This window comes from Ziziphus jujuba, chromosome 3 (genome assembly GCF_031755915.1).
Source record: "Ziziphus jujuba cultivar Dongzao chromosome 3, ASM3175591v1".
In the NCBI taxonomy this organism is placed as follows: domain Eukaryota; kingdom Viridiplantae; phylum Streptophyta; class Magnoliopsida; order Rosales; family Rhamnaceae; genus Ziziphus; species Ziziphus jujuba.
In genome coordinates this window covers 17,728,801-17,872,979 of record NC_083381.1, presented here as the reverse complement: position 1 = coordinate 17,872,979, position 144,179 = coordinate 17,728,801, and the positions used below count along the sequence as shown (strand labels likewise).

Below are 144,179 nucleotides of genomic sequence, written 5' to 3'. Positions count from 1 at the left end.
AGCGCAAGTGCGTGATCAGAACCCTTATCTGTTCTAGTGACGCGCGGAAATTTCGAGGACGAAATTTTTGTAAGGGGGGAAGGCTGTAACACCCCGTCCCAAATCGCACCGGAATCCGTGCACGTTGACCGAGGTTGACTGTTGACCGTTGACCGAAGGGGTCAAAAGTTGACTTTTTGACTCGATGGGAATTTCGAGTTGACTAGGGTACCGTGGCGAAGTGCACGATGCCACGAGTTCGTAGACTGGTAGCACGTCGAAAACGGAGCTACGGTTTGAAAGTTATGGACGAAACAAGTTGCGGTCCAAACTGTCCAAGGGGTGCCGGAGTTGACTTTTTTTTTATGGGGAATTGAGCTTTGACTCATGCATGGTTGTGAAGTGCTTGTCGATACGAGTTCACAGACTAGCGGCACGCTCAAAACGGACATCCGGTTAAAAAGTTATGGACGTTTGAAGTTTACCGGATACCGTATTATTTTAATGTTTTTTTTTTTGGTCGGTGAACAGTGAAATGCCACGTGTCAGCTTCTGAGTGGTCCACGTGGCATGAACAGTGTCATGCAGGGTTTTAATTTTGAAAAACTCTCGGGGAAGAGAGAGAAAGAGAGAGAAGAGAGAGAAAGAGAGAGAGGAGAGAGAAAGAGAGAGAGAGAACCACCGCCGGCCACCGGATTTTGCCACTGTTCCGGCCGAGTTACTGTACACGCGCCGGACAGAAAGCTTGCCCACCTCATTTCCGGCAAAACCTCCAAATTTCACGGCGAACGGCCACCGGACGCGCCCGGATCGGACGTCCGAAGTTTGGCGGCGATTTTTCCCCTCCACCGCCGGCCACCGCGAATCGGCACTGTTCCGGCCATTTTCCGGCCACACGCGCCTGACAGCCTTGATCCTCTCCTCAAGTCCGGCCTACCCACCAAAAATCACGGCCATCGGACCACCGACGCGCCGGGATCGGAGCGTTTTCCGGCGAGGGGTCGAAAATCTTCAAACAGTGATTTCTCCGCCGTCCGACCTCCGTTTTGCTCACCGTCGGTCCCGTTGGATTGCTCTCCTCACGATCTACAAATCTGCAAAATTTCACAGCAAACGGCCACCGTCGGAAAACACTGTTCCGGTGACGGTTGCCGGTGACGTGGCGGCCCGCCGGAAGTTACTGTTCCGGCGAGTACCCGAAAATTCCGGCCAGCTCCAGTCCGCAGTGTTCGACCTCCTGAACCCAAATCCGACTTCCGTTTCCACCAATTCGCGACGGTTTGGGAGAATTGCGGAGCCGAAACTCGAAAAGCTTTCCGGCGAGATTCCGACCCCGTCGGGTACGATCATCGGAAAGTAAGACCGAATCCGTGATCCTCATCACGAGAGCTTCGATTCGGTATATAACTCGTAACCCTTAGATGTCGCTTGGTGTTCGCTCCCCGGGTATCCATTTGGGAATTACCCGAATAAAATATTAATATTTTTGGTTTGTGCACTGTGGTTGTTTAGGTGCACGCGCGAGTAGTGGAGTGGATCCCGAGGAGGATCTTAGTTGATTTGCGCTCTCCAGGTGAGTGACCCACCTTCAAAAATTATTTTGGGCAATTAATTAAATTTAATTGGTATTTAATTTAGTATTTAATTATGCTCATGTGGTGTGGTTTAATTATGATTTTAATGCGGTTTAATTTAAATTATTTGTTATGCATGAGCAAGGTATGTTTCGGTATTAATTTTACGTGGTTTCAAATGTGATTTCTCGGGCATAATTGGGTTAAATATTTTACGAAAATATTTGGTTATATTTTATAAAATATGCCCGTGGTATTTTTATGGTTGCATTTCGTATTTCGAGAAAATTGTGGTTTGTTGATTATCGCTGTTTCGTACCGGGTTATTGGATAAAATATGTGGGATGGTGTTTTGTGAAATTTTGGTATACTTCCCACGGTGGTTTTTGGAAAAACGGTACGGTTGGTTGTTTATGTTTATTTTTAGACGCACTCATACAGTATTGGTGTTCTGGTGTATGGTGTATGGACACGTGGTTTAGCACGCGGTTATTATATGGTTTAGCGTGCGGTTATTACTTCACCCGTGAGTTGCCATTGGACCGTGGGCAGGCAAGGTTATTGTTGCGCATAGCCGCCCCCCTCCTTGGCCGGGTGATGGTTTTTAGCAGTTGGTACTGTCGGGACGCCGAAGTGACCACTGCAGGTTTCTCTCTTTAACCTCCCGCCAGTCGGTGCTCGGGACGCTGGGTATCGGAGGGCATCACCGGTATATGGTGTGGTGCGTCAGGTGTAATTGTCGGTGTAATTGCAAATAATGGTTTAAACCCCAAAGGTGTTCAAAATTTATTTATTATAATTTATTATATTTTTATTATATATTTGGGGTATGTATTTATTTAATCGTTGTTGTTAAATTATTTAATCCCTTGGTTTTTGGGAGGTATGCACATTGGGTTTTGCGAAAAGGTTTTAAAAAGGGAACATTTCAAACGGAGCGATTGGTGAGAGTTTTGAGGGAAATCATTATTTTCCAAAGGTTATTATTAATTATTATTAATTGTTGGTATTTGTTCCACTCCTTAATTATTATTATTTTATTATTATTATCAAAAGGTGTTCAGTAGTTCGGGTTACTCACGGAGATGATTAGCATCTCACACTCTTAAATTCCGTTCCCTTAGGTGCAAGTGGTGGTAGACGTTCTTCCGGAGCGAACCAAGTTTTCCGCTGCTGTTGTGTTTCGAGGAGTTTCTTTGTACTCTTTCATTTCAGTGTATTATTTCTTTTCAGCCTTGTTGTATTTTTGTTGTTTAGCACTTCTTAAAGCTCTGTATACTATTGGAATACTTCTGTTTTATTTATGCACTGGACTGTTGTTGCTTTGAGAAGTGCTGGAATTTGTGGAATCAGTTTGTAGTTTGTGGGAGGAATAAGGGGATGTTTTTTTAGAAGTGTGTTTTCAGTGCAGGTAATTTGTGGTAAGTAAATCCCTTAGGGGAGGCTCTGTCGGATTTTCCTTTGGAGGGTCCGGTAGGGTTTCCCTGGGATCAGGGCTGTCTAGGGTTCCGGGGAAGGAATTCTGGACGGGTCCTGACAGTTGGTATCAGAGCATAGGTTCTTGTAATCCTAAGGGACTGTGCATTGCTGTACAGCCCATCCGTAAATTCCTTCCTTTCGTAATCGTGCTTAAGTGTCCCTGTTTCCCTGTTTCTAAACTCATGTTTGTTTCCTCAGAATCTACTACGATGAGTCGGCGGGACACACGTAGGACTCGGGAACGCTCTGCTGAGAGTTCCGGAAGTCGTTCTAGCCTTAGAAATCTGGTCTCTCAACTAACTAGAGCCTTAGGGGGTTCAAGCTCTAGTAATCGATCTGTGGATCAAGCTCGACGTTTAGGAGCCGTGGAGTTCGATGGGAGCCAAGGCCCAGCAGCAGCCTTGAAGTGGCTATCCAGCATGGAGAAAATCTTGGAAGAGGGGATGCAGTGCCCCGATGAAGATATGGTGAGGATTTCTGGGTTCATGTTAGAGGGAGACGCCCGGAAGTGGTGGCAGATGGAGAAGACCCGCAGAAGGCATACGTGGGATCAGTTCAAGATTGCCTTCTCTACTGAGTTTTGTCCTCCTGCCTATCGTGAGGCAAGAAGGAGAGAGTTCGAGGAACTGCGACAGGGGAACATGACAGTGACCGAGTACGAGAGGAGATTCCGGGAACTATCAGAATTCTGCATGCACCTGATTCCTGACGATCACACGAAGAAGATGAGGTTCATAGATGGATTGAAAGAGAGCATCGGCTACACCCTTTCTGGATCAGTACATCCCACCTATCAGTCCGCCAGGGATGCAGCGCTCGAACTAGAGAGACAGGAGGAGATACGCAGACCCTCAAGGCGCAGATCTTTCGAAGGTTCGTATAGCGGAGTACCTCAACAGGGGGCAACTAAAAGAAGCCATAGTTCAGGCTCAGACAATGATGGGTTAAGCCCACGAGGCAGATTCCAGAGGAGAGATAGTTATCGTATGCCCCAGCCAGCTCGCCATTCGATCAGTGTGGATACAAGCTCGTACCAGCAGTCACGCATTGGTTCTCCGCGGATTTGTCCACTTTGTAGGGGGAATCATTCTGGGCAGTGTCAGATGGATGGTTTATGCTTTCGGTGTGGGCAGCCAGGCCACATAAGGAGGGATTGCCCTTATGGTAGCGGCAGTGTGCTAGGAGCAGGTCGACGGACACAGCATACGGGAGTATTTCCAGGACAGAGTTCCTAGGGGAGTCAGCCAGTAGGAGTTTCTTCGGGATCAGTCCAGCCATCTGCAGGATCGAGTCGAGGTAGAGGAAGGAGACCCCAGCAGACAAGTCAAGGCCGGGTGTTTGCTATGACGCAGCAGGGAGCCAGGACTACGCCCGACGATTTCACAGGTACTTTGACTATTTTTGGTAATGACACATGTGTACTTATAGACCCGGGAGCAACACATTCGTTCATCTCAAGAGAGTCTGTCGTTCGGGTCGGTATGACCCCTACTCCTTTAGAATGTCTGCTAGAAATAGCCACTCCTGTAGGAGAATCCTTGTGGCCTAGCCAGTTAATCAAGGAATGTTTCTTCTGCATCGAAGATCAAGTGATGGAAGCGGATCTGATCCTGTTGGATCTATTCGGACTTGAAGTAAGTTTGGGCATGGATTGGTTGGTAAGGAACCACTTAGTCGAGGAAGCGACGTAGGAGCCCGAAGCGCAAGTGCGTGATCAGAACCCTTATCTGTTCTAGTGACGCGCGGAAATTTCGAGGACGAAATTTTTGTAAGGGGGGAAGGCTGTAACACCCCGTCCCAAATCGCACCGGAATCCGTGCACGTTGACCGAGGTTGACTGTTGACCGTTGACCGAAGGGGTCAAAAGTTGACTTTTTGACTCGATGGGAATTTCGAGTTGACTAGGGTACCGTGGCGAAGTGCACGATGCCACGAGTTCGTAGACTGGTAGCACGTCGAAAACGGAGCTACGGTTTGAAAGTTATGGACGAAACAAGTTGCGGTCCAAACTGTCCAAGGGGTGCCGGAGTTGACTTTTTTTTTATGGGGAATTGAGCTTTGACTCATGCATGGTTGTGAAGTGCTTGTCGATACGAGTTCACAGACTAGCGGCACGCTCAAAACGGACATCCGGTTAAAAAGTTATGGACGTTTGAAGTTTACCGGATACCGTATTATTTTAATGTTTTTTTTTTTGGTCGGTGAACAGTGAAATGCCACGTGTCAGCTTCTGAGTGGTCCACGTGGCATGAACAGTGTCATGCAGGGTTTTAATTTTGAAAAACTCTCGGGGAAGAGAGAGAAAGAGAGAGAAGAGAGAGAAAGAGAGAGAGGAGAGAGAAAGAGAGAGAGAGAACCACCGCCGGCCACCGGATTTTGCCACTGTTCCGGCCGAGTTACTGTACACGCGCCGGACAGAAAGCTTGCCCACCTCATTTCCGGCAAAACCTCCAAATTTCACGGCGAACGGCCACCGGACGCGCCCGGATCGGACGTCCGAAGTTTGGCGGCGATTTTTCCCCTCCACCGCCGGCCACCGCGAATCGGCACTGTTACGGCCATTTTCCGGCCACACGCGCCTGACAGCCTTGATCCTCTCCTCAAGTCCGGCCTACCCACCAAAAATCACGGCCATCGGACCACCGACGCGCCGGGATCGGAGCGTTTTCCGGCGAGGGGTCGAAAATCTTCAAACGGTGATTTCTCCGCCGTCCGACCTCCGTTTTGCTCACCGTCGGTCCCGTTGGATTGCTCTCCTCACGATCTACAAATCTGCAAAATTTCACAGCAAACGGCCACCGTCGGAAAACACTGTTCCGGTGACGGTTGCCGGTGACGTGGCGGCCCGCCGGAAGTTACTGTTCCGGCGAGTACCCGAAAATTCCGGCCAGCTCCAGTCCGCAGTGTTCGACCTCCTGAACCCAAATCCGACTTCCGTTTCCACCAATTCGCGACGGTTTGGGAGAATTGCGGAGCCGAAACTCAAAAAGCTTTCCGGCGAGATTCCGACCCCGTCGGGTACGATCATCGGAAAGTAAGACCGAATCCGTGATCCTCATCACGAGAGCTTCGATTCGGTATATAACTCGTAACCCTTAGATGTCGCTTGGTGTTCGCTCCCCGGGTATCCATTTGGGAATTACCCGAATAAAATATTAATATTTTTGGTTTGTGCACTGTGGTTGTTTAGGTGCACGCGCGAGTAGTGGAGTGGATCCCGAGGAGGATCTTAGTTGATTTGCGCTCTCCAGGTGAGTGACCCACCTTCAAAAATTATTTTGGGCAATTAATTAAATTTAATTGGTATTTAATTTAGTATTTAATTATGCTCATGTGGTGTGGTTTAATTATGATTTTAATGCGGTTTAATTTAAATTATTTGTTATGCATGAGCAAGGTATGTTTCGGTATTAATTTTACGTGGTTTCAAATGTGATTTCTCGGGCATAATTGGGTTAAATATTTTACGAAAATATTTGGTTATATTTTATAAAATATGCCCGTGGTATTTTTATGGTTGCATTTCGTATTTCGAGAAAATTGTGGTTTGTTGATTATCGCTGTTTCGTACCGGGTTATTGGATAAAATATGTGGGATGGTGTTTTGTGAAATTTTGGTATACTTCCCACGGTGGTTTTTGGAAAAACGGTACGGTTGGTTGTTTATGTTTATTTTTAGACGCACTCATACAGTATTGGTGTTCTGGTGTATGGTGTATGGACACGTGGTTTAGCACGCGGTTATTATATGGTTTAGCGTGCGGTTATTACTTCACCCGTGAGTTGCCATTGGACCGTGGGCAGGCAAGGTTATTGTTGCGCATAGCAGCCCCCCTCCTTGGCCGGGTGATGGTTTTTAGCAGTTGGTACTGTCGGGACGCCGAAGTGACCACTGCAGGTTTCTCTCTTTAACCTCCCGCCAGTCGGTGCTCGGGACGCTGGGTATCGGAGGGCATCACCGGTATATGGTGTGGTGCGTCAGGTGTAATTGTCGGTGTAATTGCAAATAATGGTTTAAACCCCAAAGGTGTTCAAAATTTATTTATTATAATTTATTATATTTTTATTATATATTTGGGGTATGTATTTATTTAATCGTTGTTGTTAAATTATTTAATCCCTTGGTTTTTGGGAGGTATGCACATTGGGTTTTGCGAAAAGGTTTTAAAAAGGGAACATTTCAAACGGAGCGATTGGTGAGAGTTTTGAGGGAAATCATTATTTTCCAAAGGTTATTATTAATTATTATTAATTGTTGGTATTTGTTCCACTCCTTAATTATTATTATTTTATTATTATTATCAAAAGGTGTTCAGTAGTTCGGGTTACTCACGGAGATGATTAGCATCTCACACTCTTAAATTCCGTTCCCTTAGGTGCAAGTGGTGGTAGACGTTCTTCCGGAGCGAACCAAGTTTTCCGCTGCTGTTGTGTTTCGAGGAGTTTCTTTGTACTCTTTCATTTCAGTGTATTATTTCTTTTCAGCCTTGTTGTATTTTTGTTGTTTAGCACTTCTTAAAGCTCTGTATACTATTGGAATACTTCTGTTTTATTTATGCACTGGACTGTTGTTGCTTTGAGAAGTGCTGGAATTTGTGGAATCAGTTTGTAGTTTGTGGGAGGAATAAGGGGATGTTTTTTTAGAAGTGTGTTTTCAGTGCAGGTAATTTGTGGTAAGTAAATCCCTTAGGGGAGGCTCTGTCGGATTTTCCTTTGGAGGGTCCGGTAGGGTTTCCCTGGGATCAGGGCTGTCTAGGGTTCCGGGGAAGGAATTCTGGACGGGTCCTGACACTAATCCTACAGTTTCAATAAAAATTGTCATTTTTTAAATAAATTTTTATCAATTTCTATAATTTTTTATGAGTTTTTATCGATATTCATTCATTTATGATATTTTCGTGGGTATTTATATATTTTGAACTATCGATATTGAAATTTTAATTTTTACTTATAAGTAACTAAATTTAATATTGTATAATGAATTAAACTAATTTGTATTTTTAAAACAATCCTAACTAAACTTCATAGAATGAAAATCTGCTCCATAATTACTTGTTAAATTCACATCCCAACCAACCAAACCAATCATAGGAGGAAAAAAGGAAAAAAAAAAATTAGGATTTAAATCAAGGAAACACCAAGATAAATCCAAATTCCTATTGGCAACCCACCAAATCCCTCAAAGCATGCATCAAATCTTTATCACTATTTTGGCATAAAGAACACAAAGCCGCATTGCAAATTTCTTTTTTTTTTTTAATTTTATTTTTTTATTTATTTTTTTAAGTCTTCTTGCATTAGCGAGAAGCTTGCCTTGCATTCATTCTCAAAAGCTTAAGCTGATGGAAATTAAGTTTTTATTTTAATTATATTTTTTTCTAACACTCTCCTTCACATGTTAGTCCATCTCTTTTGGACTTCTTTCTGGATTCTTACATGTGTTTACATTTATTCTCTAACACTCTCCCTCACATGTAGGTCCGCCTTTTTTGGGTTTTTTTCTGGATCCTAGCTTAAACTGATGGAAATTGAGGTTTTATTTTAATTATATTTTTTTCTAACACTCTCCCTCACATGTAAGTCCATCTCTTTTGGACTTCTTTCTGGATTCTTACATGTGTTTACATTTATTCTCTAACACTTCCCCTCACATGTAGCTCCGCTTCTTTTGGGCTTCTTTCTGGATCCTAGCTTAAGCTGATGGAAAGTGAATTTTCATTTCATTTATATTTTACTCAAACACACCCCCTCACATGTAGCCCTACCACTTTTGGGCTTCTTTCTGGATGCTTAGATGTGTTTGTATTTATTTCCTAACACTTCTCTTCACATGTAGGCCCGTCTTTTTTGGATTTTTGGCTTTGATATCAAGTTGAATTACTACTTATTCCAAAAGTTTCAGCTGATAAAAAGTGGACTTTCATTTCATTTATATTTTTGTCTAACACAAACCCACCACTAGAGAAGCCAGGCCAAAATTAAAGCATCTTCTGTACTATTAGGATCAACAGAGACAGGAATGCTAATAACCTGCTTCCTTAGAGAAAAAAAGAAAAAAAAAACTATATATATATATATATGGAAGCAAAAGGAAACAGAAGAAATAAAAGATGATAGAAAAAACAAAAGATTGAGTATGGAGAAAATTTGACAAATCTCAACTGTTGAGTTTGTCTGTAGCTGCTACACAGGATCTATTCTATTTGTATGTTTATTGACCTCAACTAGTTTAGATCAAGAAATTAAAATTCAGTAAAATAATAATAATAATAATAATGTAAAAGGAAACTTGTCAATATTTAAGCATCCTAATGAAAATTTTTAATAGCATACATTAACTATTTTATATATATATATATATATATATATATATATATATATATATATTCTTCATTAATACAACTTCGATGATGTTGTCCTTATAGAAAACTATTTTGCCCTACGTTGAATATAGTCCTACAACAATTTTAATGAGCAATTCGATTCTATAAATTTTGTACATTTTAGCTTATCATACTGCTTGTATACTAGAATGTGTTTTCAACTTCACTTGATCATAAAAAAGTGTTTAAAAACATAAAAAAGATTATGTAGAAAAATTGATAGATCTGGGCTAGCTATTGAGGTTTAGAAAAATTTTGCAAGTTTGTTTTCCCATTTTAGTGATAATGGACTTGTTGCATATTCACGAAATCCCAATGACCAAAAACTATCCTAATGATGATGTTTAATAGCATGCATTTTACCTTTCATTTAAATGGGAGTTTGAATACATAGAAGGAAATCCAGTCAACAATTAACGTATAAAGGTGGTCTTAGCTAGCTTTTGATGATTTGGGATTTGGGATCCTGACCATAACCTTAAAATAGAATTAATTGCTCTATGAGATTTACATGATGAATTAATGATGTATCTTTATGAGAATTTAATTTCCTAATTATCAAATAAATTCATATTGGCTTAAGTCCTACCATGAGATTTAATTACTCTGCTAAAATTTGTCTTGGCTCTGGCCATTGGCATTTCAAAAGAGATGGTGAAGGACACAAAGAAAGCTGTGGGTACACCAAAAAAAATGATTGAAATTGAAACAGAGGAAGAGAATCAGACAAAGTCCAGAAAAGCAGAAAAATTATAAACTGAGTATGATTGAAAATTTGTCTATTGTTTGTTTTCCCATGGTTGGGATCTTGGACTAAGTTAAAATTAGTATTTTGATGAACTTAGACTAGATTAGAAGTAGTTTTTCATTCTTATCAATGCTTTACCTGTTAAATAAATAAACAATTTATAGACTTAGCATAATTAATTATTTACTTACAGGGCCTATTTATGCTATTAATGGAACTGATTTATTTTAATATTTTATAGTAGGGTTCTTGGTCATACACTCTCTATAAGACTCCAGTTGGCCCATTGGACTGGAGGACCAACTCTCTTTATAAGCCAAATGACTTACCCATATTTTTTCTATTATTATTATATTATTAAATTATTATTATTTTATGTGTGTTAAAAAATTAATGAGTAAGTTTGACTTACAGAGACTATAAAAGGTTTAGACCAAGCAAAAAAATACATACCATACGATATTTTAATATTAGGATTTTAGAGATCAGAGAATAGTTTGAGAGTAGTGTATCCATAGGTACTATTTTACATTGTTTTTTATTTTACAGAATTAAAGATTTAATTTATCAATGGCTACGTTTGAAGGTTAGTAATTTGATGTTTAATAAAATTTATTATGTATGTTTTGATCCTTAAATTTTAACAATTGGTATCACAGGATATGTTGATATGCATAATAAATTATTTTCAAATTTGTCGTTATATTGATATGCGGCCATTGAACTTTGATCGTGTATATTGATGACATGATATTTATTTTATAATTATTCTCTCGTCCTTGTGAATCTGCTATTACATGCTTGTTTTCTGAAATCCAATATGTGATTTTCATCTGTGTTTGCAGCTACTGATTGTCTGGAGAATTTTAATTTTGAATTTTATTGATTAATTTCTTTTCTCTTGTGCAATATCGGGTTTATATTAAGTTTGTGCAAATTATGTGAATTTTTTGTTTTAGTTCGAATTAAGATCTGGGCACTGTGGAAAAATAGGTTGTCGTTATGAATTGTATTCTTTAACATCTTTAATTGGATTGAAACCCTTTTGTTTTTGAATAAAAAAAATTGAGAAACCCGGTTTTGGCCGAACGAATAAGTTTTCTTGGGCATTGATTTTGGTTGGTAAAACATTGAAATTGATTTGTGGAAAACAGTTCCCAAGAAAAGAGGAATCAAACGGCACCAAAATTGTAGAAAACAGTGGCCAGAAAAGAAATTTCCAGGGGGGTCGAATAAGCTAGTCGCGTGACCCATTTGGAGTGGAACCGGGTCGCCCGTGACCTGGTTAGATGAAGAAGATGAAACATATGACATGCAGTTTTGTCTAGTGTGACATCAGCACGACATGTCGTTTACTGACGTCAGCAGCGAAAATTTAAAATTAAAAAAAAATGTTTTCTTACTTATATTTATTCTCGTTTATTTAATTTATTGTTGATTAATTATTTATTGATCTATTGTTTTTATTTTATTATTATAAAAAATTGTTATTTATTTGTTTATTGGTAATTAGTTCATTTATTTATTTGTTTAATTATTTTATTCCAAATTTTTTGAATTAAATTAAATATTTATGTTTGGAGAATTGGATTGTATTAGCTTTTCCCAAAGAAGCTTTGTGCCTAGTTGGTATTGTAGTGTGGAATTTTAGGTACTCACCTGTCGTGAGACTTATTTTGTTTGCATTATGTGTACCAATGTAATATATGTTGGCATAGTGGAAGGGATGTTTTATATTTACCTATTTCATGAAATTGCTAACATCTTATTTTCTCCCACTTAATCAACCAAGGTCGATACGGATAACTAGGCTACTTTATCGGTGGTTTTAGTTGTTTTGTATGACGCTTGGAATGGCAGTGGAAGTTAATTAAATGGCATGAATTGTCAGGACCCGTCCAGAATTCCTCCTCCGGAACCCTAGACAGCCCTGATCCCAGGGAAATACCACCGAACCTTCCAACGGAAAATCCGGCAGCACCTCCCCTAAGGGATTTACTTACCACAAATTTACCTGCACTGAAAACACACTTCAAAAATATCCCCTTATTCCTCCCACAAACTACAAATTGGTTCCACAAATTGCAGTACTTAAAAAAATAAATACAGTAATCTAGTGCAAAATAAATACAACAAGAGTGAAAGAAATATTACAACTGCAATAAAAGAATAACAGGGTACTGCCGAACTAAAACAGCGAGGAAGATCAAGTCCGCTCCGAGTGAACACCGACAACCTGGTACCTAGAGGAACGGAATTTAAGAGTGTGAGATGCTAATCATCTCAGTGAGCGACCCTACTACTATACCATATATTATCACAGTAATAAGTATAAATAATAATTATTTGGAAATAATATTTTCTCTCAAAACCCTTACAATTCTCTCAGTTGGAAAGGTTCCCCTTTTAAAACAATTTCACAAAACCCTTTATCCATATTCCCCGAAACCAAGACATCAATTAAATACCAGAAGCGGTAACAATTATATCTTTAATTCCAATTCAGTTTCCAAACATTTTATTTTTAAAACACAGTTCTGAAAATCATTTGATGCACCCACTATATACCAGTGGCGCCAACAGTACCCAGCGTCCCAAGGTACCGCCAAACAGGAGGTTATAGAGAGAAACCGGCATACGGTCGCGTGGCGTCCCACAGCGCCGCTGCTAACCTGGTGTCCCGGCCAAAGGGGGGTGGCCGCCCTCTCCGATGGCATCCACAGGACACCCTCATAATATCAACCGCGCGCTACTCACACCCACCTGCGCGCTAATCACATCACCTGCGCGCTCATCACACCCACCTGCGCGCTAATCACAACCGTGTGCACACTAACCATATCACATATACCATATCACATAATCAGAACACCAGTACGTGCACGGTGCATCTAAAAATTATAAAATCCATAAATTTAAATCATAAAACAAATTTCACATTTTTCATAAGCATAGCGGGCATAATCCATCCGCTTGAACCGGGAAATTCTCCACAATTTCCTTATAATCCATACCAAAAATTCCATGATTTTCAAATCCACCAACTCCCAAATCCATCAATTCAAATATCCACATTTTTTTCCAAGCATAAATAATTTCTCGAAATATCATAATCAAATCCCATAATATTTTATGGGCATATTTCATAAAAATTGAAATCACCAACATAACCAAATATTTTCCTTGAAATATTTGAAAATCAAATCGTGCCCAATTTACCATTAAAACCACACCAATTTCAAAATCCTCAAAACCATAAAATAATTCCACACGGCATAAATTTGTAGAATTCGCATTTTCTTAAATCCAATAAATTCATAAATAATTCTACAATAAATCCAATAAATATTTGGCACATAGAAATTAAATTCCAAATATTTAATTCACACATAATATATTCATCAATTAAATTCCCCAAAATTAATTTGAAGGTGGGTCACTCACCTGGAGCACGCAATTAACCCATGATCCACTACGGGATCAATTCTACGACTCACCGGTGCTCCTAGAACAAAATTCACAGACAGTCAAATAAATTAATATTTTATTCGGGTAAATAATACCCGGTACCCGGGGGGTCAAAACACAAACGATAACTAAAATTTACGAATTATATACCGAATCGAAGCTCGAGTGATGCTAATCACAGATCCGGTCTTAATTTCCGATGATCGTACCCGACGGGGTCGGAATTTTATCGGGAAGCTTTTCGGGTTTCGGCTCTGCAATTCTCCCAAACCGTCGCGAATTGGTGGAAACGGAAGTCGGATTTGAGTTCAGGAGGTCGAACACTGCAGACTGGAGCTGGCCGGAATTTTCGGGTACTCGCCGGAACAGTAATTTCCGGCGGGCCGCCACGTCACCGGCAACCGTCGCCGGAACAGTAATTTCCGACGGTGGCCGTTTGCTGTGAAATTTTGCAGATTTGTAGATCGTGAGGAGAGCAATCCAACGGGACCGACGGTGAGCAAAACGGAGGTCGGACGGCGGAGAAATCACCGTTTGAAGATTTTCGACCCCTCGCCGGAAAACACTCCGATCCCGGCGCGTCGGTGGTCCGATGGCCGTGATTTTTGGTGGGTAGGCCGGACTTGAGGAGAGGATGATGGGTGTATGGCGCGTGTACTGTATATCGGCCGGAATAGTGCCGATTCGCGGTGGCCGGCGGTGGAGGGGAAAAATCGCCGCCAAACTTCGGACGTCCGATCCGGGCGCGTCCGGCGGCCGTTCGCCGTGAAATTTGGAGGTTTTGCCGGAAATGAGGTGGGCAATCTGGCTGGCCGGCGCGTGTACAGTAACTAGGCCGGAAAAACATGAAAATGACCGGCGGCCGGCGGGTCCTCTCTCTCTCTTTCTCTCTCCTCTCTCTCTTTCTCTCTCTTCTCTCTCTTTCTCTCTCTTCCCCGAGAGTTTTTCAAAATTAAAACCCTGCGTGACACTGTTCATGCCACGTGGACCACTCAGAAGCTGACACGTGGCATTTCACTGTTCACGACCCAAAAACATTAAAATAATACGGTATCCGGTAAACTTCAAACGTCCATAACTTTTTAACCACATGTCCGATTTAAGCGTGCCGCTAGTCTATGAACTCGTATCGACGAGTACTTTACAACCATATAAGAGTCAACTCACAATTACATCACAAGAAAAAGTCAACTCCCGGCACCTTTTAGACAGTTTACACTTCAACTTGTTTTGCCCATAACTTTCAAACCGTAGCTCCGTTTTCGACGTGCTACTAGTCTACGAACTCAGGGCGTCATGCACTTCGCCACGGTACCCTGGTCAACTCAAAATTCCCACCGAGTCAAAAAGTCAACTTTTGACCCCTTCGGTCAACGGTCAACGGTCAACCTCGGTCAACGTGCACGGATTCCGGTGCGATTCGGGACGGGGTGTTACAGCCTTCCCCCCTTACAAAAATTTCGTCCTCGAAATTTCCGCACGTCACTGGAACAGATACGGGTACTGCTCACGCATCTGTGCTTCGGGTTCCCACGTTGCTTCCTCGACCAAGTGGTTCCGCCATAAGACCTTAACTAGAGGAATAGTCTTGTTGCGTAGCGTGCGTTCCTCGCGATCCAAAATCTGTACTGGCTGCTCCACATACGAAAGATCTTCCCTTATCTCTATATCCGGACTCTCGAGTACGTGCGACGGGTCTGCAATATACTTCCGTAGCATCGACACATGAAACACGTTGTGTACTCGAGCTAGCTCTTCCGGTAACGCCAACCTATACGCCACCGGGCCAATCCTCTCCGTAACCTCGTAAGGCCCAATATAACGAGGACCCAACTTACCTCGTCGTCCAAAACGTACTACTCCTTTCCATGGAGATAGTTTTAGGAATACCCAATCTCCTACCTCGAATTCCAAATCCTTTCTACGCACATCGGCGTAACTCTTCTGTCTATCTTGGGCAACCTTCAATCGATCCCTAATGATCTTCACCTTGTCCAAGGTCATCCTTAAATACTCAGATCCGACCGCATTAGTTGTTGCAAGGAGCCTCTCTTCTCCTACCTCACTTCAACACAAAGGTGTCCGACACTGCCTCCCATATAAAGCTTCATACGGGGACATTCCAGTACTCGCTTGATAACTGTTGTTGTAGACAAACTCTATCAGTGGCAGTTGTTCATCCCAGCTACCGCTAAATTGCATAATGCAAGACCTTAGCAGGTCTTCTAATGTCTGAATTGTGCACTCTACTTGTCCATCAGATTGCGGGTGAAAAGCGGTGCTGTAGTTAAGTCTTGCTCCTAGTGCATCAGCCAACTTCCGCCATAGTCGTGAAGTAAAGCGCGGATCTCGATCGGAGACGATGGCTAACGGTACTCCATGAAGACTTACAATGCGTTGCACGAACAACTAAGCTAACTTCTCGGGTGAAAAATGTTCTCGTACCGGTAGGAAGTGTGCTGACTTGGTGAGACGATCAATGATTACCCAAATGCCGTCGTACCTTCTAGGTGTGGAAGGAAGCTTGAATACGAAGTCCATGTTGAGTTCTTCCCACTTCCACACGGGAATCGGTAAAGGTTGGAGTAGTCCCGAAGGCTTCTGTCTTTCTGCTTTCACTTGTTGACAAATCAAACACTTTGATACAAAGTCTGCCACTTCTCTCTTCATACCAATCCACCAATAATACTTAACAAGCGTCCGATACATCTTGGTACTCCCAGGATGCATCGCATACATCGAGCTATGCGCCTCCTCCAAAATCTCCTTCTTGAGTCCTGGGATATCCGGAACGCAAAGTCGTCCTTTATACACGAGGGCTCCATCCCTCCTTATGGAAAATTCCGGATCAAGACCTTCTTGTACCTTGCCCTTAATTGTCCTCAACTTAGGATCTTCCATTTGGGTCTCTACTATACGATCCACCAACACCGGTCGTACCTGGAAGCTAGCCATGAGAACTCCTGAAGGATGCATATGCATTAACACCCCCATCTTCTTCAACTCCACCATGAGAGGTAGTTGGATGACTTGGATGTGAGCAAGAGATCCAGTAGCCTTCTTACTCAAGGCATCTGCCACTACATTCGCCTAATAGTGACTTTAACTTCCCTCTTGTGCAACTTTCCTTCTCATGCCCACTAATTAAGGATATTCAAATTGGTCCACGAGAACACGATCTGCAAGTCTTGGTCATAGTCGAATGCTAACCATAAGGTGCTTCTAAAGCATGCATCCTTAAACCAACAACCAACTCTCGTGACTCGATCAGCACTTTAAAAGGTTAGATTAGAACTTAAGTCTAATTTCCTCAAATACTGGTATCACCAAGTTAAAGTTGAGATTAATTCACTTGTCTTCGATTACCCTCCTAGTACTTACAATTATAAAACCCTTGCTCCTCATTGATTAACCAATAGTCTTAACCTCGACAAACATCAATCTTTCTTTTAACTAAATTCATCAAGGTCATGAATAAAATTCTCAACATCCAAATATCATTCTTGAAAACCCTAAGTTTCCCTTATTTCAAATAAATTCCATGAATCCACACCTCAAGCAATAAGAAATTTAAATCCTAATTCTAGCATCACCACCAATACTATGAACAAATCACTAGATCCTTAACCCAATAAAGTATTCCACACTTCTTAAATTCTAACTCCGTCCCAAAAATCATACTCCTTATCATTGTAAATTATCACCAACAATATCAACCACCTTGAATCGATAAAGCACCACCAAGACGAACCTTAAATCTCCAAGGAAATAAGATATCAAGATCTTAGCTTCTCGAATGAAAAATAACCATGCTTAAACATCCAACCATGCCTAAGGAATCATCCTCATCTCATTAACCTCATCAACCACCAAGTAGAACTTTAGTCGCTATCCGGATCTTGCTTGATTCTCTAAACGCTGTCGTACCTTCTCTTTGTGAACGAAAGTTTAAGCACGAAATCCATATTTACATCTCCCTACTTTTACTTATCGGTGACCTAAGTACCTTTATTCGGATCTTGCAACTTCCTTTATCGTGCCAAACCACCATGTCATCCAGTGAGCATTCCATACGTCTTGGTACCCTTGGGGTGTATCGCATCCTTTGAATCACGTGCTTCCTTTAAGATCTCCTTTTTGAACTCAACGATACCCTGCTTTGGATTCTTAATTGGCGATACTTAACCTTAAGTCGCTTTTGGAAAAACCATAACAATAAACAAATAATAAAATATATTTTTCAAATATACCTAACTTGCATAGGCAATTGTTAAAACTCCACATTGAAATTCATATCTTAAAATCCATAGCATAAAATAAAATATGCACGCTTGTAATGGAGGTACGTACAACACCTTCTACATGTTACGTAATCCATGATTCCAACTGTCGCCGACACTCTGCTACCAATACAAACCAGGGTGGTTGCCTATATTGGCCGTCCAATTCCCCGGGCTCGTAGGCAACATGATCATGGGGCTAGCTCTACATGGACCACATTGGTTCGCCGCCTCCATATGGTGCAGTATAATATCAAACAATATAACATACAGATACATGTATGAACACAAACCAAAAATACTTGAATAAAACACCTTTAATTTCAAATACCACTTTGAAAAGTATTTAATTTTGATAATCGATCGGAAAAATATTTTTGACGCCTTGAAATCGATCGATCGACACACATCCTTAGACAATCATCTTTCTCCTCCATGAACGAAACGGATACCATTCACGATGATAAGCTTGACCTTCAAAAAGAAAAGGCATCCTCGACCATCGACTAGGCCATAGGAATTTCCTGTTAGGCTAGATGATCCTAATTGATACCCTCGAAGATTAGAGTTATTCAAACTCGGGCAACGAATTTACTTCGAGACAAACAGAAAGAAAGCTTTCACACGGGTAAAACGAGAGATTAGACACGGATGGGACACACAACAATGCACAGTCCCTTAGGAATACTAGAACCTAGAGCTCTGATACCAACTGTCAGGACCCGTCCAGAATTCCTCCTCCGGAACCCTAGACAGCCCTGATCCCAGGGAAATACCACCGAACCTTCCAACGGAAAATCCGGCAGCACCTCCCCTAAGGGATTTACTTACCACAAATTTACCTGCACTGAAAACACACTTCAAAAATATCCCCTTATTCCTCCCACAAACTACAAATTGGTTCCACAAATTGCAGTACTTAAAAAAATAAATACAGTAATCTAGTGCAAAATAAATACAACAAGAGTGAAAGAAATATTACAACTGCAATAAAAGAATAACAGGGTACTGCCGAACTAAAACAGCGAGGAAGATCAAGTCCGCTCCGAGTGAACACCGACAACCTGGTACCTAGAGGAACGGAATTTAAGAGTGTGAGATGCTAATCATCTCAGTGAGCGACCCTACTACTATACCATATATTATCACAGTAATAAGTATAAATAATAATTATTTGGAAATAATATTTTCTCTCAAAACCCTTACAATTCTCTCAGTTGGAAAGGTTCCCCTTTTAAAACAATTTCACAAAACCCTTTATCCATATTCCCCGAAACCAAGACATCAATTAAATACCAGAAGCGGTAACAATTATATCTTTAATTCCAATTCAGTTTCCAAACATTTTATTTTTAAAACACAGTTCTGAAAATCATTTGATGCACCCACTATATACCAGTGGCGCCAACAGTACCCAGCGTCCCAAGGTACCGCCAAACAGGAGGTTATAGAGAGAAACCGGCATACGGTCGCGTGGCGTCCCACAGCGCCGCTGCTAACCTGGTGTCCCGGCCAAAGGGGGGTGGCCGCCCTCTCCGATGGCATCCACAGGACACCCTCATAATATCAACCGCGCGCTACTCACACCCACCTGCGCGCTAATCACATCACCTGCGCGCTCATCACACCCACCTGCGCGCTAATCACAACCGTGTGCACACTAACCATATCACATATACCATATCACATAATCAGAACACCAGTACGTGCACGGTGCATCTAAAAATTATAAAATCCATAAATTTAAATCATAAAACAAATTTCACATTTTTCATAAGCATAGCGGGCATAATCCATCCGCTTGAACCGGGAAATTCTCCACAATTTCCTTATAATCCATACCAAAAATTCCATGATTTTCAAATCCACCAACTCCCAAATCCATCAATTCAAATATCCACATTTTTTTCCAAGCATAAATAATTTCTCGAAATATCATAATCAAATCCCATAATATTTTATGGGCATATTTCATAAAAATTGAAATCACCAACATAACCAAATATTTTCCTTGAAATATTTGAAAATCAAATCGTGCCCAATTTACCATTAAAACCACACCAATTTCAAAATCCTCAAAACCATAAAATAATTCCACACGGCATAAATTTGTAGAATTCGCATTTTCTTAAATCCAATAAATTCATAAATAATTCTACAATAAATCCAATAAATATTTGGCACATAGAAATTAAATTCCAAATATTTAATTCACACATAATATATTCATCAATTAAATTCCCCAAAATTAATTTGAAGGTGGGTCACTCACCTGGAGCACGCAATTAACCCATGATCCACTACGGGATCAATTCTACGACTCACCGGTGCTCCTAGAACAAAATTCACAGACAGTCAAATAAATTAATATTTTATTCGGGTAAATAATACCCGGTACCCGGGGGGTCAAAACACAAACGATAACTAAAATTTACGAATTATATACCGAATCGAAGCTCGAGTGATGCTAATCACAGATCCGGTCTTAATTTCCGATGATCGTACCCGACGGGGTCGGAATTTTATCGGGAAGCTTTTCGGGTTTCGGCTCTGCAATTCTCCCAAACCGTCGCGAATTGGTGGAAACGGAAGTCGGATTTGAGTTCAGGAGGTCGAACACTGCAGACTGGAGCTGGCCGGAATTTTCGGGTACTCGCCGGAACAGTAATTTCCGGCGGGCCGCCACGTCACCGGCAACCGTCGCCGGAACAGTAATTTCCGACGGTGGCCGTTTGCTGTGAAATTTTGCAGATTTGTAGATCGTGAGGAGAGCAATCCAACGGGACCGACGGTGAGCAAAACGGAGGTCGGACGGCGGAGAAATCACCGTTTGAAGATTTTCGACCCCTCGCCGGAAAACACTCCGATCCCGGCGCGTCGGTGGTCCGATGGCCGTGATTTTTGGTGGGTAGGCCGGACTTGAGGAGAGGATGATGGGTGTATGGCGCGTGTACTGTATATCGGCCGGAATAGTGCCGATTCGCGGTGGCCGGCGGTGGAGGGGAAAAATCGCCGCCAAACTTCGGACGTCCGATCCGGGCGCGTCCGGCGGCCGTTCGCCGTGAAATTTGGAGGTTTTGCCGGAAATGAGGTGGGCAATCTGGCTGGCCGGCGTGTGTACAGTAACTAGGCCGGAAAAACATGAAAATGACCGGCGGCCGGCGGGTCCTCTCTCTCTCTTTCTCTCTCCTCTCTCTCTTTCTCTCTCTTCTCTCTCTTTCTCTCTCTTCCCCGAGAGTTTTTCAAAATTAAAACCCTGCGTGACACTGTTCATGCCACGTGGACCACTCAGAAGCTGACACGTGGCATTTCACTGTTCACGACCCAAAAACATTAAAATAATACGGTATCCGGTAAACTTCAAACGTCCATAACTTTTTAACCACATGTCCGATTTAAGCGTGCCGCTAGTCTATGAACTCGTATCGACGAGTACTTTACAACCATATAAGAGTCAACTCACAATTACATCACAAGAAAAAGTCAACTCCCGGCACCTTTTAGACAGTTTACACTTCAACTTGTTTTGCCCATAACTTTCAAACCGTAGCTCCGTTTTCGACGTGCTACTAGTCTACGAACTCAGGGCGTCATGCACTTCGCCACGGTACCCTGGTCAACTCAAAATTCCCACCGAGTCAAAAAGTCAACTTTTGACCCCTTCGGTCAACGGTCAACGGTCAACCTCGGTCAACGTGCACGGATTCCGGTGCGATTCGGGACGGGGTGTTACATGAATCACAGGTTCTGAGTTGCCCTGTCGGTGATTCAGTTCAATGCATTTGATTGTTGTTATTTGGTTGACTATTCTTGGCCCGCGAAATGGTATCTTTAGTGCTACAAAGACCCTAGCGCTATTGATTTTATGTTATGTGATGAGAGGCTGGATAATAGTTATTATTTTATATATATATTAAATGCTTTATTGTGTTTACTATTTTCACAGTTAGTAGCACCCCAAACGTTCTACCTATGACTGTCATGATGAAATTGGATGGGACAAATTATCAGAAGTGGAAAAAGACCTTGGTAATCAATTTGACATTTATGAAATTGGATTTGACTTTGGAGATAGATTCACCTGAGATACCAACTGATGATAGTAGTGCAGCAATTAGGAAACTTTATGAGGATTGGAAGCATTCTAATAAGTGCTGCATGATGATGATGGAGAATTACATGGATGAAGCTATACATGCTAGTATTCCTAAGGTTGATATAGCAAAGAAACTTCTTAAGAAGATAGGAAAGAAATTTATCAAGTTTGATATGAATGAGAAGCACTATTATTTGGATCTTTTGAATAATACTAAGTATGATATGCTTATCAGATAGGAGAAAGGAAAGAGTACATCAATGGAAGGTGTGGCTACTGCAATAAAGTTGGACACAAGAAGATAGAATGTTGGAATTTAAAGGAAAAGCAAGAGAAGAAAGATAATATTTTTTAATGACTGAGACCAATATTATTGATGTGCCTATGAATTCTTGGTGATTAGATACTGGAGCAACAATTTATGTTACTAATTCATTACAGGGGATGATAAGGCAAAGGGGGCCGACCAATCTTAAGCAACATGTTTATATGAGAGATAGCTCAAGAGTGAAGGTGGATATCAAGGGAACAATCAAGTTGAAGCTTTCCATTGAATATGTTTTAGAATTACAAAAAATTTCCTATGTACCCTTAATTAGAAAGAACTTATTATCTATCTCACTTTTAGATAGTCAAGTGTTTAGTTTTTTATTTGGAAATAACAAAGTTGAAATGTATAAGGATGATAAAGTTGTTGGTTTTGAAACTTTATGTGGCAATTTATAGACTTGATTTATTTAATAATGGTCTCAATTATTTTGTTAATTATATTGATGCCCCTATTGTTGCTTCTAAACGTTCAAGAGTTAATGATAATTCCTTAATGTTATGGCATAAGGGTTTGGGACATATTTCTAGACACAAAATAGAAAGGTTAGTAAAGGATAGAATACTTCCTAATCTTGATTTTTCCGACCTGTCGAATTGTGTTGAATGTGTGAAAAGGAAATTAACTTCTAAGGTTAGAAAGGATAAGATAGCAAGGTGTGGAGATGTTTTGAAGTTAATCCATACTGATATATGTTGACCATTCACACCAACTGCTTTGGGTGGTTATAAGTATTTTATTACCTTCATTGATGATTTCTCTTGTTATAGACATGTTGAGCTTATCCGTGAGAAGTCAAATTCTTTAGTTGCTTTTAAGGAGTTTAAGGTAAAGATGGAGCTTCAAAAAAATAAGAAAATAAAAGCTGTGAGGTCTGATAGAGATGGTGAATTTTATGGCAGATATGATGAGACTGGACAGAATCCAGGGCCATTCACAATTTATTTACGTGAGTGTGGCATTGATGCGCAATATACAATGCCTGTACACCTCAGCAAATTGGGATAGCTGAGAGGAGAAATTGCACTTTGTTGGATATGGTGCGATCTATGTTAGAAAATTCTAGCTTGCTAGATTATTTATGGGGAGAGGCTTTACGGCGACTTATATTTTGAATCAAGTACCAAGTAAATCCATTCCTAAGACTCCTTTTGAGTTGTGGTTAGGAAGAAAGCTTAATTTGCACCATTTTTTAGTATGAGGTTGCAAAGCTGAAGTAAGGATTTATAATCCCCAAATTAAGAAATTGGATCCTAAAACTATAAGTGGATATTTTGTTGTCTATTGTATAGGATGTAGGGGTTCAAGATTCTGTTGTCCATCTCATACCACCAGAATTGTAGAATCAGACAGAACCGTTTATTTTGAAGATAATTTTATATTTGATGATAATGATGGTCCAAGGAAGCCTCAATTTAGAAAAGAAAATGTATTCATTCCAAGTGTTGTTATTCCTAATAGAGATTATTAATCCAGTAGTTGATCAGGATGAACCTGTTGTTGAAGGGCAGGATATTCTAGTTATTACAGATATTAATATGCCTTTTAGAAGGTTATAAAGAACTAAGAGGTCAACTATTCCTGATGACTATGAGGTTTACTTGCAGGAGCATAATTTTGACATAAATGATGATTCAGATCCAGTCACTTATGAGGAGGCCATAAGCCGTTCACACTCAAATTTTTGGTTGGATGCAATGGAAGATGAAATGAAATCTATGGCATCAAATGGAGTTTAGGATTTGGTTATGTTACCAGAAGGTAGTAAGCCTATAGGGTACAAATGGATCTAGAAGACTAAAAGAGACTCTAATGACAAGTGGAGAGGTATAAGACTAGACTTGTAGCCAAAGGGTTTAGCCAGAAGGAAAGAATTGATTACACAAAGACATTCTCTCCTGTATCCATAAATGATTCTTTTAGGATCATTATGGCAATTGTGGCACATTATGATCTAGAATTGCACCAGATGGATGTCAGAACTGTTTTTCTGGATGATGATTTATTTGAGGATGTATATATGGTTCAACCAGTTAGATTTCAACAAACAGGGAATGGTAATTTGGTTTGTAAGCTTAAGAAGTCAATTTATGATCTTAATCAGGTTTCAAGGCAATGGTATCTTAAGTTTGATGACGTTGTCACTAAAAATGGCTTTAAGGAGAATATTGTTGATAGATGCATATATATGAAGGTCAGTGGGAGCAGTTTTATATTTCTGATGGTGTATGTTGATGATATACTTTTAGTTACTAATGACATTGACCTATTTGCTGAGACAAAGCAAATGTTGTACAACCATTTGGACATGAAAGATCTTGATGAGGTTTCTTTTATTTTGAGCATCAAGATTGTTCAAGATAGGAATAATTATGTGTTGCAATTGTCTCAGAGAGCCTATATTGATAGAATCCTTAAGAGATTTGATATGTATAATTATTCTCCTAAAAGTGTACTGGTCACGAAGGGTGAAAGATTTTCTAAGGATCAATGTCCTAAGAATGATAAAGAAAGGATGGCAATGAGAAATGTTTGCTATTCTTCAACAGTGGGTAGTTTAATGTATGCTCAAGTTTATACACGGCCCGATATAGCTTTTACTATGGGTGTGCTTGGTAGATCTATGAGCAATCCTGGTCCTAATCATTACCAAGCAGTTAAAAAAGTTTTTTAGATATCTTCAAGATACTAAAAATCATATGTTAACATATCGACGTACCAACTCGCTTGATGTAGTCGGTTATAGCAATGCAGATTATAAAGGTTGTGTGGATGATAAGAAATCTACCACTGGATATATATTTATCATGGCAGGAGGTGCTATGTCTTGGCAAAGTACCAAGCAGTCTGTGACAACATCCTCAACTATGGAGGCAGAGTATGTCGCGTGTTATGAGGCTACTCGTCATGCAGTTTGGCTTCGAAATTTTGTTCGTGATTTGGGAGTTATTGACTCCATTGAGAGGCCTATTATGATGTATTGTGACAATGCTGCAGTAGTGTCTTTGTCCAATAATTTAAAAAGTACCCCTGGTGCAAGATATATTGATGTAAAGTATTTTGTGATTAAGGAGAAAGTTGAAGAAGCCTCATTATTGTTGTTCACACGCCTACTTATAGCATGGTGGCAAATTCACTGACCAAAACCTTACCAGTAGACATATTTGAGAAGCATGTGTCCCGTATGGGATTGTTAGGCAGTTGAGACTGTTGTGGGTCAATGAGAGTTTGTTATATTTTCTGCAGTAATATCCATATTAAGTATTATTTATTTCTTTGAGTATTTTGATACATTGATGTATGCGGATCATTATTTATTTATGAGATGATTTATTACACATATTATTGCTCCTATACTTACAGGCCTGTTGAAACTATTAGTCTATGTATATATGTATGTTGATCCACAGGTGTCATGGGTATATTATTGTATCCTGTCGATACACAATGTGCTCGAATGAAATGATATTTGTGTATTAGGGGATTATACGTGATTAGGTAAATCTCTACTACCTATACTGAGTTTATGATGTGCAAAGTGCTCAGTTGAAATGTTATCATATTTTGAGAGATTTACTGAGAGAATCTCTACTATCTAGTCTAGTATATTGTTGTACCCTGTCGGTATGCTATATATTTAGATGAAATGGTATTATGGTTTGGGAGATTCTGTAGTAAGTGAGTTTGGATTATATATGATGATGATTATGCAGTCCAAGTGGGAGAATGTTACATAAATAAATAATTTGTGGACTTAACAAAATCAATTACTTATTTACAGGACTTATTTATGTCATTAATGGGACTGGCTTATTTTAATATTTTATAGTAAGGCTCTTCATCACACACTTTCTATAAGACTCTAGTTAGCCCATTAGACTGGAGAACCAACTCTCTTTATAAGCCCAATAACCTACCCATATTTTTTCTATTATTATTACATTATTAAATTATTATTATTTTGTGTGTGTTAAAAAATTAATGGGTAAGTCTGACTTGCAGAGACTATAACAAGTCTGTAGCAAGCAAATAAATATATGTCATACGGTATTTTGATATTGGGGTTTCAAAGATCAGAGAGTGGTTTGAGAGTAGTGTGTTCATAGGCACTATTTTACATTGTTTTCTATTTTGCAAGATTAAAGATTTAATTTATCAATGGCTGCATTTGGAGATTAGTAATTTAATATTTAATGAAATTTACTATGTATGTTTGGATCCGTAAATTCTAACATTACCTTTATCTGCTCTATTTTATATGCATGGTAAATTTTAATAGCATGCACTCATATATTCTTCATTAATAAATGTTGTCCTTTTAGAAAAACTATTTCGCCTTCCATTGTATGTAGTCTTGCAACAAATTTCAAGAACAATTTGATTCCATAAATGGTTTATATTTTCACTTAACACTTTTATTTATAGACGTATTATTTTTATACAATATTACATAAAACTTTTTTTTTTTTTTGGTTGGAAGTTTAATTTAGAAAAAAGAACAATAGTAATACTTATTCATCAACTACACCTGGTATGAAAAATAAAACAAAACAAAACAAAATTGCCAAAACATAAGAAAAGGTGAAGTAAAAAACAGAGGAAGTGAAGATATAAAGACCTAGGAGGATAATAAAAAAATGAAAAAGGAATACTTGATTATGCAGTTTTAGATATATAAACTGCTATATTGATGAAAATATCGATTGGAATAGAACGAGTTATGTGGATTATTGCTAACAATGTATGATGAACATTTTTCTTCACTTTGTGCCTCCAACATTCAAGTAGCTATTTCTCATATTTTAGTAGGAAGAGGGTGTTGTAGTTGATAAACTCCAATAATCATGATTGCCCCAAAAAAAAAAAAAAACAAAACAAAACAAAACAAAACCAAAAAAAAGGTCCTGCAGGGATTCTAATCCAATAATTATGATGCATCTTTATGAGAATTTAATTTTTCCTAATTACCAATAGATTCGTATTGGTTTAAGTCCTACCATGAGATTTAATTACTTTGCTAAAATTTGTCTTGCATCTGGTCAATGGCATTTCAAAAGAGATGCTGAAGGACACAAAGAAAGTCACGGATGCACAAGAAAAGACAGAGGTTGAAACAGAGGAAGTGAAGAAGATAAAGTCCAGAAAAGCATAAAAACAACAAACCAATTACCGAGTATGATATGAAAATTAGTTAAAGTTACTATTTTTGATGAACTTGATTGGATTAGAACCAGTAGTTTTTCATTCTTATCATGCTTCGTACCTTTCTCTGCTTTTTTTTTTTTTTTTTAATATATGGATGCTGAATTTAATGGCATGCTTTCGTATATTCTTCATTAATAAATGTTGCCCTTTTAGAATACTATCTTGCCTTTCATTGCATATAGTATTGCAACAATTTTCAAGAGCAATTTGATTCCATAACTGGTGTACATTTTAAATTAGCTTATTAATTGAATACTAGAACTTGTTCTCAACTTTAATTCACCATAAAAAATAAAATAAAATAAAATAAAAGATGTTTTGAAATCTAATTTTTATTTTTTATTTAAAAAAAAAAAACAAAGAAAGTATAGGCGTAAGTATATATGAACGATAAAACGACTAAGTTCTACTTAAAGGCCAAAAGCTCTTTTGTTAAAAGATAATGATGTTTGGCAAATGTCAATAAGTACTTATTGGAAAAAAAAAAAAAAACTTTTTTAAATTGTTTTAAACAAGCCCAAATTTTATGTTTTTTTAGAAAAATTCTTTTTTTAGCTTATATGAAAACTTAATCAGCATTTAATATAGTATTTTTAGCTCATATAGAAATTCATTGAGTATTTAATACAATTTTTTTATTTATAGCTAAACACTTATTAATTTGTTAATAAAAACTATTTTTCAAAAAGATCTATTATATAAAACTCTACAGACTTAAGTTTTATTTTCATCAGCTATACTAAGCAGATCTTTCATATCTTTCTATGGACTGTATTTAAAAGGTTTTCAATATGATGATTGTTTTTTTTTTTTTTTTTTTTTTTTTAAATGCATGTAGTTTAGCGATAAGCCTAAAGTATGATTTGAAGCAAAAACCAATTATACACGCCCCAATCTTGTTCCCTTGATATTATTCTCTTCGGTTTGTACAATTACATATTTGACTTGTATATTTGTTTGGTAATTACCTTGGGTGGGTTTATTGCTTTTCAAAGGCATATTGTATTTTATATATAACCTTGCTATGATCTAATGAAATGTGAGCAGCTTTTCCACAATTTATTCACTCCTGTTACATCTAAACTTAAAATTACTTGCATGAAATATATATATATATATATATATACACGAATTGATTATTAATAATAATATTGCAACATAGCCCACCAAATTTTTCCAAAAATAAAAAAGTAAATATGTAAATATGATAATAACATTGGCCACCAAAATTTTGGCAACATCAGTTCCTAATAGGAAAAACTCACCCCTGCACCAAAATTTGGGCTTTCACACAATCCCAAAGTTCAAATAAAAAGTGTATGACAAGCTTCCTTTAGAAAAGCCAAAAGAAGACTTCAAGTGGCTGAGGAATTAACCAATCATTCAAACATTAAAGAGGCTGCAGAATTCTTCTGCATAATTATAAATATTTATAATATTTAATTTGCTAAAAATTTGTTTATCTATTAAATATTTAAAGAACTTTAAAAGAAAAATAAAAAAAGTACTAAATTACAACTTAATTGTAGGTACAATCCAAACTGCATGTAATCCTTTAGAATATCCAGGAATGCAACTTCTAGTAAAACTTCCATCCTCCACGCTGAATACTTCAATTTGACATTTACCAACTATATAGTAGATTGTGTTTGGCTTATATCCACGATAATTTGATGCTATATAATTGATCTACCACGTTGGTGATCTGCCAAAAATAAACATTCACTACCTAAAGTCTTTGAAGGAATACTTTCAAATTCCTCATTCGAGTCTATGATCAATTTGTATATTTTGTATGTCTTCAAATCGTCCGGATAATAATAATGTCTATACACCACAAGAAGATCCCCATTTACGGCCTCTACTAAAAATCCATCATGACAAGGTGGATCCTCAAAAGGTGTTAAAATTTCGCTCGTCTTAAGGTTAGAAGATACCCTGAGATACCGAGAACAATGCTCCTTAGGATAATCACCATGATTAATATCTTTGCTGATTATATCTATGGACACAATTGTACGGTGGAATAATGTGATACCAAGCATTCTAGGACCTTGGAAAAATGCCACATTAGTAATGGGATCCCATTCTTGTTCGAATTGGTTCGAATATGTCCAATATTCATCACCAAATTTAATATAGGCACAATAAAACTGAGAACTCACAAAAGCCTCAAAACATCCTAAAGAAGGGTCTCTTGAAAATCCAGCAAGTACAATCCAATGCTTTTCAGTAATCTTACTACTATCGAATGGCGGAAGCTCAATAACTTTACCAGAAAGTGGGTTTAAAACCATTGTTTTAGAATTGCAGGTTCCCTTAAGAAAATACCAACCGTGACAACAATCAAGACCCAAGTATTTAAACTGATCATCTGGGGATTTTAGATTAAATTTGCTGATTTCACCACTCATGAAATTGTACCAACTTGTGTTGTAGCCTTGGTGGTCATTGAAGCATCTCAATAGCCATGGAGGCTGGTGTTTGCTTTGCTCTATGCGGTTTTCTTTGTATAACATAGCGATGGAATTCCATGATTTGCAGACAACGCTAAAGCCTAAACCTTATATAATCAGAGAGAAGGAACAACTTTTCTAGGATTAATCCCAAGACATCTCCATGAAGACCTGCCCAGTTTGGTGAGGTCCAAGAACGTTTGTGTTTCATCGCACATAATCCTTTGATGTTATGAAGAGAAGAATATAAAGAAGCTTTATACGATTTTTTTTTTTTTTTTTTTTTTTAAATTGAAGTCCTATTAGGGGTAGAAGAGGAGGAATAGTGATATTTTTACTTGCTAGTTACTAAAAGGGAGAGCGTGGCCGTCTAATTACATAAAAGACTTGAATTTGTGCATTAATTAATACAAACAAAAATGTTGTATAAAAGATAATTTCTCTTATATATAGCTTCATAGGTGTCTGTATTATTATTTATGAATATACTTTTTAAAACATTATTATAATAATTTTTATCCATCAGTTACAAATAGTATTAGCCATGCTGACTTGATGAGAATTTAATTTTGTTAACAATTTAATTTAAATTGACTATGTACTGGACTCCTCCCATTAATTTTTTTTTTTTTTTTTTTATGCAATTGTGTCTATAGATCAAGAATCATGGTGATTATTGGTGATTAATTAAGGTACAGGGCTGTTTTACCAGTCTCTGTTTATATGTTCTGATTCAGTATTTCAAGCCTAGATCAAGGAATTCAAATTCCAGAAAAAGCAAATCTCAATGTCAAAACACAGAGCATGAAATTATTTGCATTTTTCACTGCTGCTACAACTTGGCTGTTGATGTCGATTTAGAAAAACCAAAAGTGATTTTGAACAGCATGCCAAAAAAAATAAATAAATAAATAAATTTAGCTTTCGCAAAGATTTGGGATCTGATCCATATTAATTAAATTTATATTGCCTCAAGTCATACCATAGGAAACTACATAGAAAGCCGCGGATATGCAAGAAAAATTGAAGTTGAAACAGAGGAAGTGAAAGATAATAAGTAATGGCCAAAAGACCAGTAAAAACAAAATACTTGAGTATGGAGAAAACCACCCCTGCACCAAAGTTAGCCTTTCACGAAAATTGAGTAATGTCAAAGTTATGAATCATGTATGTTCTAAATTAAAGTGTATGACAGGCTACTTGAAGAGACCCAAAAGAAATCCTCAGAGGCTGTGGAATTAAAGCAATGATTTCAGAGTACTATAAAATTTCACTACATAATTATAAAATGCTTCATTAATAATATCAATATGCATAATTCTACCATCGGAGTTGACACCAAAAATTCTAACTTGGTAAAATGCTACATTAACAATACAGGGATCATCCTCTTCGTGAAGCTTTATCTATGTCCAATATTCATCACCACGACCAAATTTCATATAGGCACACACAAAATCACAAATAACAAAAACCTCAAAAGATCCTAAAGAAGGGTCTCTTGATAATATAGTCTATATAATGCATCACTTTTACTTATATATTGCCATGCAATCTATACTATTTTGTTGTATGATTTTTCTCCATTGCAGGTGACTTGGTTGTTCAAAAAGCCAACGAAAATGAACCATGTCCATAATAAAAAGTGTATGACATGCTGCCTATGGAACCCACATGAAGTCTTCAAGAGGCTGAATTAAGCAATGATTTAAGAGTACTACAGAATTTTGCTGCATAAATATAATTATCTACTGAATAATAGACTTACTCAAAATTTAAAAGATCATGAAAAAAAAAAAAAAGTACTAAATTACTACAACTTCATTAAATTGTGGGCACCAGCCAAACTGGATATGATCGATCAAAACATTCAGGAAAGCTACTTTGTGTAAAACTTCCATCCTCCAAGCTGAATACTTCAATTTTATATTTGCCAGCGAAATAAACCATATTGTAGATTGTATTTGGTTTATATCCAAGATCATTTGATGCTAAAATTGATATACCTATACCAATTGCCAAGATCATTGATATATGAGACATCAGATAAGTGTTCTATCACCATTGGATAAAACGTAACTAAGGGCTTGTTTATCAATTACACCTAGTATTGAAAGAAAAAAGATAAAATATTATATATATATATATATATATCTCATATAGAAAGATCCATTTTATTTTATTAAACTAAAGTCACCTCCATTAACAGAGGTCATCCATTTTCAAGTTACTCCCTTAATGATTATTGATATTACACCAACATCCCGTCCGTGATTATTGACGTAACATCCTGCCTGAAGCCAATTGGCGTTATGAGGATAACTATTACATCTGAAGCCAATTGATGTTATGAGGATAACTATTATTATATTTGAACCATTTCTAATCACAACAAGTGATATGGGATCATTATCAAGAGTAAAGATTTAAAATTTAAAAAATTAGCAAATATGGATTTATTGACATATTAAAATACTATTTTGGATAAAGTAAACCTTATTGATATTCGATAATTAATAAATATAATTTTAAATCTGTTTTATGCTATACAAGAGTTGAAAAAGAAGACCCCATGTTAGTTCTGATATTAAAGATCTTATTAGAATCTGATTATATATACATATATAGATATACATTGATAAAGTGAAGTTGAAAAAGAGGAAGGGAAGATATAAAATGCCATGAAACCAAAAAGAAAAAAAAAATGGTATGAGGAAAAGTGATAGATCTATGCTATTGAGGTTTGTATAAACTGCTCTATTGATAAAATCCATATTGATTTGAATTTAACGATTTATGTGAATTAGTGAAAGGTGCAAAAGACCTTTACATTCCTATCATATCCATGCTTTATCTGTTGATTCACTTCCAAGTCTGGATCAAGAAATTAAAATTCAGCCAGAAAAGAAATCCCAATGTCCAGAAAACATCCTAACGATGATTTTTAATTGCATGCATTTTATATGGTCAATTGGGCTCTGAAACTAAAGAATGTGAGCTTTGAATCCATATAAGGAAATCTTGTTTACAGTATACAGAGAAACAAGCTCTTGCACTGCGACCTAGTTTTTCGGAAAATCACACTTCTTGTTCATGGTGGCAACCCCAAAAAAAAAAAAAAAAAGTCTTGAATCCTATCCTTGAAAACATTGAAGAACCATAAAAAATTCCTCTGCTCCTATAAAAGAGCCTTGGCTAGCTTTTGGATACAGTTTCTTGTAGACAAAGTAAAGTATATTGGTTTTTGTGATTTATATTTAATTGCTTGCATATATATGGAATTCAAATTTCTTTCATATTTTCTGATGTACATGATGATTTTGGTGATTTGGGATCCTGAAACAGATTTAAATACTGTATGCGACTGCACTGTCGCATCTTTACAATGAGAATTTAATATTTTGCTTGTTATTAAATAAATTTATACATTGGCTTTAAGTCCTAGCATGGGATTTAATTACTTACTGAAATTTGTCTCGCTTCTCACCACTGGCATTGCAAAAGATATGGTGAAGGACACAGACAGACGCAGTTGCAACAGAGTAAGAGAAGAAGACTGAGCATGATGAAAATTTGACAGAGATATATTCCTTTCCCATTTTTGGGATCCATTTTACTTAATATAGTTAAAATCTCCGATACATTAATCTCTTATTTGATGCTTTAAGATCCCATTCGTCCTGAATGAGAACTTTTTGCCAATCTTTTTTTAATTTTTGTTCTGGCATAGGCTTGAACATTATTTTTCTTCACTTCTTTGTCTGGAAATAGGTAACAGTACATCTAATACTATTTGGAGATATATATATATATATATATATATATTTATTCAGTGAAAGAGTGTAAATATAATCACCATGCACTAGGTTAAGGTTGAGAACCAGACAAGGGCATTTTCTTGCATGGCTTTGAATTACTATGGGATTATTCTGGGCCTATACATTTGGTAAATTGAAAATATCTACTTTTTATGATCAGTCCCGAAAAGAAATAGGAAAAATTAAAAAAAAAATAAAAAGATTACAAGATCTGAGGATGAAGGTTGGCCCAAAAAAATAAAAAAATAAAAATGAAACCGTTTCTATTGGAACATAAAAACAGAGAAATAAAGGGCCCAAAAACGTTTTCCATAAGCACGAACTACTGAAAAGAAATTTATCCTAAACAACTTCTCTTAGCAAAGTCACACACACACACACACACACACACATATATATATATATATATGTGTTTTCTGTAAATTCAATGTGTACAATAGTGGTCAGAGTAAAATGGCATTTCATAGGGATTAAAAAAAAAAAGGAAGGATACACACGAGGGGCAACAACAATTTGCAACTGCTGCAGCAACATGCTATTTCACACAAAGCAAAACCAGCTCCAATGGAAGTTTATGTATATAAACCTGAAATTTGTACGAGAGTTACAGTAATAATAGTTTCTGAATATCTCTTTTATAAGTTTAAACAAATTTTTCAGCAGGGAATCAAATTTTCATCATCCAGAATTTCCTTGAGATACTAATCGATAATTTCTGAATAGCTCTTTTATATGTTGACCTGCTTTTTGCTTTATTTATAGTAGACTTGTTTTTGGGTTATGAGGAAGTAGTACAAAAATTTTGCCAACTAAGCTAATATGGAAGAAGGAAAAGTAAGAAAATTGCAATTCCAAAGATCCTCAAAGTTGAATTGACAACTTTAAGAAATCACTGCATGCAAGTTCTTGCTATGCTGATCATTGTAGTAACTGCTAGCTTTCTGTTTCCCAAAACTTTGAAGATAAGTGTTGGAAAACTGATTAATGAAATTGATTAGATTAGAATGAGTTTTTTCATTCTTATTTGTGCTTTTACCTTTCTCTGTCCTACGAATGGCAATTTGCCCTGAACGATGTGATATCGCGGTGCACTGTCTTTAACGAGACAGTTTTTTCTTGAAAAATTAGAATTGCGCTGCGGGTTCGAAACAAAGGTTTAAAATCCAAATCGGGAACGGACTAGGATTGAAAAATAAATATCTCGGTCCGAACCTGGTCCAGTATATATATTTTTTTATTTTTTATTTTTTATAATTTCATTTATATAAAACATCATTTCTTCTGTTATTACAAGCCCTAATACTAAGTCCTTAACTTTGACCAACATCACCTTGATATATTTTATTGTATTTTTGTTACATTTTAATCATTTTATTTATATTTTATTCATAAACCAAATCCTTAACTTTGACCGCTCACTTTGATATATTTTATTATATTTTTGTTGCACTTTAATTCCTTTATTTATATTTTATTCATAAAAGAAGTTTTTTATATAAATTTCTCAAAAAAAAAATTATATGAATTCTAAAAATAAAAAAAATAAAAGCAGGGAAATGTAGCTTTTATTTTAGTCAATTTGTTGCAATATGATGATTGTTTTTTTTTTTTTCCCAAAAAAAATGTAGTTTATCAAGAAAAGAAAAAGCATAAAGTATGATTTGAAGAAAAAACCAATTATACGCGAAATGATTGCCAATAATAAAACTGAAACCTAGCCCACCAAGCTTTTGCAGTATATATATATATATATATATATATGTATATTATTGACCCACAAAATTTTGGCAATATCAGTTCCTAATAGGAAAAAGCCACCCCCAACCAAAATTTAGGCTTTCACAAACATTGCATAATGTCGAAGTTTAAAATCAACCATGTTACATAATAAAAAGTGTAGGACAAGCTGCCTATAGAAAGCCAAGAGAAAAGAAGTCTTCAACAGAATTCTACTACGTCACACTGAACTTACTGAATATTTAAAATTAATTGTAAAACAAAAAAAAAAAATGAAAGAAAAGAAAAAAGAAAAACCACCAAACAACAACAACCATCGAAGAGTACTAAATTACAACTTCATAGTAGGTACCATCCAAAGTGGATACAATCCATCAAATGCAGGAAACCAACTTCTAGTAAAACTCCCATCCTCCAAGTTGAATACTTCAATTTGATGTTTAGCATCAACATAAACTATATTGTAAATTCTATTTGGCTTATATCCGCTATAATTTGATGCTAAAATTGATATACCACTTTTGCGACATCGCAAGAATAAACATTCACTACCTAAAGTCTTTACAGGAATACATTCAAGTTTCCTATTCGAGTATATCAATTTGTATATTTTGCATGTATTCAAACTCAAATCGTTCATATAACAATATCTATACACCAAAAGAAGATCCCCATTTATGGCTTTCACTAAACATCCTTTGTGATAACACGATGAATCCTCAAAAGCTGGTGCAATCTCGCTCATCTTGAAGTACCTAGAAGATTGCTCCTTAGAAGAATCACTATCATCATTATCATCCCTAATTATATCTATAGACACAATTGTACAGTAGAAGGTGATACCCAGCAATCAACCACCTTGGAAAAATTCTACATTAATAATGCGACGAATGCTATTTGGCATCGAGCATGTCCAATATTCATCACCAAAATTTATATAGGCACAATAATATTGACAACTCACAAAAGCCTCAAAAGATCCAAAAGATGGGTCTCTTGACAATCCAGCCATTAATATGCCATGGTTTTTTATATCAATTTTACCTCTATCGAATGGTGGAAGATCAAAGAACTTTCCGGAAAGTGGGTTCAAAACCATTATCTTAGAATTTTTGGTCTTCCAAACAAACAACCAACCGTGACAAGAATCAAAACGAGAAATTTCATACTGATCCGGAATTTGTAACTCAAATTTGCAGATTTCATCATTCATGATATTGTATAATCTAAGGTTTTTCTGATAAGGACCCACCAATAGCCATGGAGGTTGGTGCTTGCTTTGCTCTATGCGGTTTTCTTTGTAAAACAAAGACATCTCCATGAATACATGCCCAATTCGGGTAGGTCAAAGAGCGTTCGTTTTTCATTGCATAAACATTGATGTTATGTTATATAATTGATGCTTTTTGTCACGATATAAATATATATATATATATATATATATGAAGGCAGAGTACAAAAATTAGAAATCGATTAGAATCCTATTAGGGTTAGAATATGAGACTAAGGTTCTATTACGGTTGGATGAATAAAAATTAATGACTGGGATGATTTATCGTATACCTTCAGTTAAATACCTTGCTACATGGATTGCTCACCTAGATATCACAAATATACATTTTTTTCACAATATAATATGCATAAAAATATTTTAATTTGCTCACCTACATGGATTGCTCACCTAATTTTTTTTCAATACAGTAAACAACCCAACGAACTTAGCAAACAAAAAAAGAAGTAAATAAACAAGAACACAACCAAAAAAAAAAAAAAAAAAAAAAAAAAAAAAAAAAAAAAAAAAAAACATAACATCACAAAACTCAGTCAAATCAGTGGATGCAAAATAGCTTAGAGATTATATTGTTTGCAAACAACAATCATATCAAAGCCAAATTAGTCAATATATTTTGATAGATTTGTAGTCTGTAATCACCTAACCATATATTTAGATACCTTAACTTTGGCAGATTTGATTGTATGTTGACCTCCGAAGCCTTAAATATCTCAAACTTTATCATACATATTCTATTAAAACCATATCGTAAGCAACTAACTTTACCATATCGTAAGCAACTAACTTTACTATTGCGGTAAAGGGATGTTCCAATGAAAATCTCTTACATTGAAACACAAGCAGTTGGCATCTAAAATATCTGAGCAAATAACAATTATTAACAAAATAAACACAAGGTTTTACCAAAAAAAGAAAATAATAATGAAAATTAAAAAATAAACACAAGAAGCATGAGAATTTCAACCTTTAATACATTCTTATTGAATTCATTTTCATCCACAATATTAAAGGCAATGTCATTACTACTAACCTATATATCATTCAAATGAACCTGCAATTAGGACATACATAAAAGGAACATATAGAATACCCCAACTTTCATCAAAAGAAGATTTTAAAAAGTTGCTATCAATAGAAAGATGCGTTGTTTTAAATGAAACACCTACCTCATAAACATGGTCTGTTGTTGTCATAACCCTTGACAATTATATGGTGCAGAACTCGATGTAAATACAAAGAACCTTCGATTTCCAGCTTGGTGTAGCTATCTTTGCTCAATCCATGAGCCTAACAACGTAAGTTTAGAAGAATTACAAGATAAAAAAATAAATGGTAGAATTAAGTTTTTCCTAGTTTCTCATACATTACAATTTCTCTAACACCAAATTAAACTAGGCCTTTTCATACTCTTCTGCTAGTACAAGAACAATCACGCGGTCATCCTCCATGACCATGGTCCAATTTCAATCATCAGAAGCAAAAGCAGAACAATGTGTAAAAGACAACTTTTTTTTAACCATCACATTTCCAGAATACTTGTTATTTTTTTTATTTTTTTTCTCTCGCTTAACAAAGAATCAAATATCACAGAATCCCACTAACTTCACCTCGCATTTAAACATTTTCTCAACAACCAAACATAGAGTAAGAGGAAAAAAAAGAAAGATAAAAATAACAGAACGAATTTTCCTCAGGGAAAAAATAGGAAAAAAAAAAAAAAAAAAAAAAGGAAAATTACTTGCGAGGCTCGTGGTTCTGAAGGATGAGCTTGCGCTGCAGATAGGTCTGGTTGATGTCGAATGAGTCTTGCAGAGAGTTCGTCGGCCTGGAGAGTTTGAACCTAACATTTTCCTTTCAAATCTTTTAGAAAAATTGACTCTATTTTCTCTGCGATTTTCCTGGGAAAGTAATTGACTGTTGGCAAGAAAATTTTGGAGCCCTCGTTCAAAATAAAGCTTTTGGGGCAAGTGGAAGTCAGAACACAAGGAAATGAAACCGGTTTTCGGGTTTCCAGGTGAATAACCGGACTCGGGTCGGTTTTTTGTGGGGAGTAACAACCGGAATTTCGGTGGTTTGTGGGCTATTACCACTTTATTATAAGCGTTGAGCATCCCAATATCCTTATATATTTAAGGAACATATTTTTTAAATTACATAGCATTTTTTAAAATATTTTATAAAGTCAGGCTCCTATTGACAAAATTAAATTTTTAAATTATATCAAAGTTTAATTTAAAACTTAAAAAATTATAAATTTGATAATATAATAAAAAATAAAAATAAATTTTATTAAATTTATTGACTAATATATATAATTTTAAATTTCAGATGGTTGAAAAAAAAAATCACATTAATTCTGATAAAAGACCCAATTTAAACTTACAGATCATCTTTGTTATATCATTTAGTTACTATTTGATAAACTTTTTGTGGTACGATATTATGACGTGTGGTGATGTGCGAAGAAGTACATGACATATGGTAGGATACGATGGCGTATAATAAAAGTTGACATGTCGTGGTGATACGATGACATTGTTGCTTATGTTTCGGGAATTTAAGGGATTTGGAATAGGAAATCAACGACGAAAACAAAAAGATAGAAAATCAATGAGCAAAACAAAATATATGTTCAAGCGGAAAAAAAAAAAACACACACACACACACAAAAGGTATGTCAAATTGTCAAAGTCAAAATATTTTAATATTAATTTATCAAAACCTCATTTATTAATTTTTTAAAAAAAAAATTAAAAATTAATTTAAGATTAATATAAGTATTGACTTAATTCATTTTGTTTTATACATATTAAAATTTCAATTATTAAATAAATTCAAAATTGATAAGTAAAATCCTAATGAAAAATATTTTTGAACGTTTTAACAAAAAATTGACTATATATATATATATGTATGTATATTTCATTAAAAAAAAAAAAAAAGTCTTACAATCTTCTATACAGATTTACATGATATCGCTTCTTTAATTTTATCAACACAAATTTACATGATATTCCTTCTTTACTTATAAGAAAAAATGGAAAAGAGATGGGAAAATCGAAGGATTAGTATATCTATCTGTCTGTATATCTACTCCATTATATGCGATGGAAAATTGAAGATTTTCACATTGTCTGTCTTACCTGCATGTACCAATCAAAGCATGAACCAATATGTAATTTTTTTCGTGCATAATGGTCAATGGTTTGCCGACATATGAGTTTCCATAGTCAAAATAGGTATGCTTAATTAGTTAGTGAGCTAATGATGATGGAGACCTTGAAGCTGGAAAAATTTCAAATAAACCAGTTGAATTAATGCATGCATAGGATAAGACACAAAGATACACATACAAGTGCCAAACAATAAAAAGGGGGTTCTTCCACATCCATATATAATCAAGGACCCACCATTGTTTTAGGAAACCAAAACAAAAAATGAAAATGAAAAAGAAAAAGAAAGAAGCAAGATTAGGGTCCAGCATTTTGTATGCTAGCGAAAACAAAATGTCAAACATGTGGTAAAGAAAGCCACAAATTCATAAACGTTAACAAAAACAGACAATATAAAACATTTCATTGGCTTTTCTCCAAAACCCCAAGCACTCTTTTGGTTTTGCTAATTGGGCCTTGGTAAAATTCATGAATAACCCACGAATTGAAGATTATCCTATTGTCTATTCTCAATCTCCACATGGCTTCGGGACAAAAGGATCTATGTACCATACAGAGTTTTGTAATTAAGAAATATATAGGAAAACTTAAACAAGCTTAAATATTCAAATCACAACCAGGAAAAGAAAAGTCAAACTGGTTGGTCTTGGTCTTCAATCGTAATCCTCCATTTTTCCACACAAATGTTGCTATAAATTGACTTGGTCTCCAATCTTGCTGATCTGATATTATCAATGGAGGAAGTGAAGCTACTTGGATTTTGGCCAAGCCCATATAGTCACAGAGTTATTTGGGCTCTGAAACTCAAAGGCATAAGCTATGAATACATGGAAGAAGATCTAAAGAACAAAAGTGAACTGCTTTTGCAGTATAACCCAGTTTACAAGAAAATCCCAGTTCTTGTTCATGGTGGAAAACCCATTGCCGAGTCCCTTGTCATCCTTGAATACATTGAAGAAACTTGGCCAAAAATTCCTCTGCTCCCAAAAGATCCTTATCAAAGAGCTTCAGCTCGGTTTTGGGTTCAATATGGAGTAGAAAAGGTAGCTAGTTTCAGCTTTCAAATCTCTTGAATTTTTATTTATCTGTGGAAATACATATTTAGGAATAGTATTCCTACTCGCCAGAAAAAAAAAAAAAAAAAAACAATTCTTTTTGTTCTTTTTATGAATCCTGCATATTAATTATAGAAGCCAATCTGTGTTTGATTTTTTGATAATAACAGAAAGGCAGTGATGGATTAAAGTGGGTATATTTTGCTAAATCTGAAAAAAGAAAATTAAAAAAGTATAAATGTGAAACAGTGAGAGAACAAGATAAAAGAAACAGTAAATTCATGTATTTATGTTCCAAATTAAGAATCTGGTTCAAATACCTTTTTTTTTTTTTTTTCCTAGTCCAACAATTCTGAGCCATATGTGTTTGATGCTTCAGGGTCCCATACTCAGTTCACTTTTTACTAGTTCTGAAGGAGAAGAACGAGATAAAGCAGCAAAAGAAGTATTAGAGGTTTTAAAAATCTTGGAAATTCAAGGCCTTGGGAATAAGAAGTTCTTTGGAGGTGAGACTATAAGTATGGTAGACATAGCATATGGATGGCTGGCTCATTGGTTTGAGTGCATAGAAGAAGTTGTGGGTGTTAAATTGCTTGAACCAAGCACTTTGCCTGGCTTGCATGCCTGGGTTCAGAACCTTAAGCAAGTTCCTGTTATCAAAGAAAACCTTCCTGATTACGAAAGATTGATCATCCATATGAAAAATATTAGGGTCAGGATGCTTTCCAACCACGATAGTCATGTGTAATAGCTTCTTTTTGCTTGCTGTTTTATGATTGGAGTTCTTGATTTTGTCTCCTCATGAATATTGAAATTATCTATAAACTCTTATCAAACAGTTTTTGTTGGATGCTCAACCTTCCTATATATATAATTCATGAATTATATTATTATCATTTTAAAGTCATAATTTTGACATTTGTCACTTCAATTGTATCCCAACATATGGTGAGAGTTTGGATATGTGTGTATTGTATATGGATCTTTACAATATTGATTGATACACATTTCATTAGAATTAAGCATGTTATTATTGACCATTAAACTGGCCACCAATTATTATTATTATTATTTTAATTTTTAAACTTTGCTTTTTGATAATTATAACTTATTGTGGTTATGAAAGGTCTAGATTTGTTATAATGCAAGGGATTTTATATATATATATATATATATATATTTTTTTTTTTTTTCTTTTGCCCACTTATTGCAACATTGTCTTTTTTTTTTGGTGATATATTATATTGCAACCTTGTAAATAAATGCATATGTTGGACATATACGAGCAGAGTCAGTAACAACTCTTGCAGTGCAGATTTTGCTGGCCTACCTAGAAGACAAACACAGAGCGGCCCAAAAATAAAACTTCGAAATATATCATTTTTTAAAGATTAAGCTAGTATTGTGATGGTTTTTTTTCTTTTTGTTTTTTTTTTTGACCATCTTTTTACAGTAATTTTTTTGGTCAAATTAATGGGATAGTTGATTATTTGATATAAGCATTGTATCATGGTCCACTAATTAATCTTATGATTCCAATAGCCTAGCAACCCTGATCAAAATAAACAAATTAGTCTGTACTATTATTTTGAGGGAATTATTGTATAGGAACTTTATTCATAAATTAATCCTGAAAAAGGAAAATATGATAGCCAAGTAAAATTGGGATTTGGGAAATGAGAGTGAACGAATACAATATAAATTTAAAAATTAATTATTTTAATTATTTTTCATTTCATTTTCATTTTAGATTAACTGATGAATTTCTAGCCCTAAAAATAGAATCTAATATATATATATTTTTTAAATAATCTAAAATATATTTGAAATACCAATACAAAAAAAGATTCTAAGAAATGGCTCAAACACCTTTTAAAGGTAACTTAATTAATTTCCAAACTTACCAAAAATAAAGGGAAAAATTAGGTAAGATACAAAATTAGAAACTTCAACATTTAATCCAACCAAAAGTATTTTGGTAACATATATAAACACAAATATTTTACCTAATTCTTAGTTATTCCTTCTTTTTTTTTTTTTCCCTTCAAAAAAAGGAATTTCGACCCCATCAATGGAAGCTTTAGTAAAAAGAAATATTTTGAAAGAAAGGAAAAATAGAAAATGTAAAAATAATTCAATAATATATAATGTTTATTTGCAGAAAAATAATTCCATTATTGGGAATTTTTATAATTAAATCATTTTTTGTAATTTAAATGGTGTCCGTTGCAGTAAAAATTAAATGTGCTTCCAAAGCTGGAAACCAACTCACGGAACCGGGACCAATAAACTAATTCCACTCGGCAATCTCACCCAAAAATAACATTAAAAGAATTAAAAAAAAAAAAACAAAAAGAGAAAGAAAAAGAAAATCCCACCAAATTGTGCTGTTTGGCTTTCAAATTCATATATACCAGATATACGTTGCTTCGGTGTACCGCGAGGTAATATTATCGTTTACGCCAAAATTGGAAAAAATAAAATAAAATTATAAAATTAAAAAAAAAAAACCCAAAATTCAAAAATCAAAAAATAAAATTCGAAAAAACAAAAAACGCAGAGAGAGAGAGAGAAAAGCGGGGAGATCTATCAGAAGCAAAAAATTCGGCTAAACCCACCCCCCTCCCCTTTCCTCTTTCATCTTCTTCTTCTCTCCGATCGGATCGGACTCTGTCTGTAATATCAAATTAGGGTTTTTATTTTCATATTTTTTTTTCAAGATTCGGCTGCTGATTCTTCAAAAAGAAAATCGTCTGACCGTTGGATCTTTATTTTGAATATCCGTCGCCATTTTCGCAATTTTTCTTTGATCCGGTGAATCGCTTCGATTGGAATTCTTTGGGGTTTTTTATTTCTTCCATTTGGGTTTATCTTTTTTATTTTTTATTTTTATTTTTTTATGGTAATTTGTTGCGCTGGGCGTTTCTATCTCCGCACGGCTTTCGAATTGGAATTGTGGCGGAGGTGGCTGAGGATTTGGTGGTGAATTTTGTTTTAAATTTGGGATCGTAATGGCTTCAGCTCAGGTGTTGCCTAGCTCGGCGGCTTCGTCGCGAAAGCAAGAGCATTTGCAGGCTGGAAAACGCCGGGTTCGGTTTTCCTTACATTTCTTTCTTTTCTTTTTTTATTATTTTTTCTTCCAAGAAAAATATATTTTTTTATCTGAATTTTCAAGTGGGTTTGTCTGTAAGTGTTTGTTTATGTGCACATTTATGCAGAATTGGCGTTAATATGATCTTTAATCGAAAATGTGCCATCTTTATGTGAATTGGTCTCTGATTTGGATAAGCAATTATTGATTCAGCCTCATCTTTGATGTCATAATCTATAATCCGTTTGCATGTGCACCCTTTATTGGATTGCCCATGTTATCTGATGGGTATTGTTGTTTTTGTTGCTTGATGGTTCATACATTCTAGAAATCCTTTTCAAGTATGCATGACAACTAAATTGTTAGTTTCCTTTCAGAATAATAATGGTTCTTCATGAGATACCCTGTGTTTGCCTGTTAAAAAACCTTAGTTTTGTGGTTGTGTGGTATCTTATAATATTTTAGTAAATTCTTTTTTTTTTTATTATGATTCATTTCCGAATTTTTTTAAAGTTTACATGTTTTGTTATTTTGCAGCTAGAGGAGTTCCGTAAGAAAAAAGCGGCAGAACGTGCCAAGAAGTCTTCGTCAGCTGGCCAAAATTCTGAACCTGAAATTAATTTAAATGAGAAAAACCCTTTAGAAACTGAAAATTTGCGAGTGAGAGATTCCGATGGAGCTGGTACATCCAATGGACCTGGCGATTCTGTTATCAAGCATTCTTCTGCAGCGATAAACAATGACACCAATGCAATTGATTTTTCCAGTAAAACTGAACAAGCTTTTTTGAATAATGCAAACTCTAGTCTTCCTTTTGTAAAGAATGAGTATAATTCACTTCCTTCGGATCGAATACAGAGACATGCTAGTGATCAAGATATTAGGAGTTATAGTGATGTAGGGTTTACTGGATCTATAAATGTTAATCAAAGCTATGCGAAGGAAGGGATGAGTAATAACTATGAAGAGTATGGTGGAGCCTTGGGTAGATATACCTATGGGACTACAACTGACCAGTCTACTTCTTTAAGCTCACAAGGAAGTCAAAATTTTGATAGCAATATTATCCAGTCTAGTTTTCGCAGAATGGATGAATCACAGTCCAAGGAACATAAAAGTTCATTTGATTCCACAATCTCAAAAGCTGGTTCTTCGCATCATTCTGTCACAAAAATCTCACCTCAGAATTCCATTAGCGCTTGGCTGCAAAATGAATCTAATGCCAGTGCAATGGCCAGTGGCACTGCATCATATTCTCTTTATGAAGGTAATTTTCTACTTGGATTTTTCACTGTCATCTGTTATTCAATACATGTTTGCATTTTCAATTCTTTTTGTATCTACTCTTTGGTGAAAGATACTGATTCTCATTGTGCTTTGGTTTTCTTGGTAGACTTAAATGGACCAACAGCCCAAATGAAAGGTTTTGCAGATGAAATGGGGCGAAATTCGCATACCATTGCTAACCATATTGAACCTATTTCTTCAAAGATGGTAGAGGAAAATCTTAATGGCTTTACTAGTGGTTTGTCTAGTGTGCAAAGTGCAGGTGCACAAACATTTGAATCCTCAGGTTTCATGTCTCATATCAGAAGTTCCTCCAATCCTGTACCACTATATTCCACTACTCCTGAAACCAATTCTAGAAGATCTCGTCCATCTTTTCTTGATTCTCTAATTGGTCCTAGAGTTTCTTCTGGAACTTCTTTCCAAGGAGATGAACCCAAGGAGTCATTGAAGTCCAACAGTTTAAAACCAAATAGCATGAATATTGCGGGATCATCCCCTTTTCACAAGCCACCATTGGATGGTCAAAGTACGGGTCCTTTTTCAAAGCTTGACTCTTCAAGCCCTCCCCATGCAATTCAGCCCTCCGTGAACTCTTCACTTGTCAACGGAAATAGTATGGAGAGGAACCATGATTTCTATTTACCTAAGCAGAATGAAGATTTCACTGCTTTGGAACAGGTACTCCTATGGTCTGATGTTCTATTTTCACAGTGTAGTGGCACAGGCTAGTATGATATTATTATCTGATTCAGCCTTAGGAAGTGTTTATATATGTACAAGTCCTTCAAATCAGCATGGATTAAAGGTCCTTATTCTTAATCAGTTAAAGTTTTATGTTCCAAGCCTCATTTTGACAAACATGAAGGTTTGCATATGAAGTCCATCCTGTTCCAGTTTGACATTTTGAAATCTCTTCCAAATGACTGTACCTGACACTTCCGAAATGATTATACATGATGAAGTCATGGCTATAGATTGAGGAGATATACACATTGTGGTGGATTACACAAAAGCCTTGACGTAGAAGCGAAAGATAGATATGCAAAGCCTCTATACCCAATCCATTTAGCTATGTTTGGTAGAGGATGTGCTGCCTTGTTCTGTGAAATGATAGATTTCTTCCTGTTTTTAATGCTAAGTTAGTCGTAGTTATCCAATTACTAAGTTTCTTTAACCGTTGAATGATTGAATAATGATCTTTGAGCTGTTAGTATGTAGCACTAGATATGGTTAGGTTGGAATGTTACCAAAAAGAAGAATATACTTCATAAGTTTTTGTTAAATTACTGATGTCACCTTCTGAACTAGTTGACTCAAAATTATTTATGCAGTAACATATAGTTTATCTTGTTACATTATGCAGCACATCGAGGATTTGACACAAGAAAAGTTCTCTTTGCAACGAGCACTTGAGGCTTCACGTACTTTATCGGAGTCCTTGGCTGCAGAAAATTCATCTCTTACAGACATGTATAACCAACAGGTAGGGTTTTAAATTATGATATTCTGAGTTTTGCGGCTGTGCAAACTTCTTTTGTGTCAAATAATCATAGATTAAATTTTCATCTACTATTCTTGCTATATGATATAATAAATTTGGGTAATTTCTTCGCATTGTTATCTCTACCTACAACAAAAGATAATTTAGCCTCTTTTGTTGGATGATGTGCCTTTCGCTGAAAACTGTGAAAAAAATTTGTTAATATTTCTCCTTTTATAGTTTTCATTTAAGTTAATTGATATGGTTAGTGATGAATCTTTAGTTCATATAGCTTGAAGCCTCAACGTATTAAAAAAATTCGTTACTGGAAGTTAATGTATGAATGTTGTGGTGAAGAATTAATATCACTATTCGCGACTTTTCTTGCACTTGCAACTTGTAATTACTTGCTCTCTATTCATTATTGTTATTTTTAGTTTACAAATAAACTTTGATTACCTGGAACATAAGAAAACAACCATACTTCAAAATTTCCAAAATGTCAAAATTGTGGCTGCATTTCAGAGATAAGTCTTTGGTGTAGGAAAATTCAAATTTTAACTTTACCTCTTTCAAACTGTACTCGACAAAAAGATAACCACAGTTTATGGAGGCCATTTGCTTTCCAAGTCTTGTACTACAGCGTCTTTTATATGCTAGAAGCACATAGTGCAAGCTGCTACCTCCATATGAGTTCTTAAAAGAAAAGTAAAAATTGTACTTCTGCATTTGACCATATTATGGCAATATTGCATAATATGATGGTTCTGTATTGTTTCATTTATGTTGATTTGTCAGGTTTTTATTATAAACTGCTTCATCCTAACTTTTTTCATATTCTTTTCTTATCTCCAGAGAGGTGTTGTTGATCAACTAAAATCAGAAATGGAAAAGTTACAGGAGGAAATCAGGGCCCAACTGGTTAGTTGATTCTAGTTCTTGAATTCATTTACATTGTGAGTAATCATGTCTTTATGTTGTTAGGTATATTTTTGTATCCAACCGTGAATGTGGATGAAGACACATCAGAATACGTATCTTTCTGTTGTTGTTCTATCACCTGTTCAGTCTTAATAGTACGTTTTAATTCCTCATATCGTAGGCGGAACTTGAAGCTTTCAGAAATGAGTATGCAAACGCAAAGCTAGAGTGTAACGCAGCCGATGAACGTGCCAAATTATTGGCTTCAGAAGTTATTGGTTTAGAGGAGAAGGTAGTGATTTTTCTTGGTATGTTTGGTTTTTCTACTACTGCATTTTCATAAGGTAAATGTCATTTGTTCTGATTTATGTAAGTGGGTTTTTACTCAAAGAAAGCATACGTTGACTATGGCATCAAAAGTTCAAACATTAAGTATCTAAGGATTTGGCCTGCAAAACTGGTTTTCCCTGTTTTGTCGATAAACGCTAAAAGTTATCTCTCTCTAGTTATGTTATGTGCTATTGATTGTTTTTGTCAGATGAGTATGCAAATGTACTTATGGATTATATATGCATGTGTAAGCATTTTAGATTCTTCATTCTTAGAATATTTGATTTTTCTACTAATTCGAAAGGGATTCATGAGCAGCTTGCAAATTATACTGGCAATCATATCCAAAAGTTCAAATTTTTTTTTTTCTTTTTTCTTTTAGTTATGCTTAATGTTGAATCATGATAACTTTGAAAATATTTCTTTCTTTCTTGCTGTTTTTTATTTTGTTTTTACTAAGCAGTCTATTTAGCTATACTAGTGCTATTAAACTTACTAAGCCTTAAAAAAAAGTTCTATTTCAGTTATATCTTTTAGATATGTCTTTGTAAGTATGCGTTCAGTATACGTATATGTAAGGCACTAATATTCATTTTTAGCTGAAGGCACCGGAGTTGCTTCATTCTTGTGGTGCCTTCCTCCCCTCTATATTACTGCATACACATAAATGAATAGTTACTACACTTTACCTGCACATACATGGCATATATATATATATGTATGTATGTATATGTAATACATTTATAATAATTTTTTTCAACTATTTATGTAGGCACTTAGACTAAGGTCTAGTGAGCTAAAGCTGGAGAGGCAATTGGAGAACTCAGAGGCAGAAATCTCTTCATGCAAGTATGATCCATTTGGGTGTAGATGAAAAACAATTTATCTGCATCTTCAGTCACTTACTTTTATCACTTCCAGTCTCTTGTATACAAAGCATGTTATTAGAAGTATCTTTTATTTGATAATATAGGCGATCATACTTCCGTAAACATATATCAAATTAGGAGTACTAAAATTAGTGATAGTCATAAATGAATAGAAGAATACTAAATGCCTATTGTAACAACCCATAACTTTATCCAAAGTATATAACTTTTGGTTTTGTAAGCCCTTCTTAAGTATGATACTAGGGTGTAAAGTAATGTCAGAATCTAGAAATTATCCTTATAAGGTACAGTTGTTAAATTTTCACCACTTGCATGATGTAGCCATTGTACTCATATTTCTAACATATAAATACCTACAAAGACACAATTAGCAATATACATATATTTTATGCTGCTTTATGTTGTTGTTGTTGTTGTTGTTTTTTTTTTTTTTTTTTTTTTTTTTTTTTTTTTTTTTCTCTGACTAGCTTTTGTAGCAGTGGTAGTTTTGGGAAATAACTATCCATGCTGAATTTTTCAGAAAGAAATTGTCTAGCTCGGAGAAGGATCGGATGGATTTGCAATCCACTATTGAAGCACTTCAAGAAGGTAAGTTCTGTCTTTTCCTCTGTCTCTCCCTCCTCTCTTTTCATGGTAGCGCTTTTTCTTGAAATCAATGCTCTTATATGTTGCTGTTTTTGTGATATTGAAATTTAAATGTTATTTTTATAAACTTCAGGGATATGCCAATTATTTATACTCAATAATGTTTGAGAGAAAAAGGTGGTTCTTCTGAATGAAAAGTCTGAAACCTGGGTTAAAATTGTATGGTATTTTTCTAGGGTCTGTATTGTTGATAATTCACTCAGAGTAAATCGGGATAGAATCTAATGTTGTAAACCTCCAAAGTGAGTGGCGATTAGGAAGTGGAAGATTAATTATGAAGGGATTTAGTTAGGTGCTTCATCCACCTAAAGAATAAGTTTTGACACAATGAAATCACCTTAACTTTTTATTTGCGAAAGCCATTGTACTCGTGCGAAATTCTACCATGTGTGGATTATTTCTTTTCTTATTTATGTTTGGAAATTTATCCCCTTTCATTGTTCTGTTGCTGGCACAGAGAAGAAGCTCTTGCAGTCTAAGCTACGAAAAGCAGCCGCAAGTGGAAAGGCAATCGATGTTGAAAAAAGTGCCACAGATAAGAAAGATGTCTCTACTTCTACAGAAGATTTAGGTAAAAATGACAATTTTTGGATATTGTTGCCTACCTTTTGTATTTCTATGTTGTTCCTTGTAGTAAAACTGAATTTTATAGCGCACAAATATTGGCTTTTGGCTCATGTTGTCTGGGTATCCTGATTAAGTAATTTTAAATTGGAGATTAAAATGCATGCATTTTTATTGTCTGAATATGTCTGTCTAATCTTAGTGAATAAATTCATGCATGCATTGATGTCTGCTTTCTCTTGAGTTTCTCTTGGCAGATGAATGAGTTGATTGAAGCTAATTGGTGTAAAACAAATTCTTATTTGTTTGTGGCACCTTTTTTTCATGGATTTGTGTTGAATGTTATATGTTACTCAAATAAAATCTGGGGCTGTATTTTACACAAATGTAAATCTGTGATTCATTAATGTGTGTAAAAAGTTCCAATTGTATCAGTAGCTCGGTTATACATGCATTGTATGGACAGTCAGAAATACTTCCCCCATGATACAATCTTATGTTGATATTTATGAATATCTGGATCTTTTTATGGTCCATTTCAATCTTAACTCTTCTTAGTTTTCTCAGTGATATGATGTGTTGATATGGTATCTTGTCTTAGTGCATACATGTGTTGACAACCTTTTTTTTGCAGAATTTGCATTTTTGCAAGTTCTTGAATTAAAGATGCTTTGCTTGTGTTATGGCTAAAGGAATAGAACTTGGAATTGATATTGGCTTTCCCAAATGTTTATGTTTGAACCAAGACTTGGTCTAGATTCTTTTGTTATTAAGATTGAAACAAAATTACGGTTAAGCCTCTTAACATTATGTGGTGATTCTTTTCCCCTTATGTTAATGACAAATAATGTTATAAAGCCTTGCACTGAGATGACCACTGAATCTGTTTGTTATATGTTTATTTCTTTGAATTTTTTTAAAACTGATATGTGGTTCCCCCTTCTGGATTTTTCTTTTGGTAATTAAATTCATGCAGCAAATGAAGATACTGTTCCTGACACGTCAAGCCGGGAGACTAGTGGAGATGATGCCTCCAGTTTTCCTATGCTGCTTTCAAGTGGACATTCAAATCTTGAATTTTCTTTGGACAATATCCCTCCTGATCAAATGAGAATGATTCAGAACATCAATGCACTAATTGCAGAGGTATTGTCTATCCTTCTATTTTTATGTATGGTCAAATTTTTGCAGGTTTATGTCCTTTCTCCATTTTATATTTTGAGTGTTCATGAAATGTAGTGTAATTAGATCATTCTTTCAATTTCTTGTATCTTTCTTTTTCTTAATCTTTTCTCATCTTAATGGAATGTTTCATTTGTTAACATAGATCAATGAATGTTCCTAACTTAACAATTGGACAATTCTTTTTGCAGTTAGCTTTGGAAAAAGAAGAGTTGATACAGACTTTGGCATCTGAGTCATCCCAATGTTCCAAGTTGAAGGTAGTAGAATTCTGAGTTTTTATCTTTATTTTAGTGCAGTTCGTCACTCTGCTTTGAAGTATTTGGTGTCAAACCTGTGGTCTTGGGTACACACTCACACCACCAAAAAATAAAAAATAAAAAAAATAAAAAAAGCAAAAGTGAAAAAGAACAATTAAAATGAAACAAGGAAAGGAAAGTCTGATTGTGATTTTTAGGACGTTCATCGATTAAGGCCATGTTGTAGGATAATGAATTGATGCTAGAGATGAATATTGAGATGGAAAAAGAACCTTTCAGATGAATCTGGTGTATAATGAGTCCGATAATCTTGAAAATGCAATCGTAATCTATTAATGCAAACATCAGCATATAAGATATTAGACTGGGTTGCTTGGCAACTGTTAGGAAAGGATAAGTTTACACTTTCAAGTTTAGATATATTGGTTTCTTACTTCATTGCTTGTTTAATCTGGTGGTTGAAAGTCAATTCATGCTACTCTCATTGCGTAGAATGATATATGCTGTCGACTAGTGGAGAAAACAGTTTTTTGATATTTGGGGTGTTGGGGGGATTCGAACTTGAGACATTTGTTGGAGTAGTAGTGGCTAGGCTGTCCCTAAGGGGATGATAGAAGACCAATTTGAAGTTGCTAATAATTGTTTTAACTTTTCATGAATGTAGGAGTTGAACAATGAGTTATCTCGAAAACTTGAAGTTCAAACTCAGAGATTAGAGCTTTTGACAGCTCAAAATATGGCCAGCAGCGAACATATTCCCACAAGACAACCTGATTCTTTTGATACGCCTGATAATACTCCATATGCAGATGAAGGTGACGAGGTATTGTCTGGTTTCCCTTTGGTTTTTTGATGCATATTGCACCCACTGCACAGATGTACTATCTTTTATCAGCATTATTCAAACAATTTTGCATATGTGTCAAATATTTTCTAATTGAATAGACGATATGTGTGCAAGTAAATAATATTTTGTACAACTTTTTGTTGTTATGATTAGTGAAAAGATACAATCATTTTGTTTTTCCCTATATTCTTCTACTAGGTGGTGGAACGAGTGTTGGGATGGATTATGAAGCTATTTCCTGGAGGACCATCAAAACGAAGAACCAGTAAACTTCTTTGATGTAAAAGTCAGTATAGCTTGTGAAGAATCCTATTCTCAGATCCACATTTGTTTTTCTTTCACCTCCTCCTCCCCCTTGATGCAATCGAGGATCGAGGTCGTAAATCGTAAATCTGTATATTCCGAGTTTCAATTATAAATTCCATTCTTTTATAATAGAAAAAGAAATATGAACCTTTTTTTTTTGTTTTTTTTTTTTTTTTGAGATAATGACAATAAAGAAAGAAAGTTGCTGTTAATTTGTTTCAACGGGAGATTTTAGTGGATTTAAAAAAAAAAAAAAAAAAAAAACCCAGTATACGTGGACAATGAGAGGTTATTCCACATCTGTTGTTATAGAGAGTTCAATGCTTGTTATTCCATTTGTGGTCTTAACAGTGGATTAAAAACCAAGAAATGAGAGATTTTGGCAATGTTATTGTATTTGCATAAACTTTTTTGTTTTGTTTTGTGTTTTTTTTTTTTTTTTCTCTCTCTTCACTTGGAAAACATTTGGTATTGATAAATTCTGGAATTATACTTTTCATTAATTCAACATTATTATTGTGATCAAGTATTAATTGAATGAATATAGAGTTCATTGAATGATCAAATATTCTGAAATTTATGGAGATTTGGGTGAAGAAGATGCAGTCCAGTAAAGGCGGATCTTCTGTTCCCCTCTCTGTATTTTTGCCTTTTCGAATATGATATATATTTTTTTAATTCTTGGTTCGATTTTACCTAACGTCTTAGGAAACATAAAAATTTGATATGAATTTCGCAATGGAATTACGTGCATGTTGATAATTTTATGAAAGGTATTAAATTTCCTACAAAAGTTTCCTCCAAGCGGACAGAACAAAAAAAAAAAAAGCAATTTCTATTTCTGATGCTGGAAAATTGTGAATATTTTTAATTCGTTAATAATCAATTATCTAAAATCAAATTATCAGAGAAAATAAATAAAGAAATAAAGAAAAAAAATTACTGTGCATGTAAAATTTTTACCATAAACGACAGTAGATTTGCTGTCACGATTAGACCAAACCATAAGCAAGAGTAAGTGATATGTGGTGGTGGTGCAAAGTGCAGACCCAGTCTCAGACTCTGGTTTGTGAAACTGTTGGCTCTCTTCTTTCTTTTTCTCTGTATCTGCAACTATGTCTTCCTTCATTGTCAACCTCTCTAGGCTTCCTCTCTCGTTATCTGTTGTTGCTTCAGCTTCATCTTCATCTTCCTCTAAAGGTACAACAAACTCTTTTTCTTTTTGTTCTCTTTATCTGCTACAGTGATTTTTATGTTGTGAAAGTGAAACTCTGTTGCATATTGTGGAATAGATGAGAAAACCAACTCCAAGTCAGTGAAACTGAGAGAGGACTGGAGGCAACGTTCCAGACCCATTCCTCCTGGAGGCACCTATCCTGCTAAAGACCACTGCAGGTTCGATTCAAAAACAGTTTCTTTCTTAAACCCACCTTTCCACTTTTAAAAAAATTATTATTGTTTTATTTTTTATTTTTTTATATTTTTGGGATTTTCCATCAATTTTTTGGCAGTCGTTGTGGATTATGTGATACATATTACATTGCCCATGTCAAGGATGCGTGTGCTTTCTTGGGAGATGGAATGTCTCGAATTGAAGTAAGTTATTGGTGGTGATTTTTATTTTTAAACCCCTTTTTTGTCTCCTAATTTGTTACTTTATTTGGACTCTCAACTTAATGTCACCTATAAATATTTCATCAAGCGGTTTTAACTAAGTAATCATGTTACTTCAGCTATTTTAACCCATTAACTAGCTTGTTTTCCTCTTCAGAGCTTGGAATCCAAAGTTCATGGCAGAGGGAGGAAGATAAATTCATTAGATGAGATGTACTTTGGGGTCTATGATAAGCTGTTATATGCTCGTAAAGTTAAGCCTGTAGAAGGTAATTTCTTCGTATTTGAAATTATTTGATTAGGTTTTCATTTTAAAAAAAATAATAATAATCTTTGATGACTTATTACTTTGTTTAGGACTTCTGAGTACATATATTTTGTGAAGTGGTGTTCACAGGATGTTAAAAACCAGAAATAGTAGGAAAATTTGTCATACGTAATTTGTTGTACAAAACTTTGGGAAAATAGTTGCTTGTCATCCTTATATTACGGTAGCACACATTTCCACCTTCCTTTCGAAGTGGCTGTAATGACGGTGGCACAGCTTGATTTTGTATGGCATCTGTCTCAGTGGTAGTTAATTCACAAACGTGAGGTTTCTGCCATTGATTCTAGTATTATCCACTTCATGGGAAAATCTATATAGACAGCTAGTGTATATATATATATATATATATATATTTTTTTTTTTTTTTTCCCCCCTTGCTTGCTTTGGTTTTTATGCATGTTTTATGCTATTCAATTCATTTCTATATTAACTTTTATGGACATAACTTAATTTCTATAATTTTCTTCTAACTTAATTTCTATAATTTTCTTCTTTTTGTTTATTTTTTCTTACCTTTATCGTTTTCTTTATTATTGGTTTTGTATTTTGGTAAGCCATGGGATTTTATTGTTGGAACCAAATGATTTGAAGGTGGAAGTGTGTTTTGACTCTGTGGATTTAATTTCAGCTGTATTATACAGAATTTCTACTATGGTAGGAAATATGATGAAACATACAATATTCTACTATTTCTTTTGTAATAAATAGCTTTGTAGTACATTTGGGAATTATAGTTGTGCAATATGACTAAAAGTTATGCTTTCTATAATGGTAGGAGCTCAATGGACTGGGATAGTAACAACTATAGCAATTGAAATGCTGAAATCAGGCATGGTTGAAGCTGTCATCTGTGTACAGAGGTAGTGTAACAAAGTTAGATATGGTCTTTAGTCAACTTTCAAATGATTCATATTTTAGGAACTGAATGAATCCTCTTATTTTTACCTATCACAGTGACCCAGATGATAGATTTTCTCCAAGGCCTATTTTAGCAAGGTTAGTATCTAACCAGTTTATTTTATCTGTTGATCTAAATGGTAGGATATCTGTAGTGAGAATCTTTAATTTTTTTCTGTTGGTACATGCTTTACCATCCGGAATGTACTTTAATCTCTGTTCTTGCTTTTCCTATTTTGCTCTGTATAGGACACCAGAAGAAGTTCTAGCTGCTAAAGGTGTTAAGCCTACATTGTCCCCTAATCTGAATACCCTTGCACTAATTGAGGTGTCCCTGCTCTTCTTTCCATCTCTGTCGTACAAGTGCCTTTTTTTTTCTTTTTACTTGTGTAGTTTAACTTGCATGCTTTATTCTTGATGCATAGTTGATGAGAGTGTAGTACAGTGCAAATTCAAATTCGTCAAGAAGAAATATTCTAGTTGATAATCTACAAAGTTTTAGGAAAATATGCATATGAATGCTTAATTTCAAATTTGCTGTGGATTCTCATGCTTTGGGAAACTACACAAAAGAAATGGAACAAAAGGGAATCTGTTAAATCTGAACTGGTAGAACATAGCATGAACATGATCCTCATCTTCTCAGCAGTAGGTTATGGTAATGATGGTATGTATTTACATTTTAAATTGGTGGGATTAGGAAATTTGTGCTATGATACCATCCCCACAATCATTAGATGCCAAGAGTGATCCCTTTTATGTAGGTGGTAGTAGGAAATTTGTGCTATGATACCATCCCCACAATCATTCTAGTTTCATTATGACATTAGCTCTTTGTCTAATCACACTGCTTGTTCATGATGTAACTTAGATATGTTGCTTGAAACACTTAGTGATAGATGATCATATTTCCTACTAAACAGGCAGCTGGTGTAAAACGTCTTCTTTTCTGTGGTGTGGGTTGCCAAGTGCAAGGTATTGTTTGTATTTGTTCTCAACATTTCTATTTACGGTTAATCTCTGTTGTGACTTTTAACATTGTAATGCAGAGTAATTTCTTAAACTGCAGCATTAAGATCCGTGGAGCACCATTTAAATTTGGAAAAGCTCTATGTATTGGGCACAAACTGCGGTAATTAATGGCTTAGTTTCTGTCTTCTGTTCTCTTTGAGGAGTTAAGAGTGTTCTAACCTTCAAGTTGAAATATTTATATCAATTACTCGAGGTCTGAAAGACGGTATCATAGATACGTATGATGACAGCTTGTTACGGTTGTGATTTTGTTAAATTTGTAATCTAATATTCTTGTGTTACAGTTCATATTGAATGAAAGTCCTTTCTTAAAAATACTTTACTAAGTACTAAACTCTTACCTGACAGTGGATAATGGTACTCGAGAAGGGCTGGATAAGTTTCTGAAGGCTGCAAGTAGTGAACCAGACACAGTTCTTCATTATGAGTTTATGCAAGATTACAAGGTTTGTGGTATGAAAATTAAAAAGGATTTTCCTTTGCGTGTATGGTGCTCAAAGATATCTTAGCTTGTTCAAATAAATATTAAAGAATTATAGTTGATTATATTGCAAGGCACACATATCATTCTTGGTAGATAGAATAGCAGGGAAGAGGGAGGGAGATTCTACCTGGATGGTAGCTCCAGGGGTGGTTTTTTGCCACTATTTTGAAATCTTAGAGCCAGAAACAAATTTCTTAAAGTTGAGGCTTCTGGCTTGTTTTGCAAGCAGATTACTCCTTATTTAGTTTTATACTTGTAACAGTGAAGCTGATGGTTATCATATAATATTTTTTTAACTGCGCTGATACTTTTCCTGTTCCAGCATTTTTTTTTATTAAGTTACTATCAACAATTTTATATCTTTTAACGCTTTTCTTGTACTTTGATAGGTTCACTTGAAGCATTTGGATGGTCATATTGAGGAGGTAACATTGTTCTATTACTTTTATGTTGGTCTTAGTCTCCCAATCATGCTGCTTCATCCAGTTTATAAATTTTAACTAAAGCAGGTTCCTTATTTCTGTCTACCAGCAAATGAGTTAGTTGATGTTATTGCTCCATCTTGCTATAGGTAATTTCTTGTTCTAATTTATATAATGTCTACCTGTCTGTTGGTAATGCATGATTGGCAAGACTAATTGAAGCCACTTAAAGCAGCATGACATGAAAAAATTGCTTGCTACAGCTTTATTCTCGACTCAAAATCCATAAAGGACTTTAAGAGAAGATGAACATTCCCATTCTAGGGCTAGCATTGCCCCCTATTATATATAGAAGGGTGAGGGCCGAGTTCTGTATTTCTGATCTGCTATCGCTGTGAATTACCTTATATCTATGCAGTAGGAACGATATGGAGCACCTACTCTACTAGTCGTTTGCTCTCTAGGTTCAAAAATGACATAAAGGGGTATCTAAAAAATTCAAAGTACTTCTTCAAAGTGTGGGGCACATCTAATGTTTGCTGAGTCTAAAAACCATCATCTTTACATCCCAAGACTTCACTTATCAGGCATCTTGTCATCTTTACATCCCAAGACTTCATTTATCAGGCATCTTGTTATCTAACTCTCTCGTTATTGTGCTTTAACGACCCTGTAGTAGTAGTTTTAAAGCTATGGTAGCGAGGCATGAAAGCTTTCTAAACAAAGCAGATCGATATTTTTTATTCATTAATAGCTTTTGCATACGTGGGAAGCATATCTAATAGTTAGCTTACGCATATAGATGAACCAGCCAAACAACTAAATACAACAAACCAAAGAACATTAAAAACATATGTTGTGAACAAAAGATACAGAACAACATGAAACATAACAAAGAAAGTTATGCATTAAAATATAGTACTTTGTATCGACGGATTCTCTTCTAATTTCCCGTGTTGTTTCCATTTCCCCTGCGGATGTTTAACCCCTCGCACAATGAGTGCTTGCTTTTCTACGAGCAGTGTCTTCCTCCTTTCCTTAAGCCTACAAATGCGGTTCCGGATCTGTTGCATTATATTTTTTATTATCTCCAGATCGAGAGCATGTGTATGCTCTTATAGCTACACTAGCATTTACTCTTGGTCAAATTTTTCACTTTCCACCTGACGCATTTCTTGCTAGATTATTGAAAGTTTGAAGACGATATTTATGGCTACTCAATAGTCTTTCTTTCTGATTTCGTTGTTTGGTTCTGTCTCCATTTGCTTTGTCAAATAGAGGTTGAAAAAGCTTCTATTTATAGGCATTGAAGGCCTTTAACCCTTTCTTATTATGTTTGATGTCCTTTCAATTTATTAGTAAGAATTCTTGTTTTGGTTTCGTAACATGGATCATTTTAAACCTGATTTTTTATGAATATGGAACCATACCTACTAGATTTTGAGAATAATTATCCTTTTCCCATACGGATTTGAGTACGAAAGGTCCACCTCATAAAGTAAATGGATTTTCTTTTCCATGGGTATCCTCATGCGGCAATATCCCGATTACTTCTTCTGCAATAAGACACAATAATGTAGCAAATTTATTGGAGAGTATTTCACCATGAGCTGCCAAAGCATGCTCAGTCAATCGTCGATCTCCAATCCTTGACTCTAAGTACAAAACCATGTGATTTGTCCTCATTTCCCTACCCCATTGGTTTCTAAGTGTCTTTTTTTTATTGACTTATTTGTACCCAACTAAATGATGGATTCCTCTTAGCCAATTCTCACTTGACAGTTTTGTCTTTGAAACACTTGATGAGTTAAGCAGACGTTTATTTTTTTTCAGTAAAGGTATCATTTTCAGCTCAATCTGTAAATTTATACTAGTTTGTATAATTTTTTTGAATTTAGTTTAGTGAAAAAATTTATAAAAAAAAAAAATGACAAAAACTTGATGGAAAGCTTTATGAATCGAGGCTCTATGGGCTAGAATCTCTTGTGGGCCTTTTTGTATGGACCTAGGCTTTGATGATGGGTAGGCTTGTTGTGGTCATTATGTGTCCAGCATTTCACACACAACATAATTGAGGGAGGGCGCATCTGCTATGTCTACCATCAAATGTAACTAGTCAGGTATCAGAAAGAGCACGAGGGTAATGCCTGTAAGATAGAAGCGCTTCCATTTTATGGGCTCTCCCACTGGCTAAAAATATGGATTGGCAGGCAAGGGGGTCTATATTTGTAATTTGAACCTTACCTTCTGGGCGAGTTCAATACATTTACTTAGCAAATGAAAGAAAAAGTGGAACTCACACCCATATTATACTTAAAAATAACATCTTCTATGGAAGGATGAGATGTTGCAAGGCAAGGATACCCTACGTAGAGAGGCAGGGCCAAAAGCTCTAAAGGTTAGAATGTAGGCGGAGGGAACATTCGTTAGCTTTCTTCCACTGTATGTACATGGTTCCCCACTTCATAATAAGCATTGTTGCTTAATGTATAAGCATGCTGGCTAACTTGGGACATAAGGAAAAAACTTCTCACTCCAAGCCTCTTTAAAGAGTAAACAAAAATATAAATTGGATTAAAATGTTGGGCCTTCCCTATGCTCTAGTATCTCTAGGGCCTATGAACAAAAGGCAAACAGTAATTTATTCGAGAAGAGCCAACTAAGCCAAAAAGCTAAATGGAGAGCCAATCATGCGGTTTGTTTTTGTTAGACATAATGGTTGAAATAGAAGCTTCGTCTCTTTTAGTTAGGCTGTGTGTGAAATGCTAGACATGTAATAATCATATAAGTCTATCCATCATCAAAATAAGTCTAAGTTCATGCAAAAGGTCCACAAAAGGCTATAACTTATATAGCCTCTTCTCATAGAGCCTTCCATCAAGTTTTTTTGTCATTTTTTTTTTTTTATAAATTTTTTCACTAAACTAAATTCAAAAAGCTATGATGACTAGTGTGATCTTACGGATTTAGCTGTAAAGGTACATTTTCTAGGAAAAGCAAGTGTCTGATTAGATCAATCAAGTGTTTCAAAGATAGAGCTATAGAGTGAGGAGTGGTTAAGGGAGTCCATGAGGTAGTTAGGTACAAATAAGCTAATGAAAAAAAAAACATGTAAAAGTCAGTGGGGTAAGAAAACAAGGATGGATCACATGGTTTTGTACTTGGAGTTGGAGATTGATGATTGATTGAGCATGCTTTGGCTGCTTGTGGTGGAGTACTCTCTAATGGATTCGCTATATTATTGCGTTCTATCTCAGAGGGAGTGCTCAGGATGTTGCCACATGACGATTCCCGTGGAAAAGAAAGTCCTATTCGCTTTATAAGGTGGGTCTTTTGTACTCAAATCCGTCTAGGGAAGGACAATTATTCAGCAAAATCTAGTGGCTAGGGTTCCATGTTCATGAAAAGTCAGGTTTAAAATGATTTATGTTACGGAATTAAGACAAGAATTCTTACCAATAAGTTGAAAGAGCGTTGAGAATAATAAGAAAGGGTTAAGAACCTTCAACACCTATAAATAATAGCTTCTTTTAGTTTTTATTTGGCAAAGCGAAGGGAGACGGAACTGAACAACGAAGTTAGGAAAAAGACTTTGAGTAACCATAGATATCGTCTCCAGACTTTCAATAATTCAACAAGAAATATGATAGGTGGAAAACGAAAAGCTTGACTAAGCAAATGCTAGGGAAGCTATGGGAGTGTGCGCCTGTTCTCGATCTGAAGATAATAGGAAGAGTAACGTAATAGATCCAAAACTGCATTCGTGTGTTCGAGGAAAGGAGGAGGGCACTGCTCGTTAGAAGATAAGCGCTCATTGTAGAAGGAACCATAAACAACCGCAGGGAAATGGAAACAATAGGGAATACTAGACGAGTAGAGTTTGTCAATGCAAAGTAGTGTGTTTTAATGCATGATTTTTGTTATGTTTCATATTATTCTATGTTTTTGTTCACAATATATGTTTTTAGTATTATTTGATTTGTTGTGTTTAGTTGCTTGATTGGTTTGTACATGTGTGCGTAAGCTTTCTATTTGATGTACTTTCCATGTGTGTAAGGGTTATTAATGAACAAAAAGTAATAGTCTACTTTGTGAAGAAAGTGTATGCCTCGCTATCCTATCTTTAAAACCGCCACTATGGTGTCGTTAAAGCGCAGTAATAAGAGAGTTAGATAACAAGATACCTAATACTAACGATTTCAAGTAGCACAATTAGTCGTAGAGTTTTTCTTGTAGAGCACTTAAAGCTACACTTGCTCGAACATCCAACTCAAAACCCTCCTACTTGCTTGTGAACAACAACTACCAGTTTACAAACCAACTTCGGCTAAAGCCCCATATCTTGAATTCGAGTTCCCTACTGAACAACTACAACTACTGAAACGAATCTACCTAGCTCAAGTTCCCATACTGTAGCTTAAGTTTACCCTTGCTTGCAACAAACCTATCATCCACCTAAGGATAGCCAAAACTAAGGGCTTTAAGCACTACTTGCTTGTTAAAGGATTTCCAATGGCTAACCATAGATGCTGACTCGTGTGCCGTTAGTTGCGTTGACCTTCGAATTTGTAAAAGTAGCAATTGAAAATATAGAAAGTGTGCCGTGAAAGGACTCAACTTTGAAGATGGAAGGGCATGAATTAAGGGAGTGTTGCCTCCAGAGGGATAAGCTGTTCTTGCTTGAGTTAAAGGACCTATTCTCATCTATAGTTTAGGCATGGATGTCCAGTATTCTCCAATTGCTACTAATGATGTGTCCACCAATTGATATGTTGATGCACCTCCCAGATGGGAACGGGAATAGTAGAAGATGACCTGGGAAACGAGGGATCATTGTCTCTACTTATGTCTTATTAAGTGCTGGCTCACTTGGGTTTGGCCCAAGCCCACCTGCTTCTGTGGTATAGGGATCATTGGCAGCTTTAAATGTTAGGAGCCTAGAGGGAGATAAGTTAAAACATGGATAGGTTTGCCTTGGGACACGGAAATGGGAGAGAGACAAAGAAAGAGAATATGGTGGGGCTTAGCTAGCAATTGGGTTCCTTGGCTTGGACTTTGAATACATTAATTCTAGTTCAGGGCTTACCAACATGGGGGAACTAAAGAGGGAGGTGAGTGCCTTTGCCTGAGAACCTGAAACGGATTCGTGAACAAAAGCAGCTCATACTCCAAACTCTCCTCCTCACTTACCCACTGCCTCATCTAGTGGTTCCTACCAAACATAGGACTCTTAGTAAGGTTAGCTTCTCTACTCATTTTAAAGCTATAAAGGTTTTTCTAACTAAAGCTTATGTCCACATTCTCAAGTACCAACTCCACAAAGTGCTTTTACACCTGGCCTATTCGATGTCATTTTCCTTGTCCTCTTTTGATTTAACCTCCTATTACTTGTATAACAACTATGGCAGCCATCTATTTGAACTCCCTTTCTTTGAACCTTGTCAATGCTCTAACTTAAAGATATAAATTGAGTGCCATTTGATGAGTAACTAAGAACAAGGGAGAGGGATATGGAAGAATGAGGTAATGAAAGAGGAAGTCATTGCTAGTAGTAACGACTTGTCATGATCCATTGGTTCATATAGAATCCATGTCCTAGGTGTATCAAAAAACGTTCTTTTCGCTAAGCGTATATAATAAAATTGATGAAAGGGCCCACCCCGAAACCAAGGGGTACTAGCTAACAATTGAGTCCTCTCTGAACCGCAGGAGATAGTTGCCCATCATACGGCTCACCAACTTCACTTGCTCTATGGGAGGAAAGACCCAACCCGCCTTTTTAGTTAAAAACGGACTGAGGACGGGGGCTGGAAGTCTTGTCTTCTTGGGAGGGAGGTCAGTAATGAACCTCTTTTGCACCTTGTATTAATAGGTCCAGGTCTCTTAGAGCCTTTTATCTCAACAACATCCAATACAGGGAAAGGCCTGCTATATATAGCCTAAAAAACCCAACCTCGACTTTAGCAATAGTTGCTGGAGAAAGCCCAGAGGGAAGATGAAATCTTGATCTTGTATTTCTTAGTTGAAGTTTAGTGGGACTTGGAAGCCCTGCAAGTGTGATAGTATAGGAATAGGCGGGAGGAGTGAAGAATCCACAGAGTGATCGGTGAGCTGCCCCGTAAAGGTTATGAAGTCAAAGTCAACTCAACCATTCCATTTCAGACCTAGGTGAAAGAGAGGCGAGACATAAATAAAACAAAAAGAGTAGAGAAGATCCATTCCTTGTAATCCGCGGGAAAAGAGTCCACGGCATCACTCTTAATGGAAAGAAAACAATCCCCATTGAGAAAGTCCTCAACTGATGGATATTGAGTGAGGAGAGAAAACAATCCCCATTGAGAAAGTCTAGTTGCACCGACAAAAGGTGAAAGTCTGTGATTACCTGTTATTCAAGTAGCAAGGCTTGGTTTCATGCGAGTGAAAGAACCCGGCACAATCTCCTTTTGCCTTCTTCAGATTGAAATTCTCTTTGGGAATCATGGCCTACTTTCATACTGAGGGGTTGAGACTTTCCTTCTGATCCTAGTTCTTGGCACTGGGAAGAGTCTCTATAACCTATAGGGTAAGGAGCAATAGACAGAATTAGTCTGGTATGGCTGAAGAATGGTTTTATGAGTTGAATTTGGAAGGTCATATCGTATTTTAAAAAAGGAAAACCCCGTTGTCAAAATAGCGTGCCTTTCCTGCTTTCCTTGGCAAAAGGGGCAGGGAGGTTTTTTAAATGCTTTTTGATTGAGTCAGCTGTGGCATTGCTGATTCGAGAACAGTTGCCCTTTCTTTTTGCTTCGACAATAGATCAAAATAAAGGCAGCAAAGCCACCCTACTTAGATCCCCAGATCACGTTATTGGATTAGCGGGCACCACAAGACAAATAAATTAGTCCTACGAGGACATTCAGCTTATCAGAGGCATTGGCCTTCGCCTATGTCAAAGACAGCCAATTCGACCTAAGTATTTACATGGCACCGATAGAGCAGTGAAAAGGGTGACTTGGGTGCATTTTAACTGTGAAAGATTCAAACGGAATGTCTAACATAGAGTAAATGATCATATAATAGAATGTAGTAATGAGAATAGGTTCCTTACCTAGGTAACCTATATGCTTCAAAGGCTTGAAGGAATATCATTTTCTCTGCATAGGTTTCACAAAATCCCTAAAAAGCTGTTCAACAAAATTTTTTTCATGAAGATAGCATTTTACAGGCCACAAGTACTTCATGAATTATTGTTATCAATTGTCATCCTTTGTAGTGTTTTTATTAGACTGATTATTGTCCTAACCAGCCGTAATACTTATTGTCTTACAGCTGTTTTGACTACACGAATGCTTTAGCGGTAAGTCTCTCATTTCAGTTTAGCAATTATATCATCTAATATTGGAGGGCTCTGTATATGCATGTGTATAGTACAAAATATACTTGTGAGTTCTTTCCCCCCTAGTAGATGATATGGAGATGTTGGTCATTTCCTCATAATTATACTAACATGTCTAACCAATTTTAGGATATGGTGGTTGGGTACATGGGTGTGCCAAAATATTCTGGAATCAGCATGACACAACATCCACAGTATGTCACTGTAAGGTATTATTATATAACTGTCTCTATCTCTCTGATTATTCTTGTTCTTTAGCAGGGCTCTGTGCCTTACAATCGTTCTGTCATGCTGATTGAAGAAGTGCTTTCATTTTTAAGGCCTACTCTAAGATTACTTCATTACTGATACCCTTCAAATTACAGAAATGAGCGTGGAAGAGAAATGCTGAGTCTGGTAGAGAACTATTTGGAGATAACTCCAACAATTAGTAGTGTACAACCCTTAAACTCTATTCCCTTAATTTCTTGCTTCAAATTTTTTGACCATGAAAGATCTGAATTCAGAAACAATTATCAGGGTGAACGCCGACCGTTTGTTATGGAGACAGTTAAGGCAGATGATAATGCTAAGCTGGGTATGTATGATACCCTCTTCTTGATTATTTCACGGGTATTTCTTGCACTTGAGCTCTGAAACTTGACTTCTTAACTGGACCTTATATTCTCAAAATATATGTTACAAATTCTACAATTGGCTTGTAAACTGCATTTAAACTAATTTACATGCAAATTTCTTGTATTGTTATTTTCTTTGTGACAAAATACAAATATATATATATATATATATATGATGATGTTGTTTAGCCACTTGTTATCGGTTTAATATCTCTCACTCATGTTTCTTTCAGGTAAGGGACCTTCTCAGCCTGCTCCCAAGGTTATTGGGAATTTGATAGCTTTTATACTAAACTTGGTAAGTATATCTGGATGATATTATTGATAAATGTAACCATACGCAACCTTCATCTTGACTTGTTTTCTCTTGTCCAGATTGGACCGAAGGGTCTGGAATTCGCTCGCTATTCACTGGATTACCATACCATCAGGAACTATTTGCATGTAAACCGCATATGGGGTAAACAAAGGTGCGTGGTTATGGACGATGATATTTAGAGTAGGGAATATAAGACTGTTTCTAATATTGTGAAGATTAAAATGTGCAGAGCGAATAGACACATGCCATCATATGCAAAGAAGATGGTGGATATGTACAACAAGAATGGCAAAATCGATCAGTTACTTTCCAACAAGTAATCGTCGTGGATGGTAAAAATGCGGGTGATACCAGGAAAGCTTCCATGAATGTGGAATTTTGTATATTTTCTTCTTCTTCTCTAGCTTCCACGAAAAATATCATGACAATGTAGTGTATGAAGTGAGAATTCTTGGTTGCCCGATATCAAATGGAGATCAATGTTTTATGACCCCTCTGATTGCCAAACTAATATGTTTGAAGTTAATCATAAAAACACTGCTCACCTCACAAGCCAAGCAAAGATCAGGGTCAACTGACTGAAAATTTTTATTATGGAGAAATCAGAGTTTAAGTCTTACAGATTTACCCAAAAAATAAAATAATAATAATGAAAGAAGGGGAAAAAAATGTTAAAGCCTTGCAGAAGTTATAAAGTATGTAATAATTTTTATTTATTTTTCTAAAAGTAACATTTTATATATAGCAATATTAGTTTTCAGAAGATGATGGCAAAACTATATTTAACTTCTGAGGATACAATATATGGAAAAAGGCACAAAACAGTTGTTATTATTTATATATCGTTTTCTTATAAACAAAGAAAAACAGAGAGTGTTGCGTGGAAGTGATTTTTCTACAATTGTTTCCAGAATGATACATAAAAACAAGTTTTAATTAAAAAATAAAATAAATAAAATAAAAAATATGATTTAAAATTATTTTTTTTCCCCAACAACTTTAGGAACAGCTGATAAATATAACTTGTGTGTTCTCTTTTTGGGAAATCTGTTCTTAAAAATATTATTTTCAAGAAGAAACTGCCAAAAATTGGATCAGTGAGAGTAAATGGAAGTATATACTGATGTTGGGATCAATATGATATGTAGACGTCATTCCTGGCGTCCATATATGTTGTACATTACATATATAGACTGATTGACCAGAAAGATTGTCTTCATCTAGAAAGCATACAACAACTCTTACACAAGGATTGTCTATGCTGCATATATATAAATTAAAAAAGAAAAAAAAATTGAAATTTTGCTCCTATTTCTAGTTTATTCTGTTGAGAATACAAATATTATATCAAAGCCGGAGAAGATAATTGATTCTGGATGTTGGGCTGCGTTTCGTACATGACTATTTTAAATTTGATCCAATAATAATTTAAAACAGTTCGAGTCAGTACGAGCTTAGATCCCATCAAACGAACTTTGCAGATATAGCATAAAGTTTCCTCTCGTTTGTCAATCACACAAATCTACGTACAAAGTTATATACACAGGGATACATAATATTCTGTATGTATACACATGTTTGTATGTATATATATATATATATATATATATATAGCTGCAGATGCAAGGTTATATATAAATAAAGGGAATGAAGGGGGTTTATTAAGGAACAAGACGGAATGGGGTGATGGTGAAGAAGTAGGAAGAAAGAAGATATGGGTGGTGGCCAACCCCATGTGATTTTCTTTGTCTCGGTAACAGTGATTGTCTATCTAGGTAAAGAGATTGCATTGTCCTTTCACAATTGACATTTGACAATGCTATAGTTGTAGGATTCATTTTGTAGTCTCAAAATACTGCAGCTTTTTTTATCTCTCAATATTTGCTTGGAAGTCATCACATTTGCATTTAACATAGATATTATTATTAATGCATATATATGTATATAGAAAAATTAGCTATTGGTTGATTAATTTCATGTGGTAATAAAATCCACAAATTATATGTTATTTCACATCAAAGGTATGGCCGACATAAGTTGGTTATGTTGTCCAATATATGATTTTTATATGGATATATATGTAAAGTTTAATACAATAAGTAAATTATGTAAAAAAAACTATGAAAGATAGTATTTATGATCGTTAAATCATATAAATTATAAGTATATATACTATTTTTCAAAATAAATATTATTTTTTAAAATTTTTATTCATAAATATTTTACTATATTAAATAAAAAAGAAAAAGAAAAAAAAATTGTGTATATGCATGCGCATAGTCGTGAACTTAACAATGCCAGGCACCTCATGTTTTTTCTAGTTTTATTATTCAAGATTTGAGTGTGTGGTGGTAAAGGAATTTAGATAAGACATTAATGAGTTCGTAGCTTTTATTTTTCATGTTTGAATTATAAACAGCATGGGTACTCATATGGGTTGTCTTCTAACTAATTTGTTTCTACTAGGAAAAACAATTCCTTTGAAATATTGGTTTGTTGGAATGCTACGCAGCCACATTTATCTTGTGATTCAAAGCTAGCTTTTCCTTTGTTTGGGCAGCAAGAAAGTTGCAGCTAGCTAGCTAGCTAATTCCTTGTGAACACTTCCTTTGACAGGAAAATTTTCTCTCCTTGGAACCACCAATTACAATTTCCCAAATTATAAGTTTTAACATTGAAGAAATTTGCAGCACTTAAAATGCTGAGTTTATAATAATTTAAAGGTTTTGGGAGATTAAAAGCTGGAGTTTCTTTAAGGAAAAACAAAATAAAATTGTTGGTATGTTTGACACCCAGATGGGAATTTGAGAATAGAAAGGAATATAGTTTAAAAAAAAAAAATATTCTGTCAGATGCTTTGGAGATATAATGTATTTAGTTTGTTAATGCTTGGAGCTTTTAGATTCCCATACTTCTGTTTAGGTTTTAGTGGTGACTGGAAAATACATGTGGCATGCATGCAGAGATTTGGAAAAGTTGCGTTTTATATTGGCTAAAAGTTGTAATAAACCTTTAAATATAAATTTAATCATAAAATAATTGCAATACTGTGATTATATATAGATGTGGTATGATGGGTGAACCATATATCAAATTCAACAAAATTTAAAATGAATGCCATACAATTCATTTATATCATCAAATATTTAAAATGAATCTTTAAAAATAATTAATTAACGTTTAATAGAAGAGTAATGTACTAGAAGTTCCATAAAATGGATGTAAATAAGAAATACAACACTATAATTCCAAATACAAATACGAAAAAATTTGTTTAGCATTATCTCTATTAACTATCTTTCAACTTATAAAACTTATAATAGAAAATGAATGATAGAATAACATGATAAATGTCTAAATTATCACACTCCAAGATAAAATTTTCACTCATATATGCAATCTTACTATGTCATTATATAGTGTTTATTACAAGTTGGGTAATAGTTTATGTAGAAAAATAGTTTTCTGGTCTTCTGGTTTACTATTTGTAAATGTGAAAATGTTTTTGTTGTACCAAGCTAATATTGGAGATTTATTTACCAGCAGTTTCCAAGGATAAGATTTATAACATTTTATAATTTTTTACAGATTGTGGGCTCTATCCATATGCAAAGCAGAATGGAGATAAAGCAGTCTGAAAATTTTAGTATGAAAACACTAAACCAGTTGAGTGAGGAGTATCACCTTTTCAAGCTAAAAAAAAAATAAAATAAAAAGAGGAGTATCACCTTGAGGAGATTTATGATGTTGGGTGTATGATGGACTTGGGGTCCACTTTATTAATTGGGTCCTTGGTGGGCCAACACTTAGGGTGGGTAGATAGCCCACTCCATTTTATTTATGACAAAAGTGGACCAGATTTTGTATGTCTACATAGATAAAGAAACTGAATCTTTTTACCACTTTGACAAACATTATTAAATTCTCTCAATACATAATTCCTTGGAATAATAATATAACAAATATATAATAAACAAATAAATAAACAATAAGCCTCATCTTTTTCACTTTTTAGCTACTAATAAATGAAAAAATAAAAGCACAGAGCCTCATCTTCCTTCATACAAAATATATATATATATATATATATCCCCGATTATTTTCTTTATTATTATTATTATTTGTTTTTTTGAAGGAGAGGGCTACCTTTTGTATAATATATATATATATATATATTTTTCCTTTGTCTACTTTCTAAAAATTATTTTCTACACAAAAAGGTCTGATTGATGATCTGCCACCAAGCAAAAGAAACAAATTGATCATGATCTTGATCTTGATCATGACGATGATGATCATCATGTTGTTTAGAAATGTGAAATGCATCTCCTATGTCGAGCTGCAACAGATTTCTTCTTCTGCTTTGTTTCTTCTTTCCAGCTCTTAGCAATATCATGAGCTACACTAATAGCATCAAATGAAGCACCAGATAAGCCTCTCCTTGTAAACCCAACAGCATAAAGTCCTGCTTTTCCTTTCCATCCATTTGGGAATGGATTCTTTGGTATTCCATCTCCAGAAAAGAAATCATTTTCCTGTCCAAAATCATAGTTTCCAAACAGATTTTAGCTGGACTGATAATTAATGCCAAATCAGTTAAAAAAAAAAAAAAATAGAAAACAGATTTAAAATACGATTATGAGTGAGGTATGCATCAAATCTTTGATGATAAGTAAGACAAAACAGAACCACGAAACAAAAGCTAACAAAGCTAATCAATTTGTCCCTTTCTTTTTTTGGTCTAAAATTAACCTCAAAGTTTAAAATTCTTTTCTTCGTTTAAAAGAGAGGGAAAAAAAAAAAAAAAAAAACAGAGAACAAAATCAAAAATGTGTAAAAAGTGAAAAGAAATAAACCTAAAAAGGAAACCAACTTCCATAACTGTCACATGGGTTTTGAAACATAGAAACTTCCAAAATAGATTTTATTATAATTTTGAAAAATAAAAAAGAAAATCATCAATTATTTCTAAAACAATGAATTAAAAGGAAAAAAAATCTAACCTTTAACCATGAAGGAACATTGCTTCTATACCCAGTTGCAAGAACCACAGAATCAATCTCAAAACTATCTCCATTAACAAGCTCAACTCCACCATTAAAGAACCTCTTGATTCCTGGGACAACCTTAATCTCCCCAGATCTTATTTTCTTCAATGCTCCAATATCAAGCACTGGTGTTTTCCCTGCTGTGTTCTTGAGCTGCAATGGACCAATTGATGGCCTTTTTAGGCCATATTTTTCAAGATTCCCAAGAATCAATCGGGCAAGTATTAGTAGCATTTTGTCCACAACACCAATTGAGAACCATTTCATCAGCAAAACTGCCAATTCAAATGTTGATTTCCCAAGAAGTTCCCTTGGCAATACATGAACCTGTAAATCAATCATCAAAAAAAAAAAAAAAAAATGAGAGAGAAACAAACCCAGTTTAGATTTTGAAGTTTAACAGCTATTGAAAGTGATAAACTAGGCAAAAATTTTAATAGAAAAGTTCAGGGTGCGTTTGGAAGTGATTTCTTACAAAACACTTTTTTTTCGCCTACTTCTATATTTTTGAAAATAACTTTAAATATTTTAAAATCACTCCGAAACGGCCACTTAATCTATGTACTCACCGAGCTCCGAACCACCATTGAAGGGCTTGCATTGTGGTTGCAAAGATCAAGAGAGACTTCCATTCCTGAATTTCCACAACCAACAACAAGTACTCTCTTGCCGTGGAAACTCTCACCGGATCTGTAATCACAAGCATGCATAACACGTCCACCAAACTCATCCAAACCTTCGAATTCTGGCACTACTTTCTCGGCATTCTCTCCGGTAGCCACCACGAGCCACCGACAAATATATTCGACCTCTCCGGGATTCGAGCTGCTCGTCGATATGGTCTTGACACGCCACAAACCGAAAGTTTCATCATACTTAGCAGACTGAACAGTCTCATTGAACTGGGGGTTTATACCGAAGTGTTTGGCATATGATTCTAAGTAGCTGATGAATTGGTATTTTGATGGATATTCAGGAAAACCATCAGGGAAAGGGAAATTGGGCAATTGGCAAAATTGTTTAGGAAGGTGAAGCTTAAGACGATCATAGGTTCGGTTTTGCCAAAGAGAAGCAATGCAATTAGCTCTCTCAAGGATGATAAATGGGGCACCTTGTTCTTTAAGGCAAGAACCAACTGCTAAACCGGAAGGACCGGCACCGACGATGACCGGTCCGTTAACCCATATGCACCGGCGAGACAAGAAGGAGTAGTCATGGTTGTCAAAGGGTTGAACCATTGGTGGGATATTTAGACAAGAAGTGTTATGCATCATTAAGGGGGGGAGGGGTGGGGTGGGGTGTGTGTGTGTGTGTGTGTGTGTGTGTTTTTCTTTTGGGAAAGTTGTAGAAGAGCAGAGGGAGTGAAAAGAAGAAGTAGAGAATAGAATGTTAATATGTTTGAAGTTTATATGTGTGGGGAGAGAGAGAGAGAGAGAGAGAGAGGATGTTTTGAAGTGCATGTTCATGTGAGGGATATGGAGGTTTAAATAAGGAGGAAGTCTTGGCCATGAGTCGGAGCATGTGATTGGGATTAATTTTCAAATTTTCATATGCTATTATCTCTCGTTTTAAGGCTCATTTGTGGCCGCCTTCTTTTGTTTATTCCATATATATACAAATAAATAACTAAAATACAATCATCAAAAAAAAAAAAAATTACAGTGTATATATATACACATGAAGATTTTTTAATAAATCATCCAACCAATTGAAATAATCATATCTAACAGTGCATAAAAGATTGAAAATTAAATTAAAGTGATATGGATATGAAACAGACAACCACAAATCTTTCATACACTATTGACTAAGGTCATTTTTAAATGATTTGTCAAAAACTTTATATACAATTTTTATTCTATTAAGCGGATAGTGTCTGATTACATATAGTCCGGATGAAATATCCTATCATTAATCCCCATTATCAGACAGCGATAAAAAAGTATTCTATGTACCCAAAGTCTTATAATTAATAGCATTTAAGGAAGTGAAAACCAAATCAACAACCTTTTAAATAGATGGGTCTTCTTTGGTCTACGCCTTTTGTAAATTTTATCTTCCACCTTTTAGGTGTGGACAAGCCATTTGTGATCACCAAACCAGCTATACCTAGCTATACACTATACGTATCCTATATCTAGGAAAAATCAATGTCTTTCACTCTGTCTTTTTCTTTCAATCTTTTTTTTAAGTAATAGTAGGGCAATAGGCATATGAAATGTAGCATGATGTTTTCCAGGGTTGGTACTTGATGTTAAACCCCTATGAACTTGGCTCTCAAATGACCTATAAACTCAGGATCAAATGTATAGCTTTTAACTTTTGACTTCAGTTCCCTGCAGGCGGCAAAACTGTACTTGATCTAAGTCCAGCTTTTTGATTGGATTAATTTTTAATATCTAGTTTATCTTGAAACTCAAACGAAAATGTAATCGATATCTTGCTGAGTCATCTTAATACTTTTTCCGTTTATCATTTATAGTTAATTAACTTTTAAAATGAATTCTAATATTTAACTTATCCTAAAAAAAATAGAGCCTTTTTAATTCGTAATACCAATTTAGAAGTTAATTTATACAATTATAGACCATCAATATTATGATTCATGATATGGAGAGGGATTGATCATATAAAAAGAAAATGCATATAGTTTCTGCATGAAAGATCTAGTAATTACCAAGAATAATCATTAGCTTTGCATAATTTACGTTTGTTTGTCCTGTGTACAAATAGTGCCTATCACTTTCAATACTGCATGATGATGAATGTTTCAGAAGCTTCACTAGCTACTATCCCAATTGTGAATAAAACCATAATAGAGAAGGCTTTTTTAAAAGGTGAATCTCTATGAAATGTCACTGTTAAGCATAGGCCAGCAAAAGTTAATTACTAAAAAAATTGACAAGTCTTTTAAAAGTTTAGAAGTTGCAGAATGAGTTTGCAAATTAAAATATTATTTTGGTGTTTGTAACTCTAGAATATTTTATTCTCTTTGGTGCAGATTCTAAATCTAAAACTGAACAAATTAAATAGATCCAATATTGTGTAGAAAATGATCCAAAACTTTTGCTTCCGAGATTACAACAAATGTATTAACCACAAAATATGTGGATCAATACTCATGTGGGAATTAGGGAAGGAGCGAGAACAGAGAACACAGACCAATCAAAATTATGACTTTTAAATTCCTATTTTTTAATTGGTTATTTATTTAATTTTTTCTCTTGGTTAAATATTATCGATCATCACGTTGTTGAATTGTTTCGAAAAGGGTTTAGCAGGTAAAGAGAGCTAGCAATTGAACCGACTTAATTACCAAATTCTTGCAGGTTTTTTTTCTAATAAATGATATTCATATTACATATTTGGATTTTTCTTTTTTTTCAGTCTATAAATATTTTGTAAAATATGGCCTAAGAGGTTTCTCTTCATACAAATTAATCTCCTTTAAAAAGTGTTAAGGTTTTGATATTTGAATATATAATGTTATGTAGAAATGTCAACGGGACAGGACGGGTCGGTTTTAAAATTCCATCCCCATTTGTGCTAAAAATTTTAAATTCCTTCCCCACGAATTTTTTTCCTTTTTTTTTAGAAACAGGACGGGGACGGAAATTTCCCAATTGGGGACGGTACTAGGCGGTTTTCTTCGTTTATTTTTTTTTTATAATTGATATAATATTTTTGAAAAATTTATATAAAAAAAAATATTTTATGAATAAAATATAAATAAAGTAACTAAAATATAATAAAAATACAATAAAATATAATAAGGTCCAAATTTACAATTATAATAAAATATATCCTTAAAAAATACAATAATCCAAATATATAAAATATAAAAAAACAAGTAAATATATACGGGTCAAGTTTGGGTTGGATTCTTTATTCCCCGGTCTCGGCCTATCCCCGATTTAGACCTTAAAGATTTATCCCAAGCCCATCCTGCGGCCCCGATTTTTCAGAAAAAAAACCACCCCGTTAGGAGCGGTGCACTGCAATTTTCAAAGTATGCAGGGCAAATTGACATTCCTAATATTATGTATATACGAACTTGAAATCAAAGAAGCGCAAATCCATATCGATTGGGTGCATACCGTCTGATGATACGCTTGAAAAAATATATTCTTTTTTATCATCAGAAAAAAAAAAAAAAAAAAAGGAAGAAGAAGAAGAACACATATAAAAATTATATATATGTTATTTGTTACTACTAATGAATCATCAATGGACGCTCTACGGTTGACATGATAATTTAGTAAGCTACCATTAAAGATTTACCTTTCCAAATACAATTTTAATTTTAAATTTTCTTTTAAAAAAGGCAATAGATGCAACTAACTAATATCTATATACTAAATTAACATGAATTCTATTAATAATAATTACTAATAGTGACAAATAGCAAAACTATATAAAATAGGTCTAATATAGTAGGGTTTATTACACTGTACATCTTCAGAGTTTTTTTTAATTACAATCAAATACCTTGATATATATGATAATTGCAACCAGATACCTTATCGTTACCACATTGACGTTAAAATTGACAGAAAAAAGAGGTATAATAGTCATTTGACACAATTACATAGTAGAAAATTGAAACTAAAGGACAAAAATCACAGAGAAAGAGGGGGAGGATTGTAGGCCATTGGATTCTTTTTATTTGGACACCTTTTGATCCTGCAGTTTCACCTTTGATCTCATTTTTTTTCTCATTCTAAGTACTTTCTTCTACTTTTTTGTTTTATATTTATTCATTATTATAATTTTTTTTCCTTAAAAATTTTAATTTCAATCAAATATCCAAATGTAGAAATCGAATCCAATTCAAAAGTCAAACCTCTGCATTCCATCAATTCTATCTATTATAGCCATGTGAGCGATGATCAATGCCTCCTTCTTCATTCTTATCGTGCTCACCCGACACTACCTGTGCATTTTATCACACCACCACCTTAAAAGCAACATATTTGAACTGCAACCTCAACTAGTAAGATTAGAATTTGAAAAAACAGATTTTTTTTTTTTTTTTTTTTTGCGAGGATGCTAACCTCTAACCAAGTGGATCTGAGGCGTTCCTCTTAGGACTCTGGACCCTATTCTTCTTTTCGATCATTGTCGTGACCGAGCGCCATGTCTATCAAACCCTTGATCAGACCGTCCATTTTTTTCTTTATTTCTAATTTTCAAATTTTTTTTTTTGAAATCTAATTTTAGATATTTCTGTCTAATTATTATTCCTATACTTGTGTCAAATGACTATTATACCCCTCCTTTGTTAAAGTCGTTAACTTTAACGCCAATGTGGTAACGGCAAGGCATTTGGTTACAATTATCACATAGATAAGGTACTTTATTGTAATTAAAAGAAACCTTGAGGGTATACAGTGTAATTAATCCTATATAGTAGGATATATGAGTATCATTTTTGTCATTAAATTGGTACATCTAGCTATCAATAAATAACTATAATATTGTCATAATTATTATGAAATAAAAATTTTAGAGATAGAAGTTTTTGTTTGCCATAAAATGAACTTGGTTAAGTAATAATCCTTTCACATCTATATAATAAAGTTGTGGGTTTGAAACACACCTTTTGTGTGTGTGTGTGTGTGTGTGTGGGCGCGCGCGTGCGCATGTGCGTCTAATTCATCTTCAACAGAGTAATGGGCAAGAAGGTTCAAACATCCGCTATTGCAGAGAAAATGGTGCAAACTCTTCGGTTCATGAAACTTTCTTTTTTCTTTTTTCTTTTTTTTTTTTTAATCTTTCTATCAATGGTGTTCACTAGCGGGTTGATTTATTCCTGCAGCGTATTAATATTGATATATTTCATATTTAATGTCTTAATTTTGCCAAGAATTTTTGGTTTGTGAGCCTAAAATGAGATGTAATCCACACAATATATTTGATTCCCAATAAAGTTTGGTGGCTGGGGATTCGGAAGAAGCGGCTACACATTCCACAGATTACAAAAGTTTAATTGAGCCAATGCATACTTTTTTGAAAGAAAATAACAATTATTAGGTAGTACATTATTATTATTTAACCTTTAGAAACTTTGATCACCTATATTATTTGCTCATATATACTCATATTCATAACCAATCTCTGACTTTACATATTTATATAGTACCTTTTTCTACTTAAAATTAAACATATTATATATGTATTGGCATCATAATTGAATGTAGTTATTGTACTATTTATAATACAATAGTATGAAACACGTCATTATTAGGGTCACCAAATTTTTTATTTATCAAATTTTAAATAGAAAATTATGTGACAGTAATGTGTTACATATTAAACTACTAATGCCCAAATGTAAAGGTATATTGTAGAACTCAATATAAACCAATAAAACAACAAATTAGTGTTGATTGAGTTTTTGCAGACAACAGTAACAAAACTACTGTTGTTTGGGATAATAATTGTGAATCCAAATATCTATTATTAGTAATAAATTTAAGATTTATATCCTTAACCCTCCTGCAACCAAGCAATAATATTTGAAGAGGAAAACCCACTTGCAAAGGAGCTACAAAAACATGTACATTATTGAAAGGATTTTGTAGTAGACCAAGATTTTGCTTCAACTTTAGGGGAATAAGCACATTATAATGTTATAGAACAAAAAGGGTTTCATGCGGACTTTCCAAAAATGGAAAAGGGTATACATGAGAGGGATTAGCTCTTGGAAAGTGAGCTCAAACAACTATCCTCTTGTTCTCGAAGATTCAAATGGGCTGAAGTAAAGCCACTTGAAATAATAAAATTATTTTAAAATTGTGTTACATAAATTGAAGATATATATATATATATATATATATATATTTTATTATATGTATGCATATGTGGATATTCTCAGTTCAACGTTTGTGTTACAGAGCAATGGTGACAAGGATGGTCACAATGTGTCCACGTGGAGTAGGTGATCCAGGACTAATAGATATTCACACTTGCAACTTGGGAGACGTAATTAGAAAACGTATTGGAATTTCGAAGCATACCATCTATACCTTGTCCTTGCATTGGAACATGTTCTTTATATCTTTGGCCAGGTAATTAAAATTAAGTCCACTTTTAAGAAACATCTTCAACTCCAATTTACACAATAAGATATCTAACTATCCACAAATTTCAAAAAAATTTATGTGTTCTAGATTTCATATTTTGGGCAAACAAGTTCGAAAATTATCATGGTTATATAAAAGAGGCAACTCACGTGCATGTAACCTTCGTTTTTATAAATTCGATTCTTTTCATGCAAAGATGACCTGGCTTTGGTTCTTCTCAGGTAACATTATAAACTGGACTTTGAAATGAGTAGAATCATATTATTAATTAATCCACAGTGTTGATATATATAACTTGATACTTTAGTTTTAAGTTAATTGCTCTTTAGTATTATACTTTGCCACAAAACGTTGTATATTATCTCCTAAAACATTCTATACTAAATCGTCAATTTACAATTTATTTTACATTAGTCTAATTCTTGAATAATTTCTAAATTGACTAACAAAAAATTTAAAAGTTCAAAAAATTAACTAATTTTCTTATTTTACAAAAAAAAAAAAAGAGAAAAATTGATTAGCTGATTAATATAAAAATAGTTAATTTTTTTAATTTTTTAATTTTATGCTACTTATCAATTTTAGAATTAATTTAAAAACTAAACTAATAGGAAACAAATTTTAAATTAAACGTCGTTTTAAATTTAAAAATTTAAACTACAATCTAATCAAAATATAAAATATTAAAATACAATTAACATTTTAATTAATTATGCATAGGTAGAAATAAGAATATATTTTACTATCATAGTATTTTTTTTTTTTTAACTTATAATAGGACGATAGAGTACTATACATGATAAGTTATGACTGACATCTTGATTAATAACTTAAAATTTATTAAAAATCAAATTGGGATGTGACAAGTCTAATTAACACCTGTGCATTCTATCATTCCCTAGCCTTTCCAGCCTTGAAAACCTGCACGAGCCCCGGCAGGAAAAGCTCGTATCTGGTTCTATTTGTGACCATGTATTGTGACTTTTTGTTGGCCTCTACAACTTTATATCATATCCTTAATTTGAACAAGAAAGAATGATAAACAAACAAATATAGATTTCCCTGTACAGCTATGAAGTATTTAAGCTTCGTTATGATCGAGAATATCGACTGCTACTCTTTCCAAAGAAAATTGTGAAAATCTTAAGATTTTTTTTATAATTAATAAATAAATAATTTTATTTATCGTTATTAATGATCATCATGATTAAATAGAGTTTATATATTATTTGATATACTATTTTTGGATAGAAATTATAATATTTTGTGAACCGAAAAAAATTCACCCAAATTTAGTTGAATCCAAAATCATATATAACTGAGAGGTGTGTTCTCAATATCTCATAATATGTATTAATTAATCGTTATATATATATATATATATATATATATTATATATGATGTGGATATGAGACATATCAGATATGCACATCTATATCATCAAAGAGTTTGAGTAGCATAGGTTTTCAGCCAAAAAAAGGAGTTTCAGTATCATAGGTTTCCAGCCAAAAAAAGGAGTTTGAGTAGCATAGGGAAAGTAAAAAGGGAATTCTATTCCCTGCCACAAAATTACTCGTTGACTAATTGAGTACGTGAAGTTTTTGTCTTTTGTTCTGGCTTCAATTAGAGCATGAAAGTTGGTACGGCCCTCAATTGGCTGATTTGGAGAAAGAAAGAATAACAAACAACCAGTACACAGTATAAGGCTGTTTTTGAGCTGACTTCCTAAATTGGCTCTTCAAGGTGCTCCTTACCTTGCAATTTACAGCTCAGGGGATATCATGGTAGGTTAACCACCTTTTTGTACCAGACCTATAAAGTAGATTATTATCTTCTTAGTAAATTAATTTTTCTTTCCCAAAAAAAAAAAAAAAAAATACTAATTAAACTTGAGTCATGATAGCGGCCTAAATAAAGTAGTGTAACTGATTGGTGGAATATTAATCCAGCTTTTATACCAAAATTCTACTCATATATTGAAGATTAATATTGTAGATTGTACCCCTTATTCTTGGTTAGTTGAACTTTTGGAAATATATAAATAACTTTTTCCATGAGTGTACTTTTTCTTAAATATAACTAGGATACGAGAAAATATATATAAAAAAAATTACTAGAAGGAAGAAAAAATAATATAGAAAATAATACATATGATGCTAAGCTCAATTTATCACTAAAAAAATAGTCCCTATAAGATATGCCACCAGGCTGTACTTAGTTCGTGAATCTTTGAGCAATCTTTTGTCTCATTTTTCTTATCTTTATTTTATATGCTTTGGTACTCATTGTTTTTTAGACTTCCGAATGTCTTTTCTGTGTTCGGAGAGAGAGAGAGAGAGAGAAGAAGAAGAAGAGTAGAGAGACCCTATTCATATGCTTTGTGAATGTGGGGGCTATAATATTTGTTTCATCGAATATTGAAATACGAGTCACATGGAAACATGAAGAGTTGAGAAAACCAGGGAAATAACAAAATCAAAACAAAAAAATAAAAAATAAATAAACCTTCATCCACATGAGCCTCTATTTGTGCAAACACATTGCCTACGAATATAAAAATAATAAAAAAACTTGCTTTAAATTCTCATATCGCAAACCCTTCAAAAATCTTCCATTTGACTATGTGATCTTTCATTTGACACCCCCAAAAAACACTAATCCTCTCATTAATTAATTATCCAAAAAAAAAAAATCAACTGACATATACCATAATGATGCATATAAATTATATGTTTGCAAATAAATTATTCTGTCTCCATCCAAGGGCACGTCTGAATTTTGTAAATGATAATTTCATCTCCATCTTATCATCGTTAGAAGGACTGTCTTTGGCGTTTAATTTATAGATATAGCTAGTAAGATACAAATTAGGTTGGAAAAACAGAAAATAATCTTAATTACGATTTAAATTAAGTTAATTTCCATGGCCCTTTTATTGGCATTATCAACTTCAAAATTCAAAGATAAGGGTTCTACTTGTAAATTAAATTAAAGCCAAGGATTGACCTACATAGGACTCTGCATGTGACCTAATCAAGACTATAATGGGTTTTAATTATCAAAATTGGTTGGTGTCCAAACAATTCAATCATTTGGACCTTCTGTTTCTTTCCCCTCCCCCTTTTTTTTTTTTTTTTTTTTGCCTTCTTCAGTCTCTGCACACATGAGAACATCCGGACAATCATTTGCTTCTTTTGAAATATTATCTTTTCGTTTTTCATTTATTGGGGTTTCTTCAAAATGAAATTTGTCATTAAGAAAAAAGAATCTCACCAGGAACAACAAAAAGTTTATATTATTAATATATATATATATATATATATATGTATGTATATATTTTTTTTAAAAAAAGAAAAAAGAAAAAAAAAAGGGAGTTATAATAGCTATCAGAAAGCAGCGAATTCGTTTCTTTAAAAAAAATTAAAAAGTGGGATATCCAAAATGATTAATTTTGGGTAGGGTCAATTCTCTTGCTAATTAAATCATTCCCACATTAATATCGCACAGTTCCCAATAATTAGATTCGGTTAATCAGGTCGGTTTGAATGAATGAAAGTGCATTCTATAATCATCCAAATACTTTGCTAAGGATTGGTTTAAAGCATACCACCAAAATCTTTCTTGTGGCACCAATCTCTTTATTTTATTTGGTTTTAGATCTTTCATATGTTAAGACCTCCTATAGACGTTCCTTTAAAGGAAGACATTCAACAGAAAGAGACACCAGATAACAAAAAATTGAATTTACTAAGGATAGTCATGTGATGGTCCATACTGAGATTTATTATAGTCCTAAGAATATGTATTAACTAAATCGCCACTTTGATTATAATAAAAACTTTGGACTTAGTGTTATTCTCTAGGACACTTTGCATTTTATTGTAATACATCATACAGGAATAGATAGATATTTAGCTATTGACGAAGCTGTATGATGAGTTTTGATTCTTTTGAAGGAAATAGATAATAACCGGCAATCTTTTAGAATCAATTGAGTTCTTACATGATTTTTTTGTTTTTTTTTTTGTTTTAAGATTATGAAGTTTTAAATACAAAATCTCATAGATTTATGATTCTAATACCATATTATTATCATTCATCATTCGTCTTCTTAAAATCTTAAACCACAATGAATGTTTTTTATTTAAAAAAAAAAAAAAAAAAAACATAAATGTGATATTGACCCACCTCTTAATGTCTTAACAAAACCTCTTTGAATTGGACTTCTTGATTTTCATTTATATTTTCACTTTTAATTTGCTTGGCACCTTTTGGATGAAACAACTAACTTATCAGTATCAACATTGACTTAATTTGACACTTGTCGATGAATTATGGACAAAGCAAATAACCAATCATTGTTTAAGCTGACTAAGGTGTAATTGAATGTTTGTGGCCTTTTTTGGCCAGAAAAAAGTTACAAAAAGATTGTAACTTTTAGGGGTAAACGGGATACATATCAATAATCAGCTCCAAGTTTGAAGGATGAACAAAATCATTTTGATCAAGGGACTTTACTTGCATCATTGTTTTCAATGAGACCAACAACTGTTTTAATCACACACACACACACACACACATATATGCTGGGAATTGAGTACACAAAGTTGTGTATCTGTGTTTGTCTAGCTAATATCTTTTGCTGAAATGAATATTGTAGACTTCAATGCATTCATATTTGGCATCTTCAAAAATTCAGCTCCTTTTTTTTTTCTTTTTTTGGGTTGGGGCGGTGGACAATTCAAATATTCAATTTTGATTATGTAGAAAGTTCTGAAGTAAATTTTTTTTCTTCATACATTGAACGTCCTGTTCTTTTAACCCCTGTGGAACTATAAAGTTATTAAAAAACATATTTATAATATTTTCTTACACAGTGTACTGTGAAATGTAGAAGTGAGATCTAATATTTAAGAAAGGATAAAAAGGGAAAAAGAGCAAGAAAGAAAAAAATAGTTAATTGCGTTTCAGTAATACCTTGCATTTTGGACAGTTTGCATATTGAACTTTCAATTTATTTTATATTAGTTCAATCCCCAGGTTAAGAGATAATTTAAAAATTAAAAGAAAAGAACCTTACTAATTTTCTCAATTTGCAAACAAAATGAGAAAAAATTTGATTAATTGGTTAACGAATTAATTTCTCAATTTTTAAATTTTATGGTAGTTAATTTGAGAATTGGATTAATATGAGAAAAATTGTATATGAAAGGTCCAATGTGAAACATTTTAAATTGAAGGCTCAATGTGAAATCTGGTCAAAATATAAGGTAGCAAAAATGCAATCAATCTAAGAAAATAAGGTAAATTATATATATTTATATTGACTATTTACTAGCTGTGTGTCTGTGTTAACGAGAAGAAAAAGGCAGTAAAAGAGTCATTTTTTTTAAACATAGCTAGGCCTTAGCTTAATTTGTGTAAAAGCCAATGGCAGATCAAGAACCAAAATCCAATTTTCATTTAGGACCTTCTAGACCCAATAATTTGATCTAAGAAAAATGACAAAATGGAATAAAATGAAAGTTGATAAACCCTGATTTTTAAAAAAAAAAAAAAAATAATACTAATAATTTTAAGGATTTCTTTTTTCATTTTCCAAATGATATTCATCCATACCATAATACAACAAATAAATAAATACAATTTGGCCTTGACTAATTTAAGTTTTAATTAATTATTCCACCAATCCAGAGGTTAATATTCCATAGATACATGATGTTCATGCATACCTGAAGAAGATCATCTTGCTCTCACAATTTTATATTATATATTTCTCTGCTTCTTATTCTTGTTATTATTTATATATGTAAATAAATAAAATATTATATATAAATAGAAAACATGAAAAATAAATGCAACTAACTCCATAACTGTAATAACTGAAAGGGAAATAAGGAAAATAATAAAGAAATGGGAGTCAAATTGATAGGGGCAAGTGGGGAAGAATCAGATGTGAAACATGGGGACACATGTGATCACATGAATGTTGGAAGCAAAAGAGTTAAGAGTGTGGCCGTTTGTGAAGAAGGAGATGAAGAAGCGGTCAACAAAAGCTTTTAATGACAACATTTTTCAAAACTACAAGACCACCATGTGCTCCCAATCTTTATTTATTAACAACAAGCTCAACTCCACCTAACATTTTACGAAATTCCACCACTTTTCTTTTCAAAAAAAAAAAAAAAAAAGAAATTATTTACATTTCCACTTACATTTTTTTGTTTTTTGTTTTTTTTTTTTTGTTTTTTTGTTTTTTTTTTTTTTTTTAATTTTCTACGATAATCGAGAGAAGAAAGCAGAGAAAATGCATGCATTGAGACATGGCAGCTAATGTAGTGGCTCGAGATCTCTTAATTGAAAACTATTACTTATGGACAAGGTACTCGCTAATTATGAAATAATTGAAATGAAGAAAGCATTGCTCTGACTCTAAATTTTAATATGGTTTTAACTCCAAATCAGGATGATAAATCAATATTTCGATGCTTTGGGGGTCTCAATCACACAGAAGTTGTACATATAATAGATATATATATATATATATATATATATAAATACAGTTCTGCATGTAGTTTGCTTGTCAGTTTGACAATAATTTATGACTAATGAATACTACTTTCATTTAAACACGGTTTTTCCTCGTATGTAAATTTTCCAACTCTGATTTAGAATATTGGTTTGATTATGAATAATGGGTCATGTTAAGAAGAAAAGAGACTGAAAGGACTAAGTTAGGCAGAATTTAAGAGAATTATAGTTTCCTTTTTCTTGTTCAAAACAAATTTATAAGTGTGGTTATAGTCAATGCTCTCATGGAAAACGGTGAAAACAGACACTTACATAAGTGTCCTTTCAACCGAGCGCATAGGATTTCAGATCTTTAACACCACTGCAAATCTAGGTTAAGTACCCTTTTATTAGTCAATCAAAAGTTAACCAATGGGATTAGTTTCTTTTGAATTCAAACCATCGTGAATTTACTTTACTGTTATGACGTCCCCATTTTATTAAAAATAAATGATTATGATTTTTCCAAAACTGGTTGCCTAAGTGTTATTATTGACAACAGTTTTTTTGAAAAACTATAGTCTAAAGCATTAGAACTGGAAAGAGACTGTTCAAACTATATTTTGTAACATTCTATAAATTTAGCGAAATCATTTCAAAAATACAAAATACTTGAGGGGAAAAAAAAAAAAATTGTATAGAATATAGAAAATATCAAATCGTGTTTGGATACGAGTATACAATGGAATATTTCTCTAGCAAAGTTCCAGAATTCAAATCCTCCATGTCCGAGATTTAAAAATAAATAAATATATAAACTTTAACCATCTTTTGATAGCAAAATGTAAAGAAGTGTGGAATTTCCATCTAAAATATTGAGAATGATAGTTATTCAATCATGAATCCATCATATAACTTCAACAATTGTGTTCAGAATGGGCATGGCTTAAACCATATATAACTAGGCAGTTTCACTATAAAAGCTTACGTTATTTCTACTGCTTTGTACAAAATGGAAAAGTTGGTGAGTGGAGCAGTAGTCATTTGATATCAGCTCCTCCCAAATATAATACATCCCCCCCCCTCTCCTACTATCCCTACAAAGAATGTTGGCCCAAGTGACCAATTACAAAAGTATATAAAACAAAGATAATACAGAACACAACAAAATAAAAAGTGCAAAAACCTATTGTTTCCTCTATAAACTATCTGAACCAGCCTAATGGAACTTTACAATTCTAATTTAAAAAGAATAAACTTACAATGTAGAAAAAATATATATGAAGAGAAGGAAGGAAAAAAAAATTGGAGATGGATTTACATTGCGGCAGTGGACTCGCTGTTGGAGTTGGAAAATTCTGTTGAATCTTCAGTATAAAAATGTGAACCACAAAGAGAGTAGAATCACAGCCTTATTCCTGTAAAAATTGGAAAGCTGGATTCTCGAGAATTTCTGGTGGATATTTAATATCTGAGAATTTCTTCTCTTTCAAGTCGCTAGAAATGTCTTCAACTGAGAAAGGAATGCTGCATTTTATAAAAAATTATTAGTGGAAGTATATAATATCATCATTACAATCAAAAGAAAGGGCTTTTCTCTAACCTAGAATTGTCGTCCAACAAAAAGGAGCTGCTATCGTCATCAGTTGTATCATCTGTCATTAGGAGTTTCATGCTGGAAATGACCTAAACAAAGAAAAGATAGGTGGTACTTAGTATTGCATTAATATTTTCTGAATTAAGTTACTAAAAGGATAAATTTCAAAATGATATTTCTATACTTACATCAGAAGCTACACTTCGAGTGTTGTAATTGTCATCCCAGTACAGTGTACATATTCTATAAAGCTGTTGAACACTTAAGATCTGAACAAAACAGAAGCAAAGGATTAATATGTGAATGCATCTCCAATCTATCATGTGAAGCAAATAATGCATCTCTAATCTATTACATAAAACTCCAGTAGTTCCTGTTTAAGTTCCATAACTTTATGACGACAAAACTAAAACAGCATGATGCAAATTGCAAATTTTCCACTTTGTAACTTGTTTTAGTCGTCTAGTAATGCTTCATGATAGATATAATAAGCAAGTGTTTCTATACTCAAATTTGTTTTTGGTATTTTACATTATACTTCATAGATTACGGTATTTTACATTATACTTCATATCGCGATGACCAGTCAGAAAGCAAGACTTACGGGGCATAGGTCATTTGTAATTTCATCATAAGAAATTCTCGACTTCTGGTGTATAACCTGCACCAAAATTATTGCTTAAATTAGCCATTAATAGAAGAACTCCTAGCCACAGAAATATTTGAATATATAACCCGAAAATGCATGAATATCATATTTGCTTTTGCAGACTGAATCCAAATGGCATCAGATAATCTTACCCTCATATATATAATTCAATAAATAATGGCAAAGAATATAGCAATTAATCAGAAGGAACCATATAATTACATAGCAATATCATCTAAAGAAATCAAATTTATATTGTTCAACAAAGCTAAAGAAACATACCAGGAATCCAACAGCCTGCCTTGTGTGCTTGAGTTCATCCCAAGATGAGCCAGCATACTGCAGGATAACAAATAATTAGACCAAGAACAGAATATGGTGAAAGATAACATGCGAAAGAAACAAATGAGTGTTATATCCAATATGGAATATGAAGAAAGGGAGAGCGCAAGCTGGATGGTTTGAAAATGCAAGAAGAAGCCGTTCACTGGCAAATAGTAGCAATACTAGTACGATAGTACCTCTTCTTTGGCTTGGCCACACCACAGTTCTAATTCAGCTAATCCTGCCTTCACATACTCCCCATTGCTGAATGTACAGCACTCTCGACGAAGGAGAAGGCTGGAGCAGAAGCAAGCAACAATCTAAATTAATATTGTTGCTCAGAAGTCTACACTATACATGTTTATATGAATTGAAAATGCATATTACCTATTAAAGAGTTGTACATTGATATATGAGAAAACTTGAGTAAAAATCTTCTGGACAAGAATAGAAGGTACCTGAAATAAATGTACTATAAGTTCACAAAGTATCAAAAGGCAAAATTACACCTTAAAATCATCAAAGTAATCCCATACACATTTTTCTTGCAATGTAGAGAGAAGCCCATTAATGTTATCAATAATGCTGTGCCAAGGATTAGCCGGAGGACTATTTCCATTTGATCCTCCATTTGACTTCGAAACTCCTCGTGAGGCTTTGGGTGCCTAAAGTGTCAAGAAAACATGTCACTGGTGTTAGAAAATTACTCTGGGAAAATCGACTAAATAATTCCTATAAATTAGTATGATAGGAAACAATAATTTTGTCAGAAAATTTCTAACAAAATCCTAGGTCCCTATTAAAGTATGATTATTTGTGGTGTTCATCATACATGGATGCAAGCAGAAAGCAGTGGTGATAGGTCCTTTTTCAAATTGTCTCGAATGATTCCATATATTTTTTCCACATATGCTGTAAGTTGCTGCTTAAAAAGCAGAGCAGGATACTTGGCCTCAACTTGGCGCACCACATCAATTGGACCAACTGAAAGATTGGCAGAAGATGAGCGGAAGCCCTGAGGGGGAGGAAAAAATATTACATATTTTAGTCCACAGGCATAAACTTCATTAGATAGAGTTATGACAAGCATACATAAAATATATTTTTTAATACATAGAAAACAAAACTTTATCTAAAAAACAGAACTTTATCTAAAAATAAAAACCATAAAGATCATAAGCAAAACAAAAGAACAAAAACGAACAAAAGGCCAAGAACTTATTTGATCAAAATGTAAATCGTATGTTGAAACTTAATTCATATATAAGATATGAATTGTAATAAATATAAATTTCATTACTTGGGTCATCCTTCCGAATAAAGATGTTGGAGGAGGAGGCTTCCGGGCTGCCAAAGTGCCAGGGGCTTTTAAACTCCGTTGGAGGAGGAACAACAGTAAAGATGTATTTGATAGCCAATAAGCCATATGGTCATTGTTATCCTGGTCCTGCAAAATGGGCAAAGGCTCAAGCTTGTTAATTTTTATTTCATTAATGCCTAAAAAAGATTCTCTCACTCTTCTTTTTTGTTCTTCTTCTGATGTCCAATACAAAAATGAAACTAGTGGAGCTGCGGGAATAATTTAGGAGCACTTATTTTGAGCTAAAAATAAGATACCTTTATTGAATCAAAATATTACTAAAAATGAATAATTTAGTAGCACTTTACTCTTGACTCTAATTTAGCTAAGCCCTTCCAAAGTTAATATATGTCAAATGAATTAGTAGGATCCAATCACAGAAACTTTCATTACACCCAGCACCCAACCCCCTGAATGTATTTAAATTACCTCTATTGCAGAACCAATCATCTGAATAAGACGGTCAAATACACTAGTTCTTTCTGCTTCAAATGATTTCCAGTGAAGAAGAAATTTATATATGGTAAATGCTGCAACTGGCTTTCCGTCAGTGAACCCAATATCTTGTGAGACACAATTGATAAGAGCATCTACACTCTCCTGCACCACACACAACAAAATTAGAGAAAAAAACAAATTTTTAGTTCACCGAAATTTTTCTGTCAAATACGTACATGCTGCCTTTCAATTTGAGATCTCCTCAATCTACTATCAGATGTTCCAAATTTTTTTGATGGCATAGCAGTCAGTGGTGGTTCCTGTAGAAAATACTTTCGCTATTAGGATATAACAAGGTTTAAGAACAACAATATGTAATATATGAAGGTAAATAACACTAGGTTATCCGAAGCACTTACAGTATGACCATTTTCTGAAGGCTGCATTTATGAAGGGAAGGAAAACTGATCAATAAAATATTTTAAGGAAGATGAATGTGACAAAAGCAAAAATTTGCAGCATGTCTACCTGAGCTGTTGGAATTGCTAAATGTTCAGACATTTTCCTAGAAGGTGAAATCAGCAATGCTTGCTGACGAAGAATTTGGTCCTCAGTTTCCAAGTCAGAAAGTTTTTCTTCAAGCCTGAGAAAGAAATCAGAACACTTTAGATTAAAATACACAAACCCTATTAGTCATAAACGCTTGCACCCTGTTTGGTAAGAAGGATGGAAAATAGATGAGGGATGGAAAACTGGAATGATGGAAAAATTCATATTTTTCTCTCCCATTGTTTGGTATGACATGAAGGATGGAAAACTAATTTTCATCCTTCATTTGGTATAGAAATGAAAAATGGAAGGAAGGAAAAATTTTTAGGTAAATTTAGCTATTTTGTCTCCACGGAATGTTTTTCCTTCCAACAATCCCTCCACATATGGAAGGATTGTTTTGGATAGAAAACTCATCCCCTAATTTTCCATCTATTCCCTTCTCCTTTCTAACCAAACAACCTACATATTTTCCCTCTTTCCACTTTTCCATTCATCTTTTTCCTTCCTTCCACTTTTCCACCATAACAAACAAAGCCTTGGTGTTCAAATTAAGTTAAAGGGTAAGATTCAACTTTGCATCTTAACAGAATTTCGAGTAGCAGGAAAGAACCTCTGCATGGCAGTCTTTAACTCAATTATCTTTGACTCTGCATCTGTAGCCTGCTTTAACCGCTCTTCACTAACCTTGCTGGACTCTTCAAACTTTTTCTCTGATTCATCAATTTTCTTTTCCAGTGAACTTACCAAAGCCTGCAAAGTGTCGAAGCCAGCTTGATATCATCAAACATAAATGGATCTTTAAGAATTTGCGATTGGGAGCAACATACACATACAACAGTTATAGGGTAGCAGTACCTTAAGCTGCTCATTTTCAGCAGTAAGCTTATTAATAAGTTCATGATCAACTACTGGAACCTCCTGTATAATAGGGGCCCGTTCAGCTGCTTTCTTTGCAGCCTCACGCTCCTCTGCAAGCAGTGCCTTAGTTTCTTGAAACTGTTGTCGCATCTCTTGCAAAGCAGACTGCAATTTTGCATTTTCTTGTGTTTTGGCTTCCTCAAGGTCAGACTGTATCGGCAGATTCATCAATTAGATTATAAGATTGGCAAGCAGAGCTAAGTGGTGCATCAGAAATAGACTTTCTCAGGCCTAAGCAAAAAGTTGTTCAACCATGTGAAAGTATACAAAACGCCCAGGAGCCTAAGCTCGACAAAAAAAAAAAAAAATTGATACAACATGAATGGCTGATTATTTAGTGATTATGTATTATTTGAAGATAATTAAGGAATGGAGCTTTTATTAGTTTAGGAAGTTTAGTATAGTTTATTTTCAATTAGAATAATTAGTTTTTAGTTTCCTTAATAGATTAGGATTGTTTGACTCTATGCATACGCTTAAGTGCAACACTAAGAGGGAACAGATTTGATATAGAAATTTCAGAGCATATTAATTCCCCAAAATTTCTCTATGTTTCTCCTTTCTTTCCCTCTTTGTCTCTCCTCTTCTCTTATCCTCTACCTTTTTCCCAGGTTCTACATGAGACCCTATTTTCTTAAAATAGAAAGCACAAAGCATTCATCAAAGTACAATACACCATAATCTATCTCTGTAAACACCCCACTGGGAATATATCAGTAAGATTTGGGGAATATCAAGATTTGAAAGGGATCTTACCCTCATTCGTTTCTCCAGTTGAAGGCGCCATGTCAGTTCTTCAACTTCTTTTTCCAGCTTACTTTTGGCGGCTTGGAGAGCACCAGTTTCCTTAGCAGCCTGCAGATAAAATTATTTAATTGATAATATATCAAAAATACAAGACATACAAATAAGTTAGAGCAACAAGGAACCAGAATGAGAAGTTTCAATTTTTAAATCAGGCAGAAGAAAGTGAACTAGGCAAGCAAAATGAAGCAAGATAATTTTCAACTGCTAGAAATTTCCACCATGAATGTGCATCCATGAGAAGCAGAAAGATTATTTTGTCACAATTTTCCACATTCTGAAAATTTTTAGAAGGAAAAAACTAGCAAGAATTCGAAGGCAAAGAATAATACTAATAGTGATAACTAAAAAATGTAACCATTTTAAGCTTTCTTAATTCTCCACGTGCAACTTTTCTCCTCCATGCACATTGCATAGCTATTGCTGCTTTCTTCGTCCTCAAATAATGATGGCGAGCTAGGTATTTTCGGCATTGACTCTGTCATAAACATTAATAACAAAAATCAGTGGGTATGAATCATATCAAAGACAGCTATAATCAAACTAATGAACAAGTATCAAACAGTAAAGGATTGCCAAGATGTTTCTTATATTTTCACCTTTAAGCTGGATTGATTTTTTATCTGGTTTAAGCTTTAGAAACTAGTAGCTAGTTTATTCAGGTATCATTATATAAGGATTTTTTTCTTTTCTTTTTTTCTTTTGACATTTCTCTTTTATACCCCCTTGCGTTTTATTTTGTGGAACCCCTTAATGACAAGATATGTCAACATTGGTAAGCATTTTGCTGAACATACAAACATTTTGCCCAAAGATAAAAAGAAAAGGTGAACTGGAAAGAACATGTGGACCATTAAAATAACAAAAAAAGCTCATAACTTTTTAATTTGTTGGAATACCTTACTGGAAATTTAATTCTCAACGAATTCTAAAAATTTATCATATATAATTCTGTTATGAATTAATATTTCAAGTTTATATTAGTAACTCTAAAAAGAAATGAAACAAGAATCAACACTTGCTAAAGTAAAGGTTAAGAGGCAAAATTCCAATATTTAATGGGAGTTAGGAATGAGGATGTTCATTGGACTTGAAACTCTTGAGAATTGAAGGAACAGACTTTACTAATTCTCAAAAATTAACAATTCCCACCTAGAATTATAACAACATGAAAAATTCAATTTAACAAATTAACAATTCCCACCTAGAATTATAACAACATGAAAAATTCAATTTAACAAAAAGCTATCATTTACCTGGATTATAATAGCACCTCTAATCTGCTTCCTTCGCTCAAGCTCATTACGAGCAGCCACCCCTCGGATACCATTTTGAATAGAAACAGCTGAAGAGCACAACTTTTGGTAAGTGTTCCTAGCAAGATACATACGACAGTTTTTCTGAATTTTCAAGGAAGCAGCTTCCCTTCTCATGCACTCATACTGGTAGCGTGCAACTTGTCCTGCCAACGCAACAGTTAATAGGCCAGAAAGCAACTTTTACTAAGATGCACAGCAAGTAAAAGTAGTTGATACCTCTACACAAAGCTTGAATTTGTAGAGCAGTCATCCTTATTGAAATAAAGTGCTTGCGAGCATAATAAGAACGAACTTTTCTCTGGATAATGCTTGCAGATTTTCCTAAGACCACACTTCGACAAGCATCTAATTCTGCCATCTGACCAGCTCTGAGAAACACTTTTGTTTTGCCAATCTGCAATAAAAACATGTCAGAACGAATTTTCCTCCAAACCCTAGCATCAACATTTCAGCAACCCTGACAGTTTAATTGCTGAATACTGGTTAATTTTAATTGTGGAAGCAAAACATATCTTTGCACACCTCTCTACAACCTATAACTCAAGACTGACAACCATTTTCAATGGTTGAATGCATAGAGAAAAAGAAATATCAGAAATCAATTGACTAAAACCTATTGATCAACATCCAAAGCAGCTGAACTATTGGAATATACCTGATACCCCTCAAAATTTGCTTTCTCTAAAAGCTTCTTGCAAGCAGTAACTTCATCATAGCTAAAAAGTAACAACTAAAGAATGTTAATGCACATCAAGAAAGTTAACCACTACAAATCAATGAGATAATGGACAAAAACAGAACAAACAATTCATATTTCCACAATGTTACAGAATTTTTTTATAAACTACCTCCCATTTAGAACAGCAGGCGCTAAGATGCTAAAACGAGCTACAAATTCATTAAATGGTCTTCTAGTAGGATATCCAGCACAACTGATCCTAATTGCCTCCATGACTCCCTGTAATTATATATGTGTCAAATCCATTTTGCACATAATGTAGCAAACATACCCTACAGGTATATCCAAAAGAAATGAAACACGAAAATATTTAACTTACCCCACACCGAAGTTGCTGTAAAACATTACTGTTCTCAAATACTGATGGCTTTAGAAGATTATTTGGCTTTATACAACGAATATAGTGTGGCTCAGTCGCATTCAAAGTTTCTAGTAAAGCTTGCAGTTGTAACTGCATTAAGAACATTTCAAATCATAACATAAAGGAATTAAACAAATTTCCTTAGATATATGAATAATTACAAGACAAACAGACCTTAAATCGAGAGCCTATAGATGAGAATTTTGATGTTTTAGAAGATTCTTCTGGTAAAGGTGGGAATAAGCCTGAAACAAAGGGGCATTCGGAAGCACTCAGGAGTGCCTGATGCTCTGCAACAACATAATCTTTGTTCTTATCCAGGAAGAGTTCGGTTTGGTAAGTAACCTGAAATTAAAATGTTCCGAAAAGAAGAAATAAAAAGCAGTTCTTTGTGTGTCCTTTCTATAGTAATTCAACTCTCATGGAACACTAAACAGTATGGATGAATTTCAAGACTTACTTCGCCAGCATAATGACTAATTGTGAAATCAGTACGAGCCAACTTTGGCTTGCTAAAGCGTTTATGGTCTTTAAAAGTTTGATAAAGTTTTTGCGCAAATGTTTCATGTGTTGATCTTGGAAACATACTACAAAGAACAACCAAAAGTCAAGTCACCACCTCAGAAAAGAAAAACATAGATACTATTTCATGACTAAATTATACACAACATGATATCTTAGGAAATGAACGAAAATGGTAATTGCATTCATGATTTAGACTCTAGTCCATACCAAGCCTCGTCAAGAAGAGCAATGATACCACCAGGTTTCTGCATTTATATACATACATATTAGAAAAATAAAAAATAAATGTACTCCTAACAACTCTTTTGCCAATCACAAAAAACCCCAACAGCAGACCAAAAAAAAGGTGTTTACTTGGGAGAGAAGCACATAAAGTAAAAATGGTAGTAAATAACCTCCCATTTGAAGTAAAAATGGTAGTAAATAACCTCCCATTTGAATTAACTATCAGTCTATTATTCAACAGAAGTCAACAGGAAGAATAAAAAGATAAAGTTTCATGGATATGAATCATTTAAAAAATTACAACAATGATACCCTAAAACTTGCCATAGAAGTAGCATGGTATGCATCTGGTATCATGCTTGGTTCTCAATCAGTTAAAAGGCTCCTAAATTCATCTCAAAGGTGGAAAATAATTAATTTGCTTCACCATCATATTGCAATGGAGTAAACCTCCACAAAGTATAAAGGTTCACATTCTGGCAGGGAATTTTGATACTAATAAGGAAGAAGTACAAACTCATAATTTAAATAGCTCCAACAGCTTTGTTAAATTTTGAAAAGAAAGGGAGAAAATGCAGCCGATAAAATTCCAGACAAGTTTCATTTGTTGGACTACAACCAGTTTAATGAGTAACCAGACAGAGTGAATCAAATTCAAGAAACAGCATTTTAAAGATATGTCTACAACTTCAAGAAATTCCAAATTCTTTTTAATGGAATTGCATTATGCACCAACTCTAGTTGGAATCATGATGAAAAATATGATATAAGTAGATATGTTTTGTTTTAGGAATCAGAGTTTATTAATTTAAAAGCCTTATTAGAGTTTATTTTAATTAGCATTAGTAGATAATTTGTTTGAATAGTTTTCCTACTAAATTAGGTTACTTTACTTATAAATGGGATCAATTATAGTCCTGGAGACAGACAAACTTCATAATTGCATAACATGTACATTTCCTCCCTTTGGCTTTCTCTCTTTTTCATTCCCCCCTTCATCCACCTTTCTCTCTCTATCTTTCTCCTCTTTCCTTACACTTTTTCTCCGTCTTGGTCCTGTATTTGTCTATTTTATAACAGCTTAAGCTTTTGGGCCAACAAAACATGGCAAGAATAAAAGCTTACCAAAAATAAGTTGTAAATGATCAATTTGATTTTGGGAAAGTCATGTTGACAAAGCTAACATAAGATATAATATAGAACAAAGGGAATGGTTGGTATAATAGTAGCATAGCAAGACAGAGGAAAAAGTGGAAAAATGTAAGGGGATACTAGTTATCAAAGGAGGACAGGCATGACTTTACCTTTTCAATGAGATCAAGAATATCTTGATTATCTATGAACTCTATATAGCTCCAGTCAATTTCTTCTTTTGTATATTCTTCTTGCTCCATCTTGAAAACATGCTGTCAAACAAATGTCAACAGTAACTTAAGTCAGCAGAAATAATTCAGGAGATCAAGGAAAATAAAGAATCTGATTATTGCTCCAACCTGATTGAAATGTTGCTGCAGTTTCTCATTTGTCAAATTGATACAAAATTGTTCAAAGCTGCACAATTTAATATTTCAAAAACATTAACCATTGGCAGACTTTAACATAAGAAAAAAACAATGCCACCAGTACAACCTAAAAACAAGATCAGATGTGCTTAGCAAAGAGCTCCACATTGATTGTATGATGCAGTACCATCCAGGAATGAAGTTGGGGGGAGAGAGAAAGTGAGAAAGAGAGAAAGAGAATAAGGAAATGGAAAAAGAATGAAACAAAGATCAACAGGGAAAAAAATACAGGGGCTCTATATCGCCAATGCCCAAACTGAAAATCAAGTAACAGTTGGTCCTGATTGTAGATAGCCAGTCCAAACAAAATTATGGAAATCCCAACTGCAAAAATTGGATCCTAAACTAAAAAAGTTTAAATACTGTACTGGCCTGCAGCTTAAAAAATCAGTAGTGCTACAGCCTATTTACCAACTTGTTTACCAAGTGATGTGGAAAAATAACAAGTTTTTTTTATTGATTGAAAAATTAATACAAAGTAAATAAGGATAATTAAACCCTTACAGGAACAAGTGAAAATACAAGCCGATAAAGTAATGAACATCATTTTGGCCACATCACTTGGAAAAAAACTTGGCGCCCATAGCACTATTTCTAAAATATTTACAAGGTGACCTAGCATAAGATCTTATAATTGGCACCTCCAACTCTGATATTAAGTGTAGTAAAAGGAAATCAGCAATAGATCTCAATGAAATTGTCCAGTAAAAAACATCCATGCTGATCACGTGACATTTTTCAGTCAGTAATCTATTCAATTTCATATTTTTCCTCCATTAAGTCAATTGCTAACAAAATTAAGAGAGAAAATACATTGATGCAGCACCCAATTTATTCACTGTTGCTGAAGATAAAAGGGAAAACATGAAATTAGACAATCTACTGGAGGGAAAATGTTACATGACTACCATCAAGGTGTCTATAATCCACCCATAAAGTAAACACACCATCGAGGTGTCTATGCATGATCAAACAATTCATAGAGAAGAGGAAAAATAAATAAAAAAATAAAAAAAATGGTCATTTGCATCAGTAAACCAAACAAGTAATAAATTAGCTTCACAAACATTCCAGAGGGGGTTCTCTTTGCATTGCATGAATAAACCACCCAGCATATTATCAAAAGTGTCAAATAAAAGAGAAATTTTATGAGTGAAGTGGCAATATAGCCAAAATGGTTTCAACTCCCGTAACACATCCATCACATGAGACATGGGGATTTTGGTGCTGTCCTCTGCAACAATAAACCTCACTAACTTATAAAAGAAAAGCGTACCGGTTAAGCACCTGTTTGTCTTGAAACTCTCAAATCCATAAATATCTAGAACCCCGATCAAGGATTTTGAGTCAGGATCTTGACCAATGGAACTATTGATCTTGTTCACAAGCCTGGTACAGTGAAGTTCAAAGCATTACAAACAACAAAAACGAGAAAATGAAAATATATTCCATTCTAACTGAAGAATTACTTTAATGTATTAAACCTACCAATCAAATAATCTTGAATAAACAATTTTGGCCAAAGCATCTCTACTAACGGTTGCAGTTTCGGGATCTAGGCTTTTTGTTATGCTCTCATCACGAGTTACAATCACACGTTTGCATAAAGAATGTTCAAGAGACAGAACATCACACCTAATCAAAATTACAAAATAAGGACTTAGCCCACCACTTCTCCAGACATTAAAATTCAGATGTGAATGTTGAAATAACATAAATAATAACATACTTGAAAAGTTCAGCTGCTGTCTTAAGATGGAATCGAGATTTCTCATCCTTGGGTTCAGACGAATCTGAGTCTGTTCCCTTTGCAAATTCAACATTCCCTAAGTGGAGCACAGCAGCTACAACACGGAATATTGCTTCCTAAAAAGACAAATTCATTAAACATCATTGGAAGAATATTTCCTACATGAAAACCTATTGAGAAGCATTACCTGCTCGTCAGAGCCAATCCCAACAACATCCATAGCCTTCCTAGTTGCAATGTATTCCTTAGAATCATCCACTCCATCCAACTCATAGCAATTTGATTGATTTAGATAGTGAAATGTTCTAGGATTTCCCAATTTGTACTTCTCAACATCCTAATGGCAAGCAGAATTTATGGATGTTAGAAAGCTATCTTAATGGTAATAATGTTTGTTAGTCTATGATACCGTAAGGAAATCAATTTGACTACTAGAATATAAACCAATAGAAGTAGAGCATCTATTTGTCTAATAGGGAAATGACATCAAAAATAAACTGCCACAATTGAATTTTTCACTAAATCTAGTATAGCAAGTACTTCTTCATACATTACTAAACATTGAAGCAAAATAAAATCTGGCATCGAAATTCCTATTCTTATGGAAAAAGGGATCTAATACTTTATTCTAATTTACAGCAACTTTAGTATTATACATCATCTAAGCCACGAAGGAAACATATAAATCCACCATCCAAGCATTTCCTCCTCTTTAGGGTTCACCACCATCCTATTTTGACATAAACTGAGATGAGAGACACAAAATTTCATTATTCTATATGCCTGTACATTCTTCACAGCCTACCCATACAAGGCCAGTCAGATAACACAGCTTGAAGGGATGCCTATAGGAAAACTAAAACTTCTAGGTGATCCTCGTATACTAGACCAACAAAAGGGTGGACAAATGCTTTTTCATTTTTGAAATAATGAGGAAGTTAATACCAACAAGGCCAAAAAATGATGCATACTGCCCTACTAAGAATAAAATTATTACAATCTAGCTTACCTAATTTATTTTGCAATATGTAACTAATAATTTTCCAGCAACCATCCTGGTTGTCTACAAATGAAAATATGTAACCAACGAAGAATTGATAATCAAACATAAAATCCAGGAGACATATTTACCTCTGGTGGTGCAGCACAGATCATATAAAAGCAATGATAATTTCTCTCAGGATCAGAAACTTGGCAAACACGAGATTGTTCCAGTAAATAAGTTCTGATGGCAGCACCAGAGATTCTCCCCTTTTGGTCAAACTGAAGCTCCACAAATTTACCAAAACGACTGCAATTACATTATAAACCAGTTCAGGAAGAAGTTAATATAATTAGCAGCAGACAGGATATAGGATTTTAATATAAGAAAGTAACACAACAATTTGAATGAATTTCATCAGGAGTTTTACTTATCTAGACAAATATATATATATATATAGGTTCCCACCTTGAATTATTGTTCCTAACAGTCTTTGCATTACCAAATGCTTCGAGGACAGGGTTAGACTGCCACCAAAAAGAGAAAAATCATTCTAAAATGTGCAAGCTCACTTCCAAAACAGAAGGAATGAAAGTGGCATCTCTAAGAGCATCAGAAGAAACATCAACTATACTAGTGCCCACTCGTACTAACAAAGACATTGTCTGTTTGTTACCTCTAGGACTTTCTGCTCCACAGACCGCCCCTCTTTTGCGGCCCTTCCACCAATATAAGCAAGATAACGCATAAGCATCTTTGTACTCTCTGTTTTACCAGCTCCACTTTCCCCACTAACCAAAATTGACTGGCTTATTCCTTCATTAATCATTAGTCTGCATTTTGTTTTATTTGTGAGGTAAAATATATGAATGACTCCACATAAACTCACAACAGAGCTTGACAAAGTACCTATATGCATAATCAGCAATAGCAAAAGGATGTGGGCTCAGCTCACCAAAAGCAACCCTTTTATATTGTTCCATCATATGATTATCATATAAATGAGGCAGTCTTCGAAAAGGATTAACAGCTATCAATATATTCCCTGTGTAAGTCTGGAAAAGAGATTAGAGAGTTTAGCTTTACATGGCCAACCTGTTAGATATACATCGCTAAAGCACTAGTAGCTATTACACTCTATGCAAAAAGCAGAAAAATACATGTTTCAATGCCTCAAAACCACATTTAAAGGTGAGAAAAGGCTAGTTCCAAAAAAAGGTGAAAAAAGGCTTGTAATAAAATAAAGAGCACGAAGCAACTTTACATTTAAATACAAACGCCAGTTTAAAACAAATCAACTAACAATTCAAAGTGAAGAAAAAAAAAATAAAAAATAAGTGGGAAAAAAGAGCCATTGTACTCACATATATTTCATTTATGTCATATCGACATTTTAAATTCTGCAAAACCCCAGGTTCATGAAGGTAGGCCAGCTTTGTCATATCATCCACACCACATGGAGGAAATTCTGGATCCTTTGGAAAGATATGGGATCGTTTGGCAGCAACCTACACAAAAGTAACATTCCACAAAATTTTCATCTCATAAGTTTTGTGCCAAGGATGAACAGGGCAGTAGATTTCATACAAGTATGATCAAGAATAAAGCTCTGTTAATATCAAGGGAAGAGAAAGTTCAGAAGAGGGAATAGATATGGTCATATGAACATTAAACCATTGCTTAGAAGAAACAAAAATGAAAAAGCATATATTTAAAATTCCAATGATGATATACTTTATTATTGAGATATTTCCACAAAATTACATGCATTCATGTTTAGCTTTTCTTTTCACACTGCAAAGTCGAAGGGATCTTGGATGTTCATTCTAAGAGCTAAATAGTGCATTAACCTTTTATCAAAAAGGGAAAAGTATCACTCACTCAGGAATAAATGCATATATTACTTGAAAGCATTTAACATGTCAATAAAATCATATTGCAACGAAAAGAGTACAAGTCAACCAAAGAAATTCTTTTAAACTGCAAATAATAATCTCCCCAGTTATAGTGCAGTTATGTCGTATGAGAAGATGGGAAGCAGAAACTTACAGTCTTCCCTGATGTACAACTAATCTTAATATCCTCATCATTAACTTCCACAATTTCTCCATCAATCCAAGATTCCTCAGGATCCTCCACCCAAACAAAAGAACCAACCACAAGATTGACTTGAGAAGCCTGTGGACAACAAGATAATCAGTACATCTATGCATAAGAATTAAAAATAAAAATGAAAAGACTAAAGACATGTTTTTCAAACTATAATTAGCATCAGCTTTAAGGAAAACAAACATGCAAAGTTAGAAGCAACCAGGTACCAAACAACACATTCAGAAGTTGCATATCATCTAATATTATACCTCTACTTCCATGAAATTGACATAACGAATTCGCAAAAAGTAGAATACAGCAGACAAAGATTCATCAAAAGATACAATACCTTTTTAAGTAAAATTTTCATAAGAAATTCATTCAAGCATCCCTGAATATATTAGCTATGACAATATTTATACCCTTTTTTCACTTATACCTGCTTTTACATTCCATCTTGTATGCGCAAAAGCCCATTTCTCACTTTAGGGTTAATCAAACAATTAACCCAGGAGGATCCATATAGTACAAAATTGTAGGTCTTATCTAGATTCAGATTTTTTAAACATATATACATTTTCTAAAATAATTATGTGAAATGTTTCCATAAAAAAATTTTACATTTTCCTAAAATAGTTAAATAACTACAGTCGAAGATGCCTAAGGGGCACAATCCTAGTGAAGTTAAGCATAGACAAGAGGAAATGCACGGTTTCAAAATTAGAATGTTTTTAGTTGTAAGAGTACAGTGTTATGATGTTAGCCCATGAATTTATACTTTTGGTTGCAGGTGGCCGTTTGCAAGTTACTAGCTCTCAGAAATAACTAAATATCCCCATGTGAATAATGCATTAGGTATATTATTCATTTTTCTCACACTTTCTATCTCCTGCTAGCAAAATATACAATATTTAGGCTTTTCTTCAGTCACCGTCTCATTTTACTATATTTCTTCTCTCTTTATCCATCTCGATCTGATTATCCTACCTCAGAAATTATATGAGCTTCCAAGATTAAACATTGTTGTGTTCAAATAATTGAATACCTCTCATTAGTATCTAACAAAATTGTTCCCACATCTCTTGTTCAGACATTCAAATGAACAAAAAATGTCATCAAATCTGGATCTGAAAAATAGAACATTTTTTGAAAAGATGTCGGGTAGTGCTCAAAAATAAATATTTAACATTGCTAATGATATTATATTGTTCACGAACTCAAAAGATCAAAGCATTGTCAAAGTCAACCGTAGCTAAAAGATTGTTATCTGTCCGCAGAGACAAGGCAAAACTTTGTCAATCAATATCCATTTTTCCTATGTCCTACAATTTTCTTTTGTTAGTACTGTCTAAAAGTACTACAGTGAATTCCTTTATAGACCACAGCAAGTGTTACTTCTACAATCCTAAAAGGGGCAAAAATTCGACCATTAAATATACAAAGAACTTTTTATTTATGTCTTTCATAACTAAGAACCTGATGTAAACAGACATGTCCTGATGATGTGGCACTCAGTAAGCAAAAAACTGCAGGTGCAAATGAATATATTACTTACAAAATACCAAAATAATCATCGGCAGGGACCAAAACATTGAACTTCAACACTTCATATTGCTCACATTTCATTTCCACTAAAAGAAACAGAGATTCCCAAATGGAAAATCGCAAAATGTTGACACCAAAAATCCAAACCACCAAAAACCCATTATAAGACAGTTAACTCCTTGGATTATTAAAAAGCTATGAATTTTACCGCCATTACTGCTAACTAGATTAGATAACTGAGTTAAATTTACATATAGATCCTACATTGAGCTAAGAAAATAAGAACACACAATATCACATTGCACAAAATTACCAAAATGAAACAAATTGCAAACAAATATATAAAAATGCAAAAAATAAATCAATAAATAAAAACAAGCATACCATTACGTGAAAGAATGATCAGATTCGGATCAGAGAGCGGCCGAACCCTAGATTCCGTCAGCAAAAACAACAACCACCACACAATGCCGACGAAACCATTAGATTCACCCAGCACCTTAAAGGCAAAAGATCCAATCTTCTGCCCTAATTTGCTGGAACCTTTTAAAATCCAAACTCCAGAGTCGAGCCAAAAAACCACGCAGCTACACAATGTAGCTCCTTAATCGTTCTAAACTCTACCAAACTTGGTTACAAAGTGCAGCGAAAAAATGGTTTTTACGAAGAAAAAAAAAAAAAAAAAAACGAAGTCACATGGAAAATGTTTTGTTGAAGACGCTACAATGCCGGAGTTTAAAATCCCTTCCTGAACGAAAAATAATTTTCCTCTGCAACTGTTTTATTTTCCCTTATTTTCTCGTACTTTCCTTCACTTTCTCTCGCTGGGTTTTCTTTTTTCTTCTTCTTCTTCTTCTTCTTCTCTCTCTGTGTTCAAAAAAGCAAAAACAACGTGAACGCGTAAACTCAACAATATATTTTCTGCATTTCCTAATTTGCCCCTCACTCCTTTCACTATTTGCGTATAATGCCTCAACCAGCCGTCGTGAGTTACTATAACGGTGCAGTTTAACTGTAACCTAGGGTAACCTTTTTGCTGCGTTTAGAAAGTTCTTTAGAAAGTTCTAATCTGGTGCTTCTCGTAATTATTATTTTTGGTATAACAATCGCCTCCGTCCTATACTGACTTGCCATGTATAATAATAGATGTATTAGTAATAATTTTTAAGAATATATTTATATTTCTTAATTATTTTTCTATTATTAAGCATTAATTATCTAATTTTATCGCTTGAAATTAATTGGATTTTTTTTATCTTTTTTCACTTTGGAATTGGCAGATCTGAATTTACGTCTTTCTGTCCCTAATTAAGGAACAAAAACAATTTTTTTTTACTTGATAATAACATATTATTTTGATAAATTAATAATAACTTAATAATTGTTGAAGTTGAGAATTATAAAGTGAACCAGCCAATGAATTAATTTTAAAACCAATATAAGCTTATTTAATTATGGTAGACCAATCAATTTTGTCTTTATGAGTAATTAATCCCAAGGTAAATTTTGATGACTGTAATAATTACACCTCTAGTTCAAATGTTAACGTCATCATATGTTCAAGATAAGCTTTGATTCCATTTATGATATTGCGTTTTCAAATGCTTACAAACAGAATTAAAAAATGAAAAAAAAATTAATTATCCGTGCATATAGTTTATATATTATTTATATTATATATATGCGTGTGTGAGTGTGTGTGTGTCATTTCTAATTGGCTTTTGGATACAAATCACGATAGTTTATATTCTTTCCTTATTTTTTTATTAAAGCAATATATATATATATTGAAATTGATATAATAAACAAAATAATAATAAATATGTGTTAATTATATTTTGTTATTTTTTATTTTTATGTTTTGTGATTTAAACATTAAATTTTTTTAAAAATCAATCTAGGTTCTCAATTTTTAATTTGTTACATTTTGGTAAAATCTTTAATTTTGATCAAACAAATTAATAATGGTTCCGTTTAAAAATTTGCAATAAAGTTTACGATGAAAAATATTAAATTATTGATTAATGAGAATTAAGAAAAATTTATTATCAATTTGTTTAGTAAATGCTGATAATTGGACTAATTTATAATATATTTTTTATAAATGAGTTTTTAATCTTTTAAGTGAAAAAAAAAAAAATTCGTTCAAATAAAGCCTAAAAGATTAAAAGTTTAAATAGCTACTTTTAAAGTTAAGAACTCAAATTATAAAATTATATGAATCAAATCAAGGTACCAAAATGCTAAAATGTTAGAGTATATATCAATTTATTATTCTGAGATATTATTTTAGTATTACACCTATATTATAATTTAGAAGATCTTTCAACTTTTTTTTTTTTTAAATCTTACGTGATATTATTACCATATCTATAAATACAACAACATTTTCAATAGGAATGTGAATCATGAAAATTAACATATATAAGTAAATGTGAACACTGTTTTAAAAAAATTAGCCTCCAAATGAAATAAAAAATGAATGTTAAGTTAACATGATATTGCAAAATAAATTACTATTTTAAAAGTTATATTAAATATTATAAATTTTTTAAAACATTTTTTTCTTAAAAAATCAATTTTAAAAAAATTAAAAAATACATAATTAATTAATAGTTTCTTCTTAGATCGTATAACTGGAGAACAATTTTTGAATTGACTATTAATACATTAGACATTCATGTTATTTAGACAATTTATATCTACCATTGAAAATGATCTAATATAAAGCAATTTTAGGATTTAAAGATTTTCTTCTTAATTTCTAATGAATTATATATTAGAGAAAGCGATATAATTATTATTTTTTTTTTTGAAAAATAATTTTAGTATTACCAATTCATGAAAAGAAGTTGATCATAGCTATGTTAAATATCATATATGTCAATTTTGAGTAGGGTTTTCCTTTGCTTATAATTGTAAAAGATTTGACCAAATTCATTTATAGGTGATGGATCCATAGAAAGAAGGTGTAATTAAATAAGGGACCACTTTTGACACAAATTTAAGGAAGAGAAAGGGACCCAATATGGCTCAAACGTTACATCACCGTATAACAAGCATAAAACCATTATTATCTTGAACATGATATATATAAATATATATATAATTTTTATTTTTTTTAAAGAAAAGAAACAAAAAAGAATAACTTGATGCCTCTTTTTCATGAAAAGAGTTTATTGAGTAGTATATTTGATCAAGAGATCAGGAAAGGACCACATGCTAGGAATGCTAGGATTCTATATATATATATATATTTGATTCAATTGGACTTATATTAATTAAAATTATTATTTTTAGGAAAATATAAATGCTTTTAATTCTGTTAGTTGTCTATTCGAGAGCAATTCAGTGACAATCAATAATAATCCTTAATTTGAATTACAATTATTAAAAATAAAGTGCTAGCCAAGTATGTTATGTCTCTAGTGAATCTAATCCTTTTTTTTTTTTTTTAAAGTTTTTGAATATAGTTAAAGATACATTAAAATAAACATTAAGCATAACTAATTAAGGATATGCAATTAGTTATTTCATTAACTAATTGCTTGAGTATAGTATGTTAAAGTTATGCAATTTCTCACTCCTAAATATATTATGTTGCTGGTAATTAAATATAATCCATGTTCATTTCGTTGTTAAATATAGTTAATGATATTAATAGCATTATTTTGGTAATAAAAGATATTAATTTATTCACTAATTAAATTCATGATTAGTTTCAGTATTGTTTTTGCACCCAAAATTATGCGTCCAGTTATTAAATATAATCCACGTTCTTTTCGTTCACTGACTAATCATTTAATAAAATAAAACTAAATCAAATAAAATTAATCATGACTATTTTTCTTTTGTTTTTTTTTAATAATAAACATGACTAGTTTTTTTATAAATTGGGGAGGGTAGCACCAGGATATAAACCCAGGACCTAAAGGGATTATTAAAATAGCACATTATGTAATAATCATTTTCTTTTTATTTTGCATGCATATGATTTATTTTTGCTCTATCATGGTTTTTTTTTTTTTTTTATGTATCTCTCATGGTTAATTGGTACTTAATTATATATCATTAGAAATACACAAGTGTTAAAAATAAAGTTAATTGTCCTTAATTCCTTACCATCAGAAAAACTAAAGCTCATTAACCAAATTGTATGTCACGTATATATAAAGGTAGAATTTATTTTATTTTATTTTTTGGTAAAAATAAAGGTAGGATTTATTATCATCATCTTAATTATGATTCAAGTTTTTTTTTTTTTGTAATATAAATAATAATAATAATAATACAAGTTTTTTTGCAATATATATATATAAGTTTTTCTATTTTTATATTTTTAAAAGGGGGAATGAAATGAAAGAATATATAGATTTGTAGAGACCCGTTATTGATAAATTTTTCTTTTAGTGGGTATCCATTCTATACATTTTTTTTTTCCCATTAACGAAGGTACGATAAAAAAACAATTTGTTAAAAAAATATACATTTAATTAACCAAGTAGTAATTCTCAGGATTATTTTTGGTTTAGTATTATAGAAAAGATAAATACTACAAATTTTATTTTTATTTTTTATTTTTGTTAGAACCATGTAGAGTTGTCCATATCACAATAAAAAATAATGATATATATAGATGTGAATATTATTTATTTTCTTGTTACACCAAACAATTAATTTCAATTTCACCATCAAAACACTGGGAAGAAGAAAATCTTCGTTGGGTGAATTTTGCATTTCAAGATTTCACTCTTTTTCTTTTTCTCCACAACTTTTTACCTACCAAATATTTGAAAAAAAAGGAAAAAGAAAAAGAAAAAAAAGGATGATTTGTAGTCTAAGGTAAAATTATGGCATCATGGTTATTTTCTCACACTGAGCAGGGCAATATAGGAAGTAAGTAAACAACTTCTTTCCAACTAAGTGGGGGAAACAACCCTGTCCGTTGGTGAACTGAATCAGGGGGACCAACCACTTAATCCTACGGTTCAGATCAATTCCTCTGATTTCGGGCCCCACAAAACTAATTTCCGCTAGATCCGCGAACACCTTTTGTTTGTCGGAAATACTTCGTTCACGTTCTGAGAGTCGGTTGCACGTCGGTTTCACGTCGTCTTGTCGCCTTGCGACGACGTGTGGGGCGGGCCACCGTTATTGCGTGCGGTATCAAATTCTGGATGTCAATGCAAATCTAGCCGTTCGATTGGATGAAAAAAGAGAAGCGTGCATAGATTGATATGGGGTTGACCACCGTTGTTGGCGTAGTGAGCTAACAAACACTTCACAAATTTACATAGTTTAATATAGTCGATGAAACTAATTAAAATTTTATGTAAAATATTGTTTTTTAAATTTATATTGAAAAACTAATTGGTATTTGATTATAAATAAAAAACCTGCATTAAATGTTTATTGAGTTTATATAAGTTATATAAAAAGAATTTTTTTATAAAAATATTTAAAATTTGTCTTTTTTAAACAATTTAAAAAAATTATTTTTTTGTTAATAAATAGTTATTGATTTTTATTAAATATTTTTATTTTTTAATAAAAAAAATTTTAATCTTCAAATAGAATTTTTGATCAAAAAAAGAAAAAACTCTGCTAAACTCACTTGGAGCTTTTTTTTTTTTTTTTTGGCTTAACAATTTAACATTAACATATAATTTCTTTACTTGGACGCAATTTCTCTGAATATACAAGACAGCTTTCTACTCTCTCTATTTTATGGTTTTTTTTTTTTTTTTTTGCATATTTGTCATTGTTTTTTCAAATGGATATTATGAACTTCATGAATAATGTGATTATTTAATTTAAATTACTAAATAAAACAAATCCCGTATTAGTATTTTGTACTTACATTTTATAATAATTGATTGAGATCCTTCACGAAGTGGCGTGTATCATGTCTCATATTTTTAATATGAAAATAATATTTAAAGTTGGTAGCAAACACATTTTTTTAAAAAACTTTTAAAATATCAAGGGCTGAGTCTTATTTATTTTTGTATTTAATATATATATATATATATATATATATATTCAGATCCAAAACTAGATGAATCTTGAATAATTTGAGAATTTTCTATCAAAAAATAAAAATATTTTTTAAAGGTGACACTTGATAGAAATCACAAGGGATGGTTGAGGAACACATTTTTAAGGTTCATGTGATTTCAGTGTATTTCAGATCTGGGTATTCTGGACCTCAAAGCCAACCCAAATGTAGACAATGTATACTATTTTGAAAAGGTAATGGATATTATTTAGTATCTATTTGGAAATGATTTTTGAAGAAATCCCTTTTTTTTCAACTTTTTGAGACCTTAGGAAAAGATTTGGATTTATTATAGCTTTTAATTTATAGTCAACACTAATTTAAGAATGGAAAATACTTAATAATCTTTATCAAAGACCAGTTTGAAGTTTCTTCTATAAATAAAACCAAAAGCTAATTTCTAAAAGCAAAAACATGTTAATAAGAAAGTATGTCGATGAAATATTTGTTCGTCAGAAAATTGAAGCCAGTCAAAGACAGCAATCTTCCAGCCATGGAATTTAGATATCCAGATCTATGTGCGTTTGTGCTTATTAATTCATTAACAAATTCCTAACATTTAAAAACCTTTAACCTAATATATAGAAAATTGATTTGTTCAAGAGTTGAAGAGGAGAATATTAAGGGCAAAAAAAAAAAAAAAGTTAAGAGAGAGAAATGTGATTGGAGAAATTATAGAGAAATAAATGTTAATTATTTATTTTGTTGCTTAAAAATAGGGATTTTTGAGAGTGTTTGGATATAAGAATTAGTTTTAATGACAATAAAATCTCATCATTAAATCAGAAAAATTGAAAGGAAAAAAATATTTGTCAAAATTGTTTATAAAAAATTTTTGTATGGGAAAGTTTTTTTTGCATAATATATGAGAAAATAAGTTAAAAAAAATATATTTATCATGATACTGATCAAATTCATATACCATTTAGCAATTTAATTAACTATCCTAAAAATATTAGTTTTCTATATTTTTTAGTATAAAAAATCAATACATAATTAACAACATCCAATTAATGTTTATCATTTCAGTATTGATCGCATTAATAATCATTATATGTTGACAAATGAGACCATTGATAATATAATTATTATTCATTCTTTACATTTAATTATCTATTTGATTTTTTATTTTAAAATTTTAATTTGAAAAAATAAACTTTTTTCACTAGCCATTTAAATTACTAAACAAGATATGGATTTTACCAGCTCTTAATTGCTTATCGTAAACTATGATAAATAACTTCTTCTTTTTTTTCAACGTTAAAAGATCCAAAATGATATTGTTGTATCTTATTAAATGAAAAGGTACAAACAATGGCAGTGAATGTAAAAAGTTCTAGGTTTTTTATTTGAAATGGTATTCATCTTCTATTGCTCTAAGAAATACTTGTCGCATACCCAACCTTCAATTTTTTGAGAAAGGAAGGATGAGTGATCCTCTTTCTTACTTCCAAGTCAAAAAAGTTTTTCGATAACTCTTCAACTCAGAAAAAAGTTGAAAAGAAAAAGAAAATATTCGTTCATGATAACCAAAAGAAGTGTGTCCTTTTTGTCGGCTACATTGATTTATTTCACTTTCTCACTTAACATTATATTATATATTCATTTTAAATTGTTGATTTGACCTTTATCATAGGAAGTAGGATAAGATCAATATCGCATAAACAATTACATATTCGTCACAGATGAATAAACAAATATATTTTTTTTAACAGATTTGCTATTAAATTCAACCGGCCCATTTATTATTTATCTCTATTTTTCTCCACCTCATATAAGTACATTAAATATTGACCACATAGTTTTGGTAAGTATATTGACCACATAGTTTTGGTAATTATATACAGCATAAACAATTACATATTCGTCTCAGATAAATAAACAAATTTTATTTTTTTTTAAACAGATTTGCTATTGAATTCAACCGGCCCATTTATTATTTATTTCTATTTTTCTCCACCTCATATAAGTACATTAAAAATTGACCACATAGTTTTGGTAAATATATTGACCACATAGTTATATGTAGATACAATTTTTAATATATGTATATACATTTATTTTTTAATTGAGTAGCTTATAATTATATATACATTGAGTATATTTCTTTTGGGGGAATAAGGCCAAATGGTGTGTATGGTTCTCACTAAACTACAAAATAAACACACACACAGGCATACAAACAATGCTATAATCAATTACCAAGAACAAAACAAAACTATAATCCACCAAAGTATAGAATTTTACCATATAAGACTTGTTATTCTGAGCTTCAAAAGCTTACTGTGAGCTTCACTTGTTATTTAACCCCAGAAAAACATGATTTCTTTGATGTTTTTCATCTATATTTCTTAATCTTTGTTCTAATAATATTGTTGATCTTTTATTCAATATGAAACAACCTTCGATATCAAAAATTTTAGATTTGGCCTTTATGAGTTAATCGGTGTATTTTTTTATATTGAATGCTGATTTTCATGCTGAAAAAGAATAATAAAGTAAAATAAAGAAAATGCTAATGAAAAATGAAACATAAATCAAGTTTTGTTGGATTAAATGACAAATGAAGCTCACAATAATCATTTGATGTTCAAATAAGAAGCTTTTCCATAGCAAAACTCTATAAGTTATATATTTTGGTTTGCTAACACAAGTTCTTTGTTAGACCAGTGATAGCCTAACTAGGTACTAAGAAAAATGTTAAATTAATTCAAGTTCATTATTAATTGTTTTCATAACACATTTTAGTGTTTGGCCGGAACATTTTTCAATAATTTGATCAAAAGTTGAATTCTCTTTCTATCGACTCTATGCATGGAGATACAATATTTATTAATTTGGTATCTATTTATTGGGATGTGGGTCATAGATATATTGGATTAATAAAATTATTGTCAGCACAAAGCTTGTTAGGGACATGTGCTTCTCCAACAGTAAAATTTAATATGCTTCACAATTTGGTATATTATGCATTTAACTTTTACTTTTCCCTTTAACTTTCATCATTTTTTGTTTTTTTTTATGTTTAAGTAGGTAAAAAGTTCAGAACCTAAGTAATACTAGTATTGACAGAATGATTTATATAAAGAAATAAATAATTGATTAAAGCAACTTCCATTAATGTAAAGGTGAATAAAGTTTTACTGCCAAATTAAACAAAACATACCCATTGACTAAATAAAAGAAGGTTTTCTTTATTTGGCTTTGCCAAAGGCTAGAAGCACATGTTAATTACATATAGGTATTGACTCTCCTTTCCTTCCATAACTTCTTCTCATTTTTCTGGTGAAAACAAAATTTAAATTTAAATTCCAGAAAGTAATTGGTAATTGAAAAGGAGTTAAAAGGGGTATATTTGCATTCTATGGAATCCCCAATCCCATCCTCTCCTCCCCTCCTCACCTCCCACAAACCCCCCCTCGCCCCACAAAAAAAACACCAAAATAATAATAATAAAAGCAAAAACCTGAACACCCACCTTCTACAGAAATAAAGTTATGAAATTTGGACTCAAATCTGTTCTATAGGCTTGCTAGATAACTCTGAAGCAATTATTTTCTGGAGTGGGCTTCAAGGGATATTTTAAGGCCCATGACAAAAGGCAGGTATTTATTTATATCCATTTATTTATTTGTTTATTTTTAACATGGAGGGAAGGGTAAGAAAATAGCTCGGGCTTTGATGAGCAATAATGTCTAGTTGCCAACATCCAAACAAACAAGAAATTGAAAGGTTGTTGCGGCTTTGTCATCCCTCTTTATTCCATCTTACCAAACCAAAAAAAAAAAAAAAAAAAAAAAAAAAAAAACCAAAGAAGGAAATGGCAATTAAGCTTACAAGTATAGCAATGGGCAAAATACTAGAATGCAATGAGGGGAGAGAGAGGGGGGAAAAAAAAAAAAAAAAAAAAAAAACCCAAACACACAAGAGGAAAATTCCATTCCTTTTGTCATTGTAAATGCCCTTTCTCACTTCTTCTAAAAATGGTCCTTTTTAAGCGGTGATTATTGGCATTTACCTCACCTACAATATATATTGCAAAATAGAGTTGTTTGCAAGCTCAAGTAATTAATTGGCATTTTCAAAGGCCAATTTAAAGAGATTGGACTTATTTCTATATGAACATGCCTTACTGAAGTTTCATTCCCCTACCTATTATAACTGCAAGTCCTTTTCAATCAGGGAATCCAAAGATACATCTACCATAAATGTATTTTGTACTTATGCGATTAATGTCAAATGGGTAAAAATACAGATGATATTCTGCATGAAAATTTTGTTTGGTAACCATATAATGCCACCGGTAAAAAAAAGGATAAAGACCTCAGAATGGGTTATCCTTTTCCTTATCCTAATCCTTCATTTCCTCTAGCATTAAATGCTGAGTAAATTTGATTATTCTGATTTTTTAAATTTGATTATTCTGATATTTCTTAGTAATTATTAATTAATGATTAATACCCACAAACCAAAAGCAGTGAAAATTTTAATATTTTGAAAGAGAAAAATGGTTTTTCCAGTATGATTCCTATTGTGGGTAAAGGTTTGCTTGCCTGAAGAGGAAGGTTTGCATAAACAACGAGTACAATGAGGAAGAGGAAGAAGAAGAATGGCAAAGAGTGCCTGTTTTATGAAAACACTGATTAGGAGGCAATCATATGCGTAAGGAATATACGCAAAAGAGCCCCATCTAAGTGTCCACTGTGGAGAGATGCTTCAAGACAAAGCTAATGTAAGGTCATATTATCACCGCAGAAAAAAGTGTAGGACCCATTTGAAGCTGGCGTTTTGGCCAATAATTGGGATGTTATTTCTAAGTTTCTAACCCCACGCTCCTATAGAAATTTTGCATGTGACTTAGCATGTTCCCCATTTATATAAGCATAACAGGTCATGAATGTCTAATCTAATATGCAAAAGAAAATCATACGAAAAAAACAGTCATATTCACGAGTCCTATAGATAATTAATCAAATTAATCAAACACTTGGTGGTCATGGATTTTACCTTATAAAAATGGACATTATAGCCTTTAATGGACTCAAAAAAGGAGGTGGGGGAGCCTTTACATTAAATTTATGTCATATCCACACAGACTTTGCATTTCCCACTTCCCAAATTACGAGAAGAATTCCCATCAATCTTCCATCAACCAAAAGACAAGATTTTGAAGCAAAAAAGGAAGAAGCTTGAAGGGTAGTATTTTAATGGGTGGGATTCATAGCAAGAACAGAAAGAAGAACATGTTTGAGAAAGATGTTAAAGGGTTGAAGGAAAAGATAAGGTTTATCCAAGAGGAAATGAATGAGATTATGTATGAAAGAGAGAAAGAAGGCGTAGTATATGAGAGAGAAATGATGGTTTTTGCTTTCAAAGAAGCAGAGTGGAAGCAAGAGAGGAAGAAGCTGAGGGAAGAGGTTAAGATACTGAAGAAGATGGTGGAAGAGAAAGAGGAGAGAATTAAGGGAATGGAAGATGGGATTGTATCAATGGAGGGAGAGAAGATGAGAAATGGGAAAGAATTGGGTTTGTTGGGGAACAGCTTCTTGGTTGAGCAAATGAGAGAGGAGAGAGCAAGAAGAGATGAAACTGTTGAGAAATGGAAGCAGCTCTATTTGGCCATTAAAGTTGAGCTTGATGACCTTATTCAGAGGACTCACCGTGGTGCATCTCTCTCTCTCTCTCTCTCTCTCTCCCCTCCTACACACACTAACACACACAAAACATTCTCTCCCACTCATACCCACCCACCGACAACACAGTGTTTGACACAGAAACAAATGCAAAAGCTAAAATCTTTCTGGTTAAAACTCTGTCGGGGGTGTTTGGCATTTTGTTTTACTTCTTCTTCTTCTTCATCATCATTTGTGTTTTGTGAATTTTTCGTCTTTTTCTGCATGTCATTTCCATGAAGAACTTGTAATTGTAGCTCAAAATATAACCACAACCTCCTCCTCTATATATTTTGTGAAAATGGTGCAAAAATCTTTTTGCACATAATGTATAGTAGGTTCTTGTTTGAACACCACTCAATTTGCAAATAATGTGTATAAGCTAAAGTTTTATTTATTTCGTTTTTGGGAATTTGGTTTTTAATAATTCTATTTATATAGGTAAGAGCAGGGTTTGGGCTGGAAAAATATAATACTTAATTGGTTGGAGATGGGGATTTCAATTTATTTATTTATTTTTTTATGGTTTTTCACTTTCTTTTTCTTTCCTTTCATTCATTCATGTTTTGTTCCTGTTACAAACCAAAAGTGTTGCAGATATACAAGTCCCATTTTGGTCTAGTAGAATTTCAAGCATATTTAATACATTTGTTGAAAAAAAAAAATGTAGAAATTAATAAAGTGGCTAGCTACTCTGTTCTAAATTTGCATAGGGACCAGACCCTTTATTCCTAACAGAAAGTTATCTACAATCTTGATAGATTGGGTTGAATTGTAGAAAATTGGATAATTTGTCCTTTTTTTTTTTTTTTTTCTTTTTTGTCCTTTTTAATTTGTAGAAGATGGATTGTATTGGAAAGAAGAGGAAGAAGATATTGCAGAGGAGCTTAAAGCAGAGCTACAAGCCAAAGAGGAGACAATCAAAGCCTTGGAATCTAAATTGGGTTCAATGGAGAATGAACTGTACAACAAAGAAAGAGAGGTTGATATTTTGAGGCAAAGCTTGAGAATCATGACCAGCAAGAAAGTGATTCAAACCAAGGATCTACTCAAGAATTATCAGCCCAAAACGTTACCAAGTGCATAGAAAACTGGCAAATGTATGATGATCAAAGTTGCATCTTCAATGCAACAAAAACTACAATTATTTATAAATGAAAACAATTTATCCTTTTTTAATGTGTTGAGCAACGGAGAGAAAGAGATTGAGAAAGAAAGCAATTCTTTACTCTTTACCAGCTATGATTATTACAAAATAATTGCATCTAAATCAATTCATAATAGCATGCATGTCATTATGTTAAAACAATGTATATACATGTATCTGGAACTCATTAAAGATGAGAAGGAAAAAATTTTAATTTAACCTTGATTTGTTTCTTATAAATTGTTGTGTTTATCTGTATTTGTTTTATCAATTATAAATACACATGCTAAAAGAAAAAATAATAAAAAAAAAGGAGAGTGAACTTTCTCTCTCTAGAGATAACTTTCTCTCTCTAGGGACACTCCAATTTAGTGGTAAAATTCTATGATAATTAATTATTAAATTTACAACCCTTGTTTAAAAATAATAATAATTAAAAAAAAAAAAACTTCTACTTTACAATTTCTACCTTTGAGATGAAAACAAATTGACAAAAAGAATTGATCCAGTCATTATGTATTTGGACCATTATCAGATAGACAGAGATCTTCACTCTGCTACTTATTACCTTAGCTTTCTGGAGAACATGAATCTCAGAATGTACTTCTAATGGGAACAAAATTAAACTTACTTTCTCCTGAATCATGATTGCAAATTTTTAATTTTTTGGGAACATACATTTCTATCAAGTCTAAATAGAAGCCAACTTTAATTTGAATTTCAAATCTTATTAAACTATTCAAAGGCATCATAATGGTGGTGCATAAAATTGATATGCAAAGAGACGTGCGCCATAAAAGTATTCAGTGGAGCTTTTTATAAACACAAAAACAAACGAAGCATCATTCTCTCATTATAAGACTATTCTTTTTTAAACCAATTAATACACTCTCCCATAACCAAAAGTATTAATTAATTATATTCAAGTAAAATTGAGATAGTTGATAAATTACTTATAAATTAAAAAATTATAAATTTAAAATATTGATATAGAACTAAATTATTATAATGATAAAAAAAGATACTAATTAAAAAGTAAAAGTATTAAAAAAAAAGTACTAATTAAAAAGACTATAAATTTGATTTCCGTATGCAATTTTTTTTTTTTTTCTGTAAAAGGTATTAAAGGGGATACACTGATTTGAACCATATAAAAAGAATATCCATCTGTTTTACTGGTACTATCTTAATCATTTACTCCTTCAAAATGTGATGCAAGAATAGTCACTAATTACTTCGACAAAGGTTCGGAGTTCACAATTTTTAACCATTACTATATATATATATCTTTTATATATAACTTCAGAAAAAATATTAACTCCACAATCAGTGTAACCAATTAAAATGTATGTCTTCTTGGAATAAGCTAATTGGTAATAACCAATAATTATTCAGTTAGAAAATTATAATTTTATAAATTTTCAATATAGTGTAACAAAGTTATATTAAAATGAAAATAATTAATTTATACAGATTAATTTATATGTATTTTAACTTTATAAAATTAAAATATTCTAATTTGATTAGAGTCTTTATATATATATACATATACAGTCCGTTTATGGTGCGGACGGTCTTCATGCGGACCACAGTATTGATGACAGTTTTTTATAGTATTGGTGACGATTTTCTAAAAAACCGTCGTTAATACTATGAAAAACCGTCACTAATACTGCAGTGCTCATGCGGACCGTGTTCACCATAAAATTTCCGTATACATATATATAAACTCTTGGCTAAAATATAGCAACATTATCATGTAATCTAACCGTCAAGCCAAGGATGTTCCACAAGATGTACCAGCACTTTTTTTTTTCTTTTTTCTTTTTTATATATATTTTCTTTTTTAGTGGGATAAGAATGGGGTAAAGGGCTCACAGCCCTCAAGATATGTCTGATGTAACGTATCATACTTTTTTTAAAATTTTTTTATTTTATTTTATCATATGTAATGCATCCTACCTTTTAGTATTGACAATTATTTATCTTTTGCAATATAATTGATAATGAACCATATATTATATAATATGTAATTTGGGCACTATATTAACAAAAACATGTTAAATAGCACTCTTGTTTTATTAGTTTTGCATAAACTTATTCCTAACACTTGTTATATTTTCATTTTTGTTGCAATGTGATTTCTTTTGTAGACAAGTTTTTGAAACTTTCATATATATATATATATATACATATATATTATTTCCTTTGATCAATATATATTGTATGAAAGTGTACAAATATAAATTACAAAAACGTGACATTTCAGCAGAAAAAATAAAGAAGATAAAAAGTACAAAAAAGAGTTAAAAAAAGGTAAAATTATAATAAAATAAAATATAAGACAATTTTTGTCTAATTTCTGAAAATGCAGGGACACATTTTCAAAAGCAATAAAACATAGAGGATGTTCCATAATAATAATAATGCAAGGTTTATAAAGTGATGGCATAGTTGATACTGTTGGTCCCGTGACTAGATCCCACATAAACATCAGTGTCAAGGTCGGAACTTTGTTGAAAGATATGATACAAATTTATATATACGTGTATATATATATATATATAATGCATGTGACTATGTGAAATTGCACACAATCTTACAAATACAACAAAAACAATTTCGGACAGTTTTAGCCAAAACAATAAAATAAAATTGTAAGAAACTTTTGACTATAAGTATCAGTAGCATCGAAACTTCCATTACTCGCATGAATATTTTCTGTATCGGACACATGCCCTTGTCCCTTCTCCAGCCTCTATTTACCTTACTCTTTCTACTCTATATGCATTTATATATATTTATTACCAATTTTCATATTATAAAGCATTCCAAATGTATGAAATTGTACATGATGATCTCATAGATCGAATAGAACATAGGAATCAAGGACAGTTAGGATATGAGGTGTGACCATTATTCCATGAGTTGTAGACTTTACTCAATTATTTATTTTAATGTCACCATTTTTTATTTTTTTGGTCATCAATATAATATTGAATGAAGTGTTAAGCTGTGGTCCAACCTATTAAATCTAGAATTATGGTAGCTACATGCTACAAAGTCATTTGGCAAATTATTGTCCCACCTAGGTATAGTCTCTTATTTTCTAGCCTCTCTTACTACCCAATCTGAAGCTTTATTAGCTTCTCGTGACACAAAATTTAATGTGGATAGGGTCCATTGTGTATTTATTTGTTGTCGAACTAGTAATTCCGCTAATAAGTTCATTCAAATCTCTTGACTAAGATCACATTTGCAACTCATTTCCGCTACCCAAATACAAGCATAAAGAAGAGCTAAACACTCTGCCCTAAGACTTAGAGTCACATGGAATTACAACATGCATACATTGTAATACGACTCCCCATGAATTTTGAGCCACAATGCCATGTCCGTTATACTTGAATTCTTGACATAATTAAGTCCCATCAAAATTTACCTTGATCATATTATCTTCGGGTCTTCTCCATGTTATTTCGCTATGTAAGTCAACATTCCATCATTTTTAAAATTTTGGAACGTATTTTTTGTGTTTATATGGAGACAATTTAATAGAAGGAAGAAAAAAAAAAAAAAAAAGAGAGAGAGAGAGAGAGAGAGAGAGAGAGAGAGAGAGAGCATATGATCACAAAGGATGCATATATAAAATATTTAGAAATAATCACAATAGCTTGTAATATATAATAAAAGTTTGATGTGTTGGATGTGTTGTTTAAAGTGGCAACAAAACGTTTTAATATATCTTTTTACTTATTAAAAAGAAAACATAAAAGACGGTTTCTAGACTACGAAAGGACACTTGTTAAAAAGAGAATCCAAGAAAATAAAAATAATATGTTCAAAATAGAAGGTATTAAAAAGAAAATAAGAAGATAGGAAAAATTAGAGTGCAGGCACTCGACATCATCAAATATCCAATTTGGCCTGTCCAAAATTAATTATTATTATTATTTTTCTTGGATAAAAAGATCCCAGTAACTTTTAGTGTGTGTGTATATATATACATATGTATTGATAAATTGGGAAGAGGATTACATATGAGATCATTAATTTTTTTTTTTGCAAATCATTTACCATAATCTTTCTTAACCAGTATTTTGAAGCTATGATTTTTCAGTTGTAAGTGTGAATAATTTATCAATTTAATTAACCTTACTTAACTTGAAATCATTAAGCTTGAATGCTCTGTAATTTATAATAGCAATATTAATTATCAATTATTGGAAAAAAAGAATGGAGGGTTGTGTTTGCTGCAAGCCGAAGGTTGACCATGCACTCTCGCCTCATGGAATTTCCTATATATAATAGAGGTGGTGTGGTTGTCGTGATTGACCTCAATGCTAATGGTTAAGATTGAAGTTTCCTCTACATATTGCCTAAGATATTATACCTATTTATACAATATTTGGATAATTGATTCAAAATTGTAATTAAATTGATGATAAATATCTGTAAATTAAGAATTATATACAGTTTTTTATTTTTATTTTTGAAGAAAAGAAGTATATACAATTTGAAACTTATATCACATACAATATTTTTTAACATGTTCTCATGCCTATTTTTTAAAATATATATACATATTTGATCTATGGGGTGAGGGATTGAAACTAAGTACTATAATATATGAGTTTCTAATCATCATGACATCTTAATGGATTTTATTTCTTCAAAAGTTGAGATTTAAAGATACGTTTAGATTTTACATAGGTCTATTAAAATACTAAAATCCTAGAAGGATGAAACGAATTTATCAACTTATGGAATTGAAGAAATCCAGTGGGAGGAACGAATTGTAGGAGAGGACCAATTTTTGGGGAAATTTTTTGAACAATGTTGGGTTGTGCCATCTATAAGTTCGTAAAATGTCTTAATTAATTATTATTTAATTTTATACAGGGAGAAGGCTTCTAAACACCGTAAACATTAAAACATTGCTAATGGATGTTTCTAAACTTTAATCCTGTATAGAAGAACTATTTGTATTTTTGTATATACTTTAAAATTGCTTTATAGCTTAGTATGCAAAATTTTTATTACTCTTTGTGTTTTAACTTTTCTTTTGGTGAAGCCAATGAATGATAGTTGAATTGCCACTCTTTAAAAAAATTAAACTATTAGGAGGTGAATATTATATATATATATATATATAAATTTTTTTCATTAACACAAATGGGTCATCATTTCTTTTATATATATTTTTTCTAACACTTTTCTCGTATATAGGTTCGGCATCTTTTCTACTTAATTTTTCTAGCTAGTATATATTTATAGGTTATAGATAAATAAATAATGATAAAAAGTATTATTATTGTTAAAGGTTGAATTTTTTCTGATCGTTCACAATTGTTAAATATTAAAACTGATGATTATTTATAGATATTAGTTTTTTTTTTCTTGATAATTTATAGACATTAATTTGAGACCTAGTTACTGAATTTGTGAATAACATACGAATAATGGACGTATATATGCATTTTTTTTAAAAAAAAAACTTTCATTTTCCAAATTAATTTCAAATGTAAGAAAGAAAAAAAACCTCTTTTTTTTTTAATGGAAAAGTTTAAAGCATGTATTTAATGTAAGGAGAAAAAAAAAACTCATTTTTTTTCAATGGAAAAGTTTAAAGCATGTATTAAATGTATTTCCATATTAAACAAGTGAAAAAAAAAAACACATATTATTGAAAAATAAATATTTTTCAACTATTTTTTTCTCTTTTATGATGACATAAAAATATGCATAATAATATATTTTTTTCATTTTATTCTTTTGTTCTTTTATTTGTTTATTATTTTTATTGTTTAATATGTTAAACCATTATTATCTTACTAATAATTATATTGTTATCATGCATATTAAAGTAATTGATTTTATTATATATTTAATATCTATATTTTTAGTTCCTTATTTTTTAATCTATAATGTTATATATACATACATAGTAAATTTATAAACACTTTGTTTATATTTTTTGGCCGAATTTTTATCCTTGTTTTTTATTTAAATCAAACAATTTATATATATATATATATATCTATATATTTCTCTTCTATGTATTTTAGCCGAGGACCTCATGCATCTGGGTGCAAGAGACAATGCCAACTAAGCTAACCTTACTTGAACACATTATTTTGATAATTTTTACAAAATTTTAATTAAATTGATTAATAAATTATTATTATTTTCTTGGTATGAGAATTTAAAGTAACCACATTTTTTAACCAAAATTTTGGTATCTAGTGATTTGACATTGTTTTTTTATTGATTTTGTTTTCCATGATTACAGAGCATTATTAATTTAATAATCATTAACAAACTAACACATTATTGAATACCAAAACTTTGCTTACAAAATTTGGTATTTGTTGCAATACCCTTTTTGGTATATATATATATCCTTATTGTATATACAATCCTTACCAAAATTATTCTATAAGCAATATATTTACGTGAAATTAAACTTATAACGCCTACTTTTTTTTGTTTTTTTGTTTTTTTGGTGAATGCTATAACGCCTACTTATTAGTCCCATATCGCCCAAAAGTACAATAATCCCTAGGGCGTCAAGCTATCTTCTTGTAAACCTAATATATATGATTGAAATATGTGGTCTTTCTTTTCGGCCGTAACTAGTATAACAGTCCGGTTTCTAATGGGGAAAAAGGTATGCTATTTTACCTCCCCAGATTTCTCAAACTGGGCATGTCTTACTGATGATCTATTAAATTCAGTATTAGAGAGGTTGGTTTATAATTCTGATTTTATAAGATTCAGTGCCGTGTGCAAATCATGGAATTCCATAGCTTCGTATCACAGAGAAAAGCGTGCACGGCTAATCAACCACCAACTTCCATGGATACTTACAAACAAAGAAGGCGAAAGAACACTCTATTTTCGCAATTTCATCACTGGTGAAATCTTCAACTTCCAGTTACGTGTACCCCAAGTTTCCTACTGCTGTGGTTCTTCTCATGGTTGGTTGTTTTTTACAGTGACCTATTTTGAATTTGAAATCGTAAATCCGCTTTTGGGCACCATCATTAGTCTTCCCAGATTCAAGAGACGTATGTTTGAAGATACTATTATATTGTCTAGAGATCCTTCTCTGGGCTCGTTTGAGGTCCTCGTAACCACAATTTTGTGACATGGTGGCGAAGAAATATCATATCTAAGATACGGTGATGATTTTTGGACATATTTAGAAAGGACAAGTACTCCTCCTTATGATCGTTGTTTGCCATATAGCAAATATGACAAAGTTCCAACTCCTAGACTGAACCTTTTAAATCATTCTCTAAATTGTAAGTTCCGATTTCCGGCCCATTCTTTTTTAGCAAAAAATAAAAATGTCCAGCCCATTTTTATGAAACTTTACATTGTTGTTTTTGCATTAAAAAAAATTAATTGTGTAAAAAAAAAAAATTTAGTTTGTGTATATATATATATATAAAACAAAAAGAGGAATTCACCGGTATAGACGATCCGCGTACAAACTTGCAATATTGATGAATCACCATAAATATTATAAAAAACGGTCAAACCAATATTGATGAATCACCATAGATATTACATACCGTCTACATCATAAGAATTCCAAACTTGAGCAATGCAAAGATGAGGTAATAAAATGGCAATCAACTTTGTGTATAGACAAAAAGGAATTAGAGGGTGAAAAAGAAGATATTTATCAGAGATCCATTAAGACGTGTGAGAGAGATTGTAATTTTCTGAGAATAAAAGTTTTAGGTGGGAGTGAGAAATTGGGGATGGTGATTGGCTTGCAGAGAAACCGTGGATGAGTTGAGTGTGGAAACAGAAGGTGAAAAATAATAATAATAATAATGGGAGTGGCGGATGTGTAGTTTTTCGGAGAAGTTAGAGTTGAATTTTGTGAAGTCGGAGAGGTTTGGCTTATCGATAAGCATACGCGTAAGTGGATAAGCTCTCAGAGAAACCAGTGGTGCCAAGTGGTTTGCAACACTAATCTCGAAACTGTTTAATTCTTATATTTATTTAAATGATATTTTCTTATATAATTAGAATAAATTCATCTTTTTAATGAAATAAATATTATTAATTTGTAATTTTAATTTTTTAATATATACATGATTGATAAATCATTTATATTTTATAAAAAAAAAATACAATTATGTATGATTGAAGTAAATGACTTTTTCTAGTTGATTAAAAACAAAATCATTTCAATTTTTACTTTAATACATATAGAAGTTAAAAAAGAAACAAAAAACTATTTTTATTTGTATAGAAATTAAAAAAAAAAACACTTGAAATGAAATTATTAATTATTTTTTATGAACAATAAAGAAATTGTTTGAATTTTATATAGAGGCACTGTTTACAATCAATCACAAAAAACAAAAACAAAAAAAAAAAGAAGGAACTTTATGACATCTGCTATATAAAGTAAACGACAAGATAGCAACAGGCTTATTACAACTGAGACTTCCCAATTAAAGGGAAATTAATCATCAAGCTGACAAATAAATTTGCTTATGCTTCCTAAGGATAAGGACATCCCAAATCCTAACAAAAAGAGGCAGTTTTTCTTATTATATGAAAAGCAATTTGGTAATTTCTGCTTTTATCAGTTTCTCTGATCACCCATTCCAAGTGTGTTCTTCACAGTATCCACAGCACCCTGAGCCATGTTCTTCACTTGCTCTCCTGTCTGCAGCATGGATTGAAAAAACACAAGGGGGGAAAAAAAAAGCCATATTGCATTAAAACTAATCATGAAACAATGTTAGTATACTCTTAAGTGGGTTTTTAAATTCTCATTGGTTTTTAATCAAATGTTTATGTTAGAAACAAAACCATTTTGAGTCAACATAGTTTACATATTAGTGGTTTGGTGATGCATTTTCAATACTAATTATCAGGAAACAAACCCAATAATGATATAGATTCTCTTGGAAGAGATATCATATAGAAGAATATGTACTAATGAAACTAAAAAACCCATAAATTTTTATAAGAATTAATTAGTATGATATTTAAAATGCTAATTAAGTAGAATATACCCATTTAAAAAATATATATATGTATAATAATTACCTGTTGGAGGATTCCTGCAGCTTCTTGTTTGGTTTCTTGAGCAGACTGCTGGGCTGATTGAGCTGAATCCTTAGTGGATCCGATCCAGTCTTCCGTCTTAGCCTGCAAAAAAAATCCCCCTCAAAGTAATATCAATCTCTAATTAATTATTAATTTCACAAAATTATAAGGTTAATTATAATTATATAAAAATTGGAAAAAATAATATTTCAAACCTTAGCCTGCCCATGGGATTGGCCTGCATTGAAGTTTTGCTGAACGTTAGACATCTTATAAATTTTATCTAGAAAGTTACAATGAATTTTTTCAAAAAACAAAATTGATGTCAAAGTTGATTTTCACTACTCTTTGTGAGGTGTACTTTTATACTAGTTATGGAAACCATAAAGGAGTGCACACGTGGAGGATAGGATTTTGATGGGGCTGTAGCACGTCATATTTGAATCAGTTCTGTCTAGCGCGTTTATTTCTGCTGTTGAATTGGGCAACTGGGGTGACTTATTTTGGATAATGGAAAATTTTTCTTCTAATCTTGGAAATGGGATTTAAATTCAGATTCTATCTAAAACAATAGGGAGATTTTGCCACTAGACAATTCTTGATGTTAAACCAAATTTTGAAAAATTGGGGCAACATATTTTTATTTGTTGATAAATTTTGAATGCAAGAAAATTGACCATTTTGTATAATCCAAAGCAACAAAAAAAAGAGCCAAATAAGGCGAAGTTTACATTGCAAATTTAGAATTGGCTTTAGGACTTATTTATAAAATTTCCTCAATATTAACGATTGCATGCTAATTGTGCATAAAATAATGAGTTTTTCTTTAATGTCATTATTGTTTTGTTTTAAAGAGTGGATCCATGTATCATGGTTTTGTCAGAGCATGTTGATAAATCTAACTGAACTCCAAAAGTGCTTCTTTAAAGATTGGAATTTTATTAATATTGTTGACCATTATATATCATATATCCACCTCAAATTTTCTATGATCAAATAAATATGATCGCGTTGTATTTTGGGCCATGAAATTTTGTGCCTGCATGTGATTCCCTGCTAGGTTGCCGACCGACTCCTCTCCGCATTGCTTCAATGCACGTGACTACTAACGTGATTATTGTACCTCCAAGGTTTTGAGAGGGCGAGTTTTATTGATTATATTTACATATTGATTAAGATATTGATACTGTGTTAAAATATTGACAGGACTGATATTTTATTTAGGATTAGACTGTAATAATTTCATTATTTGAGTGAGATGGTTCGGACCCAACAAAGAAAGAAAATTTTGATTGGAATGGCATTTCATCTATAATATGGTTTCAATTTAAAGAAAGAAAATTTTGATTGGAATGGCATTTCATCTATAATATGGTTTCAATTTGGACACGTATAATGTGGTTGAAAATTGTCACCGAATACACTCCAAAGAATTTGAGATCTCTCTAGATCTTTCTACTAAACCAAAAAAAAATGTCTTTTTAAGTATTGCGGCACACACAAGAAGGTAAAAATATCAAATCAAACAAACAAAAGCTCAGATATACCAAGTACCCAAGTTTAAGTTTCCGAATAACTAAACACACGGATGAAAATACAAAAATTATAAATCAATCCACACAATTCATAACATATGGACAATTCTAGTAACAGGCAGAGGAACTTTTACATAAAGTGGAATAGAAATTATGTATTACTTTCACAGCATTGTACAACAAACATATGTAAATTCAAAAGTGTATACATAAAATTATATGATCATAGTTTACTACCCTGCTTAGAGAGGGAACAAAAGGAAGAAAAAAAAAATTCCCTAGTATCAAAATTACAGATCCCAGATCCCAAACTACATACCATAGCATAAGAAAAAGAGCTATGGCCATGAACCAAGGAATGAAACACAATAATTGCCATTATATGACCCCATTTTCTAAGGCCTAGTACACAAATGCTTTGTTTCTAATTTCCAAATCATTGAATCAAAGCCCCAAATTCTGTATTCTCAGTGCATAAGAGCCTCCTGAACAAGAGGCCGAGTAACATGCACAAACTGTTCGGCTTCCCTCTCCATCTGCTCCCAACATTTACGGGCACTTTTCCCTTCATTCATCTTCTTCACGAATGCCACGAAACGCCTCCAGTTTTCTGGCTCGAACAGATGTGGATTCATCCTCAAGTATGTGAATGCACACATTTCCTGATTCTCTGAGCTGCCATCGATATTCATCGATGCTGATCGCAGGATCTGCTCGTGTGCATAATCGTCGTATCGGGGCAATGCATTTTCACCTGCAAGAGGGACCTGGGCTTTCTGGGTAGCCAAAGCCACTTGCCTGACCAGTTTCTCAGGTGCACATTGAGCATCTTGAGGCTGTTCATGATCACGCATCTCAATGCAAGTGAAGTTGAATATGGCACCGTGGCGTGCTAGCATCTGGGCAATTGGAAGGTAACCATCTCGGAAACGAGTGTTGTAGTAACCTGCTGTGAGCTCTGGGGCATGGGATCTTGTCCCATAATGCCAGTGGATGCCGGCAATCTTTACCGAGATCTTCACCCCAGTATTCTCAAATACTGAATTGGCCGACGTGAGTATTCTCTCGCCGTGGTCAAGGAGCATTTGGGAGTACCAGGAAAGGAAAAATTCACCATATTCACTACTCCAGCCTCCACCTTCTTTTCTGAAAAATGGGGTGTCTTCAGGCCAGTTATTGTAGTGACCGGCATCTGTAGGGCCTGTGCTTCCCCATTTTGGCTTACCAGAAGCTTCAGCGGCCGCTTTTAAGCTACTTAGCATATACTGCATCATGATAAAATCGACAGTCAAATCATTGCGAGATTGAGGATTGAAAAAGATCGTGAAAATGATAGGATTCTAAGTACCTTGTCAAAACACTGGAAGGCACCAATTCCTGGGAATCTCCAAGTACCATGTTGCTCTGGGTATGAAGGGTAACGAAGCTCGCCTGCTGGACCCATTCCAACTTGAATTTCCTGAACAAACCAAAGTCACTACAGGTCAGCTAACAATCTTAGCCCATATAACATTAACAGCATCCTCTAATCTGAAAAATAAAACTAAACATTCATCATCATTATCTTTCTATAAATTGTATTCGATGAGCATTAAAGTTGTCTTAAATAGCAAAACCAAACACAAATTGCATTGTACACCCAAATGAGCAAAGTCACAAAATTGACCCTAAAGCAATTAAAAGCACCCGAATGTATCAGAGGCTTAAAAAGGATGCATTGTAATTACCACAATTGTGTCACCAAGGAGGTGTTTGAAGTTGTCTCTGAAAGCACGCATGAAGTCAGAATAACACTGCACAGGTGTACGGCCTTTAAGAACTGGGATGGTATCGCAGCCAAGGGACACATATTCGTAATTCCTCCTTCCCCATTGATCAGTGTATGCAAGGTCTCGGTCTCTGTCAATCTCTTCCACAACCCACTTCGGTAGAGGAATTCTGCAATAACACAAAATACAAAAAAAAAAATTTAAAAAAAAAAAAATTACCCAAATAAAAATAAATAAAACAAATTTAAAAGTCTGCTATTTTCTCGGAATAATCTTTCTTAGCCACCAAACAAAATCCAACGACAAAAAATTAAAGACTATAGATTACGCACGTGCAAGAGTCGCCTACGTTCCCGCCACACTGATGGAAGGACATGACTGCCTGAACTTTGAGCCCGTGCTTCTTGGCCATTTCAAGGAGCTCGCTATAACCTCCCCAGTTGTACGCGCCGGGCGTGTCCTTCTCAACCAGACCCCACCACACGTCCATCATGATCCCTTCCACGCCCGCACTCTTCAGCGCCTGAAGGCTCGCGTTCATCGCCTTCCTCCGATTCACCGTGTGGTTCATCGTCACGCTATCCAACGGCATCATCACGTAAACCGGCACACCCATCCCCTTATCCTGCGCCCTCCATTCCTTATACTCCCTCACAGGAATATCCGCCGCTGGAGCTTCCATCTCCGTCGCGAAAGCTTGACAAGCTACGGACAGATCCGATCGGATTGCTGAGAGCACCGGTGAGAGCACCGGCGACCTGCACGGACTCAACGGCGGCGATACCGATGGAACTCTTTCACCAATTTCTGAGCTCTTTACCCTGCATCTGAGATTCGCCGCCGGAGACTTCCACACCGCCGATGCACTCACCGTCGCCGTTGTTTCAACCGATGTACCGTTCTCCGATGTAACCACGGGAGTTCCTGCGAGTGTACCTATCTGGTGCGTCATGCTCAAAGCCATTCCCTTTTTTCAAAAAAGAAAATCAAAAAGAAAGTGCGAGAAAACGAAAGAAAATGAGAGAAAATTTTAAATTTTTTTTTTTCCTTGTATATCCGGGTTTCGTTTTCGAACCCTCAGTTTAAAATCTCTTTTCTTTTTCTTCTGGTTTGGATTTTTGACTTGAAACGTGGATATCGAGAGGACCACGCAGCTCTACAATTTATAGGGAGAAAATAGATCGGATAAGATTAAAATAATCTTTTTTGAACCGTTAACTTTTCGCCACGTGTCCGTAACATTACGTGTCAATACGGTAGGCTCCTGAGACGCCTACGGCTGAGATTTCTCAATCGCACGTGAAGATGGACGGTTGGATGTCCCTACCCGTGAAGGTTCAAGAGATATCCCAACACGGTTCCGAAAATCGAAGCTGTAAAATTTAAGCCATGTGAACATGCTGAGCGAATGGGATATTGACACGTGGATGAGAGAGAGTGGTGCTTTTCCGTACCTTTAGGCTTAAGAATTAAGACATGAAAATTGTATAAAATGAGTATTTATTTTTTTATTATTTTAAGAGGTGCGTCTTTTTAATTTCTACGGCTGCTCCGCTTTGACTTCCACGGGAAGGAAAAGTGTAAGCAAAAGGGTAAGATTTGGGGGAGGATTAGGAGGACACGTGGAGGGTTATGAGTGAAGTAGGACGGTGATTGATGCCACGATGGGTAAGTGATGGACGAGTAATTGATCAATTTTTTGATCGTGGATTTTGGAGTGTATTGATGGTCTTGATTGGGGACCGTGTGGGCCACCACTGACTCTGGACATATATAGGGATATTTGACCCCACTGAGATGCCCATCAAATTGGAGAGGTTATCACATCTGGGCATCTGTGATCTCTGAAATTTCAAGGTCCAGGTTTTTTTTCTCTTTTTTTTTTTTTTTTTTTTCCCTCTTTTTGTTCAAATATATTCCAAGAAGAAATATAATTGAATAAATTTTTTCTGTGTTTGATTATTTAGATCTCATTAAAGAGAAGGGGGGAAAAAAAAGCAAGTAGACCTTTTATTGTTTTTTGTGTTATGTACAATTTTAATAATTTTCTATTAAAAAAAACGAGAAACTACTTATATATACAATTTTTTTCATCTTTCCCTCGTGTATATTTCAAATTTCAAACTTCATTATAACCTTTTTTTTATTTTTATCATTGTTGGTGTTTAAACCTCGGCAACTATTTTGAAAAATAAAAATAGAAAAGTTGCCACTATAATTATTTTTTTTATTTTTTTTATTTTGCTTAAAGCAAAAGTTTTCTTCCACTAAATCATTTAAAAAATATGTGGATGTGACTTTTTTTGGGTTAAACAAATAACTTTGTAGCTAATACCATTAAGTTTTTCATGATCAAAGCTAAATACTCAAAACTAGTGGTGAAATTTTCTTTCCATGAGAAGGACGTCACTTTTTGTTTCCATTCAGAAAATAAAGTTGTCGACCTGTTTTCTGTGGTGGGAAAAATATTTCTAAATCCATATGGAAAACGTCATGAGTCTTGCACTGTTTTTTGTTCTTATTTTTATTTTTATTTTTATTTTTTTAATTCAAACTTTTGAAATATAAACCCAATGCGAATGCTTTTTCGGTTCGCATGAAATCCATTTATATTGAGATATATCTCATGAACCCATTTTGCTATTCAAATGCATGATTGATGATACCAGCCCACCAATTTGGGCTGAAATTTTATTGGTCTTAATCCACCACACACATGTATGTCGTTAGGACTACTTTTGCTTTCAATTTGGGTCTCTGAATCTTTAAACCAATCTGCATACACTACATAGTTGCGAAAAAGAATTTGCATACACTAAACTTATAAAATATTTAAATCAAATTGCAAATCATACATGTCATATGCGCTAAGTGTAAAGGATACATCACTTTTCATATTTGACACCTGCTTCATGCTTTATTGATAATACCATATTCATATACATTTTGTACATACAATGAATTGGAGGATGAGGTTTGTTGACCCGAACTTTATTTTTTTAATCGGATTATAATAATTCCTATTTTTTAAAAATGGAGTCTTGAACCTATAATTTCATATTGTAGATGTGAGAGGTTAATTAGTAAATCAACCTTACTTGATTTTATTAAATTCAATATTTAACAATATTTACAAACAATGATGATATTGTAGCCACCGGAAGAAGTTGATCTCTTATCAAATTAATCTAATAATTTTAATTTGGAGTCTACTAGATTACCCCTTTAAATTAGCTTTTGGGAAATAGTTTTCATCCAATTAAACAAATGAAAATACTATAATGGTATTTAGTCTAAAAGGATAAGATTAATTTAATATCAGATTGAATATACATATATACACATTAAATTTTTTTTAATAATCTAGGATTTTAGTTTTTATTTTAAATTAAATATCTATTGATGTGATAATTGATAATAATTATAACTTTTCAACAAAATTTTTTAATTTAATTCATTAATTGAGATACATTTTTATCAATTCCTATATTAACATATTCTCACTTGTGATTTTCACTCTATGTTGGGGATATGCTTTTGAAAAAACAATGCATCTAATTTTGAATTTCTTTAAATGTTATAGCTAATGCTAATTTTGAAAAACAATATTTTGTTTTATCGGATCTATGCATGGTGCTTGACCAAGATAGGAGAGCCAAGTATAACAGGAGCCTTTTTGTGTCTTTGTGCTGCTAAGTGTCCAATTTCCCCACAAATCCCCTCAATTTGGTGATAAATCCTCTATCTGCTGCTTGAAGTTTCCAGGCAGCTTGTGCTTTTGTCATGTAGAAAAAGTGACAATGTGACACTTCTTGGTAAAGCACTCGGCCAAAAACAGCTAGCTTCAAAATCCAAAAAATGTATTTTATTCCAAACCGCGTCCTTTATCCCCTTAGGAAATGGATTAGATGATTCTCACTAATTCTAAACCATTCAAAAGGTTAAAAAATAATCGGATTAGCTCTAGATATTGGACACGAGTGGCAGAAAATTATGGTCCTGCCACATGGCAAAATTGTAAACGTGGCACTCTATGGGACTGTATGTGGGTCCCACAACACCGTGTGCAAAAGAGGATCTTATCGGGCACAATACGTGTAAACATTTTGGGTTTTGATGGGCAACATTTATCTGAAACAAAACAAAACAACAAAAAAAACAAATGAAAGAGAAAGATACCAAGAATATGCAGGAATTTGAGCATCTTTTTCTGCCTTAATATTCTAAGATCTTCTTTATTCTTCTGATATTTATTTTTCTTCTTCAATCTCCTTCCTCTCTTCGTCTTCTTCCTTTTTTTTTTTTTTGTGGTTTTTCTGATGGATTTTGGATGTGTTTATGGGCTTTTGGGACTTCTTGTTGGTTTCCATGTGTGTCTCCCTAAGCGGCTGTAAAACTTTCTGGATGTTTCTTCTCTGACGAGCTTTGAATAGCTGTCAAGACAACCCAGCATTTGAATAAAGATGGGTCCGGGTCCAAATTTTGAATGTGGTACGCGATTTTGGTCCAATACGTTTCAATCCCATCCTTTTGAATCAAATTCAACTAAATATTATCTTACTTAAGATGGATGGATATGATTTTGGATATTTAATTTTTATGAATTAATTTTTTTCCTGTTACATTTGATAAGTAATAAAAAACCTTATAAGTAATTAAATTTAATTTTATATAATAAATTTAAAATAAATATATATTTTAAAAAAATTTAAAATTATTTTTTAAAAAAATTTTCAAATGATAACAAATTTTTTTATATATTGCTTAATAAAAATTTAATTTATCCATTCATATTTTTTCATTTCATAATAAATATCAAAATAACAAAAAATTATTACTTTCAAACGAAATTAAATTTCTACTGATTTTACCATATACAAACATACTATTAACAGTTACTTACTATAAATGGAAATCCTTAGCAAATAGCAAATTTTCTTGAAAATTACATAAATAAAATATTCATATCCACTTTTCTTCGTCAAAAGGGTCCACGTCGACTTTGAATATGCTTTGGAAGATTCCTTAAACAGGCCCATCTATTAGCCCAATACCAATTTGGGCTTACCATCAGAGCAAGCTTTTTATTTCTCCGAAAGTTTATTAATAATTAATTAATTTTTTTTTTCATGCAACTTTGTTTTGAACCACTAAAAATAATTTTATCCTTTGTTAGAAATTAGTTAAAAGTTTTATTATAAATGATACACACAAATAAATTTACAAATCATAGTAAGTAATCCACATATGATGATAGCTCCAAATGCAATTTAAAGTAAATAAAAAGCTGAATACATGATTAAAAAAAATTAAATAATACATAGTTAATAAGTGGATATACAAAATTGATTTTCTTCTTCTTCTTCTTCTTCTTCTTGGTTTTCTTGTTCTTATTATTATTTTTTTGGCTATACATGTTTTTTAAACTTGGAAAATTCATTTTTTTCAGGGAAAATTTGGAATTTGGAAGAGGAAAAAGCGGATGAGAACCACTAGACAGTCATAATAATAATAAAACTAAATTTACAAGGAAATTGGCTTAAGTTAATAATTACATATATATACACACTATAATTCAGGTTTTTCAATTATCTTATCCACAATACCATCTTGACAATTAAAAACAACATATACATACAACGAATTCCAAAAATAACTCAACTATTTTAAAAAAGATACTAACTATCATAACAATATCAATTTTAATAGTTTAAAGAAAAAATCAAATATGAATTGATTTGGTTAAGAAAATAAACTATATTTTATGGTTTTAAAATATTTATTCTATTTTTTTGTTAAAGATTTGACACAAATTTAAATTGAAAATTGGATTCCTAATTCAAAACAAAATCCGATTATTTTATTATAATATATAATTTTACCAGCTATAATTAAACTACATTTTCAAATTCAATTAAATTAGAAAAAATGTTGAAAAAAAAAAAAAGAATTAAAAAACCCAACATGACCTCAAGACAGAGACTTAAGTCTACCTGGTACGCTCCACGAGCGGTATCTACCTGCCACGAGTACGCGATCTGTTGGAAAGAATCCCAGAAACCTAATACGGAAGGGCATTTTCGTCAAATCAACACGATTTTCTTACACAGAAACTTATACAAATATATATATATTTTTTATGAATATATAAATGTCTGAATTTGCCAAAAAATAAAAAATAAAAAATAAAAAATTTCGTATTGCCAAGCCAATCGTTCTTTTTTAGGTTTTTTCGTTCCAATTTCCATTACTTTTTTTAAAGATTGAGATCTTCGCTTTCGTTTGCCCTAACACGAAGCGATTCAAAATCCCAAAATCCATACATCTCCAAACCCTAAATTTTAATCAAAATTCTGTTATTCTGTGTTTATTTATATATATATGTGTGTATATATATATATATATATATAAAATTCATTGGTAGCAATTAGGAATTAGGTGTTAGAGCCAAATGTTTAGCTTTGTTTTATGAATCTGAATTTTCCTAGGAAAAGTTTGTATTATTGAAAATTTTCGTTAGGATGTGGGAAAATTTAGGAGCATGAGGTTTTATTGGGAAAATAATGAGGGGAGGGCCATTGTGGGCCGACGAGGCCAATGCTCCATCAACCTCGACGACGCGAATTCACCAGGCTGCATCGTGTAAGCACAGGTATGAAATGGCAGTATCTGATTCTGGGATGATTTTTTTTTTTTTTTTTTTTAATTGTGGGTTTGGTTTTCAGTTTTGCTTTGAATTTGGGGGAATTTCTTTTTTTAGGAGGTTTCGTGTTAATTAAGGATCTGGATTTTTGCTGGGATTCCCAGAATTGGTTCGATCTCTCTACGAGGTTTTGAAGATTTTGATGGGGTTTTATTATGAGTTTGAGTGGGAATTCAATTAGGAAATTGTACTATGGATGGGATATCTGAGTTCATGTTCTCTAGCGTGGAAAAGGCTGAGCCTTTTCTTTTTTTCTTTTTTTTTTTTTCAATTCAAATTACTATATGTGTCCTTAGTAAATTGATTGTTCGTTGTAATGATATTTTTATTTTTTTTTGAAATCCTAGGGGTGGTGAAGGTTTTTAAATTGATTATTGTCTTCTTAAGTAGTTAGAACTTCAGGGAAAATGTTGGTTTTTGTGATATTGTTTCTTTACCAATTTGTTAAGTCCATTTCTCGTTTCGGTGAGAAATCGTAGGGGTATAAAAGGCAGAAAAGTGTTACCGAAATGGTGTTTATATATAATCTGTATTTAGGATTTTCTGTTTGAGAAAATGTCCGACTCTTTTTTCTTGTTAAAGACATAGAGAATTAGTAATCCTTCGGGATTATGAGATTCAGCTATATCACAAGATCAGTGGCTAAGCTTTTGTTTTTTGTGTTGTCAATGCTGGTGGAATTGCTGATGATAAGTTATGCTTAATTGGCATTTGGAAAGGGAAACAAAAAAAAAAATAAAAAAAATAAAAAAAATCTGATTTATGTGTATCTTATATAATTGCCAGAGCTAGCAATGTATTTAAACTCTTAGTTCGGAGAGAGGTTTCTCCTCAATCAAAATATCAATCAAAGAAGTTATGGGGCGAAAGTTCTAAGTGCCGTCTGGAATCAGCTAGGAGAAGATGTGAATCAGCTAGAGATGCTAAACTAGGTCTCATTTCATGGTAATTGCTTCTTTTTTTCCCCTATAATTTTTATGCATCAGAAATTGGTTATTACAGTTTTTTAATTATTAGTTCCTTCTGTCAGCTGGATAGAACTTAGATCATAAGCCATGTCACCAGTTAGCCATTTTGCCAGATTTTGGCTCATTCCCATGAATCATTTTGTTTTCAGGGTGGAGGCAGAGTCATTAAGGCATTTGTCTGCCAAATATTGTCCACTCTTGCCTCCTCCAAGGTCAACTATAGCTGCTGCCTTCAGTCCTGATGGGAAGACACTTGCTTCTACTCAGTAAGTTATTTTACTGTTTGTATATCTTTTGCTGAGTCGTAGGAGGCTTAGTTATCTAAGACATTTTTGATATTCAAATTGCATTCTCGTTAACTGCAGTGGGGATCATACAGTGAAGATTATTGACTGCCAAACTGGTAGCTGCTTGAAGGTTTTGAGTGGTCATCGCAGGACTCCTTGGGTGGTAAGATTGAGGCGGTTTTAACTTTGAATTTAATTGATTGCTGTGTGCTTATTGTCCAGTCTGTTACAACATGTTCTGTTTTAGATCTGTTAAATTTTTTTTCCTTGTGTTTCTATGAGATTGTAGTTTGATTGCTTGAAGTTATTCACAAATAGAAATACTCATATGCTTAGCATTTCTACAATATTCACTGCATCAGAAACCCTTTCTGCAGCTTTTATGAGGGTGCTTACTTATTTATGTTGGGTATGGTCAGTGTCATGCCTTTTGCGCATAATGGACATAAAACACCACAGAACGTTTAATTTGGGCAAGATTACATTACTTAGGGTGAACCAAAAAAAAGAAAAAACAAAGAAAAAAAAGAAAAAAAAGGGAGTATATTTTCAATTGTCTTATTTTATTTTTTGGCTCTTTTAAGATAAAGATTTATATAATATTAAAGACATAAATCTAATTTTAAGAAATACATAAGGTAACATAAAGTATATGGTCAGTCTTTATTTTTTTATTGTGAAAAATGAAATAATTCGAAAATTTATTCTTGTTTATCTAGTGTAAGAGGATAAGATAATATTTATAACTTGTAATAGAAACAAGATTTAATTTTTGAAGTACTTTTGAAAGGTTTAATCTAGATTTTTATGATAATTTTAATACATTTATAATTATTTAAATTATATTCTAGAAAGGTTTACATCTAGTGTGCCTCATGGTCATGAACACTAAAATACTTTATGCTTTCGCCTTTGGAAATATCAGGTAGTATTGGCATGTGCACTTGTACAGTTAAAATAAAGATGTCTAATGCAAGTATTTGTCTGAATATACTATACTTAGACAAGAGCATTTGTCATCACAAGCTGATTTGAAGTCCTCAACTTGTTATGCTGCAAAATAATAATAACAAGAGAAACATATGTGTCTAAAGTGCATTTATCATGAATTTCATTTCACAAATCTCCTGTATTTACTTTTATCACTTTCCCCTTTCTCTGTATCAATGTTTCAAAAATCGCCAAAGGCGTATGCCTTGAGGCATGGCCCTGGTTTCATGAGTTGAGGCTATAGCCTTGACCCTTCCAATTGAGGCTTACACCTTTGAGATGTGATGTGGCACTCCTTGCGGCTTAAGCCTTTAGGCTATTGAGAGTTTTCACCTTTTTTCAATACATTTTCATGGGTATAGATGGGTCAAGTCGACCCACATGTGACTTTTAGATTTAAACAAACTTAAAATAAAAGAGAAGATAAAAAGACACACACAAAAAAGAAAAAAAAGAGAGAAAAGAAAAGAAAGGAAAGAATAGATCGGCTGTGAATGTGACTTTCTATATTCTTCATAATTAACTTTTTTATTATGAATATTATGGGATTTTATTAGTATTTTTATATTTTCTATTTTTTTTTTTAAATCAAAATTGAGGGTTACGCCTTGTACCGCCTGAAGGCTTATGCCTCGCCTCACTTGGGCAAAACGCCTCAAGTCTGCCTTAGGACTTTTAAAACATTGCTCTGTATTCCATGTGATCTGTATATGTTATTCTTTATTGTTGCTTAGAAAAAGATCATTAGGTTTTTTTCTTTGTTGTTGTGTGTATAGATCAGAATATTTTGTTTAGTGCTTTTGACAGTTCTACAAGCTAATGGATTTCTCATCTCTCTTGCTGTTGTGCTTTGCAGGTTAGGTTCCATCCATTGTACCCAGACATACTTGCAAGTGGAAGTTTGGATCACGAAGTTCGATTATGGAATGCAAAAACTGCAGAGTGTATTGGATCACGTGATTTCTGTAATGACTGATGTGGATTATGATATAAGAACAGTGTTTAAACAATACTATGCTTAGATAATTACAATTTTATGGTGACTTATCAGTGCCTGTTTCCTACATGCAGACCGTCCTATTGCATCTATTGCTTTTCATGCCCAAGGGGAGCTTCTTGCTGTAGCATCAGGTCACAAGGTAAAAAGTTTTAGCTTGAAATGTTGGACAGGGATTATATTTTACTGTTCATTGATGGAATTGACATTGTAAGTCTTGTATCAGCTCTACATATGGCACTACAACCGAAGAGGGGAGACGTCGTCACCAACCATTGTACTAAAGACACGCCGTTCACTTCGGGCTGTGCATTTTCATCCACATGGCGCTCCATTCCTTTTAACGGCAGAGGTTTGGATTTTTATTTTTTTAAAAAAAATAAATTTTATTGTTAGTTCTGATTTCTTTCATTCTGTTTTTAATTCTATTACTTTGCTCTTTTGTAGGTCAATGATCTTGACTCATCAGATTCCTCAATGACTCTTGCGACTTCTCCGGGTTACTTGCGTTATCCTCCTCCTACTTTGTATTTAGCTGATGCTCATTCTATTGATCGTTCTGGTGTGGCAGATGGACTACCTCTTATGTCATTACCATTTCTGATTTTGCCTTCATTTGCTAGAGACAATGGGCGAATATCTATGCACCGCACTGATGCTGATGCTGGTTCGAATAGTGTCCAGCAGAGAGAAGATCCTTCTGCTTCAGTGCGACTTCTAACATATTCAACTCCATCAGGGCAGTATGAACTTCTGCTGTCCCCTGTGGAGCCTAATAGCTCCTCCCCGATGCCAGAGGAAACAGGAGCTAATGCTTCCACAAGTGAAATGGAAACTGAAGTTTCTCAATCTGCGATGGATACTTTAGAGCCTTCGGAAGTACAGCCTGAAGGAAGGACAAATCCTATTTTCCCTTTTGGTGATCCAACATATTGGGAACTACCTTTTTTGCAAGGGTGGTTAATAGGTCAGACCCAAGCAGGTCAACGCAACATGCGGTCCCTTAGTAGTGCAGCTCATGAAAGTCCTGCACATGGTGACACACTGAGCACTGCTCAGACATTATCCTCATTAAATCCAACCAATGTTAACCAACCTAGAGTTACTGGAAGACCTGGTTCAAGACATCGTACTTCACGTTCTCGTATGATGTCCGTAGTTGGGTCTAGTGAAGGTGCTGGTATCAATAGTATCATGCATGATGAAGGTGATCCTCAACCTGTTAGCAGAATGCAATCAGAGCTTGCCAATTCGCTGGCTGCAGCGGAGTTACCTTGCACAGTGAAGCTCAGAATATGGCCTCATGATGTGAAAAGTCCATGTGCTCCACTTGATGCAGAGAAATGTCGACTAACCATTCCACATGCTGTACTTTGTAGGTAATTACTATCTGTTTATTCCATGCGGCTTTCTTACTTTGTTAATTATGTAGTTTTCCTTAGCTTATTCTTACATCTGTCTTAGGTTCTGTTACAATCATACACTCATAGAGCATTGCAATATCAGAATTGACCTGTTTGTGAAATGCTTTAGCATTGCTTAATTGAGAGTAAGCTCAAGCTTGTCTAGTTCATATTGGTTGTTCTTGAGCTTATAGGCAAGTTTGTGCAAGAATTGACCTTCAGTGCTTGAGCTAGGTGTTTATGGTTTGTAAGCTAAACAAGCCTGTTTCACACATATATATATATATATGTGTGTGTGTGTGTGTAGATGCGTGTGCGTTTGTGTATGTGCGTTAATAAAATCTAATTCTGCTATTTTGTTTAAATTATATTAGATTAATTAATATGTTTATTTTTATATGTTTAACGCTTGAATCAGGGCTCATAAGCTCAAGTTCAAAATTAGTTGGGCTGTATAGTTAGGAATCCAAATCAAACTAACCTCAAGCTTGGTGGTTAAATTTCCTTCAAGTGGACCTTTGCTGTACCATACATTTTAAATTATAATCAAGTTATCGTAGTTTATTTTGGGTTGGTACTGTTCATTCTAATGCAGAATTAGTTCAAAGCACGACTTTTTTCTGGATTTAGTTACAACAATAATGTGTTTGGATTTTTTATTTTATTTTATTTTATTTATTTCCAATGTTAAGATGTAGTTTGGATTATGTTGCTATTATGCCACACTGTTCTTTTTCTTTACTATGTAATTTACTATGTAAGCATATTGTTGCAGTGAAATGGGAGCCCATTTTTCACCTTGTGGGAGATTTTTAGCTGCCTGTGTTGCATGTGTGTTGCCTAATCTGGAAGCTGACCCTGGCTTACAGAGCCAGCTTAATCAGGATGCTGCAGGTGCAGCAACTTCCCCAACTCGGCATCCACTATCAGCTCACAAAGTTGTGTACGAGCTTCGTATTTATTCTCTTGAGGAGGCAACGTAAGCTTGATACCTCTTTAGCTATGTGTTGCATTGTCTTGAATATTCATTTTCCAAACTGATCTTTTTGTTCTTGTAGATTTGGTTCTGTTCTTGCATCACGGGCAATAAGAGCTGCGCATTGTTTAACATCTATTCAAGTAAGTTTTTTTCTGTGTGTTTATGCCCTACACTGTCACATGAGTTCTCTTTCATGATTTAAATCATATTTCATTTTCTTTTTATTTATTTTTAATGTTTCAATTTTGAACTCTTTTTTCTTTCTGTAAGATGAACTTTTTGAAACCTTAGGCTGCATAATAGCTGCTAAACAAATAGAATTTAAATTATGAAATCATTTGCTTTCTTGTTGGCATCTGATAGTGTGTGTGTGTGTGTGTGTGTGTGCGCGTGCGTACTTGTTCATGTATGATAGTTTTTAATTTAAAAAAAAGAAGAAATTAGCTTTATACATTTATGAGAAACCTATTTAAGTTTTTCACCAAATTTAACCATTGCAGTTCTCCCCCACATCAGAGCATTTATTACTTGCTTATGGCCGTCGCCACGGTTCACTTCTTAAAAGTGTTGTCATTGATGGAGAGACAACAGTTCCTATCTACACAATTCTGGAGGTAGAAAATCATGTCTTTCTCTGGTCATCTTGGTTCTTGCAAATGCTCCTGTAACTTTGGTTTGTGCTTCTGAAGACATTGAAAGTGCTTGTATATATTTTTTGTTGGCTTTTATGTGTATAGTAGTTTTCACTCGAATGGTATTCAATTGGGAACTTATTCATTGATTTCCAGTTTCTCCATGGAGAAGAGTGAGGGAGAGGGAAAGGGGAGGGATGAAGGGATGGATGTTGAATCCTGTGAATATGTTGATAATTGCATATTAGTGTCTCAGGATGCACATTGCAGAGGTTACGGACAGTGCCTTGCTATTAAAAATGCTTAGAGAACCGAGAGCTGATTTACTGCTTTAGTGCTATCATTTTTTGTTTGTTTTTTTATTTTATTTCTATGGTGATTACTGTTTTATGCCTGATAGGTAGATTTTGATGCAAGTATAATTTTAAAAGTCTGGTATTGCGGAGAATATTGCTATGGTTGTTTATTGGCTGCTGTTGATATTTCAGGTTATATTGTTAGGTTGTTGCTTCAATATTTTGTTTTTGGTCATACTTTATGCTTTCTTACTTAGTAGCTGAAAATGTAGTAGCAAGGTAGGCTACACTACAGTTTGTATTAAGTAATACATATCTTCCCTTTGTTGATTTAACACTGTTAAGTTAATAATCTCTAAAGTTTATGTTAATAATCTTGGAAGTTTAAGTTATTAGGAATTGGACACAATTACATATATCTTGCTCATTCAGTGGATGAGGTGTGGGTCTATCCAACAATTTGATAGAATTTGGGCCTTACACATGTAGAAACATGAATTAACAGAAATAGTTATTAGGAGGCTTTGATATCATGCCAAAGTTACCATTGGCTTTAAGCTTTGGGGTATAGTGAATCCCACTTTCTATATGAAGCTCATCCAATAGATAGTTAACAAACAATGAATGTTTGTATTGTTCAGGTCTACAGAGTTTCTGATATGGAACTTGTTAGAGTTCTTCCTAGTGCAGAGGATGAGGTTAATGTAGCTTGTTTTCATCCTTCTGTTGGAGGTGGCCTTGTCTATGGCACTAAGGTAAATGGATGGGTTTCGCATTATTTTTAACTTGGCTTCTCTTGCTGATTTTATGAGCTCAAAATATTTCTTTGTGTGAGTTGCAGGAAGGAAAGTTAAGGATCCTTCAGTATGATAGTTCGAACGGCATAAACCATACAACATGCGGATTTCTTGATGAGAACATGCTTGAGGTAGAACGAGGCACAAGCTTCTTGCTTTAGTTTTTCTACTCCTCTCAATTCTTTTAATGAAATCCTTGGTTTCTGAAACTGAATATCTTGATCTTAATGAGCAATATAACGATATTAATATAGTTAGATATACTATTTTCATACCAGCATATTGCAATTTTCAGTCATTGATTCTCATATAGAATTTTCAAATATACTAGTCGTTTAGTCCGAAGTATTTTAGATACTTATGTTACTAATTTCTCTCTGTAGGTCCCTACATATGCTTTAGAATGCTAGAACTACCAATTGCTATCCACTCGTGAAAAGTGCAACTCAATTTAGCTGGTTTGTTTCTCTTTCTGAAAGATCTTTTATCTTCAGTTGATAGTAAATTAAATTGTCATTCTTCAATTCATTTTGGTGCTCCACACATTCCCTCAAGGAGATTTGTTTATAGAACCTGCTTCACTGTTTCGGAAAAAGGCTTGTAACTTTCTGTGTAGTGGATTTTAAGTTATGCGTTCGACACTTCTTTAATTTATAATTTTACCATTTGTGTCTTTTCAGTGTTGGAATATGAATCACTGCCGTGCCAATGTACGGGTTATATTTATTCAATCAAAGTTTGGTTTGGTTTCTGGACGAATCCATAAGGTATCTGTTCCACATGTGCAGCTGATTACTAAACCGGCGTTCTTGTCCTCGTCATGGTGAAACCCGTCAATGGTTCGGTTTGAAAATACGAGGTTGTAGTTTTGTTTGTTGTTTCTGGTAGGAGTACAATGTTGTCTACACCATTAGGAAATTGATCTAACTCGACAGACTATCAGTCAGATGAAGCAAAATGTGTCGAGAATGAAGTCATTTGTAATGTTTTGCTCATCTAGGTTCCGTTCCATCCAAAGATTGTAAGAAATGTAATTGATTCCTTTTTTCCTTTTTTATTTTGTTTTTTTCCCCTTCGAACATTTTGACATGGCATTATTTTTTCCCTGCCCAAATATATCACCTATATTGTAAAAAAGAAAAAGAAAATGTCTTGCTGATTTGTTTACCTTTTTATACTTATTTTTGGATATCCTATTCTCTAAGGCTTGTTTATTTTATGGATCAGAAACATTCCCTCTTAAAAATGAAAAAATAAGTAGGAGAAGGTATATGGGTTCTCAACAGATCACAGTTAAAAATGAAAGAATGGCATCTAATAAACGAATAAGTTTCTCTACTTGTATTCGGACTAATTCCAAGCACATCATGGCTTCAGTACACAGAAGACGAATAAGAAGCATTGCGGTCTACCGGTTGATCAATTAATGGAGTCCTGGTGTACAAAGAAAGTATAATCATCTTTATTTTCAATTGCTATATACATAAATATGTAGGGTCTAGTTCCTTGTACAAAGTTTTTAACTAATATTTTCGACAAATAACTTTGGCCATTAAAATAATGTTAATCTAACGGTGTATATTTATAATATATATTAATTTTGTTATAGAATGCTTAGGTGCCTATGCTACAAAACACATTATCCTGAAATTATATGTAATCCCACATACATACCTATAGCTTACATGTAATCAGATAACATATTTCTTCGTATTACATATAATTTCAGGTGCATGTGTTTTGTATATGGGCGTATGCATACATTTTTATAGCAATGTAAATATTCAATAAGCACTACTGGTGTAATTATTAAAAAATATATGTCCACAGGTGTAACTATCAATTTATGGATATTTTTTGGTTTATGGGTTGGTTAACCCAAATTTCAAAATGTACTTTTTCTTTAAAAAAAAAAAAAAAGTTGAAATCAAATTGAATAAAATATATGCAAAATTTTATGTAAAGTATGTATTAGACCCATAAAAATGGAATTTGGATTATTTCTGTGGAACTGGCCAATTTGAAAGAATTGAGTGATTGGAATATTCTACTTTCATAAAATAAAAAAATTTTATGAAGAAAAAAAAAAAAAAAGATGTAAGGTTTTTCTTGTTTTATTCAATGTTAATAACACATAGCATAAATCATTTTTCCAATAATGAAAACACACAAAAAATTAATTAAAATGATAAAAAAAAAAAGTTATAGCGAATAAATTTCAAATTTTTTTTTTTTTTTGGGAACAAACTATAACCAATATAACTATTGATTTATAACATAAAATAGTGGCTAATAGACAAGTTGAATTGGACACCCAAAAGCCACTTTCCTACTTTATCTGTTAGCTTCCTAATCAGTATCAATCTTCTACTTATCAACTCCATTAATTAATTCCAAGCTTAATCCCACATCTTTCTATATATCCATAAATACATACAACTAAATCAAAACTCCCTTATACTTTAAATAGGAGTACCTTCTCTTTTCCTTTTTTTTTTTTTTTCTTTTTTTTCT

The 144,179-nt window shown here is 33.4% G+C and overlaps 9 protein-coding genes and 1 long non-coding RNA gene across 19 annotated transcripts; 5 read left to right on the top strand and 5 right to left on the bottom strand.

The window, feature by feature from the left end:
• Positions 1-36,146: 36,146 nt before the first annotated feature.
• Positions 36,147-38,925, bottom strand: LOC112492293 (uncharacterized). Its single transcript, XR_003056554.3, has 2 exons — positions 38,584-38,925; positions 36,147-38,132 (listed from the first exon to the last, which is right to left on the bottom strand). It is a non-coding gene; the product is annotated as an uncharacterized LOC112492293 (long non-coding RNA).
• Positions 38,926-40,574: 1,649 nt separating this feature from the next.
• LOC107422605 (glutathione S-transferase U7) lies at positions 40,575-41,969 on the top strand. The gene is made up of 2 exons (XM_016032071.4): positions 40,575-41,061; positions 41,453-41,969. The coding sequence occupies exons 1-2, from the start codon at positions 40,753-40,755 to the stop codon at positions 41,819-41,821; spliced, it is 678 nt and encodes a 225-aa protein (XP_015887557.3). The 5' UTR covers positions 40,575-40,752; the 3' UTR covers positions 41,822-41,969.
• A 1,660-nt stretch (positions 41,970-43,629) lies between these two features.
• LOC107422618 (protein BLISTER) lies at positions 43,630-53,285 on the top strand. Its single transcript, XM_016032089.4, has 13 exons — positions 43,630-44,162; positions 44,702-45,431; positions 45,558-46,132; positions 46,818-46,937; positions 47,790-47,855; positions 48,037-48,147; positions 48,958-49,034; positions 49,596-49,663; positions 50,178-50,291; positions 51,261-51,430; positions 51,658-51,726; positions 52,391-52,549; positions 52,772-53,285. Exons 1-13 carry the CDS (start codon positions 44,085-44,087, stop codon positions 52,850-52,852), a joined length of 2,418 nt encoding a protein of 805 aa, XP_015887575.3. The 5' UTR covers positions 43,630-44,084; the 3' UTR covers positions 52,853-53,285.
• Positions 53,286-53,888: 603 nt separating this feature from the next.
• On the top strand, positions 53,889-66,459 carry LOC107422620 (7-hydroxymethyl chlorophyll a reductase, chloroplastic). 3 transcript variants are annotated; one of them, XR_003056729.3, is made up of 19 exons: positions 53,889-54,079; positions 54,172-54,274; positions 54,391-54,475; positions 54,651-54,762; positions 55,597-55,681; positions 55,776-55,817; positions 55,968-56,046; positions 56,642-56,693; positions 56,788-56,850; positions 57,099-57,196; positions 57,624-57,659; positions 57,744-57,805; positions 64,965-64,992; positions 65,161-65,240; positions 65,397-65,466; positions 65,551-65,643; positions 65,882-65,946; positions 66,024-66,118; positions 66,197-66,241. XR_003056729.3 is itself a non-coding variant. In XM_016032092.4 (19 exons), the coding sequence occupies exons 1-19, from the start codon at positions 53,995-53,997 to the stop codon at positions 66,285-66,287; spliced, it is 1,389 nt and encodes a 462-aa protein (XP_015887578.3). In that variant the 5' UTR covers positions 53,891-53,994; the 3' UTR covers positions 66,288-66,459. The 3 variants fall into 3 exon arrangements, 2 of the variants coding, with proteins under 2 accessions (XP_060671683.1, XP_015887578.3); XM_016032092.4 differs by having other exon boundaries at positions 53,891-54,079; positions 65,551-65,608; positions 66,197-66,459; XM_060815700.1 differs by lacking the exons at positions 57,744-57,805; positions 64,965-64,992 and having other exon boundaries at positions 53,890-54,079; positions 65,551-65,608; positions 66,197-66,459.
• Positions 66,460-69,972: 3,513 nt separating this feature from the next.
• LOC107422611 (probable indole-3-pyruvate monooxygenase YUCCA7) lies at positions 69,973-72,515 on the bottom strand. The gene is made up of 3 exons (XM_016032080.4): positions 71,585-72,515; positions 70,971-71,342; positions 69,973-70,502 (listed from the first exon to the last, which is right to left on the bottom strand). The coding sequence occupies exons 1-3, from the start codon at positions 72,479-72,481 to the stop codon at positions 70,275-70,277; spliced, it is 1,497 nt and encodes a 498-aa protein (XP_015887566.4). The 5' UTR covers positions 72,482-72,515; the 3' UTR covers positions 69,973-70,274.
• A 13,037-nt stretch (positions 72,516-85,552) lies between these two features.
• LOC107422621 (myosin-6) lies at positions 85,553-103,217 on the bottom strand. Of its 3 annotated transcripts, none has more exons than XM_025075976.3 (39): positions 102,736-103,217; positions 100,765-100,893; positions 100,080-100,223; positions 99,625-99,770; positions 99,392-99,548; positions 99,184-99,242; positions 98,865-99,024; positions 97,921-98,070; positions 97,713-97,849; positions 97,472-97,618; positions 97,271-97,372; positions 95,915-95,972; positions 95,726-95,827; positions 94,404-94,441; positions 94,132-94,258; positions 93,846-94,016; positions 93,630-93,761; positions 93,420-93,529; positions 93,227-93,287; positions 92,788-92,965; positions 92,509-92,714; positions 91,611-91,730; positions 91,205-91,303; positions 90,386-90,598; positions 90,141-90,280; positions 89,507-89,621; positions 89,398-89,424; positions 89,215-89,298; positions 88,970-89,140; positions 88,481-88,627; positions 88,013-88,195; positions 87,717-87,845; positions 87,568-87,638; positions 87,378-87,477; positions 87,139-87,195; positions 86,812-86,868; positions 86,396-86,476; positions 86,214-86,296; positions 85,553-86,137 (listed from the first exon to the last, which is right to left on the bottom strand). In XM_025075976.3, exons 1-39 carry the CDS (start codon positions 102,736-102,738, stop codon positions 86,023-86,025), a joined length of 4,509 nt encoding a protein of 1,502 aa, XP_024931744.3. In that variant the 5' UTR covers positions 102,739-103,217; the 3' UTR covers positions 85,553-86,022. The 3 variants fall into 3 exon arrangements, with proteins under 3 accessions (XP_024931744.3, XP_015887580.3, XP_048334005.2); XM_016032094.4 differs by having other exon boundaries at positions 89,398-89,418; XM_048478048.2 differs by lacking the exon at positions 102,736-103,217 and adding an exon at positions 101,246-101,317.
• A 10,121-nt stretch (positions 103,218-113,338) lies between these two features.
• Positions 113,339-115,260, top strand: LOC107422608 (uncharacterized). Of its 4 annotated transcripts, none has more exons than XM_016032077.4 (2): positions 113,339-114,070; positions 114,924-115,260. In XM_016032077.4, the coding sequence occupies exons 1-2, from the start codon at positions 113,617-113,619 to the stop codon at positions 115,166-115,168; spliced, it is 699 nt and encodes a 232-aa protein (XP_015887563.1). In that variant the 5' UTR covers positions 113,339-113,616; the 3' UTR covers positions 115,169-115,260. The 4 variants fall into 4 exon arrangements, with proteins under 4 accessions (XP_015887563.1, XP_015887562.1, XP_015887561.1 ...); XM_016032076.4 differs by having other exon boundaries at positions 113,340-114,073; XM_016032075.4 differs by having other exon boundaries at positions 113,342-114,070; positions 114,921-115,260.
• An 8,360-nt stretch (positions 115,261-123,620) lies between these two features.
• LOC107422613 (late embryogenesis abundant protein D-7) lies at positions 123,621-124,674 on the bottom strand. Its single transcript, XM_016032082.4, has 3 exons — positions 124,525-124,674; positions 124,310-124,411; positions 123,621-123,923 (listed from the first exon to the last, which is right to left on the bottom strand). The coding sequence occupies exons 1-3, from the start codon at positions 124,576-124,578 to the stop codon at positions 123,840-123,842; spliced, it is 240 nt and encodes a 79-aa protein (XP_015887568.1). The 5' UTR covers positions 124,579-124,674; the 3' UTR covers positions 123,621-123,839.
• A 1,298-nt stretch (positions 124,675-125,972) lies between these two features.
• LOC107422617 (beta-amylase 1, chloroplastic) lies at positions 125,973-128,761 on the bottom strand. The gene is made up of 4 exons (XM_016032088.3): positions 127,946-128,761; positions 127,572-127,782; positions 127,193-127,303; positions 125,973-127,109 (listed from the first exon to the last, which is right to left on the bottom strand). Exons 1-4 carry the CDS (start codon positions 128,575-128,577, stop codon positions 126,312-126,314), a joined length of 1,752 nt encoding a protein of 583 aa, XP_015887574.3. The 5' UTR covers positions 128,578-128,761; the 3' UTR covers positions 125,973-126,311.
• Positions 128,762-133,772: 5,011 nt separating this feature from the next.
• LOC107422615 (uncharacterized) lies at positions 133,773-142,840 on the top strand. 3 transcript variants are annotated; one of them, XM_016032087.4, is made up of 16 exons: positions 133,773-134,265; positions 135,103-135,261; positions 135,434-135,550; positions 135,650-135,734; positions 137,418-137,526; positions 137,633-137,700; positions 137,785-137,910; positions 138,006-138,085; positions 138,182-138,937; positions 139,737-139,940; positions 140,020-140,080; positions 140,441-140,554; positions 141,510-141,623; positions 141,710-141,796; positions 142,049-142,123; positions 142,346-142,840. In XM_016032087.4, the coding sequence occupies exons 1-15, from the start codon at positions 134,177-134,179 to the stop codon at positions 142,073-142,075; spliced, it is 2,196 nt and encodes a 731-aa protein (XP_015887573.3). In that variant the 5' UTR covers positions 133,773-134,176; the 3' UTR covers positions 142,076-142,123; positions 142,346-142,840. The 3 variants fall into 3 exon arrangements, with proteins under 3 accessions (XP_015887573.3, XP_015887571.3, XP_048333411.2); XM_016032085.4 differs by having other exon boundaries at positions 138,006-138,937; XM_048477454.2 differs by lacking the exon at positions 140,441-140,554 and having other exon boundaries at positions 138,006-138,937.
• Positions 142,841-144,179: the final 1,339 nt, after the last annotated feature.

Excerpts from the sequence above, each read along its gene's own strand:
- LOC107422615 (XM_016032085.4), top strand. The coding sequence starts at position 134,177 with ATGAGGGGAGGGCCATTGTGGGCCGACGAGGCCAATGCTCCATCAACC. Across the intron at positions 137,527-137,632 it reads TATTGGATCACGTGATTTCT|ACCGTCCTATTGCATCTATT; the intron begins GTAATGACTGAT and ends TCCTACATGCAG. Across the intron at positions 140,081-140,440 it reads ATTGTTTAACATCTATTCAA|TTCTCCCCCACATCAGAGCA; the intron begins GTAAGTTTTTTT and ends TAACCATTGCAG.
- LOC107422613 (XM_016032082.4), bottom strand. The coding sequence starts at position 124,578 with ATGTCTAACGTTCAGCAAAACTTCAATGCAGGCCAATCCCATGGGCAG. Across the intron at positions 124,412-124,524 it reads AATCCCATGGGCAGGCTAAG|GCTAAGACGGAAGACTGGAT; the intron begins GTTTGAAATATT and ends TTTTTTTTGCAG. Across the intron at positions 123,924-124,309 it reads CTGCAGGAATCCTCCAACAG|ACAGGAGAGCAAGTGAAGAA; the intron begins GTAATTATTATA and ends TCCATGCTGCAG.
- LOC107422618 (XM_016032089.4), top strand. The coding sequence starts at position 44,085 with ATGGCTTCAGCTCAGGTGTTGCCTAGCTCGGCGGCTTCGTCGCGAAAG. Across the intron at positions 44,163-44,701 it reads TGCAGGCTGGAAAACGCCGG|CTAGAGGAGTTCCGTAAGAA; the intron begins GTTCGGTTTTCC and ends GTTATTTTGCAG. Across the intron at positions 49,035-49,595 it reads GCAGAAATCTCTTCATGCAA|AAAGAAATTGTCTAGCTCGG; the intron begins GTATGATCCATT and ends TGAATTTTTCAG.
- LOC107422608 (XM_016032074.4), top strand. The coding sequence starts at position 113,617 with ATGGGTGGGATTCATAGCAAGAACAGAAAGAAGAACATGTTTGAGAAA. Across the intron at positions 114,074-114,920 it reads TATTCAGAGGACTCACCGTG|AAGATGGATTGTATTGGAAA; the intron begins GTGCATCTCTCT and ends TTTAATTTGTAG.
- LOC107422617 (XM_016032088.3), bottom strand. The coding sequence starts at position 128,577 with ATGGCTTTGAGCATGACGCACCAGATAGGTACACTCGCAGGAACTCCC. Across the intron at positions 127,783-127,945 it reads AACGTAGGCGACTCTTGCAC|AATTCCTCTACCGAAGTGGG; the intron begins GTGCGTAATCTA and ends GTGTTATTGCAG. Across the intron at positions 127,304-127,571 it reads TCCTTGGTGACACAATTGTG|GAAATTCAAGTTGGAATGGG; the intron begins GTAATTACAATG and ends TGGTTTGTTCAG.
- LOC107422605 (XM_016032071.4), top strand. The coding sequence starts at position 40,753 with ATGGAGGAAGTGAAGCTACTTGGATTTTGGCCAAGCCCATATAGTCAC. Across the intron at positions 41,062-41,452 it reads TTCAATATGGAGTAGAAAAG|GGTCCCATACTCAGTTCACT; the intron begins GTAGCTAGTTTC and ends TTGATGCTTCAG.
- LOC107422611 (XM_016032080.4), bottom strand. The coding sequence starts at position 72,481 with ATGAACATGCACTTCAAAACATCCTCTCTCTCTCTCTCTCTCTCTCTC. Across the intron at positions 71,343-71,584 it reads CAATGGTGGTTCGGAGCTCG|GTTCATGTATTGCCAAGGGA; the intron begins GTGAGTACATAG and ends ATTGATTTACAG. Across the intron at positions 70,503-70,970 it reads ATGTTCCTTCATGGTTAAAG|GAAAATGATTTCTTTTCTGG; the intron begins GTTAGATTTTTT and ends GATTTTGGACAG.
- LOC107422620 (XM_016032092.4), top strand. The coding sequence starts at position 53,995 with ATGTCTTCCTTCATTGTCAACCTCTCTAGGCTTCCTCTCTCGTTATCT. Across the intron at positions 54,476-54,650 it reads ATGGAATGTCTCGAATTGAA|AGCTTGGAATCCAAAGTTCA; the intron begins GTAAGTTATTGG and ends TTTCCTCTTCAG. Across the intron at positions 65,467-65,550 it reads TAACTCCAACAATTAGTAGT|GGTGAACGCCGACCGTTTGT; the intron begins GTACAACCCTTA and ends AACAATTATCAG.
- LOC107422621 (XM_025075976.3), bottom strand. Across the intron at positions 89,425-89,506 it reads TAGCAATTCCAACAGCTCAG|ATGCAGCCTTCAGAAAATGG; the intron begins GTAGACATGCTG and ends TTCCCTTCATAA. Across the intron at positions 86,297-86,395 it reads CTCGAAGTGTAGCTTCTGAT|GTCATTTCCAGCATGAAACT; the intron begins GTAAGTATAGAA and ends TTCTTTGTTTAG.